This window comes from Populus trichocarpa, chromosome 6 (genome assembly GCF_000002775.5).
Source record: "Populus trichocarpa isolate Nisqually-1 chromosome 6, P.trichocarpa_v4.1, whole genome shotgun sequence".
Taxonomy (NCBI): domain Eukaryota; kingdom Viridiplantae; phylum Streptophyta; class Magnoliopsida; order Malpighiales; family Salicaceae; genus Populus; species Populus trichocarpa.
In genome coordinates, this window is record NC_037290.2 from 23559104 (window position 1) to 23689466 (window position 130363).

At 33.1% G+C, this 130363-nt stretch overlaps 13 protein-coding genes across 16 annotated transcripts; 5 read left to right on the plus strand and 8 right to left on the minus strand.

Annotated features, from left to right (window-relative positions):
* The first annotated feature begins 5705 nt into the window (after nt 1-5705).
* LOC7462273 (vacuolar-processing enzyme) lies at nt 5706-9226 on the plus strand. Its single transcript, XM_002308544.4, has 9 exons — nt 5706-5994; nt 6082-6246; nt 6331-6487; nt 6872-6957; nt 7056-7255; nt 7601-7649; nt 7765-7974; nt 8478-8684; nt 8814-9226. The coding sequence occupies exons 1-9, from the start codon at nt 5770-5772 to the stop codon at nt 8994-8996; spliced, it is 1482 nt and encodes a 493-aa protein (XP_002308580.2). The 5' UTR covers nt 5706-5769; the 3' UTR covers nt 8997-9226.
* A 1762-nt stretch (nt 9227-10988) lies between these two features.
* On the minus strand, nt 10989-16499 carry LOC7470720 (uncharacterized). Its single transcript, XM_002309481.4, has 4 exons — nt 16254-16499; nt 15713-16053; nt 12143-14157; nt 10989-11326 (listed from the first exon to the last, which is right to left on the minus strand). Exons 2-3 carry the CDS (start codon nt 16051-16053, stop codon nt 12174-12176), a joined length of 2325 nt encoding a protein of 774 aa, XP_002309517.3. The 5' UTR covers nt 16254-16499; the 3' UTR covers nt 10989-11326; nt 12143-12173.
* Nucleotides 16500-18636: 2137 nt separating this feature from the next.
* LOC7470721 (uncharacterized) lies at nt 18637-26383 on the plus strand. The gene is made up of 8 exons (XM_024604014.2): nt 18637-19013; nt 19111-19235; nt 19350-19615; nt 19743-19817; nt 20534-20931; nt 23528-23906; nt 25959-26036; nt 26148-26383. The coding sequence occupies exons 5-8, from the start codon at nt 20549-20551 to the stop codon at nt 26196-26198; spliced, it is 891 nt and encodes a 296-aa protein (XP_024459782.2). The 5' UTR covers nt 18637-19013; nt 19111-19235; nt 19350-19615; nt 19743-19817; nt 20534-20548; the 3' UTR covers nt 26199-26383.
* Nucleotides 26384-29281: 2898 nt separating this feature from the next.
* Nucleotides 29282-31590, minus strand: LOC7470722 (ADP-glucose phosphorylase). The gene is made up of 3 exons (XM_002309482.4): nt 31020-31590; nt 30541-30831; nt 29282-29674 (listed from the first exon to the last, which is right to left on the minus strand). Exons 1-3 carry the CDS (start codon nt 31506-31508, stop codon nt 29408-29410), a joined length of 1047 nt encoding a protein of 348 aa, XP_002309518.3. The 5' UTR covers nt 31509-31590; the 3' UTR covers nt 29282-29407.
* A 9249-nt stretch (nt 31591-40839) lies between these two features.
* LOC7462276 (glycosyltransferase BC10) lies at nt 40840-45184 on the minus strand. Its single transcript, XM_002309484.4, has 2 exons — nt 44030-45184; nt 40840-41692 (listed from the first exon to the last, which is right to left on the minus strand). The coding sequence occupies exons 1-2, from the start codon at nt 44546-44548 to the stop codon at nt 41054-41056; spliced, it is 1158 nt and encodes a 385-aa protein (XP_002309520.2). The 5' UTR covers nt 44549-45184; the 3' UTR covers nt 40840-41053.
* Nucleotides 45185-49169: 3985 nt separating this feature from the next.
* On the minus strand, nt 49170-55770 carry LOC7462277 (uncharacterized). Of its 2 annotated transcripts, none has more exons than XM_002309485.4 (4): nt 55466-55770; nt 51772-51879; nt 50744-50911; nt 49170-49495 (listed from the first exon to the last, which is right to left on the minus strand). In XM_002309485.4, the coding sequence occupies exons 1-4, from the start codon at nt 55565-55567 to the stop codon at nt 49373-49375; spliced, it is 501 nt and encodes a 166-aa protein (XP_002309521.1). In that variant the 5' UTR covers nt 55568-55770; the 3' UTR covers nt 49170-49372. The 2 variants fall into 2 exon arrangements, with proteins under 2 accessions (XP_002309521.1, XP_052310041.1); XM_052454081.1 differs by lacking the exon at nt 49170-49495 and adding an exon at nt 49799-50053 and having other exon boundaries at nt 55466-55720.
* Nucleotides 55771-61838: 6068 nt separating this feature from the next.
* On the plus strand, nt 61839-64578 carry LOC7462278 (uncharacterized). 2 transcript variants are annotated; one of them, XM_052454082.1, is made up of 8 exons: nt 61839-62040; nt 62339-62514; nt 62606-62692; nt 62781-63053; nt 63140-63301; nt 63445-63498; nt 63669-63815; nt 63912-64578. In XM_052454082.1, the coding sequence occupies exons 2-8, from the start codon at nt 62341-62343 to the stop codon at nt 64290-64292; spliced, it is 1278 nt and encodes a 425-aa protein (XP_052310042.1). In that variant the 5' UTR covers nt 61839-62040; nt 62339-62340; the 3' UTR covers nt 64293-64578. The 2 variants fall into 2 exon arrangements, with proteins under 2 accessions (XP_052310042.1, XP_002308583.4); XM_002308547.4 differs by lacking the exon at nt 61839-62040 and having other exon boundaries at nt 62073-62514.
* Nucleotides 64579-67184: 2606 nt separating this feature from the next.
* On the plus strand, nt 67185-69465 carry LOC127905484 (uncharacterized). Its single transcript, XM_052454083.1, has 6 exons — nt 67185-67435; nt 67652-67924; nt 68280-68441; nt 68563-68616; nt 68724-68870; nt 68962-69465. The coding sequence occupies exons 1-6, from the start codon at nt 67319-67321 to the stop codon at nt 69343-69345; spliced, it is 1137 nt and encodes a 378-aa protein (XP_052310043.1). The 5' UTR covers nt 67185-67318; the 3' UTR covers nt 69346-69465.
* A 387-nt stretch (nt 69466-69852) lies between these two features.
* LOC7470724 (protein EARLY FLOWERING 3) lies at nt 69853-75856 on the minus strand. The gene is made up of 4 exons (XM_024602745.2): nt 75090-75856; nt 73372-74243; nt 71228-71279; nt 69853-71122 (listed from the first exon to the last, which is right to left on the minus strand). Exons 1-4 carry the CDS (start codon nt 75303-75305, stop codon nt 70121-70123), a joined length of 2142 nt encoding a protein of 713 aa, XP_024458513.1. The 5' UTR covers nt 75306-75856; the 3' UTR covers nt 69853-70120.
* A 5482-nt stretch (nt 75857-81338) lies between these two features.
* LOC7462279 (uncharacterized) lies at nt 81339-87161 on the plus strand. The gene is made up of 10 exons (XM_006381974.3): nt 81339-81616; nt 81909-82069; nt 82165-82296; nt 82401-82451; nt 83113-83209; nt 84585-84631; nt 85574-85790; nt 86375-86504; nt 86605-86647; nt 86948-87161. The coding sequence occupies exons 1-10, from the start codon at nt 81556-81558 to the stop codon at nt 87023-87025; spliced, it is 1017 nt and encodes a 338-aa protein (XP_006382036.1). The 5' UTR covers nt 81339-81555; the 3' UTR covers nt 87026-87161.
* A 511-nt stretch (nt 87162-87672) lies between these two features.
* Nucleotides 87673-94308, minus strand: LOC7470725 (clathrin interactor EPSIN 1). Its single transcript, XM_002309487.4, has 11 exons — nt 94038-94308; nt 93888-93939; nt 93378-93457; nt 93181-93259; nt 92961-93044; nt 92704-92849; nt 92368-92613; nt 91746-91885; nt 90695-90891; nt 89878-90265; nt 87673-88226 (listed from the first exon to the last, which is right to left on the minus strand). The coding sequence occupies exons 1-11, from the start codon at nt 94076-94078 to the stop codon at nt 88000-88002; spliced, it is 1680 nt and encodes a 559-aa protein (XP_002309523.1). The 5' UTR covers nt 94079-94308; the 3' UTR covers nt 87673-87999.
* A 12817-nt stretch (nt 94309-107125) lies between these two features.
* Nucleotides 107126-109634, minus strand: LOC7462280 (transcription factor RAX2). 2 transcript variants are annotated; one of them, XR_002982421.2, is made up of 4 exons: nt 109259-109634; nt 108329-108458; nt 107387-108132; nt 107126-107320 (listed from the first exon to the last, which is right to left on the minus strand). XR_002982421.2 is itself a non-coding variant. In XM_002309488.4 (3 exons), the coding sequence occupies exons 1-3, from the start codon at nt 109392-109394 to the stop codon at nt 107490-107492; spliced, it is 909 nt and encodes a 302-aa protein (XP_002309524.1). In that variant the 5' UTR covers nt 109395-109634; the 3' UTR covers nt 107126-107489. The 2 variants fall into 2 exon arrangements, 1 of the variants encoding a protein (XP_002309524.1); XM_002309488.4 differs by having other exon boundaries at nt 107126-108132.
* A 16068-nt stretch (nt 109635-125702) lies between these two features.
* On the minus strand, nt 125703-127445 carry LOC7462281 (zinc finger CCCH domain-containing protein 20). The gene has a single exon (XM_024604259.2). The coding sequence runs from the start codon at nt 127235-127237 to the stop codon at nt 126065-126067; it is 1173 nt and encodes a 390-aa protein (XP_024460027.1). The 5' UTR covers nt 127238-127445; the 3' UTR covers nt 125703-126064.
* Nucleotides 127446-130363: the final 2918 nt, after the last annotated feature.

A 130363-nucleotide genomic window follows, 5' to 3' on the forward strand; every position in this document is an offset into this window, starting at 1 on the left:
GAAAGAAGCAAGAAAAAGTTCTGGACACTCCCTCTCCTTGTTTTACGTAAATAAACAAATGATATCTTGTAACACGCAACGTTGAAAATCGCAATTATATCATTTACTCCGAGAGGTGACACGACAACTGCTACCTGGCACCGAAAGCAATATCAAACTCGGAGCATAAAAAAAAATATTAAGTTCCTGCTGAGATGAGGAAAATGATGCCGAAAAGAACTGAATTAAAATAAGCACACTGCTTCTCTGTGGCACTTCCTATGTGTAATCCCCTCTTCCACAGAAGGATTTGGCCAGGAGAGAAGAGGAGGCTCAAGAGAGGAACCCTTCTTAGCGAGGTAATAAGCAGAAGCATTAGCTTCGTGAACCCTGAACAGAAGGCCTAAAATAACGTTAATCAGCTTCCATAACACAAAGCATCACTGTCCGAGAGGATGTCTATTAAAAAGCCAGGGAAAACAGACGAAAGGAGCAGTGAGGATGGAAAAGGAGATCGGGTAGTGTGAGGAAGATGTTCCTTCTTGCATCAAAATCACTTGCATCTGTAATATTCAGTTTTGTCTGCTTGCTAGTTATTGATACTAATAGATTCCATGCCAGCCTCCATCACTGCTAAGGATCAGACAGCTGGGGTCCTCAAGCGCGCAGACCATGTCGTCAATCAACTAATTCGGTTGAGAGATATTTCCATCTACAGCTGCTTTCGTGAATTAGGCCCATAAAATTAGTTGCTTGAAAGGTAGCTTGGAATTAGCCCTTTAGACTCTCTAATTGGTTCATTGATTAACACCCTTCCTAGCTCTCTGAACCAACTATTTTTTATTAAAATATTATCATTTTATTTTAAAATATAAAAATTATTGGTGTCCCATCACAAAAGTAAAAACTCAACTTGATAAACTAAATTTTACTCTATTAATACTCTATCTAATCCAGCTAAAACCCAACACAATGATTTTGGTTAATTTTCTTGGAGAGCCGGTTAAAGTCAAGGATCGATTGAGTAACGATTTAAAATTCTATTTAAAAAATAAAATGTATTTATCAATTATATTTTATAAAATAAAAATTACTTCTATTTAAAAAAGATTCGAAATACAAAATGAAAATGGTATAAAAACTTCCTTGACAACTATACATTATTAAAAAAAAATTATATATTTCTTTAATATTTTTTTTAAAATTATTTATAGTTTTTTTCAGGCCATTTAATTTAAGCGGGCTGAGGTTTATTTTCCAGTAAAGCTTTCTACGGGGATGAGAAGGATTTATGGACTCTGAAGACAAACAGCCTCGAAGAAATAAAAAAGAAACACGAAAGAGGGAAATCACGAGGAGAATCAGAACTAAAATCCATTGGGATAGCACCACATTATCAGAAAATATATATATATATAAAAAAAAAAATTAGCAATCTCATCTCATCGTCTATGTTATTGATCTACATAAATAAACTAAAAAAAAGAAAAACAATATAAATTAGCAATCATCCAGTAATTCAACAGACAAGACTTCTCCACCTAACAACCACTCAAAATACAAATCTCCTTCTTCTCGGAAACCGCCACGACAAGCGCCGCCGGCATCGTGATTTTTCTTCCCATTGCTCTCTTAGGTGTTTCTGTCGGAACGTTCTGCGGATGCCATCGGAGGTTTCAAGGTTTTTCCGTCCGGGGGAAGCCGGTGATGATAATAGAGATGATGATTCTACTGGGACTGGATGAGCCGTCCTGGTTGCTGGATCCAATGGAAACAGGAATTACAGGCACCAGGTGATAATTGATCTCTAATTTTATTTTTTATTTCACATCATCTACAAATTTTTAGTATCTGTTTGTTTTTTGTTTTTTTGGTAAAATTAAACAAATGAATCGGAAAGGAATATCTAGTCTCCAGTAGGACCAGCGCATTTATGCTTCTGATTTTGAATAATAACTACCATTTACTTGTTTTAATAATAATAAAAAAAAATACTTTACTTATTTGATAATTAAGGCACTTGAATCTTCTATAAAAGAACGCCCACAATATTTTCAGCAGCGTGCGATGAGAAATGTGCTGTAATTATGATCATTTTGGGGGGGAAGTTATTACACAGTAACCTTTTTTAAAATGTAATTCTAAATAAAAGTGCATAACTCGCACGCACTAGAAAAAGAAAAAAAAAATAAAGGGTGCAACAGCATTTCCTATTTCATGGCAGAATAATCTTAAAAAGCAAGGGTATCTTGCATGGTTATTAAACCCGAACCGGCCCCGTGGATCGAACCGGGACCCGGCCGATCCGGGACTTGGACCGGTTCAGGTTTGTTAAAAGACCGGCTGGTGCGACCCATGACCCGGGCGAACCCGGACGAGACTCGGTTTTTTTTTCCCTTTTCAAATGTGGTTTCTGTCCTTCATCCTCCCTTCTTATTTCATCATCTTCTCTACAATGAGTTGTTGTTAGCAGCAGTAGAGAGGAAAGGAGAGTGAGGGACGCTGTCGTTGGAGGTTGGTCGAAGGAGAGGTTGGTCGGGCTGGTCTCCTGTGTCAGTGGGCGGCGGTTCTGGTTTGGCCAAGAGATGGAGACGGGTGGGAAAGAAGAAGGAGGGGCTCTCTAGTTTTGGCCAAAAAACCAGGGGGATGACTGAGAGAGGGATGAGGGAAGTTGTGGCCGGGGTCTTCATCCCATGCTGCTTGACAGAATGCCTTCTAGAACGAGAGTGAAGAAATAAGGGAAGAGAATGTCTTTTATCTTCTAATTTTTTATAGTCAGTCGCCCATGGCAGTTGTTTTGGCCAAGCAAAAAGGGAAGCTGTGGTTGGTTTTGGGAGAGGCTGATTTTAGGAGAGAAAATCTAAAAGCAAGGGGCGGCGACGGCTTGTTGTTTTATTTGGTAGAGACAGGGAAAAGTTTAGGTTTTGTGTGTCTTTCCTTCAAAAATTTTAGTTGACCAGGAAATATATTAATTTGCAACGTGAGGCATTCCCCATAGCTTTTGGAGCCATTTGGCTAGGAAAGGTAAATTACAAAGTTGTGGGAATATTAATTTTCTTAGGTGTTGTCAACAGCTTTCAAAAGAAAGAAAAATGAGTGAATTTCCGAGTTGATCCGGGTTGACCCGGGTTAATCCATAAAACCCGAGACCCGGCCTCTTGACCGGGTCAACCCCCGGGCTGAGTTTAATAACTATGGTATCTTGTTTTAAGTAATTTTCTCCTTTCATGCACAGCGGTCAAACCTAGATAACGTTCCGTGAAATCTAGGATTCCGTGTTTTTAAGTTAAATTAGATAAGATATTTATATAATAAAACTTAATTAATCCTACTAAATCGGATTAATTTGGTCTAATTTAGTGGAATCAACACTAAAAAAAGTGATGTAGATTTAACAATATTAAAAAATTAATTCAATGATTCAAGCTCTTATTTGATTTGGGTCTAATAACTATGATTTTTGTTGTACTTGATTAATATTTCTACTTGAAAAATGTAATATGTTCAAAAAATTATTAAATTTTATTAAGTTTGAAAAAAAACCCTTAATTTTCTTAGATTAAAATTCAATTATGTTAGGATTGAATTGAAATGGTTAAGAACTCGTTTGTTATTGTTGTAATGATTGCTTTTAAAAATATTTTTTATTTTAAAATATAGTTAAATAATATTTTTTTATATTTTAATTTTAGCAAGTCAAAACGATTTAAAAATATATTTTTTTAAAAAAAAACAAATAGTCATTAAGGCCCTGTTTGTTTTTGTGTTTTAAAAGCCTTTTTGAAAAAAATTAATTTTTATTTATTTTTTTATTTGCTTTAAATTAATATATTTTTAGTGTTTTTTGATCATTTTGATGTGTTAATATCAAAATAATTTTTAAAAAATAAAAAATATATTATTTTAATAATTTTTTTTATAAAATAATTATAACCACAATCCCAAATATGTAAATAACCATTAGTCAGTCATACCTTACGCAGTTACACTACGTTGCTCCAAACATGTCACCGGATTCTAGTGCTCCCAGGGAGGGTATGAATCAAGGAAATACTATCAGTAGCTAAGTTGCTAGATCGAGTCATGCCGTGGGTTTTTCAATAAATGACATATTTAGATATTAAAGTATTTAAAGTATTGGTTAGATAGTCAAGAACTCAACATTAGAATTAAAAATAAATTACTGAGTTTTTTGTACGAATTATATTAGATGTATCTTTAAAATTGTTCTAAAAAAACTAATATTGATTAACACGAAAATTAATCCAAAAAATCCTTCTCTTTAAATAAAAAAAACTTCAATAACATGTTTATCTTCAATTTATCACATTAATATTGCAAGTTTTGATGCCAGCACATGCAAAATCATCAACAAATATGTTTTAGCCTAATAATACATTGTCTAACAATGCGGTCCAATTATGTTTTTAAATTTTATAATATCTTTTAGCTTCAAATTAATTGTTTTTAGTGTTTTTATATTATTTTGACGTGTTAATGTCAAAAATAAATTTTTAAAAAAATATTATTTTGATATATTTTTAAATAAAAAACAACACTTATCATACTACTGAAAATATTTAAATACATATATCAAACAATTAGAAACAAACTATTATAAACTAGCAACTCCTCACCGCGCCATGAAATTCCCAACAACACAAATAATGCAAGTGTTTTTAATACTGTGATAATTTTAACTATTAATGTATAAAAAAGTGATTAAAAATATTTATAAATTATAGTTTTTAATGAAAATTTAAGAAATTTTCTTAAATTGATTCGTGTAAATATTCAATGTGTATTAATTAATCAAATATGATCATACTCTTGAAGGCAAAACGCACCCCACCTCTTCCCTCCACTTCTATTTTGAAGCAAAGCATTTTACAACATTAACTTTTTTATTGATGTAAAGACTAAAAGCGAGAGGTGCATAGCACCTTCCAATGAGAGTACTTTGCTTTACCGACAATGGCCCCACAAGTTTTCCACTCACCCAAGCAACTAACTCCTTTCTTACCATCACCTACCATTCATCTCTTACTTCATCACCTACCATTCATCACAGGACCTTCCATCACAAGCATGGATTTTGCAAGCCGCGGTCTCTTTCTGTGTTTGAAAATACGTTTGGATATATTTTAATAATATATTTAGCTTAAAAAATATTAAATAATTTTTCTAGCCGTTGTTTTAGTGATTTCTAATTTTTTTACGTGCTGGATTCAAAAACATATAAAAAAGTATTCTTATATATTTTTAAATATAAATTATTTAAAAAAAACATGTTACATCACAATATTAAATATATAATAAAAAAGTGATAGAAAAATATTTAATTAAAAAAAAATACATGAAATAATTTTATATTAAAAATAGTTAGTTTTTGTCATTAGTTATATTATATCTGTCTCCAATAATTTCATATCTGGTATCTCAAAACAGTGACAAAATCAAACTAACTGTCAGTCTCTGCAGCCTCTGATCAAAACCTCACAATAAGATTAGCTACACGCTATAATTCCCTAAGCAGGATACATCTGTAATTCTGTCGATCGCCCTGGCCTCTACTATATCCCTATAATGAGATTCCTCCTTCATAGGAACAAATTAAATCCTGGCCGTTAGATTCACAAGGACCACCCAAGTATGAACTATGAAGAATCCAATCCACTTGAATTACCAATTTACCCACTATCTAATAATATAAATTCATGACCTCGCCCCAGATGCTTTGACACCAACCTATCAAACCCCTCCCTTTTTTTTCTAACCGGAAAACCGATTATGACGCGACTCATTGCCGGCGTAATTTTTCTTCTTATTTCTTTCTGTGGTATCGCCGTCGGTGTCCGAGACATCGTTGGTGACGTTCTCCGGTTGCCATCGGAGGCTTCTAGGTTTTTCCGTCCCGGTAAATTTAATGATGATAATAGTGATGATGATTCTTCCGGAACTAGATGGGCCATCTTGCTTGCCGGATCTAACGGTTACTGGAATTACCGGCACCAGGTCTTAATCACTATAATTTTTTACTGAACAGCTACATGTAATTAAATGGTTTGATCAATTAGATTTTTTTTCCTATTATTTTTACAGGCAGATGTTTGTCATGCATATCAACTGCTGAGACAAGGTGGATTGAAAGAAGAAAATATAATAGTTTTCATGTACGATGACATTGCTGATAACCCAGAGAACCCAAGGCCTGGAGTCATCATCAACAATCCCCAAGGAGAAGATGTTTATAAAGGAGTTCCAAAGGTAAGGGTTTTTTTTTTGTTTTCATGTAGATGTAAATTTTGTGGCTTCAGCACTCATGGGTTGATTTTGATTTTGTTGTGTCAGGATTATACTGGTCCAGATGTCACCGTTGGAAACTTTTTTGCGGCTATCCTTGGAAACAAGACAGCTCTTACCGGGGGCAGTGGAAAAGTTATTGATAGTGGGCCCAATGACCATATTTTCATTTATTATACTGATCATGGAGGTCCTGGGGTGCTAGGTTAGTTTCATTTTCTATATACCGATGATCATGGTGTATTTCTTATTTATTTTGATCGGGAATTTTTAGGATTTTCTTATTGGTTTTTATCTGATCATTGCATGCTTATGCACGTGACAGGCCGCGCCATAATAACAAAATTTTCTCTGCCTTATTTTATGTTCAAGAAACCGAAACTCTTAGTTCCAGTCCCAGATTCTAAAATGAAAGTATAACTTGTGATCGATGAAGTACTATTTTGGAAACTGTTCCAAAAATGTTATTGTCACTGTATTTTATCATCGCTAGTTTGTATTTATTGAAATACATGTCGTTTATAGGAATTCTTAAGGTCTTATATTAAACAAACTGCTTGACGTTCATGTGTGGATGGATTTTTATCAGGGATGCCTACCAATCCTTACCTTTATGCGGATGATTTGATTGATGTCTTAAAAAAGAAGCATGCATCCGGAACCTATAAAAGCTTGGTAATTACGAGCTGAACTTCCACTTGCAGCACTATGAGTTAGTTTAGTCAACTTCAAAATAAAAGAAATTTTGATGGGCTATATCTGTAAAACTGTAGGTGTTTTATCTTGAAGCCTGTGAATCCGGAAGCATCTTTGAGGGTCTTCTTCCTCAAGGTCTAAATATCTATGCAACCACAGCATCAAATGCAGAAGAGAGCAGTTGGGGAACCTATTGTCCTGGAGAGTATCCTAGCCCTCCCCCAGAATACGAAACTTGTTTGGGTGACTTGTACAGTGTTGCTTGGATGGAGGATAGGTATGAACGGTGTTAATTTTGAATTTTATTTCTGTTTAGATGTGATGAAGTATTGAATTGTCATAAGCATCATTCAGTTTTACCCACTCATCTAAGTATAAGAGAATAGCAATACCTAGTAAATAAGGGAATCTATCAGGCTTGAAGGATTTACTTCTTGTCAAGGCAGAAATGTGGCGTAGGCTCTTGGATAGATTCTCTTCACCTAGTAATCACTGTTCATTTTTTCTGCTGGGCTGAAAAAAAAATGTTTTCGAAAGTTCATGGAAACATTCAAATGTTGTTTCATTGTCCCAAGACAGATATTTTATATACAAAAAATTAATAATTTGACCTTGTGAACAGTGACATACACAATTTACGGACAGAAACTCTGCACCAGCAATATGAACTGGTAAATGTTTGCAGGCCATTCTTTTTATTTTGTACTTTTGAATATATACTAAGGAGCAAACATGGCATTTTATCTGCCTGCATAATCATATGATTTCATTATGGTGCATGTGCAGGTAAAAAGGAGGACTTCCTATGACAATTCTCCCTACGGTTCCCATGTCATGCAATATGGTGATGTTGGACTTAGCAAGGACGACCTCTTCCAGTATATGGGTACAAACCCTGCAAATGATAACTACACTTTCGTGGAGGAGAACTCCTTGAGGCCACATTCTAAAGTTGTTAATCAGCGTGATGCTGATCTCGTCCACTTCTGGACTAAGGTTTGTCTTATCTCTTTTGTTCCATTTCGAATTAAAAGACTGCTATTAATTTTTTTTTTATGTATTCATGTGTTTGTAAGTCATGCCCTCTATGGATTGGGCTGCTGTAATAAGAAAGAGAGCTATGATAATTTTGTTAAAAGATTAGGAGGGTTAGCCCAAGAAGTAAAGGAAGTTGTATGGTAATAGTAGAATCTGATCCTGAGCTCTCGAATAATGAGAGGTGCTCAATCGGTGGCTGTTGATATTGCATGGTTTAAAAAACATTAAGGTAGGGGATATTCAGCAAATGAGTCTTCTCGCAGGATGTTGTGCATAAGTTGTGACAGTGAGCAGCTGTGGGTCATAACTGCTTTTTATATATATGATTAACTGGATGCCACAGCGAGGAGATGCACTTAACTACTACTTTTATATACCAGTTTTTTCGTGTATTTTTTTTTTTATAAAAAAAAACTGCTTTAGTTCCATCTCACTCTATTTGACGTCTGCTCTTTATGCAGTACCGCAAGGCCCCAGAAGGCTCTTCTAGGAAGGTTGAAGCTCAGAAGCAGTTTGTTGAAGCAATGTCACATAGAATGCATATTGACCACAGCATAAAACTTATTGGGAAGCTCCTCTTTGGAATTGAAAAGGCCTCAGAGGTATTGAACACCGTACGTCCTGCTGGGCAACCTCTTGTTGATGACTGGGTCTGCCTTAAGACACTGGTAAAATTTTACAGTTCTCAGCCTCTGCTTTATCACCTCCTAACCTGTTTGTTCTCAAAGCTCAGCTGGTGACATTGAAAGACTCATCTTCATATTTGAGAATATTTTCTCTCTTGTTCTTCTATGCAGGTGAGGACTTTTGAAACACACTGTGGATCCATATCGCAGTATGGGATGAAACACATGCGATCTCTTGCAAACCTTTGCAATGCCGGAATTGTAAAGGAACAGATGGCCGAGGCATCAGCACAAGCTTGTGTAAGCTTTCCTTCTGGTTCATGGAGCTCTCTTCACAAAGGGTTCAGCGCCTAATTGAAGCAGAATGTCCTATTTAAAACAAAAAAAAATACTAGGATTGTGTTCTATTTTCCAAATGTGATCCACCTGTATACAAGTTGTTTCAGGGATGTATTTTAATGTTCACTCTCATGATTGCTTCTTTGTAAATATAAATTAGAAGCACTTCTCTGCCAAAATATGATTTGTAATGAAGGCACCTATTCCTAATGTAAGATTTCCTGTAAAATCAGGCCTTTTCTTAAGCAGTGTTTACACTAAGATGCATTGTAAAACTTTCTGCTCCAGCAAAAGCAAGTTAGAGGGGGGGAGCAGGTTCGCCCGCTTGGGTATGCTAGATTCGAGCTTTTCCAGTCTTTCCATTCAATACCATTATCATTGAGTTGCCACTCGCCATAAATATTTTGTTGCTTTGCCATTAAGTCTCTTAACACTTTCGGCAACTTTCGGCATGTTTGGTATGATAGAGTAAATTACAAGGTACTAGTTCATGGTAGCAAATTTGCAATTGAAGATGATCTATATCGCCATGTTATTGGACTCCCTTGTCAACAGAATCTAAACTTTACCTGGCAAGGTAGCCTAAAGAGCCACTGCCGGTTATTTTTTTAAGAATATTTTTATTCTTATTAAAATAATATATTTTTCTATTTTTTAAGATTTATTTTTAATACAAACATATTAAAATGATCAAAAAATAAAATAAAAATTAAAAAAACAATTACAATATAGCATTCCAAACAAAACTTCAATTATCAGTGTTTGACTTTCAAAATGTGACAACAAGTACGCAAGAACTATAGAATAAATAAATAAATAAAGGTTTTCTAAGATCACAGGTTATTAATAAATTTAGGAAGTTGTATTTCCTTGACGGCAGAGGTTAAAATTCTTAGTTATAGATTTTTTAAATGTCAAAAATAACCTCCTGTTAAGATTTTTAAAAACCCAGAGATTTATTAGCCATCATTTTGTTTAAAAGGAAAAGGAGAGTGTATTAATTTTTTTCAAGAATCAACGGATAAAAGGAAAAAAAAAATAAAACAGACACAAATTTGGCTTGTCATAATTATATGGACATGTGAGATTAAAATAGAAAATTGTGTTCAATTAAAAAAAATTCAATTATCACATTTCTTGAATCATGCAAGAGATGGGATTACTCTTTTTATTGGCCCGATTCTCTACTAATTATGATCCAAATAAAATTAATACTAGACTTTAATTTTTTATTTTACAAGTTGGTATATGACTTGTTAGTGGCACTCAACTAAAGAACATGGATAATTTTTATACAAGTAACTATTAGTGTGTAGTACATAAGTGTCAAATTTTAATTAAACAATTTACTAATAATTATTTATTCACTCCAAAGTTTTTGTTTTTTTTTATTAGATGATAAAAATAATAAGATAAATTTACATAACAACTCAAACTACGCTTCTCTCTATCTCTATAACATATTAAGAACACCCACTCTATATTAGTATATAATGCATTTAAGTTCTAGTCTCTATATTTAAATCTAGAAAATTAAAGAAAAAAAACAAACCTCATTAATATAAAAATAATTCATCCACCACAAGAACAGACAACAAGCAGAGTTCACTCTCTGCTGCTTGCTGAAAATGAGCTCATATTTTCTTCGCTCGCACTTCTACGAGACCGTTTGGCATTGCGTTTGTAACTGCGTTTCATCAAATTTTAAATTTTTTTTTTTTTTTGCTAAAATTGAGTGTGGATTGTACCTTTTGGATCGTTTTGATGTGCTGATATCAAAAATGATTTTTAAAAAATAAAAAAACATCATTGGCATGTATTTCGGCACAAAAAGCTATTTAAAAAACACCCGCAACCACACTGTCAAACTAGCTCGTAGACTAGACATGGATGCTTATCCTATTTCCTGCCTGACCTTAAATAAAAGCAAAATATGGCTACTTCCTTTTCGACAACTGCAAGATGGATTTTCCAGACAATTGTACCACATTGCATTTTAAGAACCGAAATAATAATAATAATAATTTGATGATATAACAAAATCTTATTGGTCAATCTGAGGGCACAGCATTCACACATGATAGAGGCATTGCCTGTATATAGGCAAGCATGCATCCCAATATCAAAGCTACAAGCATACAATCACTAGCAGTCAAATAACCCAATCCTTACCACCGGAAATAACAAGTCGTAACAAACACTTAGGGAGGATATTCTTCATTGAATCAACAAAATACTACTACTCTTCAAGTATTGAGCAATCTCAAGGAGCAGACTTCTTTCCACTTTCTAGCACCCTGGCTCCAGTAACGATTTTATCCGGCTAAGATTCTCCATGGCTTAACCTGAAACGAGTCTTCAAGATGAGTATGGGAAAAAAGGAACTCCATGGACAATCAAGCAAACTGTGACTGACAGAGTAGTGTAATTTCATACGGTGAAGAAACTCTAGCAGGTGTTTTCTAAGCAAATGAAGCTAGCAATAAACATTAAAATACATCAGCAGTGGGGTCCATCCCGGCAACATATTACTGTTTGTATAATTGAACTGCATAAGACAATTAGAAAAATTAAACATCGTAAACTCGCTCATACGAAATATGAATAGCTGGATCCTCAGTGGTAGAGCTTAGCCCAATGATTCTGGTAACATAAGAAGAGAGTGGGCGGGCACATTAATAATCAAGCATGTTGCCATAAACAAATTCAAAATGCTAGCATGTAATAATCCTGGGATATCAAATGACATTGATAACATTTTATCAGGGATAATGCTGAGTTCCAAGTCAACCTTAATGTGCTTTTCTATTTACAGGGACTTCATATACTGTTTCTTGCGATGAAGTTTAAATCTCCACATCACAAATTTTCCATGCTTATTTGAAAGGGACCATCGCTGATAACTATTTGAGTTTTTTTGGTTACAGAGAACCACTGCCTTTCAGGTCTTGCAAATCTAAACCTAAATCTCACAAGTTGCAAGAACAAATTAACACTCTGAGCGGTGGCATGTTTTGCATTAAATACATTTTTATTCTTCTCTCTATATCCAACATGCATAGCATAACATATATTTTTTCAAGGTTTTCAGAACATTTAAACAAAAATTCAGTTCAGGTTGTACACACAACCAAAGCTTTAACTCTGTAAGAGAAACTGACCAGTTATGCGCTGCCAAAAGATGACCAGTTTTTAATCTCTATATCTGACTCGATCATCATCACGCTTGTCATTTTCATACCGTTTCCTCTCACTAAAACGAGAATCGTCATATCTAGACCTCTTGGAGTGATCTATCTGCTTGTCCCTCTCATGACCTCTACTTCCTTGCTCTTCTTTCTCCCCTCTTCCGTGCCTTCTACTTCCATATCGCTGATCTACCTCATTCTTTCCATGCCTTCTGTAGTCATCGTCCTCTTCTTCATATCTCTGGTATCTTCTCCCTCTATGATCCTCCTCATCCCTGGCATGTCTTTTCTCCCCTCCACGCTCTTTGTATTCTTGATCATTCCTACTTCCACGTCGTGGTTCATCTTCTTTACGTGTATCTCCAACATCATCATCACGCCCTCTGGATCTAACCAATTTAGAAGAATCACCCCTCTGATCATCCTTACTTTGATATGCTCTACGATCAATGTCATGCCCTTCCTCTTTTCCAACTGTTCGATTTCTTGACTTTGATTCATGCTCCTCATCCTTAGTTGAATCATCAAGTTTCCTTTTGTTCCTCCCCGTTGCTTGAATATCAAGGTTGGTTTTGTCCACAGCTTCTCTACAAGATTGGTACAGTTCTCTGGGTCTATCACCACGGCCAAGATCAGCAGGTCTAGAACCCTTCTCTTCTAGAAAGGATTCACGACCACTTCGACCACCTTTGTTATAACCACCATCCCCCCCTCCACTTCTGTTTTTATCAGCAGGAGTCTTTTTCACAGGTTTTCCATGTCTGTAATCACTACCACTGCTGCCAGAATCACTGCTTCTCCTGCTATCCTCACTGACATCATCCAGAGAATCTAGCTTCTTGTCAATTATCTGCCTGTGATCTCCACGTCCACTTTTGTCTAGGAGATTTTTCTTCATGGCTTTCCCATGCCCATCATCACTAGCACTGCTGTCAGAATCAGTGCTCTTGCTATCATCACTATCATCTTTCAGAGAACCTCGCATCTCCTCAACAATTTTCTTCCCTTTCCTACCATAAACTGTATCAGGATCTTCTTCATCACTATCATGCCTCCTCCTACTTCTAATTTTCTCTAATTTCTCATCACCACTACCATCAGAATCACTATCATTCCTTTTGTGACTCCTACTTGTCAATTCCCTTCTATGCTTTCCTACTTTGTTGAGATCGGATTCACTATCACCTTCACTGATTCTGCGACCATTCCCATGTCTACTGCCGTCACCATTCCAACGATCATTAAAACCAGAATTATCATCAGAGTCATGCCTTGCACGAGATTTCTTGTGTTTCTCAACTTCCTGATGCAGATTAACCAGGCCAACATCATCCGCATCATCAGTAGCAGAATCATCACTATCACCAGATCTTCTGCTTTTCTTGAGTTTCTCAGAAATTCTGCTCTTCTTCTTGCCATGGTCGGAATCGGTCTCGTCATCAGTAGCAGAATCATCACTTCCACTGTCATGTCTTCTGCTTTTCTTGTGCTTCGTCGATGTTCTCTTCTTCTTGCCATGGTCAGAATCACTTTCAGTTTCATGATCCCTTCCTCGTCTACCTTTACTATGCTTCTTGCGACTTCCTTTAGCATGCTTCCCACTGCTATCTGTATCAGAAGAATCATCCCGATGCCTTCTCTTCCTGCTTTCTTCCTTCCGGTGGTGCCTTGACTCGTCAAACTCATCTTCTTTCTTCTTATTTTTCAAGGCTTTAACACCCTTTTTATTTTCATCCTTCTCAACTTCAAGATCTTCAGCCACATGTTTCTTGCGGGTGAACTCTCTATCCAAAAAGGCATGTTCATGTTTCTCACTCCACTTGCTTCCTTCACCTGGGTCATTCTTCCGACTATTTCTTAGTTCATCATCAGTCCCATCAATGCCTTGTTCATCTGGTTCAGACATTCGTATACCAAGAGCAGCCCTTAATGTTTCCATTTGTTTTTCCTTCCTAGCAGCAATTTGATGGGACTGCGTATCTGAAACCCTGATTAACACATTAAAGTCATTATCACATCACTAGGACACAAAGTAGTGTGTGTGTGTGTGTGTGGATTTGCCAACACACCCAAAGAGTGGGCAGGTTAGCATTGTGTCCAATTTGTTAGGTTATGACAGCAATATTCCTTTATGTTTCTTTATGTAAATGATTTAAACATGGATAATTTTGTAACTTCAAAATTGTTTCCTTCAACATCTATCATCTATAGTCACTTTCAATTATATATGTATCTACGAGTTCTTCAGTAAAATATAGCCAAATGCTAGAGGCCGAACAACATTTTTTGGCTTGCTGCTGCTGAATTCAAATGCTTTTTTGTCAATTTTAATTGATAAGAGCCAAAAGCTCAAAAACCATTTTCTATATCCTTCATGTACATGCTGCTAAATTAAAAGCCAAGTTACAAAATCTAAACTAAGAAACTATATTTTCTGTGTTAAGCCCCATTCTAAAGATATCCTCTTTGAATTTTCAAAACAAACATTGTAAATATTAAGTATTCACATAGTTGCAGAGTTGGTGCAAGATAGATTTACAGCAAACCAAACTTAATGTGAACCTTGGCTATGAACAACAAAAGAAATATGGGATGTTCTTAATCAAACCAAATAGAAACCCAAATAAATCCAGTTTATCCATATTCATGGGGTTGAACTCGATACGGATATGAACGATAAATGAACAAGATAAAAGAAAGGTGAGATGGGACAGTAGGAGATTCTATAGCGTAAGTCATGAAGTTATCCTCACTTCATTATTTAAATAAAATGAGATATGGGGATATTTTTGTCCCAAAAAAACTGGACACAACACTAAACTGCCCAAAGAATGGGCAGGTCAGCAAATCCAACGAATATAAATGTGTGAGGGCGTGTGTGCATTTCATCAGAATTTTTAAAATTTCAACTACCAAGAACGGCCTTAAGCTGTCACTAAAATCAGTTCCAATAACCATAAACAGGCTATAGATGGGGTTAATGTGCCTATTCCCTTCATAAATTTGTTTTTTCCATTAACAGCATATGATACCGGCACACTTTCAATTAATTCCTCACAGCAAGATACAAATACCTTAAATTTTATAACATCAATAACATATACAGGACCAAAACAGTACCATAAACAACATAATTTACTCAAACACGTCCAAACTACATATTAGCATCTAACCATACACAGCACTTGTACAAGTAGAACAACTAGACCACACAAATTCCCAGTCAAAACAAGACAGTGCCAAATGCAACATTAAAACTGAAACATAACTCAAACCTGCGACCATCAAGAAAAACACAATTCCTTAGTTTGTCTCCAAAACAATCCAAGCACCTAGACCCTAAAACGAACTTGCTTTTATACATGTTTATCAAGTCACCAGCACATCCACCCCACATAAAACCATCAAACTTACACACAGAGTCAATCTTATAATAGAAATTATGCATAAAACAAATTGACAAAAGAATGAATGGCATCATAAGCATCAAAATTATTGGAAATCGAAAATAAAACAAAACTAAGAAGTCCATAGATTCATTACTTTGTGTCAGAGGCAGTAAGTCCCCCACTCTCTTCGGATGCAGCTTCCAAAGTCTTCCTAGCTTCCTGAAGCTTCTCTTCAATCTCAGCATCAGTATATCCTTGTTCAATCAGCTTGTCTTCAAGCACAACAAGCTTGAGCTGAATTTGCCGCTTGCGATCATGCTCAAGAATTTCCTTATTGGGTTTCTTGGTAATCCCACCAGTCCCCTGATCTCCCTCGAAACCCTTAGTATCATGTGCTACCTTGCCGGTTCTCGGCCTCACGAAAAACTTGTTTGTTTGGATATAACCGTTTGTACCCGACCCCCTCGGGGTCTGTAACCCGATTCCGTTATACATCTGTCCAAATTCAGTAATTGTATTATAAATCAGAAACCTAATTAGCCACACACGAAAAAAACTGACGAATCTAATCAATTTTTCAGTAAATTGAACAAAACTAAACCAAACCCTAAGTAGAGAGAGAGAGAGAGAGATTTGGATGTTTCATTGCACAAAAAAAAGAAATTTAAAATTAGGGATTTAAAAGGAAGTCATGCCTGGAGCAGTAATGAGATGGTCGCAGATGGGGTCTCTCCGTTTTCTGTGTTCCGGAGAAGATTGAGACAAGCGGGATATAGGGAGAGAAGAATTTGACGAAATACAACAAGGAACTGAAGAAATTTTCAGCACTTATAAGTTGTAATCTTAAAGCTCGTGCACTGAACCAGTGCACCTCTAGTCTCTTCGGCTATTTGATCTCAGCCAGATGATGTTAGAGAGAGAGTCGGAGCAGGAGGAAGAAGGGTCTCTTATTAATTTAAGGGGATACGGCTGCCCTTGTTACAACGTGGTAATGGGCCTTTTTCTCAAGAAAAAAAAAAGTGGTAATGGGCCCAGTAGTATGGATAATTGACCTAGTCCAATAGCTACAAACCCAGTGTTTTTTCTATAACGATTGCGTGGAGTAAAATGGTATATAAGTCAAAGAAGGCTGAGAGGCTACTTAGAGGTGTGATTGTTGTTATTTTTAAAAATATTTTTTATTCGAAAATATATTATAATAATATTTTTTTATTTTTAAAAATTTATTTTTGACATCAACGTATCAAAATACTCTAAAAATACCAAAAAAATATTAATTTCAAGTAAAGAAAAAAAAATTCATTTTTTTTCAAAAACGCTTTTGAAATGTAAAAACAAATAGATCCTTAGCAATAGTAACTCGCCCCGTAACGATTGCATGGAGCATCCACATCCTTGCTAGCCCAATCTAATCCTTAGATATAATAGCTATTAGGAGCAAGGTTGTAAATTCTGTTTAATTCCGTTTTAAATGACTACTATATATTATATCAGTTTAAAAATATATAATAAATCAAAATAAATTTTATATCTTTTAGAATCACTAATTTTCCTAATAAATCCATTCAATTCTCCCTATCTAGGAGTGCAGAGGGGGCATGGAGTTTCAGATCCAATAACCTACACTCCACTAGTAGCAACTGCGTGTGAATCCATTCGCCAACAGTGGTGGTAGCGCGTGTACATGCGCTAATAATGATTCAAGTAGCTTATAGACACGCTAAACGCCTTGAAAGATCGATTTATGAACTCAAATCATTTTTTGAACCAAATGCTTGTTTTTTGTATAATATTTAAATTGTCTGGATTGTTAATTTGTGTTTGGATTTCAAAATAATTTGATTATTTGTGTTGAATTATGAATTTATTTGTTAGGTTTGTGATTGTTTTGTGTACATTAAATATTGATGCATGAGTTATGTCTAGATCGGTTTGATTTATTTGGATTAACATAGAATTTGAATAAAATAGGTGATATTAATAAAATTTATGTTGATGTTTGGTATTTATTTGATTTTGAATCAATAAACAATAATTTGAGCAATAGCTTGGAAAAAAAAAAAAAAAATTATTGGCTCCATCCTCTGCTTTTGAGCCTGTTCTGGTTTGACTGGTTGTCTTTCTCTGTCCTCTATTCATTTTCTTCACTGAAGTGTGCATACGGGTTCGGTGGAATCTCTCTAATTCCCTTGCAGAACATGAAAATAAGAACTGCATACGCAATTTCCGGCATGTGCCCTGCTTTCACCGTTCCACTTCATTAATTACTGGATTCTTGTTTTTTAATTGATTTAAAAATTAATAAAAAAAATACTCAATTATTTTAGAAATAAAATTTTCTATTGAGCTAGCTAAAATGATTTTTTTAGCTAAAAATTAAGTACCGTGAATATGAATGTGAATGCCTTCCAGGTGTTTTTAATTCATTTCGTAATTGTTCTTGCATAGAAAAAATAAAAATAATTATTTTTATTTTTATCTCGTGAAATATTTTTAATTATTATTTTTTTTCATTTTAAGAAGAGGCAGAAAAGGATTAAGATAAAAATATAACCAATTTCTTTTCTCACAAATAGCCCTCTCTATATATATTTTTTTAATAAAATTTTGATAAGTGAAAAGATTATCAATTTAAGCTGGTTAAAAAAAAACTAATGCTAATTATAAACTAAGATAAAAATAATAATATTTATTTATTCAATCATTTTAAATTTAATAGTAATATACATCAATGATAAAATATATTTTTTATATCTTGTATTGTAATATTCCTCATCAACAGAACATGACATGTGAATTTTTATTTTATATTGTATAACACTGTCAAGTATAACTCCGATTTCTGTTTTATTTCGTCTCAATCCTTATATCTCAACTTACTTTATTTCTTCAATCCCGAAATAATAACCCGACATTATCGACAGAGCTCATTTTCTTCACTAAATTTAACCATGGTTAGCTGACAGGTGTTAAATAAAATAACACCGTGATCAACTTATATTATAATAATTTGACAAAAAAGAAAACACATAACGCGCTTCAAGATTCCGTTGGACTAGTGAGAGAACCGTGAGCCCAAATGCAACAGCAGCAACACAGAAAAGGTTGTAACGTGGCAAGGAATGGACGGCCTTTGACGGTTAATACGGACCGTCGATTATGAATCAAGGGCTATTTATACTCGGAATTGAAGGGTTGGATATAACGGAGAGGTGGAAAGGGTATGGAAGGCTGGGTTTGAAGGGGAGAGAAAGAGAGCATTCGTTTCGTTTTATTGAAGAAGAAGACGAAGCTCTCTGTAGTATTGGTCGGCTCTTCTTCACAGTTTCCAGTACCAGATTTCTTGCACTTTCTCTCTCTTTCTAGCTAACCAAACATGGGATTTTGAATGGGATTGAAGAGAACTGGATAAATGTCGAGGATCTGTAACTTTTAAGGAGACAGAAGAGTTTTAGGTGTGTAATTAAGAAAACGTAATCTGATTTTGTACAAGTGTTACGTGGTTGAACCTGAAAACGTAGTTAATAACTTGTTGGATTCTCTCTTCTACAGGTACATTTGCAGTGATTTGCAGGTGCTTTTCACAGGGAGTGAGTTCCACGCTGGATTCTGATTTACGAAACTAATTTTGAGTTTTGAAGATTGGGCTTCGTTTCATTGAGATTTATAGGGAGAAGGTATCAGAATATTACACCTTCGGAGTTCAAAACATAACTCGATTTCTGTGGATGTTTTTCTGGCTAATTCCCTCAAGTAATCACGACTTTGTCTCGTTCTTTTTTGTTTTGCAGATACATTGTGAAAGATTTAAGCCGTTTCAGAGAGAATTCGGAGGACATCTTCACACGGTGTACTGTTAGAGGATACAATTTTAAATCAGATTTCTGGATACACAAAGATCGGAATCTGACATGAAAGTCCTTTGAAATGTCATTCAGTTGAAAATCCGATAAAAGATTTGAATACTGCAAAGACAGAGAACTAGAAAAAGCAAAGTGTTGTGAATCGGTGAATAATCATAAGAGACAATTCCTCAAAATCTGAATGATATTGAAAGGTACGAGAATCCAAGTCTTGATTATGCAGTTCAACTCTAGATTGTCAGTTTCGTAGCTGCAATTTACTAGGCCTCCCTGTTTTTTTCCGTTCAGCATCAATTGATTTCTCTGTTTTTGCTTGTGCAGTCTACAGTGTCCCAAGAACAACCAGTAGTTTCTCCGGTAATCAGCAGATTTCTTCAACAAGTTTGAAGTTTTTAGGTAATGTGTCTATCTTTCTCTTCACAGGCTCTCGATTGCTCTCCCTCCCTTCATGGTTTTCGTATTGAGGCCAACCTTTTTCTCTCCGAAGAATTCTTACTTTGACCTCACTTTCTGGTCGGTTTTTTATTTTTCAATTGTTCTTGATGCTTTCTTCCTTTCTTCTCTCTGATTTTGCGTGCAATCAAGAGAACTAGCTTTGCTTTCAATTTTTGTTCTCGCTATCATTTTCTCAGACAACGATCTCCATTTGTGTTACCAAGAAAACTTCGGCCGAAACAAACTGCTACTCAACAACACCACCTTCGCTTTTGTCTTTTCTACTTTTAAGAGTTTCGACACTCAAAGGGGAGCTAATTGAATTTCTTCCTCTGAACTTTTGAGAAATTTCTTGTGTGCTTTGTTTCTCCACGCGGATAAAGTTTTTAAAACTTCACAGATGCATTTATAGATTGAATCCATCTCTTACATTTCCACTCATATCCACCTTAAGAGATTCCAATCTCACGGCCACTGTTCAATTGTGAACAATCTAACCCGTAGTATTCACATCCTACGCCAATCTTTATCCCTTTTTTTTGCTTCAATTTCTTCTTTTCCCTTATTTTCTCGCAAGCCAGGGCCGGCTTCTTTTATTTGAATTTTGTGGAAGTTGCAGGAAGCCACGTTAATAGCTTGATCTCCCTCTGTTTTTTTTTTTTGGTGGGATGGGACAGGTGTACAAAAAGTAAATGGAAAAGGATTCATTGAGGAGCAATAATAATGGTAGCACGAGCAACACCACCACCCATAGCAGTGCCCAGAGAACCAGCTTAGATCCCAATGGACAAACGACGTCGTCTGATTTTGTATTGCAGTGGGGGAACCGGAAGCGGCTCAGGTGTATGAAAGTCCAAGTCAAGGACGTCTCGACCGCTCTGGTTCATAAGACAACTGTTCGGGTGGACCGTCGGGTTGTTAGAGCTGATAACATCGACACCTCTGATCATCAGCCAAGAAGTACAAACAACAGCAGCAGCAACAACAATAATCCCACCAATCACAGTAACGGATATTTTAATCTCCGCCAACGTCCGCCTACTCCTCCACCGCCGCCACCTCAGCGGAGTTTAAGGTACAGATCCATTCCTTTTACCATACAGCACGTGAATTTTAAATGAACTTTTTACTTGATGTGATGGAGGAAATTTTGAGCTTATGTGATGGGGGTGTTGATTCTCTTGAGGTTGTCGGGATGTGGTGGTGGAATATGGATCGGGTTGTGGGCTGGGCCCACGATTCTTACTGGGTCGTGTTTGTCGTTTATTTTATTCAAGCGGCAAATTTACAGTTTTCGTTCCTGAATCATATCTTAGCATTTTTCACCTTCCCTTCAAGGCTCTACATGGTTTAGAAACTTTTTAGTTAGCATATGGATCATAGAGTGACAGTCTTAGGAGATTTTAGGCTTTTCAATAATTGATTAGGGAGGAGGGTTTTGGGTCCCACCGTTTATGTGCACGATTTGGTCCATTCCCTCCCAAAGTATCCTTCAACTATTTTCTCAATTTTACACTTAAAACCAATTTTTTTATATCAATTTTACTATCATATTTTTAAAAATTCTGAATTAATAACTTCAATCTATTTTAAAGATTTCTATCGATATCTTCATCCAAATTATTTTTTAATATTAAAGATATTTCATTTCTTAGGGAACTTATTGTTTTTATTAATTGATAAATCAAGATAATTTAATGATAAAATTGATATGAGAAATAGTCTGGGTGTGAAATCGATACCACCTTAATAGTTTCATGGTATATTTGGGATTTTTCTATATTTTTATACTGAGTGCCTTAGGATTTAACTTCAACGAAAATCAGCCCATAAATTAGAGCACTACAGAATAATTTCAATGACTTTTTTTTTTCCCCTTGTCCATGATTGATGGTGTGGTTTTCATTGGAAGACTACTTTTCCTTGGGAAATTCGGGGCTTTCGTAGTTTTTGGAGGCATTATGGTGTGGACTGGAGTGGTTGAATAGAGTAGCATTCACAGACGTACATGTGCTGGTTGAGTGGTTCCAGCTGCGGCATTTTCTTAAATGCACCATTGTCATGGTTGGGCCTTAAGAGAACTCGACACCTTACCTTATCTCTACAGTGCTTTTGATGATCGATCATGTGTATAGGACCCTTCAGTTCTGTGACTTGCGAGCAGAAATAATCAAATGCGTTCACTGTAGGGATAAGGGTACGAGTCTGACATGCATTCTTTAGGTGGGGTGGACATGGCTGTTCTAGAAATGGATAAGAAGGCCACACGTCGTGGGTGCCCTTGACTTTTAAACCCCCACCTGGCCTGACTGATGCTGTGATGGCAAATACATGGGCCTCATAAAATATTTCATCTTCAACATGCAACTTGCTACTTTAATGTAACAGGTGCTTAGAGGTTTGATCAAATTCTTGAAAAGATCAAACAATTTTGCTTGCTTGGGTAAAATATTATATGAGGCTTATATTTGTCCACTTTCCGATTGGTCAGGTGGGCGCATGTGTATGGCTCAGGAGTAGAGCTCATGGTAAGTGCATGAAAGCGCCTTCTCTCTAGCCTTTCTTCCGAGTCAAAATTGGGTTCTCGAGTAAAATAGGCTGCTCCTCTTTGCTATTTTAATGATCTAGGACGGAGTCCTCAAGAGGGAAACTCCAAGAACTTGATTGATGGTTTTTATACAGAAAGGTAAGAATTTAGGAATTGGTCATCACTTACTCTCTGATTTGGCTGATACAACTTCGTAGCATCGCCCCCCATCTAGGGTTGATCCTTCTGACTGCCAAAACCTTAGTGATAGCTATGGTGATTGTTGAAGAACTAGTTGCAATTTCTCTTAACAGAATTCAGGTGCATGAAAACATTAGAAATGTGACATGAATTGTATGCTTTTATCAAGGAATTCTTTGGTCCAAATGACTGTCGGAATTAACATATTATAGTACAAAGACTGAATTAGGTTCGGCTTTTCCTATTGTAGTTTGGTCTGTAGCAGGCCTATCAAACTTGATCGTAACCTCTCAAATTCTAATCCACAACGGGCATGGGGCGAGTCGATAACATTGAAAAGACAAGCCCCACCCGAGTTACCGTAATTGAAAAAAAAAAAAAAAACACCATCCACCGTTCGATTACACATAGGATTAGGAATCTGGTCCACTTTATCTTACAATTGAATACGTAATCTGAACCCCTAAAAAGGAGCAAAAACAAAATCCAACGGCCACAAAAAACCAGCTAAAAAGACCAGCTGCTCACGTTGGTTGGAAACCCGAATAGAAATAGAATCTCCATTCTTCTTTCTCTCTCAAACATCAACAAAGGCGTATATAAGAAAATTAAACAACACCTCCCACTAGCACACCCCTCCATTAAAGGCCTATATGGTCCACGAAAGAAGCGAAAAAACCCACAACCCCATTTTCTACGCAAAACCCGTCGAGATTCTAGCCAGTCACACCCACCGATCTATGATCAATCGAAACTCCTCAAAGGGTATTCTTGTAATTTCATAATTACCCACTTCAAATCTTTATTTTTTTTTTACTACTTTACATAAAAACACTTCAGATGTGTTACTTTTATTGTATTTCCTAGTCAGTCGTGTCGCATATGGTCTAATTTTGTTTGTTTGATGTTGTTTGTTCCATGCTTGTGTTGTTAATTTCAATAGGAACTCAGAGAATTCAAGTGTCATGAGAGGAGGCCAGGGTAACGGCGGTGGTTTGAGAAGGATTGCTTCACCGGACAAGGGTGCGCACGATGAGAGAAGCAACCACCACCACCACCACCACCACCACAGCAGCAACAACCATGAGAACCACAACCATAATAACAAACCCGCGGCTTCTTCGGATAGCAAGAAAGGAGGAAGGTCATCTTCTGGGGGGAGTGGAGAACCGCCGCCGCCACCACCACCACCAGTTTGGCCACCAAAGTTTGTTATTGCTTTAACTAATAAAGAGAAAGAGGAAGATTTCTTTGCCTTTAAAGGGTCTAAGTTGCCTCAAAGACCCAAAAAGAGAGCCAAGTTCATTCAACGCACCCTCAATGTAAGACCCTTCTACTTCCTTGTTTTTTTATTTCAAGTTTTTATTCTAGCAGTCTATGTTTGATTATCTTCTTAATTGTTATTTTACAATCTTATTTGAAGATTAGAAAAAGTAAACCCATAACTACTAGATGATCAGTGTCTTGTCTCATTACCTATTTCACCCATTTTGTAGATCTTTCAAAAAGGATAGAATTGTAAAACACAAAAAAAGATCATATGCAGTGTAAGGTACAAGCATTTATATCACAAGGTACAAGTGTGATGGGTGGCGGTGGAAAAAAATAGAACACAAATTTCAAGGATACCGTCGTGAATTGCAAGTTTAGAGAGTGTACGGATTGTGGAGTAGAGTCTTTTTAAAATATGTTTTTTAATATTTAGTTTTTTTAATTTTAACATTAAATTATTAAAAAAATATGATTTTAATATTTTTTCAAATAAAAATCTTTTTAAAAAACTTTAAAAGTTGTGTCAAACAATATATCTGGACCTTGTTTGGGGCAACACAATTGCACTATTGTTTTTTTAATTTTTTTCTTTAAATAATTTTATTTTTTCTTTATATTAATTTAATATGCCGAAATAAAAAATAAATTTTTAAAAATAAAAAAAATATATATTTTAATATGTTTTTAAATAAAAAAACACTTTTAAAAACAATTATATAGAAACACGGCATCTATTTTGTTCTGCTTTTTGGTGTTTTTCTTTGCCTGTAAAAGCTAGGAAAGCGTGTAAAGCGACAGATGCACTTGTTGTACGTGTCAATCAAGCCGTGGATGTCTACCTGTTAACCAATAATAACCTAAGTTTGTTAGCACTAACCTTTTCTCCTCTTTTCTTTCTGTGTATTTCTTAGTTGCTTACTACGAGAAATTAGGGGTCCGCACTGGTAATTTCGAATGTTAAGATTATTTTTAAATTTTAAGAATAAATAGGGCATTTACCGAAAAGAAACAATTAATAGGAAATTATCATGCGAATAGTTTAATGCATTTTCACAGGCCATTATTTTAGCAATTAATAGGTAGGTGCGCATTCCTTTTTTATCCCGAATATGCCGGGCACTAGAAAGCCATTTGATCAGCTCACAATCTGAGTGGGGTTTGGCTGGCTGAATCATCTGGCACGTGCTAGGTTATCGAATTTTCAACTAAAGATAGATTTATTGATTTATTTTTTTTGACTATTTACATGACAATGACGGGGAGAATATTAAATTGATTTGAGTAAAATAATAATAATAATACGACTGATCACCCATTATTGCTATCAGCACGATTGTCATTGTGGACCGCCCACACTTAGACAGATATGTTTTGCCATTATTGTTCATGCGATACTATAATTTATGCTTCGGTTATAAGCAACAACCCATGAAACTTTCCTTTGAAAAAAAAAAAAAAAACCTAGGGAACTCCATGAGGGCATACAGATAACAAGGGTGCGCATCTGGTGTTGAAGTTTGTCAAGGCCCCATTTTTTTTTATATTATAGTTTTGAAATGATAATATTAAAATTAAGAAATATATATTTTAATATATTTTCAAATAAAAGTTGCTTTTAAAAAACATAACCATGCATCATGAAAATTTAGGTTTGTGACCGAATTGTAGTAAAGCATTAGATTAAATTAGAGTAAATGTGTCGGGTGAGGATTTTAATGTACACCACCATGCTTATCTTTAGAGTAGCCGACAAAAGTGACATGAACCTAACGGCGCCTTGTCAATGACCAACTTTTGTTTGGCCCATCTTTTAATCTATTTTCCATTGTAGATTATCTATGTATTTCAGAGTTGTTTTGTGCGATATTTTGGGAATATTTTTTACTTTATAGGCAAATGGTCATTCCTTCATAGCTAAAACTTTTTTTTTTTTTTTTTAAGTGGTGGCTCTTGGTTAAATCGAAGGGGGAGGGAAAGTCCACAATTAAAAATGGTGCTATTGTTTTTTATTTTTTTTATTTTTTTGTCCATGAACTGTGTTGGGTTGTGTTTGAAATTTCAATTTTCTAGAGGGAACTCTGATTCTGGTTTATGCTGCGCAGCTTGTGAGTCCTGGAGCATGGCTATGTGATTTGACACTAGAACGGTATGAAGTGAGAGAGAAGAAGATCACCAAGAAGGTACTCTAAACGATGAACCATAAGTATTTATTTTCACATCAGTATGATTGTTGCTGTAATGCCGGGTCTATTATGAGCTTGACAAGTAGCATCTTTGTATTTTCCATGTAGAGACCGAGAGGGTTGAAGGCCATGGGAAACGTGGATTCTGACTCTGACTAGGAAAAAAACTGTGGACAAATCACAAATGTACCTGGGAGGAAGATGGATGTTGATGACAAAACATCGTTGGAATTTGTTGGGTTTTTTTTCTCGGAGGAGGTAAGAAAAACGCTGGCTCCCCCGTACTGTATAAATCATGACCTTTCACCTCCTGCAAGAAAGAAAAGGATAAAATTTCAGTCGTATATGTTTTTTCTTAAAAACAACTCCTTCCTATTCCCTAAGCCTCTAACCTTCGATTTTTTTCAATTGATTTCTCGTCTTATATAGTGAATTTGATGGGTTATTTTAGGTCAATTGAAGCATTTTTTTTTAATAAAACAAAAACCTGGAATGTTGTTGTTTATAGGAAAGGAAAAAAAAAAAACTAGGTTTTTACACGAATTCAGGTCGAGTCCGAATCGGTCATCGAGTTGATCTATGCCTTGGATCTTAAGCAAATGGGTGATGCTGGTCAATGTGGATTTTGCAGTGCATCAAGAAATATGTGTTCCTAGGGATATGTGTATCTTGTGAAAGCATCACGACTGTTTTTACTTCCAGGATAATTGAAGATTAAATTTAAAATACAATAATTTGGCATCCAGAATTAATCATCGATTAAAATGAGGATAAAATACACTGGTAAGAGGATGTTAGGGATAGTGTTAACGATTAAAAGCATTTTTTTTTAAAGAAATATATTATAATAATATTTTTTATAATTTTTAAATTTTATTTTTAATATGCGAACGATAAAACGATTTAAAAAAATAAAAAATTAATTAATTTTAAAAAAATAAAATTTTAAAAAACTCTTCGCTCCACTCATTGCCCTCTTTTCGATCAAATTGTCATATTTTCTTTGGAATTACTTAAATTCTAAGACCTTTTTTTTTAAAGAAAAAAAAAAAGACGATCAGAACTTGATATTTTAATAAAACGCCTCAGAGTTAGTATGGAGTGATTAGCTAAAATAAATACTCCATTTCCGTAAGTACATGTACAGTGGATGGAAAATGGTGTGAAATTGGGAGTGTATGCCAAGCAAGTATACGATACGATCAGAAACAACGCAATGAAATGCTTGCACCTAGTCACATACTCGCGCGTGGATTTTATTTGATATCATTTTCCTTCCCTTGAAAATAGATGGGGCTGAGCAATATTTTTTAAATAAAAAACTGAATTATTCAATCCAATTCGGATAGAAAATTCTTTGAAATTTTGAGAAACAAATAATACGTATAGTTACCCAATGTTTTTGATGATTAAGAAAGCACTAAACCCTGTCGGTCCTTTATTGAAGGGCAAGACACATTGCACTGTGAATTGCTAAAGTACAATGGTGTTCTTACATTTCATTAAAACAAACAAATGGCCTTTCAATGAAGGTAGTATGGTATTTCTTAGGGTGTTCATTTGATATTATGAAATTAATTGGAGATACAATGGTCTCTTAACTATTTTTTACTTAATTAAATTACATAAATATCCTTGAGAAGTTAACAAAAAAAAACAAAGAAAAAGAGGGTCTTTTCCATCATTTCCTATTTTTTTAAAGACAATTACTTCATTGCTGAACATGTAAAAAAAAACACTAAAGAATGGGTCGAGGTGTATTTTAATATTTTTATCATGTTTTTATGTTATAATCTATTTTAATTGGGGCAAGTCAGTCTTTTAGAAAAGAAAAATAATAATAAAAACTAAAAAGTAGCTTTTGCATGCTATGTACAAGCCAACTAAGTGAAAACCGCCTGCAACTTTAGAGCAATGCATGCGACATCTTCTAACAGCCAAAAAATCCAATTGTTGTGTTGTCCAAACATCATGTGGCAGTGAAGCTGATGGTGCGATACATGTAGTTCAATTTGCGGTGGTTTGATGCGGGTATGGTTTTTTCTTCTTCTCTTTTTCTTTTTTCTCTTTCTTTAAAATCCGTGCAGTCAACCAAATTTCAAAGTTGACCTCCCATTTATTTTTTTCTTTCAATTATGATCATTCTTCTTTTAATTGGTTTTTATTTGTTTTGTATTCTTTTTTATAATTTCTTTCTTTCAGTTTTATCTTTTTTTATATTGTTTTATTTAGTTTTAATATCAAATATGATACTCATTCTCTTGATTGTTGTTTTTTTTCCTGATTTGTTTAATTTTTTAATTTTATCCCTCAACATTTTATTTTATTTATTTTCTTATCAAATCTTGGTCCCAATTATTTTAATTTCTCTTCTTCTACCATTTTTTTTTTGTTTTTTTTTCCTTCAATTTTGTCCCTCCACATCTGAATTCACTTAGTTTTTTGTTTAATTCTAATTCTCATTCCCTGTATCTCACTTTTTTACCCCTTTCTTATTTTGTTCTTTTTTCAAATTTTCCCTTGACATTTTATCTCATTTATTTTCATATCCAATTTTGATTCTTATTCTTTTAATTTCTTTTTTTTTATCATTTTTTTATTTTTTAAAATGATTATGGGTTACAGATTAATCAAGTTAACTCGAGTTGTTTCAGATTTTTTTTCAATATTTGTTTTTCAATTTATTTTTCAGTTTTATTTCTTGACACTAGGCTACTGAGTTTCAAACTTTCTTATTTTTTATGTTTTTTTTTATAGAGTTATCTTGGATCGTGAGTTAGCCAAGTTATCTTAAGATGAGTCATGTTTTTTTTTATTGTTTCTTTTTTATTTGAATTTGATATTTGAATTTGATATTTTTTTCTTGATTATTTTTTTAAAAAATAAAATTTTTAGTCTTGATCTCATATTCTCATATTCTGATTTGCAGTGGGTTAACTCAAATTTGTTCTTTAACATTTTTTTTTTAAATTAATTTTGTTTTTTAGTTTTATCATTTGAGATTAGATATTAAACTTTAAATTTGATGATTTTTTTATTTTTAATTCTATAAAATATCATGATCTCATATCTCACATAGTCAAACAAATTAACATCTATTAACTCAAGTTATCATCACCTTTACATCATTTTCGACGTTTAAAAAAATATTGTCTTAGACCCGTGGTAGTATAGTGAGGACAAAAAAAATCTAGTACTAGCGACAAAGGGAAAGCAGCAGCCTTGAGGAAGACAAGCATAAATACCAAAAAGAAATGGTGTCAATAGATTCTATAAAATGGGACTCTCTTCTCCACAGTAATCTTTCTTTTCGACTGTCTCATTTATTTCTAATTAAATATTACAGGTATGAATGCGATCAGATCAGTTCAATCCTGCATTGGAAGATTAACTTCCCTCATAACTTTTGCAGCATCCTCGGGCAAAACAGGATTTATGTAACAACCAGTTCCAATTTCAAAACCCCCAACCCCACTTAATTGAGGGACTATCTGTAAGAACCAGTGAGTATAACATGATTCTGATTCTTTAATCTGAACGGGAGAAGTCTGGATCATGAAGTTAAATGGTGGGTTGTTCAACTGTAGAGAAATCTTCCTAAGCATGAGCTTCAGCAATCCGCCGAGATCAACCATCTGCAGAATTGCATATAAATCAGGATAAAATGATAATCACAGAGAAGGACCCTACTATGAGCAATGAAAATTACAGAAAAAAACTAGTATCTATGGCTCAAAAGCATCACATGGTTTACAGGTTACATAAAGTACATGAATAAAATGTACATATCTTATACTTCACAGAGAAAAACAAGTCGAAAGAATTTTACATGCAGAATCATAGTCTATTGCTTTATCATAAACTATCATCTAGCAAGTTAAGTTATCCTTAAATAAACATCCACATTAAATCTGCTTTTATCTCATTAATCTACTTCTAGGTATTCCATCTGATGAGATCTTAGTTTTTTCCCAGATAAATATAAAGCTTATTAGCTTTATAATTGTCTATGTACTAACAATAGTTCTTTTTATTTCTGAAGACAAAAGAAAAAAGAAAAAATCTTCCTTTTCTTTGGAAAAATTATAACAATAATTATCAAAACAAAAGGGATCCAAAGACACCTTTCAAACATATCCTGTACTTATTTTAAGGTTTGAGGTCTAAACTGGCACAGGGCAATAGTTGCTCCAAGCTCAAGCCACAAACACTTAAAATCAAAATTCTGGGTTCAACAAAATCAAGAAATACCACCCTTGTTTCTCATTGTGGTTTAAATTTGAACTAACAAAATATTCTAAAGTATCACACATGTATATAATGATTTTTTGATGAATGTCTTCACACCCTTTTTCCTCTTTAGAAGTTGTAACTACCAATAATTGTAGCATAGAACTCATCAAAAATGATAATTATATCTCTATGATCCTCAAAATTTGAAAATTTGTGCAAAATAAAAGATCCGATTTGTAGAAAGTAGAACCAATAACTGAGAATTTACCTTCTCAAAATCAAGTTCATGGAAATGAGAAGAGTGAACCCTGGGAATAATCCATATCTCAAAAGGGAATGTGGCAGCAAAAGGAACAATGGATATAAAATGGGATGATTCATCAATCACGAGTTCTTTTGCTCGAACTTCACAGAGACTGCATTTTCCAGTCTTTTCAAAGTACTCCTTCATGCCCTCAAGTCGAGCAGAAACTGATGAAGGAATAACGGGAAGAGCCAGTATCTGGCTATGAGAATGACTCATCGATGCTCCAGCAGATGCGCCGTGGTTCTTGAACACCTTAAAGTGGAAAGCAAAGACCGTTGTTATAGACAAACACGAAAAAGAAAACCATAGCTCAACTTGTTTTGCTACAAATTTAAGATTCAAGAAAAAAAACCATCACCAAAAGCACTGAAAAATCTACTCATACTTTGAACATGACCAAAAACACACACAAATTCACTAAAAAGAAGAAGAAAAAAAACCTGCACGTATTTAATGGATTGAACACTCATAATCTGCTGAATCCTCTTCTTATGAGCCAAAAAAACTTCACCAATCTCTCTCGGCTCCATATCACTTAGCTGGACCGAATGAACTGGATTCTCTATCACCACATCGTGAAACCCAAAACCTCCAATGACCCGACCTGGAAACTCCATGCCCTGCTTTTCCTCACATGGGCACTCAAGATTTCTGCTCAGGGCAGGGTAGAGATTCTCAATGACCCGGAGTTTCCAATTCGGGTCATTCAGGTCGGGTGGGACTCGGAAGATCTCGGGCGCACACTCATGCTCGTTGCCGATGCAGAAAGGGCATAAGGAATTGTTGTTGGGGTTGGGGTTTTGAGGGTTTTTTGATTTAAAATCAGTGGGTCTTTTTGCACGGGCAGGTGAGAAAATGACCCATCGGTTTGTTACTGGATCGTGCCTAAGTTCGGGGCTCCGACCACCGTTTTGATGTTGTGATGCCATTTCTTTCTAGATCACTTCTATATTCTACTTGTTGAGGTTCTTTATCCCCACCGACTCGGTTTGCTCGGCTTGAGTGTTATCTTAAGAGTGTGTTTGGTATTGCGGTAGCTGTTGTGGTTGTGGTTTGAAAAAAATTATTTTATAAAAAGTATTTTTAATTGAGGTTGGTTTGAAAAAATATATGTTTGGTTAAAACTGTGATTGAAATTAAGGTTGAACAAAAAATAGTTTAATGTGTTTGGTTAAAAGAATGCTTTTTAAACTGAGGTTATATATATATATATTGTAAATTTAACTAATACTATTACATCATGAAATAAATAATATTGATATCAAATATTTTTTATTGTTCCATTAAACTATATACAATTTCATCACGTACGAAATCTATCCAACAAGGACTATATTTTTCATGGTTTCTTAAGCGCGCAACAACATTAGGTAAAATAAATAAAATTGAGATTGCGATCAAATTCTGCAAATGCTACGTTATCAAATGATCTTCTTTTAATTTTTTTGAATAAAACACAATTAAAAATAAAAATAAAAATTGAATTTTTTTACTGAATCGGACCCGGCAAGAACAAAATTGGAATTGCGATCAAATTCTGCAAATGCTACATCATCAAGCGATCTTCTTCTAATTTTTCAAATAAAACACAATTAAAAAAAATAAATTTTTTTTACTGGGTCGGACCCGGTTCAATGCATTGCTTTGAACCGGACCCGGTCCAACCGGAAACACTCCACTGTTCACATAAGTGAACAGTGGAGAGCCAACCCCATTGTTCACTTATGTGAACAGTGAAGAGTGCAGCTCTTCACTTTTAAAAAACGCAGAAGAAGCATGGAAATATTGCTTCTGCAAAACCGCAGGTGAAACATCAAATTTTCGTGGGTTCCATGGCTAAAACACAGCCGCTGAAAATAACCAAACGTTATGTTACTGAGTTTGACAAAAAACACAGAAGCTAACGCATAGCCAAACACTCTCTAAATAGGTTTGTTTTAATAAAATGATACTGTTTTAATTGTTTTATATATATATATATATATATATATTAAAAAAAAATCTAGAACATCGTAGAAATTGACTAGTTAAATTTTCGGAGTAGGCCTTCTGTATGACGTACGCAGGCTCTGCTGTTACTTCGGAGCAGCTGTATAAAGATGGGTGATTTTAGAAGATGTGACTAGGTTTTGCTGTGTTTGGGCCTTGGCCTCTGAAGGTACCCACGAAAAGACAACCTTATCCTTCACCCATCTAATTCACCGGCAAAGTTAAGATTCAATAACCATGCGATGAAGTTTGTCAAACAAGTTTTCAGCATTTTTAGAAGATTCTACGATTCATCTAAATCTAAAATATTAGTGTTTGTTTTTTTGCATTTTAATGTCTATCTTTAGAGTATTTTTTAAATTATTTTTAACTAAAGATATTTTTTATATAATTTTGATTTACTAATGTAAAAAATAAAACAAAATATTTTAATATATTTTTAATTAAAAAATAATTTATATCACAGTATTAAATACATAATAAATACATAAGGAAAAAGAACTCTACTTTTTAGCCCTTATCATTTTTTTAAAAAAAACTTGTGTCTAAAACTACATCACATACACATCTACTCTAATAAAAAAATCATTAACAAATCTTAATTTATATAATCATTAATTTTAAAACCTGTTTAATTAATTAAAATGTATACAAACTCATTCGAACATCATAAAAAAAAAAAACATCACCGAAATTTCCAGATCATTACTGTTGAGGAAACAGAATCTATTGTCCTTTGGTTACAGCTGTCCAGTTTAATGACGCGGCGAATGTGAGAGCGTAGTAATCTAACAATTCCCTATTGCAACCACATACTATTGATTAAGCTGACAATAATATTCTTCTTCTAATAAACAAATTAATTCTTCCCATTTCACATGGTTTTAGAATACGTGGACTCTGATGATTGGTTCGTTTAGCATGAAGCAAGAGGAAGGGGGAACATAGTTTTAGTGGGAGCAGGTACAGGTGCCATGCCACATCAGATTTTGCGTTCCGCTGGAATAATAATAAATCCATAATTAATTCAGCATAAACTACGGGGAAGAGAGCAGCTGACTCATGGTCTCCTGAATTCAACGATGGATTCTTATGTGTTCTAGACAGGTGACAGCAAATATTAAATCAAGCACTGGGATATTTTTGTCTCAGTTATTACAAACCGTTTTTAAATTGCTTCTGTTACGTTTTCAAAATATATTTTATTTGAAATTATATCAAATTAATTTTTTAATTTTATTTTTTTAATTTAATATTGTAATATTATATATATAATTATAAATATATATATATATAATATTTTAATATATTTTCTTCTAAAACTCACATTAATCCACAACAATAAACACACGAATTATTCCTAAATTCTTTGTAAATGATTTACGTACAATGTTTTAGATGGTGTTTGTTACAGTGATAGATACTATTTTTCAATGTGTTTTTTTTAAATGTATTAAAATAATATATATTTTTTATTTATTAAAATTTATTTTTAACATAAATACACTAAAACAATACAAATATACATAAAAAAATAATTAAAAATAAAATTTAACGAAACAGTGGTAGCCCAAACGGTGCCTTAATTAACCCAAGCTTTAACATTGGGGAAGCTTTTTATGGGTGTGTTTAATAGCAATAATCACAACCACGTTACAATGGTTAGCACAAACTAATAGTGATTAAATAAACAAGAGGGTTATCATTAATTGAAGAGCATTTAGGACTTGTGACTCGCAAGTTTTCTCTGGTAAATAGGAGATCCAAATTTCTAGTAATCCCAAACCCAAGAGCCTTACACGGCTCGAACAAAGGACATGCTCAATGAGCTATCCGGGGACCAATCACCAAGCCACACAGCTTGCGGTGGTTTGTGACTTACAAGTTAAGCATTTCTATGAACACATTAAAGTGGCGTGAAAACGTGGTCGGCATAATAGGGATTCTTTTCCCTGGAAAGGAAAGGCATAATCGGGATTCCTTTCTCTGGAAAAGGTAGGCATTATAGGACTGTTTCATGTGGAGCCAGCATTGGTCAATAGACCACTAAGCTTAGTGGTTAAGGAATTCAAATTAATCTGCATTACCCATTAATCACAGAGGAATTAAAATTACTCGTAATATAGAATATTTACATTTCCTTACTCTCGTGACTGTTTGGCTTCCAGATTGTTCCTTGTCTCTTTTCATGCCCAGTTTTAAAAATTAATTTTAATATAAAATGACAGAAGTTACAATCGCAGAAAAAATAAAACAATAAATCCATAAATAAATGAAAACATAAATTAAAAAGAGCATAAAGACTAAAATAAACCAATGAATTTATTCATAATAATAGTGAAATCCACAATAACCAACTGTGCACCACCAGCCATACGATAAAAACCTCAAACACTAAATCTCTAGAATACTCATATATACCACTCTCACTAAGCAACCCTATATTCTCCACCCGTAAAAACCCTCGTCGCTAAATAAATCTCAAACCCACACCCAGTTTCCAAGCTCCATGTAGCTCCTTCAGATCTTGAGTCCGTATCCAAGGAAGAGAGACACGATGGCTGCGACAAAGACCGAGCCCAAGGAAGGATAGATCCCGGCGGCAGCGGCGGTTGGTGCAGGAGCTGGAGCTGACATAGGAGCAGCGGCGTGAACGGAGAGCACAGTGAAGGCTAAAGCCAAAACGGCAATGAGAGTTGCTTTTGAGAGTGCCATTTTTTTGCTTGCTGTGGTTTTTTGAAATTTGAAGAAAGGGAAAGTAAAAGAAAGTTTTTGTGGTTTTTGAAGAGAAGTGATTGGTAGAGGCAGGTAAGGGGCGTTTATATAGGGGAGAGAGGGGTGGGGGAGGGTTTGGGCAGTGTTGCGGGTAGCGTGGGATGCCCGAATCTACAGGCTGGCATTTATTGGTTTTCTGACAGCTTGCAAATGATGGTTTTTCGTTCTGTAATTTGAAGTGAGTGTTTTGTTTACACGGCGCCGTTTATAGCATCAAGTGGTGGCGTATAGCCGTATAGTGTTCTTCTAAAAAAACGCCTATATATAAAAAAATAAAACAGATACTTTCGGCATGCTAAAATTAGGTAAACTCACACTGACGAAGAGTTTAGAGCGTGTAAAACACTTCCGGATATTTTCTAGCCGTTTTTGGTGGGTCTTGATTGTTCCATTTGTATCGTAAATGTTCTATGGATTTTTTAGTATTGAAATTTCTAAATTTTCCTACACCATTACTTCCACATTAATCATCGGTATTTTTTTCAATAACGGAAAATAAATTCAAACCCGAAAGTTCTAGAAAGAAGAGGACAAAAATATCTACGGTTAGGTCTTTGATTTCATTAATAATCGTTTTAAAGAGACGTGTTAAGAAAATTAAAAAAATAAATTAAAAATATATCTAATAAAACTGAAGCCAACTCGTTCTTTTAAACTCGTAACAGAATTATAAAATCAGATTATAATATAAAAAGCAAATCCAAAAAATATTAATCAGGTTTTTAATTTTTAAACAGTACAGTAACAAATAAAAGAAGGCAACCAATATAATAACTTGAAAAAAACCAAAAGAATGGATCAAGCGTGCTAGACAGCTAGAGAGCATCGAATATCGATATTAATGGCAGTCTACTCGTCGTGATAGCTGGAGTCTTGTATAAAATGCTGCTTAAACTCGTGCAAGGTATAAAGATAAGGCAAGTCTATGGAGAAGCAGTACCGAAGGAGTCAATATTACTTTTATAATTGATTTTTAGAGGATTTCATAGTCGAATGATCAAACCATCTAGATCTCTATTTCATTCTTATTCAATTTGATTGCTTGTTTAATTATTTTCATAATTTCATATCTTTCCCTTTGAGTTTGTACTATGTATAATTGATAGTATTTTTTAAAAAAGTGAAAATAATTAATAATAAATAGATTAAATAGTTTTAGTTAATTTAATAATATGATTATAAAATAAAAAAATAATGACTAATAATAATAAAAAAGAACGTTTATCAATATTATTTAAAATACTCTGAATATTTTTAAAATATCTTAACGATGTTATTTGATAATAAAGTAAAAATTAAATAAGAACGAGATAACCATATAAAAAAAAACAAAATAAAATAAAATTTGATGCTTAATTACCAACAAATCAAACGTTAAATGATGAAATGAAAAAAAATCAATTTTAAAAATCAACAAAAAAAAACATGACTCTATTTAGCACGATAAATTCACAGTCAGCTTACGAAGATGAGACAACCTCGTACAAAAGAAACTAAAAAAACAATTAAGATCAACTCCTAGGCAGATAAAATAATTAAAGATGAAATAAAAAAAATACAACAACAAAATATTCAAGTCAACCTAAATTAACTAAATGAATCTCTGATCTAGAATGTGAGATCAAAATTACCCTATAAAAAAATTGAGAAAAATAAAAATATAATAATAAATAATAAAACTTAAAAAAAATTAAATTCAAATCGATGTACTATTCAAAATCGATGGCTTGAATAATGAGATCATGTTATACCATATAAAATAAATCAAAAAAATTAAAAAGTAAAATTCTTAATTATCTAGAAAAAAAATTTAAATATAAAAATAAAATAAAATAACAAGATACAAGATTTTAAGAAAGAATAAAAACCTAAAAACGTTTTCAAAATCATTTGCCAAAAAAAATGTACAACGCAATTACCATTGGCGAGGGTGGATTTTTAGCCTACAACGTGAGAAAGACTTTCAAAGATGTTGAACAAGAAAGCAGCTGTCATAGATATGATTAAAATGTGGTACCTTACAATGCTTATTAAATTGGACCGCAAGGAAAACACACTGGCACAATACGGCGGGGTTTTGACTAGTTTCGTGTGAAACAGCAGCTGAGGGTGTCGAGTATGATCTCTGTGCGCGTGGGATATTTATTCGGGAAGGAATGTTCAGCGCAATTAATTACGGGATTCCGTGATCGCTGGCTCACACGGGGACCACGTACCCTGCAAATAAGGCCAAGTGTTAGAGGACACGTAGATGACCGTTTTGGTTTCTGTTTTGATTTTTTTTATTTTATAGCGAGCAACCGCGTTGTCGTTATTGATTTCCAGCACTTCCAGAAACTTCTGTTCTCGTGGCCTCCTCGTTGAACCTGCATTTTAAAGGTGTGGTTCTCGAAAACAGTATGGGGAAGCTTGGATTAGATGCCAAGACTCTTCTAAGAAAATGTATCTGAATTGACTACAAACTCTGGCCGCTAATTATTTTTAAAATATTAAAAGATATTATTAAAAAATTAACATTAAAATAATTTAACAATATTAAAAAATATTTAATTTTCAAATTTTTTTAAAAATATTTTTAAAACACAAAAATAAATAGAATCTAGAATAACTAACACCCTCTTCAAAGCAAAACAAATTGAATTGGAGTGCACGAGTTATTTCTATTTTTCTCCTTTAATTGCATAATAAAATAATTTAATTATCCTTGATTTTAAAATTTCTTAAACTTATACATGGGAGTTCTTTGATCTTTTCAACATTTTTTTTTTTTTGTAATCTTCAGTTGGACTGCCAACAAATCTAGTTCTTTCCTAGAGTCATGAGTTTTAGTATAGGCTATGAGTCTGAGATTGATTTCCCATCGTAATTCTGTTAATCAAGTAATTTTCTCACATCATAAACAATGTGAGCAGTAAAATTATTGTAAATTTCGAACTTTTAGAATAGCTTAGGATGCCACGTCATTGTTAAATCTTAAACAAATGATAAATTTACGAGTAATGTTATTCTTTTAAAAATTCGTGATCATAAAATATAGGTATTTTGTAAAATTCTTTAGTTTTAGTTAAAACAGCTAATCTCAAGAGGTTGGTAGGATGATAAAGTAAGTTTTTTTTTAATAAAAATAAAAATAAATTCCTGGATATAAATCCTGGACCCAACATTTAGTATACTTATGATTAACGTGTATGCTAATTCTAGTACACTTTTAGGGTAAAAAGAGTCAGCAGCTAGATTACTTGGAGCGCATATATATATATATAAACACTAGTTATTTAACATATGTTTCAACGCGGGTTATAAATTTTTTTATTAAAAAAAATTAAGTATACAAGCTATTTTGATGTATTTTTTTACGTAAAAAAATTTAAAATATAAATAAAAAAACCTATAAAACATCTAATTAAATAAATTGATAATCATTTATGTAAATAAATGAAAAACAAATCGTTAACAATAACTAAAAGATAAATTAAAAGAATTGATCAATAAATATAGATTAAGATATTTAATCATATAAAATAAAATATTTATTTACTAAACTTGTTTATTTAAATTAATTAAAAATAATAAAAATAAAAACACAAATAAAACTGATCAAATAAACCAATACTTTAAAAATATATTATGTAAGGCTAATTATACCATAAATATTATTTAAAAATAAATATTTTTTATTTTTAAAAATAAAATTCAGATATGTCAAGGAATGATAAGCTGTTTAAAAACGTTTTTGAAAAAATTTGAATAACTTTTATTTTTTATTTTGGTTTAAATTAATATGTTTTTGAAATTTTTAAATGATATTAATGTGGTGATGTAAAAAATAACTTTTAAAAAATAAAAAAATATTATTTTAATATATTTTAAAATAAAAAATATTTTTAAAAATAATTATAACCATTCTTCCAAACAAAGACATCGCAGCTCATGATTTCAACCTCTGTAACCTTTCAGGTGTCATTTTCGACGATACCATTACAGTAAAAAGAAAGGAAAGCGTCCTCAAATTTGTCTCTGGAGATAATGGTAATTTCCTTTTTCGAAGAAAGATATATTATGATGTATCTGTCCATTTATGTGATTGATTACCTTAAATTTAACTGGAATTGGAAGGTAAGATACCGTGCCCCGATGCCATTAACGAGTGAAGTTGGTGGCGAGCTGGGATCATGATCATACCATCTCCACAAGGCAAGTGACATCACGCTCCTGTTAGCGAGTCTGATCCAATCCAAATAGAGATTTCCAAAAAAACTTTTATTTATTTATTTAAAATTAATTTTTAAAATATTTTTAATGTAATATGTAAAAAATAAAAAATATTATTTTAATATATTTATAAACAAAAAGATATTTTTAAAAACAATTTCTACTAAACTGTTTAGAAAAGCCTACTTATATTTTAGGGGTGGGATGAGAGGAAGACTGTTCTAGTATAGATTCTATAGAATTCAATTTCGACAACCATATTCTTACTGCCCGTGCCCTAAGGCGTTTTTTCTTTATTGCTCTCTGATGTAATTGGAGTGGCCTTGACCCCGTGTGCGAACCGTGTAATTGTTCCTTTATGGACTCGGGCCTAAGAAAAGAAAACAACTGATCATGAGAGGATATATAATCTTATTTAGCCATATTAGGAAATAAAATATTTAGATACTATCTGTTTCACATAAAGTATTTTTTTTAAAAACAATTAATTTTTTTTTTGTATTTGTTTTCCATTAAAAAAACTATTTTTAGTCAAAAAAAATTTGGCTTGGTTTTCAAAAAAGTGTTTTCCTTTTATTTTAGACGGAAAACACTTTCCAGAAGTTAGGAAAAATTTAGAAATATCATATTATTTCCTGATTATATCAAATTTGGTTCTCAAACTTTTGATTGCTAAATATTTTGTTTTGAATTTTTTTTTCAAATGTATCCCTTAGAATTTGATTTTTATATTAACTTTAGTCCTCATGGTTGTTATTTGTTTTTCTCTTATCATTTTTTTAATTGAATTTTGTTTCCTATCAAATTTGATCCTTATTCTTTTGATTGTTATTTATTTTATTTGAAATAATTTATGAAATTATAATTATTATTATTTTAATTTCATCATCTTTTAATTTTTTTAACTTATTTTTCATAATACTACCAAATATCTAAAAATAATTCACTTCTCAGGAATTCACTTCCCAAAAAAATCATTTTTAAAAAAATATTTTCCAACAAACAAACAGCACTTAAAAAAAATTCTTCTTTTTTTGTTTTGTTTATTCATGTAATGCGGTGAAATGGGATTCTAATCATAAATTTTAAAATATTTGACTAAATAAGATGATTAAGTATTGTCTCAAGTCGTGAACTAGAATAATCTTAGATGAAATGGCTAAAATCCAAAGGTTGCTAAAGGATTATACGCCAAAAAAAATTTATGAAATTAAATATTAATTTCATATCATTATCAGGGAGGCAGGGGAGGGGTGACCTGGTCACGAAATGAGGCATAGAAACTATTAAAATCAAGCACGTGGCATTAGCTATACGTACTCTGTACATCTAATTTTGCTTTGGACATGAGCGTTCCTACAAGGGAACAAGCTTGAAAGCACACCACATCATCCAAGATAGCGCCTGAAAAGGAACCAACATAAAATGCAACGAATGAAAGTAGCATGTTCCTCCCAACCATTCACAACTGCTAGAACTTGGCTGGCGATTCCATTTATCAAAATCCCAATACGTTTTGTGATACCTGTAACAGAGGTTCCAAAGCGCTCGGCGCAAACTTCCTCGCAAAAAGAAAGCAAACTGAAGAGGATTGATTATTGTAAACGCAATGCGTATCTTCACGAATCTTTTTGAAGAACTCCTTGGTTATGTCCGCTCTTCCGAAGGTGGCTGGGTGAGCCCCGCCCCTTGACCAGTCCACCCAAGTAAGGGTTCTGTTAGCCAAGAGAGGTGCTGCTTCAATGGTTAACATGGTGGGGAAATAATGTTCATCAACATAACAACTTGGCTTACAGAATTCTTCAAATTTTGGGTAATATCTAGCATCTTCCACTACGTTGACTGCAAGCTTTCGGTTGATCTCAAACCATTGAGATCCTTTGCGCCACTGGGTAATATTCACCTCAGGTGCCATGTTCTCATTATACCGTCCTCTCCCATATGGCCCATGATCATCAAATGCACCAATGAAGCTATACTTGGATCTCATCATGTAGTCATAGATGACACTGAAATTATAGAGAGGAATGCAAGATTCAGATACGAGAACAAACCGCTCATTGGAGATATCGAGCAATGCATTTGCCAGGAGTCTTCTTTCCGCATCACACATACTCATCCTACCCCATTCAGCAACCTGTGTTGGGAAATATCGGGATAAAATGTAAGCTTCCTTGTATAACAAGATCAAAATTCAAATGGTCAATAAAACTTCAAGTCTTGATGATAAAACAGAAAACGTTAACTGAAAACCAAATGTATAGCTTTGTGGCATTCTTCAATTATATATCTTGCTTGTGTAACAGTGATTTAATTTCCTGGACACGTTGACATTCACATTTTCAATGAAGGAAAAAATTTGAACAGTTAATAGGGTAAGAAATTATTCCAAAGGCATAATAACTAAGAAGGTATGAAGTGGCTACCTTCAACAAGCAAGGAACAGAAGCTAATAGACAATTTGAAACAGGCTCAAGTGATTTCATGCACATACTTTGTCTAACAACACAACAACATCAACAAGGTCGTGAATGAGCATGCCTCTATCTTTTAGCACTGCTGCATATTCTGTCTTAAATTCTAAACTGGTCCATCACAAGCTCCAGACTGTACCCCAGAAATTCAAGTTAATAAATTTAACATTCTTCCTCCTCCAGCTCTGAAGACTCTAGCTTCTTTTACTCGAGAAAGGAGGGTATTTTTCAATTTGTGTATCAGAGCCAAAAGAAACTGCAGGAACCCATCAATTGGACAGCAGTCGATCAATGGGTATAGCCAGTTCCATTCCAATATCAACTATTGCTCTTTCAAATCTGTTGTCATTATTAGCTTTAGACAAGGTGTGGGCTTGAAACAAAGACATGGGCATCATGGAAGGAATGGGTATGGAGCGGAAAAGAATGAACTTCAAGCATAAAGGTGTGAGATAGCAGTGTGATGCATGGACTTGAAGCAAAAAGGTTGCGAGTTATCATGAGTCATCTTACTAAAATACTATTTCATGTATAATGTAACCTAAAGAAGATCTCTAATCTTTAATTAACTACCTAAACTATTACAGCCTTCTATCTTTACTACAAAATTCCAGGATATACATCTCCTTTTTTACCAGCTTTAAGCACTCCTTCAATCCAACTTTAAACAATGAAATGCCATCAAAATACTTCCACAAAGATTTCAAGTAACGATACCAACTCTGTTGTTGAACACTTGTATATGTTAATTCTAAACCTTAGCATTTTCAAGCCAAATTTTAACCCAAACACTGACATCTAATAGTAGTGCATTAAAAACTGCCCAGAGCCTTGTCACTTAAGATATTCTATGTATCTTAACACCATCAGAACCCCTTTTCCTTACTATATGTCATGCTTTAATCCAGCTTTAATCCATTTCAAACATTCTCCACACACCCCTTATTGTCAAGTCAATCTCACCTTCAACTGACTAATACACCAGTAATGTCTTGTTCCAGAGTCTTATATAGTTTTGCTGGATATAAGTTGTGCAATCACATAATATAGAAGTACACGAATTCATTTACTTGTGTATTTTCAACCTTGCTATTTGGTAAAAAAGAGCAATTATTTAGGCAATTCTTTCATGGTGTTACCACCACAGGCTTTCGCACAAGTTAATGGAAATTCCACACACTCAGTTAAAGAGAAAAATCTTGCAGTACAAATTGTTTCAAGCACCAACAGAACCAGAAGCGCCCCTTGTTTCAAAGACAGGAGGACGGGTTATTCACATTTCATTGATGGTCAGAGGCAAATTGAAAGCTAAGCAGTGGTAATTCTAAAGGGAGAAAAATAGTTTTTCTTCGTGTGCTGTCCCTACCTACTGAAAAAAAAAATTCCCATCATAAATGAATAAGACCTCTAACAAAACTTCTAAGAACGTTCTCTAAAGTGTGCCTTCATAGATTATAGTCATCAAAATTCCCTTTAACCTGAAAGAACACAAAATTTCCTTAAAAAGGGAAGACTAATGACAAGAATTCAAGTATAAACATAAATTGAAAGTTGGGATGACAATGAACCTTGAATTATTTTCATCTTCCAACAGCAAGTATATTTGATGCGCTCAAATAAATGTTAGAGGAAACATGGACATAACACAAATTCAGTGGCATGAAAAACTGCATCTGTATCTCAGTATCTCTAACATGCAGTTATTCTCAGGGAAAACTGCTTCCAGCAGGGGAAAATTTTCCACATTCAAGGATCTATATATAAGATGCATGCAAGTCCATATAAACATCACAATTGTCAAAGCACACAAAAAACTCCCAACAAACTAAGGTAGCTATTTGCAGACAATGGAAACCTAAAAATAAAATACAAAAATAGAGCACTAGAGCAATGGCATTTACAAATAGTTCAATCATCAAACAAATGTCAAGACCAAAAATCTGAAATTAATGAACAACGAATGAAAAAAATCAGGGTGTTAAATATAAGCATATACACACCTGGCTTGGGATTTGTCTCCGATGGAAAACTGAAGAAGATGGAAATTTGGCTTCAAATGTTGGCAATGGATGAATGTAAACAGAATATAACCCTTCATGCCCCTTCAAAAACCTTTCCCAAAGAGGTGCCAGAGGCAATGGCCCCTTTGTCAAAAACATAAATGCAATCTTTGGAATTCTCTTGAAGGGATACTTCTTTATTCCAGGAACAAATGAAGCCCTCCAAAAGAGCTCTTTATCACTCATTTTATGGAGCAGATTAGATGGAGGCCTAATCCAACGATCCAAAGTATCAGGTTCATCAAAGCAAGGCTCAAAGGCAGGCTTAACAGTTGTCCTTGCAGTCTGAACTCCAAAACGCTTGATTGTATACATACTGATGATCGAAAAGGCCATACATAGAGCTAAAAACAGCAAAAATAATTGAAGTAACCTTATTGGAAAGGGCTTGGATTGGCTTGCTTTGATTGAAACTGCAGGGTCCTTCCCTTCCTCCAATGGAACAACTCTTGACTGCATCTTTATAGTCAGAATTCACCTTCTGGGTCTGATCTAAACACACCCTTTTGGCATTGAAATTGCTTTAAAATCTCGAAAAACTCGAAAAGAAATTAACTTTTATCTCCAACTAAGAGCCCCAAAACTCCAAGATTGTATCTTTCAAGAGAAATAGTTAGCTCAATTTATGGTACCAAGCTATATCACACAAAAACCAACACAGATCTAAAACTTAATGCTAAGGAAACTAACAAGATAATGCTATGTTGAAATCCGAGTTTGCAGCACATGGGGTTCTAGACATTCAAAGAAGGCTGTGAACATACCATGTTGCTATTTAGGGGTGCAAAATGAAGCAGAGTCCAGGGGATTGTTTATTACTTCGTTCAGTGCTTCAATTACGCCAATATTGAGTTTTGATAGAGAGAGATCGAGACTGGCTAACGGAGTTGGACAAAAGGAAATAGAAAGTCTGGTGGCAAGAGAGAGAAGTGGGGTCTCTCTGACTCCGGGAGAGTGAGTAGAGAGAGAGAGAGAGAGAGGGAGGGAGGAAGTTATGTGTGCATGGGATTGAGTGAAATTGAAGGAAGGAAGGGGAGATTGATGATCTGTGAAATCTGGGAGTTTTAAGAATGTTTTGTCACGCGAATGGTTGTTATAGAAGTGAGAGTGTTAGCTTTAGCTTCGGCTTCGTGCCTATCCTGAGCTGTTTGTTTTTTTTGAAGTATTTGTTTTTTTTTAATAAATTAAAATATTTTTTTTATTAGTATATAAAAAACTTACAAATATTAAATTAAACTTTTGAAAAAAAATTCAAAATCTTTAAATAATATATTCCAACCACACTCACAAATAACACTTCATCGGTAATCTTTTCTTTGTTGTAAGAGAAATCTTTGTATTTGAGTTGGTCAGTGACAATTAATTTCGGTTTTACGACTGACAATTGGAGAAATTAATGTCATATTTGATAACAACTAATCTCTAAATTACAGCAGAAATATACCCGAGATTTTTTTCCAATTCGTTCTCAATTTTTTTTTTAATTATATCTTTCTGCGCTCAATTTAACATTTAATTTGTCAACAATTATTAGGAGATAAAAATTAAATGATCGGTAACCGAAATACAAAACAAGGAGAAACTCGTAGTCAATGTAAAATTAGGGGAAAAGATGTTTTCATCCTCACACTTTTCTTTTTCTATCTTTATAGTCCCTATAATTTTTATCATTTTAAATTTGATAAAAAAATTTATTTTATAAATTTCAATCCCCGAGAGGAGAGAGAGAATAGTTGAATTACAATGAAAATCATCAATGAACTGAGTTGAGGTTTGCGAGTTAAGCCGCGAAACACGCGGTGATCCAAATATTGTTATCTCAATATTTGATTAAAAAAGATATCATTTTAAATTTTTTTAAGGTATTTAATTTATTTTGAATCGGTCTTTGTGATATATTTCGATTTGATTTATATATGATTAATTTATTTCAATTTATTTTTTATTATGTTATTATAATTTTATAATCTAAATAACGTATTTTACAAATAAACTGGTGTTAATTTAATATATTACTGTTTTAGTATTTTTAAAAATTCAAACCATATATTACCGTTAATCCAGATTATTTTTTAATTTACATACTAAGCTAGTATATCTCTGAAAATGCTAACAGTTTCTACAAACAAAAGAAACAAAATGTCCTCGTTTTAGAGAGAAAATTAATCATTTTCTTGAAAAATAGTGGTGATGTAAAACAAGAATCTCAATACTTTACCAAACCACACATATCGACATCATCAGAACCAGTTCAAAAATATATATTATACGGGTGTGTGTATATATATATCCAAGTAAAAATTAATATGATCAAACTTGAATAATCCAGCAGGATATTTCACTTTATAGTCAAAACTAAATCTAAACTATTTTTTTAAAAAATATGTTATCTTAACTTTTTTTTATTTTTTTAAAAATATCAATTTAATTGAGATAGATAACGTAAGGAAGTTATCCCATCCAAGTAGCCAGCCGGGTTGACCACACTTTAACTGCTCACCAGTCATCAATACGAGTGGCTGGATGCATTAGAGGTACAGACTCGTGTCACGTTGCCATCCTAGCGTTTTAGGCACGGAAGGTGAGCTAAGCTAGGTGGTGCCATGCCTATGTCTGCCACTCGAACTTGACTTGCTTCAGCCGTCTCAAAAAAGCAGAAAGAGACGCCTAACCTATTTTGCTAGAGTTGATAATAACACTGTTTGCTGTGACCATAATCCTTGTATGAAGAATTGCCTATCCTCCTCACATTAGTGCATGAATTCTTCAAAGCACCTCACGGGAATATTGCTGGAACAAGTCGACCATTCGTATAAAACCATCCTTCTCGAAGCTAATATAATTGCATACATCATACAAAATGCTAAAAAGAATTTACTGGTCCAACCGTGTTTTTGAACTTTTTAAATTTTTTTAGTTTTAAATAATTTTTTTAATTTTTTTAGATCAGTTTGATGTCTATTTTAAAAATAAAAAAAAATATTATTTTAATATATTTTAAATTAAAAAATATTTAAAAAAACAATCTCTAGTACACTATCAGAAAGACCCTAAGTCTTTCGGTACACATGCACGCAATTTACTGTATTTTTGACAATAAATTTTTCATTTTACCCATGTCCTATAAAAACAATTTGCTTTGCTGGGAGGGTAATTCAGTATTTTCATAAAGATTCAAGAGGCATTATAGTCATCGCATATTTTTATAACAAAGTAAAATTACTAAATGACATGTTTTCATTTGATTACTTTAAGGGGCATTTTCAGTTTTTTATTTTATTTTAAAAATTGAATTGACTAAGTTCCCACTAAAATCAAAATTTTTAAGCTTTGTGTTCAGGGGTGTTTTTGTTATTTTTTATAGATTTTTATGTTATTATTAAATTAGGTTATAGGGGATTTAGTCTTTCTCTATCTTTTAAAATTATTAAAAAAAGCTGCTAGCACGCACCACCGTGTGAAGCAGCTTCGTGCTCTTTAAGCAGCACATGAGCTACCGTTTGATGGAATAACGCTAACTTTTGCTATGACCTTTGAAGTTACACGACGCCCCTTTTCATGTGGGGCGACGCATGTGATGTTTGCAGTTATAGTTTGTCGTCGACCGCCCATTCCTTTTCTTTCCCTTCTCTCTCTCTTCTCCCCGTTGACTTTCATGCCGACAATTAAAAAATCAACTTTATCCTTGTATTTTATGACATTTCATATTTGACCCTTAATGTTTTGATTTCTAAGTTTGATTTTTAGCTTTTTTTTTTTTATCAAATTTTAATTTTTTTTCAATCTTATTATTGGATCCATAATCTTGATTTTTAATTTCTTCAAGTTTGGTCCTCATTTTCTTAATTTTTATTTTTTATTTGGGTTCTTTTATGGATTGGATTTTTCTTTTCAATTTTACCCTTTAAATTAAAGTTCGATGATATTTAAGGTTAGACCCTCAATGTGTTTGATTTTAAATTTTGATTCTTAGTCCCTTTATCAAATTTAAACTTGTTTTAAATCTCATTATTGAATCCATAATCTTGGTTTTTTATTTTTTCAAATTTGGTTATCACATTCTCTTGATTTTTAATTTTTGTTCAGGGTTCTTTTGTTAATTTGATTTTTCTTTTCAAATTTTTCATTTAATTCAAAATTTTATACTATCTTACTTTTTCGGGGGTTGGTTCAAGAGTCAATTCATTGTAAGTACTGGGTTACATGTCAGGTGGATTGACCCGAGTTAGCCTAAGTCAAGTATTTTTATTTTATTTTATAAAAAAGTAAAAAATAACATCATTTTGAATATAAAATAAAACAAAAAAAACATTCGATGAGTTTTGATATGATTTTAACTAAGTTTATCCTAAATTGACTAAGTTACATGTCAACCCGTGTTTTTGACATTTCAAACTAGATCAATTCTCTCCAAATTATTTTTGAAACCCAACCTCTCTACGCCTCAGGTCAACCCACCATTTTACCTTCTATTGATATATCCCTTTCATATGATCCACTCTATTGAGTTTTAACAACCTCACCGAACTTTCTAGTGCTTTTATTTTTTATTTTTATTTATCTATTTTTTTTTCTTCCTTTTGGATTCTTGAGAATTGGCTGTTGTAAATTTTTATATATATAATATCAAATTATGAATTTTTTTCTATACACTTGAACATTTTCTTTTTACAATACAGAAAATTCAGCCCGACAAACAGCGAATCTTTACATTACAGAAACTTCAGCCCGACATGCAGCGAATCGTGGATTCCCCATCTAGTGATGAACGTAAGATAATGATAATAAAAATATAATCCAGTATGGGATAAAATTTCGGCAAGACTCTTAACAGTAACTCAGCGATAGAATTAAACAGTAATGATTTCTCACAAGTCACAAGCCATGCCACGGATTCCACATGCCTTTCCGCACTCAACAAAATATGGTGCTGAGAAAATTTGTCACTCTCGACAATTCAGCAGAGTTTCCATGCCGAGTTAAGACCCAATAAATTTTGATGGTCTGCATACAAGATCAATTGGCATCAAAGCAAATCATAAACATTATTGGAAAATATAACCAAAAAACGCATTCCACAAAAGTCAACCATGGTGTGATTCATTGATAATTTGGCAGATAATCAACCATCATTCAGAAACTTGAAATAGAGCATCAATCCACTGCCAGACATCGGTCTCATGGCCTACTATATTTACCGCAGTCAAATGATTTTTCTACCTCATCAGCAAGAGATCAATTACTCTTATTTACCGAGACTGTGCATGTGGAAAAACAACCATTCTACTTCACCACTTCAAATTTGGAACGGAGGTTGGATATCATGACTGGGCACTCTCCCTTCTCATCATACTCGTTGAAGTCCTCTCCAGACAAGTCAATGTCTTCATATTTTGTCCCTGCAATCTGCAAAAATGACTTGCTATAAGTTGGAAATATTTATCAAGAAAAGGAAAAGACACCGAACACTTCCAGACATGTAGTGATTCAAGATATTGCATAAAGATTAGTTCACAAAAAAGAAGCATGGATAATTTGCAACTGAAGCCATACACAATATAGCAATAGCAAAGTTCATCTATTAATAAAAGAATAACAATCATAAGAGGCTAAGAGCTACACCAATTATTTAACAAAGAAAGTAAACAAATGTTTGTGGTTCCATCTGCTGGATAGAAATTAGCTGGTTTCATTTAAATCTTACCAGTTTTTGTTCTGTAAGCTGTAGGGTGTATAATGAATCCACATTTCAACTACCAAAGACTTAGAAAAAGTAATTTTCCATTCTTTAAGTTCTTGAACTTGTTGTTTATCACTCTGTTCTGTTGTTCTCCCACCCCACCTCAACACACATACACAGGTGCATCTCATGCAATTCATTGTAAACAGAGAGGGAAGAGGGTCCACCTTTAGTTTTGACACGAAGTATATTTAAAATCATTGGTGTTCACCAAGCATGTAAACCTATTTTGAACGACAAAAGATATGTCAAATTTAAGATATTGATAAAATGGTGAATACACTAATGTGTTATGCCTACCAGTTCCATTCCCTTACATATCTAGCTTGAACACATGGTTTTTGCATTCTATAACAATGCATGATAAATTTCTCCATCTTATCAGTTGCAAGTTTGCAACTCAGTAATGGGCACCGAGATTGATCAGATTTTTTTCAAATCCACCCTGGATATAAAGCTTTCTTCCATATAAATGTATCCCAGTTTGAGAATGTTTAAATGCAAATGGGTCTTGAATGTTCATATGCAGCACAAAGTTCAAAGACAACCACGAAAGGAAAAAAAACAAAATAGCATTGCAAATAAGAAGTCTGATAGTAAAATGGCAAGTGCATGCTCCTTCGGCCCAGCAATGATGGAGAAATTAGGATTTCTTCACAAAATAAAGTAAATACCATTTAAAAAAAAAATTATAATCATGCACTAATTTGTACGAATGAAATCATAACTGTTGATATTCAACCAATGGCTTGGATTAGATCCCAATCCTCCTTTAATGATCCATTATTATTCCAAGGGATTAAACAAAAGAAATGCACCTGAGTCACATTGTCCTTTACTTCACAAATCCACAAATTATCCATACTTTTGAATGATTAATGTTCAGTAAGAGAGTTTCAGGAAAAGAAACTTACAGATTCAGCTGTCCATGCACCACTGAATACAAAACCCTCTGGCTCATAACCTCTAAAGTCAAATAACATCAATGGGGCATATTTTCCTCCCTCACTCAGTTCCTGGGTCAGTGGTTTGCCTTTGCCTGGGATCATTGTCACAGTTCCATCCCTCCCACAAAACTTGCACTGTTCACGAAAAAAAAGGCTCATAGAATCATCATTCAGCATTTGAAGATGATATTTCATACGAAATACTGCCATTACATGATGCCCAAGGACAGAAGTAAGCTGATATAGCCAAATAACTCAAACTGCTATCTATTCCCCAAACCAACCAGCATATAAATAGTCACAAACAATCATTATGAAACAGCAAGTACAATTTACGCAATTCATTTGCTTTTCACACGACAAGGATCATTCAATGCACATCTCTAATTATAGTTTGCTTTATTTAGCTCAAATACATACCACCCTGTTTCCTGATCAAAATTTTAAATACTTTCAAAGCTTAATACCACAGCCACTAATTATAAAACACCAGGAAAAACCTAAATAATAACATCTTGTTGCTTAAGAATTCTCACAAGACTTGATCCTACAGATAATGACTAAACATAACTCAAGAACCTAAATAATAACATCTTGTTGCTTAAAAATTCTCACAAGATTTGATCCTACAGATAATGACTAAACATAACTCAAGAAATTTAAACAGCTTCTTTTGTTGCTGCAAAGGTGAAATGGTCACGACAAGAAATCAATAACAAAAGTCCTAGCTATGTTTGAATCACATTACACCTGAAAAAAAAACCAAGAAAACAGAGAATCAAGGTCAACAGAGCCGTACTATGAAACACCATGGTAAATGCTGTGCTTTCAAGATCACAACTTTCCCTTTTTCGTTCCCAGCAACCAACCAGAGCATCATTTCATGAACTAAACAAACTCTCCATCTCAATAAATCAATTCCACTACTAGCTAATCGCATGAGCTTGTGTGATTGATTTTACAAAAATAAAAGGAGCAATGAAACAAAAGATTACCTTCTGAACGAGATGAGCAGTTCCCTTTCCCTGAAGAAGTGGAACAGTGTCATTCAAAGTCACACATGTTTCTTTCTGGCTCACCTCTCCACACCTTCCACATTTAATCTACATCTCCAACAAGCAAAACATATAAATAAATATATAAATCAACAAACAACCTAGCAGATCTCACTAGTGACTATATTCAATAACAAAAGGAACAGAAAATAGAAACAAAAAACCATAAAAATTCTAAACATTATACAATATATATGTATGACCCAAATAGATTGATGTAAAAGCAAAGGAGATTCAAATTCCCTTCCAAACTTCTAGTTTTTGCAAGGAAGATGACCTGATGCCACCTAAACAACAAAGCGAAGGAAGGGGCATTATGCCCTCGCAATACAAAAATAGCAGATTAAAAGTCAAAACATGGGCTCAAATGATTTCTGATGAAGATGAAATTTCCTCACCGGAAGTTAACAATTCAACCAGTTCCTCAGCCTCTTGTTCGACCATACCAAATAATACCCAAACACTTGTTGAAATAGGTACAATAAAGGTTCTTCTGTTAAAAGCCCAATTGTTACTCCAATAATTAGTGTCTTCTTTTGCTAAAACAAAAGAAGATTCCTCATGGCATGAGAAACAAATTTCTATCAAGACAAGTAATCTTGAACTTGATGAATCAAAATCAGTTTATCAAAATCTTTCAAAATCCAAAGGGTGTGATGGTTTTAAATTCCAAATAGTCAAATACCCCTCTTCAAACTGTTTTCAGGTGGTGACTTCAAAAACCCCTCAAAATAATTTTCAGAAACAAAACAATTTTCAACAATATTTTTCAAATCAAAATTTTCAAAAGATTTTGCTAAGAGAACATGGGTTTTACCGTAACAATCCAAGGATTTTTTGCCAAAAATATTTTCCCTCCAAACTGGCATTTCAAAGCTTGAGATATAAGCATGTCTTGAAATTATTATGAAAATATATCGAAATTGGGCCAGTCAAAATCAAACACAATACACAAAAAGGCCATTCCAATTTTGTAACCCATTCATTCCTTAGAGTGAACAAAAGCATACCAAATTTTTTTAACCAAAATAACACGAAGCTAAAAAGCCACCCAACATTCAATTGTTGGGACCATGAACAAGCCTAGTTTAATACCTTTATAATTCAAAATCAACATTTCAAGCACTCTTGAATGTTTTACTGAAAATCAAGAACAAAAATCCAATTCCCAATTTGGTTCATTTAATGGTGGTCCTGATTTGGAACCAACCTAGAAATTCTTCCAGAAGGATAACAAACTTTTGGCAATAAATTTCAACCAATTCCAAAGAAAGTATCTTTTCCAAGACTTCTCCAATTTTGTCATAATTTTAGTATTTTATGGATCTGTGCATGGATTTTGAAAAATCCCCAATTATCTAAAACCATCTAAGTATCAACCAATCATTCTCTCCAACAAAAATCTTCAATTAATGCACCGCTAGAAGCCACAAAATTCAAAGAATAATATTTTTAGATTATGCAAGATATCTTGGCAGATTTTGTCTCCAATTCTTCACATGAATCTAATGACCCATTTACAAATTGTGAATTAGATGCAGAAGTTTTGGTCCCATTAAATCATCATTTTCAGTAAAAAAGAAAATTTTTCTGGGCACTAGAAGACAAATTTTTTGATGTTCAAGTACTTCTACAATAACAAACAACCCTCAACAGTAATGTTACAGTATTTTTTTCTATGTAGAATTCTTGTACCAAGATTGATTTCAATTGCATAATTACATCCAATTGCATCCCTTATTTTCTTTAATTACATACATTCTCATCTAATGGATGGCCTTGCTGCCTAATTTTTATTGGTTTGCTTTAATTTTCATCAATTTATTTTCTTTGTTACTTTATCATCCACCTAGTAAGGTCTCTTAGGTATGTGGGAGGGCCCACCAGGTCTTACAACTTAGCCTATCTATTGGTGATTCAGGTCTTACAACTTAATGCTGCACATTCCTCCCAAGCAAGACTTGAACCCTAGTGGCTCTGATACCAATTGGACAACGTCACCGTTTTGCTAAAAGCTATAGCTGGTAGTGAAGGCACTTCTTAATCCTTTTAGCCCAGAACCAATCAGGTAACGTCTCTCACTTTGGATGTCCTATATGGGGGCCCACTAGGTCTTATGACTTAGGCTACCCACTGATGTTCAGGTCTTACAACTTAATGATGCCCATTCCAACCGAGCTTTGATATCAGATAATAAAGCAAACAAAGAAAATAAATTGATGAAAGTTAACACAAACGAATAAAATCTGGGTGGCAGCGCCAGCCACTACATGCAAATCTATGCGATTGAAGAAAATAGAAAAGAATTGGGCAACAGAGCAGGCCACTGGAAGCAAATATATGCAATTGAAATTAAGTTGAAATAAAAAACAAACAAATTGATTTTGAACACAGGATTGAACACTTACGAATATAGTACCAAATTTGATACTATTTATCTTCCGAGTTTTGAGAGATTAGAAGAGAATGGAATTTTCTCCTAATGTGCTCTTGAGATTTGGGAAGTGAATGCTTCCTTATATAGAAAAATTGGTTGGTATTGTACTAGTATCAAATATCAGCATGCCAGACTAACAAAAGAGGTAAGAATCCACTCTGAATTTTGTAATTGTGAGTCGTGATTTGTAGGGTCAACACATCTAAAATATATTGGTCCACTGTAAAAGACTGGACTCTATGGTTACTAACAAAGAATCATTGAATTCTAGGAACCTACTAAGAACCATAAGAATTGCAATATCAAGTCCTTAACACCAGCTTGAAATAAATCCTACATAGATGAAGTTATATTTCTTACTATGATGGTTTATAGAACTTTGAGACAAAATTCTAATGGTTACATAATCATTGAACAGAGTAATATCATGTTCCTCAGTTTTGATGGTGCAATCCATTTTGTCAAAGAAATTGAAACTGCTATGGTCGTAGATTTCTTTTTGAGCAATTTTTGGAATTTCTCAATTGTCAAATGGCTTTGCTAAAATTCTCAGTATTTATTTCTTCTTGGTTGATTACTCTATTGCCGGTGATATTACAGGCGGGGGAAGAAGAAGCTCTAAAGTACGAGTACATCTTGTTGTTTCGTTTGGGCTACCCTAACATGATCTCCTACAAGATAAGAGCTAAACCAACGGGTTCACTGCATTCTCGGACTTGCTACCGGGACCACTCCTATGAGCTTAGATCCACCCGTTTCAAAAACCAAAACAAATTGAACTAGACTCACATTCCATCCCTAACCCATGGCTAACAAGGCTCTGATACCAGGTGGATATCAAAAAACAAGTAAAAAAGTAAAATAAAGTAACAAAAAACAAACATCAATTTAAGTAAAATGAAAAACAATACAGATTTAAATAACAACCAGACATAATAATAACCACTAAAATACACAAAAATGCACCAAAAACACAAAACTTAAGAACAGTAAAGAGTATAGGATTTGAAGTAAAGAATCGAAAACCGAAAATAACCGCTGATTATGCTAATTATTCACATTAGAAAAAGAGGATGCAGATAAAACCACACACAAAAAGACAAACTAAACAAGAATCTGAAGAAGCAGATACAGTAAGAAACCCTAACATATGTTAATTTAAGTGTTAAGAATATTGATAGGAGAAAGAGAGTGGACCTTGAAGAAGTAAGAGAAATCAGGATCATCGCAACCGCCTTGAGGCTGGAGGCTAGCGATGTTGTCGAAATCAGCTGTTATCATTAGCATGTGATTCACCATTTTTCTCCCTTTCAGCGTCAAAACCAAGCTCTCCTTCTTCTCTCTCTCTCTCACTTTCTGTTGTGATTATCTTTGTACTGTGAGTGAGTGGGTGAGTCAGACAAGAAATGCGTTTGGGGTTTTGTATCCACGTTTGAGCAAATATCAAATATACTACCGCATTACAATAATTATGAAAAGTCACATAATAAAGAATTAAAGTACCAAAGTTAACCAGATGGATGTAGCTATCGGCCTAGTTTGCTTTATAAAGATTACTTGTCGAGTTTTATAAATTTTAAAGTAATTAAAAATTTATATAATTATTAATTTTAAAATATGTAGAATTAATTAAAGTATAATTTATTCAAACATTTATGTTAATAAAAATAATAATATCAAAGTTAACATATCTTCATCCATGAATTACAGTCATAAAATGAAAATCGCTAGAAGAATTAGTCGGAATTTTTCTCCTTTTAAATAATTGTTTATAGATAGATGGAGGAGATTGACACCGATAAATCATTTTGGATCTTTCTTCAATAGGGCCTAGCAGTGTGACTCATTTTTTCATTGATTTGTGATAACTCAGACTCATCTTTATGCACAAGATGCAATCAATTTCCACATAGGTAGCCTGAATTTGAAAATTTGTGAGGGCTTTCTTTTTTTCCGGGGTGTTAATGTAGTTGTAGACTTGTAGTTGCTTTTCAAAGTATTTTTTACCTTAAAAAGCATTAAAATGATATATTTTTATTTTTTAAAAATTATTTTTGACATCATTGCATCAAAATAATTTGAAAATACCAAAAAAATATTAATTTGAAGAAAAAAATAATTTTTTTTTAATTTTTTTCAAAATCACTTTTAAAACGCAAAAACAAACAGGACTCATAGTAATTTATTTGTATATTTTTTAGTATTAATTAGTTCTGTTGCCTATGCTATGTAGTATAATGATGTGCTAGTAATGTTGTTGGGAGTAATTTAATTTTCATTTTAAATAACATGTGTAAACTCATGATATATCAAATTGACTTCATCAAAACCTGATTTAACTAAAAAATATTATAATACAACGATGTCTGAACTTTGATTTTTTTTTAATATGAAAAAATAGGCAGGTTGTGGAGACCTTTTTAGCAGTGTCGTTCAATCTGACCCAATTAATCAAATCTCCCAACTCAATTCCTTAGCTAACGCGAATTTCATTTAAATTGTATAAGAGTTGTCACGATGTGACAAAGTTGATTTTTCATATCCAAAGATAACTTGGTTGACTAGTAAAAATGTTGGTTGACTTAAAAAAAAACTAGGATGCAATCTTTATTTTTGATATTGAGAAGTCGATATATTGAATCACTTCCAATTAGTCGGGGTTAGCTGCCAAATTCAAAACCTAGGTTAACCCAATTGACTGACTGTCTCTTCTTTTTTCTTTTTTATTCTCACCTTAGTTGAGTTTTCATTGGGCCCGAGTACAATGAATTTAAACCTAAATTGAAGAGTTACGAGAGAGTTAAAGACTAAATTAAAAAGATAGCTTTGGGCATATATGAGATGCAATCCGATACTTAAATGAAGAGTTATTATAAAATAAAGATCAAATTAAGTGAAGAAAGCAAAAATTATTTGGCGCACGTGAGAGCAGCTGCCGTATTGGGGGTGGTGTGTGTGGCTTTCTCCTAGCTCTAAAGATGACCTTTCTCGGTGCGCTAAAATCATCTTGATGGGGCTTCCTTTCATGGTGACATGTGTCGATTATGGAGCTACGATGTGGCTTCAACAACCAATTCTCCCTCTCTTTGTAATCCATTTAGTTTTAATCTTTTATAAAATAAAACATTTGAACAATCTATCGCAAAATAGAGTGTCAACCCAATAACAAAATGCTTTTTCAATCCCGTGAGAAACCCATATCAAGCTTATCGGAATAATAATCAAGGCCAATCTCAAATAAAATCAACATGAAAGGATCAAATTAGAAATTTTTTTTCCATTGATGACAAAAAAAGTTGCACTATGCAAATCCAAAATACAATTAGTTGAGGCTTACCATAATTGAGATAGTAAATTGCTTAGCTTTTTTAGTATTTTGTTAACAAAAATCTTATTTTCTTTTCTTAAGAAAATAAAACTAAAATAAAATTTATGAAACAAAAACTTGTAACATTAAAATAAATTAAAACCCATTGGAAAAACACTATAACTCTAGACTTAGAGTTACTATTCATTAGAATAGTATGATGATTTTGCCCCTTCACTAAAAAAACTTAACCCTGGTTTTTAAGAGCATCGAAGTCATTTCATAAGGCCCATTAATCATTACAAAATTCGTTAGGGACAAATGAGTCTTTTCTCATCACAATTACACAGTGAAATGACCAAAATATCTTTAGAAACAAAAAAAATAGCGTGAAAGGGCATTTTTTTCTTTTCACAATGTTTTATTTGGTTATTATAATGTAAGCTGAGGGGCAATTTGGTATTTTTTAAAATATAAAAAATAATAAACAATTAAAATACATAGTAAAACGACCAGAATACCTTTAAAATATATATAAAAAAAAACTTGAGTTAAGAGGCTTCTTGGTCTTTTTACAATGATTTTTTTATATAATTATAAAATCAGCTTAAGAACACTTTGGTATTTGAATAAAAAAAGACGTGCACATGGGAGGCGCCCACACCATTAATGCTGTGCATGCGGTGCCTCTCGACATCTAACAATACCCTTCTACTTTGTTGTTGGAAACATCACTGTATCCTTTTCATGTTGGCGCAGTGCATGTCTTTGATGGTAGTCCAGTTTGTCATCATGAACTTTTTTTTTGAAAATTTTCTCTTTTACCTCCCTAAAATTATAACTTGACATTCTTGATTGTTGGTATTTTAACTTCAATCCTTATTTTTTATTTCTAATTTCTGATCTTAGTTCTTTTGTAAAAGTTTATTTGTTTCTAATTTCATCATTCAATCAAAATTTACCAAATATTATATTCTTCAATTTGATTCTCATTATTTGAATTTCTAATTTTTTACCTTTTCCCTTTAATAAAAGTTTTATTGATTTTTAATTTTATCATTCAATTCAAATTGATGGTATTATATTTTTCAATTTGGTCCTTATTATTTTGATTTCTATTTTTTTTCTTGGTCCTTTTGTAAAAGTTTTTTTTTCAATTTCACCCTTCAATTAAGACATTGTTTTGATTTTTCTATGTCAATTTTGATCCTCTTTCTTTTGAGTTTTTTTTTCTTTTACTAAATTGATTTTTCTTTTCAATTTCACCCTTCAATCAAATATAAAAACTTATTTTTTATTTTAATTTTAATCCTTATTCTGTAATTGCTATTTTTAATCATTTTGTATAGTTAAATTTTTTGTTTACTCCTTTAATATTTGATTGATTGGAAATTAGACTTTATGATTTGTCCATATTAAATGCTTCGGGTTTAATGACTAGGATCACGTGTTTAAAAAGTTAATACGACTTTTTTTTAAAAAAATTCTAATTCTCTTTAATTTTTTCGGGTTATTTCAGCCTTATTATCTTAGTTTGGATTTGGTAGGATATCTCAGGTTTGCTCCACCTTAATTATCATGATTACCAAGTTTTTAATGACAAATGTTTTTTATGTTTTTTTAGCCTATTTCAGTATATGAATATTACTCTTTACACAAAAAAAAAAAAAAAAAAAAACCAGGGCAGTCATGTGGCAAAACACAGAGACACCGAAGCTACTAAAATTATAAACACTATGAAAGGAAGACCGAGTTTCTTTGACATGGAGGGACAAAGAATTTAGCTCTTAGGGATTTTAAGAATTAATTAATTAATGAGTTATACATTCATAGGTACATCACCAAAAATAAAAATAAAATGATAAAGGTACGAGATTGATGAATTTCTCTACTACCCTTAAACAAAAGAATATTATATATTCTCAACATATCCAAAACTATCCATAAAAATACAGACTCTATGTGGAAATATTTAATTTCACAACAATATTTAATTATATGGTAAAAAGGAATTTACGGTAAATACAAAACATATTGTCTTATCTTAAAAAAATCCTACATACCAAAATTAAGAAATACTTTTATTCTATATAAAGAAAATATTTAATTTTTTTGTGTGTATGATAATACGAAATATATACCAATATTCAATTTTATATATAATTAGGAAAAGACCAAAACATAGGGTTAATCTTGTTTTTCAACATATGGTATTTATATATCATATAAAACTATAAACAATATAAAATAAGTTTCTAAAGTCACAACTAGCATATGTAGAATCTTATTGACACTTTATTTTGATTATGGAAACTCTAAAAAAGGCTTAAAATTAAAACCTTTTTTTTTTATATATATATATATATATATATATATATATATATATATATATATATATGTTATCTCTGACTCAATTAGATGAAAGAAAAAGAACATTTTTTTCAAGATTTGTTTTTGTGATGTTACTAAAATATAAAATATCAATATAAACAATTAAAAAAAAAGGTTACAAGTTATTGTATTTTCACTTTTTATAATCATTCCTATTATTAAAAAGACTTCTTTAAATATAATGATTCATAAAACCTTCACTCATGCCTATATATATATATATTTTTTTTAGTTCAACGTGGGTGTCCGGGCCAGCTTACGCGCACCTCGACTAATCCCACGGGCCCTGAAGTTAACGACCATGTAAGCCTTCAGTGGCCATCATATGAGCAACCACATGGCTCGAAACCTGAGACCACTGATGGAGCAAACCTCTTAGTTTCAAACTTTTACCACTGGGTCACCACCTATATAGTTATCATGCCTATATTCTTTACTTTTATTCACTTTATATATCATTAAAATTAAAATAATTAAAATTTAGTAAATTATTAAATTATATAGACCTTAGTTTTTTTTTTAGAGGATCCTTAGTTACTGTCTTGTGTTACTTTTTAACTCTTTTAGATTAAAAGTTTTATTCCTTTTGACCAATTCTACTAATATGAAAAAAGAATTCATTTGTCAAAAGGTAACATAAAATTTCAATTCAAGCCTATATCTTTATTATTTTACTCACAAATAATAAGGATGAACTCTTTAAAATAAATGAATTCATAAAAACTACAATGCTAATATTATCAAGTTAAAAATTAAAGAATTCTGAATAATTTTTTTATTCACACCATACACCTTATGCATTTTTTATATATAGATTTTATTTGAACAGATAACTTCTTTAATAAAACATAATTCACAAATATTTTAATATAATAGTAATTTTGTTAGGAGAAAGCATTTTAATTTTATAATATTGAAATATAAATATAAATATTTGAGGTCCAATATCATGTCAAGTTTCATTTTTATCGAGTTTTTTTTCAAGAGTTTTCAATTATAGAATATAAGCAATTAGAATAAAAATGGTTTAGATTAATATTAATTTATCATATTTTTAGTTTTATATTTGATCATAATTAGTTTTATCAGTTAACCAAACTAACTTTAGTTTTAATTAAAAAAATGATAGAATTGTTATTTTTAGTTGAAACGATTTTTTATGTACATTGCAAGAAAAAAATGATGCTCTTTCTTTCTTTTTTTTCTTTTTTGTTGAAAAAATGACATTTCTTACAATAGCATGATATAAAGAATATTATTTTAATCTTAACTATACTTATTTTCAGGAGTTATTATAATAAATATACATAGACTTTGTATTTTTCAACTATTAACTATTGAATTAATTCATAAAAAACTAATAAAAAATAATAAATACACAATTGAATGGTACATGTGCGGAAAAAAAAAACCAGTATAAGATAAAAATTAAATACAGGATCCAATTGGATACCTATGACTTAAACTGACTCTAGTTGAAAATTCTGATCAATGTGCTATAGAGAATTCCATTATATTTTTTTTTTTTACGAAAAAGTTCAACCAGATACAAAAAGAATTTCAAAACTACTAACAAAGAACAAGACTTCAGCTAAATATTTCCGTGCGCGGTTGAAATCACTGCAGCCAATTTCCGAAGTTTTTCAATCCCGTTGCCAGGTTGTTGAAGTTTTACACCAAAGGCGTTGGACCCGTGATTTGGTTTGAAGATTTCAAGTGTTCTTGATGGGATTACGCTTAAATGTTTTCTGGATTAGGTTTTAGCATAAATTGATGGGATTACAATATGAAAAACAGCAAGAAAAGATATAATTAACATAAATGGATCTAATTTGATTTCTACACTTCACCTTACAATTACGTGTTTTGATGATGGGAAATCATGATGGTGTTGATTACCAAGTGGCAAAGATTGTATGGTCAAATTCCCCGGACTGTATGTGCTGGGAAATGTTCTTTCTACTTAGTCAAGATATGGGGATCCAAAGAGTTGCAACATAATATCAACAGGAGTTAGGTTAAGCTATTGACAGCTTAATTGCTCATCTCAAAAGTTGGTCACTACAGCCTCCAGGTTTGGTCCCAGAATGTTCCAAAATTATATTCTTCAAGAACCTACTGTATATGCATGTTTCACATTTTGCATATCACATGACATGATGGAAACGTAAAATGGATGATTAGAAGGTGTACCATACCAACTCTGTGTGCTTTTGAATTTGAAAGTACTTGGAATGTCCGCATGATTTGATCATCATCAAGTGATGATTACATCACATTCAAGTTCATTTGTCATTAATGGGGCAGGGGATTATGTGAAGCATTGTTTTTTCCAAGATTTACTATTGATTAAAGTAACTTTTTCCTGTAAGAAATGGCTGGAAGCTTCTGTTCTCGCGGTTTGCCACTTGAAGGAATGGTGATTCTGTTGGGAATAATTATTTTTGGTTTTGGGATCGGGGAGTGTAACTTGATGCCGGGAAAGAAGATTTTGGAAGTCAGAGAGAAGATAAAACACCTCAAAAGCAACACAGTAAGCAGACTTCAGGTACAAGTTTCCTGCTAAATCTGGGGACTTCTCTTCTGTTTGTAGTGGAACGGGTAGATTATTCAATCACTGACAATATTTGTGCCTGTAGAGAGGAGATGGTGATATTATAGATTGCATCGACATCTACAAGCAGCCTGCTTTTGATCATCCTGCTTTAAGGAATCACACCATCCAGGTCATATTTTTACTATTTACTTTAGCAGAAGTCCTTTTCTCCGATTGTTTTTCTAGCTTAAATTGTTTCAACTTCATTTTTTATTCAGATGGCACCCAGTTACGATCCAAATATAGAGGAAACAACAACAAAAGCAAATAGATTGCAGAATCAAGACTCTTCAATGAATTTAGCATCACGACTATGGCAGAAAAGTGGAAGCTGTCCTAAGGGAACAATTCCAGTCCGAAGATTACCGCAAAAAGTACCGCTTAAAACAAATTCACTTGAAGACTATGGAAGGAAGAAGCCTTGTTCTTCTCCTCCGCTTACTCGTATCAATAAAGACATCAGCTCAAACCTTCAGCAGAGTAATCGCTCGGTATAGAACATCGTTTCTAATTAAGCATGTATGACATTCATTGTGTCCTACTTGAACGGTATCTAATTTTGCGCTATGCTAATCAGGTGGCTATACTGCTCACAGAAGGGTATAGTTATTCAGGGGTTAAGGGAGACATAAAAGTTTGGAATCCTCATGTTGAATCTGATGATGAATACAGTACTTCTCAAGTTAGTCTGAAAAGTGGTCCTTACTATGATTTTGAGAGTGTCGAAGCTGGATGGGCGGTTAGCAAAACACTGTTAATTAGTACTGTGTTTGATTTACATAACTCAAAGCTACACAACTGCATATTGTTTGTTGTCTCCGTGCAATGTTCAGTTTTTCTTGCACAAAATCTGATTTTCCAGAACACTTCTCAACTTTGCAGGTAAATCCAAGTGTTTATGGAGACAGAAAAACTCGATTATTTGTGTATTGGACTGTAAGTTCAAGCCAGGCCTATCTTGTTGCACGCAAGCTCTAAATCAAGAGAAATGTGCTTGTCGAAGCATTACTTAACTTCATGAATAAGTGACAGTGTTAAAATCTCATCCATTTTGAAAAAGCCAGCACAAGTCTTGATTCACTATTTTCTCTTCTGTCTGGAATCAGGCTGATGCATCAAAGAAAACAGGTTGCTTTGATCTTACATGTCCTGGTTTCGTTCAAACTAGCAGTGAAATTGCTCTTGGTGCAGCGATATATCCTCTTTCAGTCCCTTCTGGTCTCCCATATCAAATAACCCTTTTCATATTTAAGGTCAGAAAAGTTAATTGTTGGTTGATGGTGGCCTTTTCCCCACCTCAGTCACCCCCATCATCTGAAACATCTCTCTTTTATCTTATTTTGTTTTAGGACCCAAACACAGGCAACTGGTGGGTGCAGTATGGAGAGAAAATTAATCTGGGTTACTGGCCACCTGACTTGTTTGCTTGGTTGCGTGGTAATGCAGAAACAGCTGAGTGGGGAGGGGAAGTGTACAGCTCAAAACTGGAGCATCCTCCCCATACTAAGACAGCTATGGGTAATGGACAATTTCCTGATTATGTATCAGGCAATTCCGGTTGTATCAAGAGAATGCGAATTCGTGAAAATTCTCTAGTCTTGAAGTTCCCAGAGTGGGTCTCAACTTTCTTACACGAGTACAGGTGCTATGATGCTGAGTATATTGGTGATTACATAGAAGATCCTGAGTTCTATTACGGAGGGCCTGGTCAGAATCCCCTGTGCCCTTGATCATAACTTTTAATGTCTGCTAGGATGCAGGTCATTTCAAGATAGATTTTACTGTACTCAAGCTATATTTAATGGCATCCTATAAATTATAGCTTGTCACGTTATCTTCTAGTTTTAATATGGATGATCATAAAAAACCACGCTGTAACTTGAGCACCATGCAATTTCTTTATTTGGACCTGCCTAGTTGCTTCAATTAAGATTGTAATGTAAAAGGTGGCAACAACAAATATCTTATCAATTCCCAAGTGCGCTGAATTGATGAAGCTTGACTTATTTCAGATTCTTTGCTTCTGTAACTCATAGGTTCTGTCTTGCCAAATGTAAATGCATACACGCTTCCCTTGATAAAAAGATTCTTGCATTTAAAAATAGAAAACATAATCACATGAAGAAATCAAATTCTTAGAACACTTGGCAGAAGAACTTTAAGAATCAGAGAATGCAGTTGTTCCTGTCTTGTTTCTATGTGCAACAGCAAAACTGAAATTGACCATGTCTCCAATAAATGCCGTTTTGCATTTGGGAGTTTTATGATAATAACATTTGGTTATTATCCCGGGAAAAACAAGACTGCGAGGATAAAAATGTGTTTAGTTAAAGAAATAAAAACAGAGACATAAAATAATGGTTTCAGAATAATTTTTTGTATTTTCAAAATATGAAGTAACCAAATATTGTATATGTCCATTTTCTTCTTGTCTTTGCCTTGCATTTTCCTTTATTAGTTGTTAATTTTATCTTCCTAGACTCCGTCATGAAATCCGACTCAAAAAAGTTATATTATGCTGACTTAGAGGGCTAATTATAGGATAAGGAAATCACCTGCTGTCCATAGGACGTAAATCTTGATCTTTATCGTAAATCCTACAGCGGGAGAATTTGGTAATCTTTTCATGGAAAGAAAAGGCGATCATAGTGATATACAATCCAAGGTTTTCGAAATAGCTTGGAATGCAATTAATGTTTTCCAGGACTGAAAAATCTTTTCTGTTTTCAAATTTCAACTTCCTTTCTGGGGAGTTCATATGCCTCTATATATGTTTCTGGGGCTGTCTTTCCTCCTGCTCTGAGAAAAGAGAGTCTATTCGTGTTCTTCATCTTAGAGTGCAAGAGAGAGAGGAACAGATAGCTAGAGAACAGAATTTTCATACAGATGGAGAAAAGACTTTCCATGCTTGTGTTGCTGATACTACTTTGCATATTGAGCAATGGAGTAAATGGCAAAACTAAAGCTAGAAAACATCGATCTGAAATCAATAGGAGGTTAAAGCTTCTCAATAAACCTGCAGTCAAGACCATTAAGGTATATGATGCCATGTAGTTATATACACTATCTTCAAACAAACATTATCATGAGCCAGTGCTGACATGATTTTCTTTCTTCTTATCAGCTAATTTTCATACTAACACCCTCAGATGCGTAATTGTTTTCATATCAATTTCTTTTCAAATGATGTCACTCCATCGAGTCTCAATGTATGATGAATCTCATCTAGAGATGAGGTTTTTGCTACAAGATTTAGGATTTATATAAGAGCTTCTGGATTTTACACTAAAAGATTGCATGAACTCACTGCTTATGCTTTGGGCTAAATATTGTATTGTACTTCATAAATTTCCTCTTCAGATCTCACCTGTTGGAGAAGAAACTGTATCTTTTAGTCCAAGTTTTTTAGCTTGTTGATGCAACAAGATTTCCAGGGACAAATTATTTTTCTTAGTCATTATTATTTCCTTGTCTGAGTTTTTGAAACTCAGGTTGATAAGCTTAAATAAACGGATCTTTAGTTCAGGGAAATATTTTTTTTATGTTATTTTTTTTCTATTTAGTTTAAGAAATCAAATTGGTTGTTTTATATTTTTATTTCCTATAGTTGTTTAGGTTGTGTTTTGAGATTATTTAAGAAGTTATAAATTTATTAAAAAAAACTAACTATATCAAAGATATTTTGCAGTGATAAAAATACTAATTAGGGTTATATTTATAGCTTGTTGTTTTCTGGTGTGTTGTTTTTGTTTGTGCTAAGTTGCTATTATTGAAAATTCAGTAGTGAAACCCAAAATGGAACAATGCATACAAATATATTATATTAGGAACCCATAATAAAATAACCTGCACACAAAGGATGTTCATGGAGGACGGTGGTTGACTGAGGTATGAACTCGAGGTTGACGTCTTTCCAACTCGAGAGATTGATGCATGATTTTTTTTTAAGAAAATAAATATTTTTATTTGTTAATTTTATTTTTTCCTATTTTTTTTTATTATTCGTTATTATTAGACTTTTTTATTTTTTTCTATATAAAAGATTGTAATAGCTTTTGACAAGTGAAGACATGAATGAATAAAATTAAGTGTTTGAAAATCTCTTTATAGTTATGGTGTTCTTGGTCTTTGAAGATTTTGATAAGTAAGAAACTCCATTATCTTTTGCTTCCATCTATGTTAAATGATATCAAAGTAGTTTGATTGGATATACACCGAGATTAAAGCAAAAACATTTTGAATTCGAGGGCGAGTTTGCTCCATCCAAGGGAGATTGATACAAAATGAATTTTAGAAAGTTATTATTTTGCTAAGTGATTGTTATTTTTTATTTAGTTTAGAAAAATATTTCTCTTTATAATTTTTTCTTTCTTATTCAATTTAGAAAATTAGATTGATAATTTTATTTTTTATTAATTTGTTTAGAACTTCAATTCTTTTTTCTTTTCTTTTTTTAATTTTCAGGTTTCCTATATTGTTTAAGTTAGTTTTTGATTTATATAAACCTCTTATAAAGAAAAAATATATAGAGTTATTTATGCGGTAATAAAAATACCAATTAAGATTATATTTGACAACCTCGATCGACTTCAATTATGTCTAATTAGTTATTTTCTATTGTGTGGTTGTCATCTACATCACTTGTTTTTCCCATGTATCCATGGAAGCGTTTATTCCAATTTTGCAAATTAAAATCTTGACAAAATAGAATTAACCCCTTGTTTTTTTACTTATTAAGCCATGGATAGTAAGCCTAATGTATTGCCACTTGGTATTGTTCTTGCAGAGTGAAGATGGAGATATTATTGCTTGTGTTGATATCTACAAGCAACCTGCTTTTGATCATCCTGCTCTGAAAAACCATACTATTCAGGTGAATCTCCAAGCTCCATTTCATAAACCTTTCCCTTTAATTTTCGTACTTAAATTTGCAATAGTGATTAGTGAATCTGCTAAAAAAAGGCATGAATCCTTCCATGAAAATCCATGTTCTTTGCGTATGGTCTTGTTTTTACTATTATTCATTTCTTCCTCCCAAAATCCACCAGACAGTGTCAACTGTTATCTCTAAGCTTCCCAAAATATGCAGATGCAACCCAGTTTTATTCCTTCAACAGAGACTCCAAATGGAGAACGCGAGAATTCTCGGCCAGTTGTGTCTCAACTTTGGAAAAAAAGAGGTAGTTGTCCAAAGGGAACTATTCCTATCCGCAGAATCCGAAGGCGGGAGTTATTGAGAACTAATGGGAGAAAGAGCCCTGAACATCTCAAAGGGACAAAAAAAATAGCCACTCAGGATCGCTTTATGCACCTCAACAACACCAAAGGCTCAATTCTTTATCCTACTCCAGAAAATCGTTCTGTAAGCATCCTTTTAAAACCCATGAACTTGATGGTTGCATGTACACTAATCTTATGCTAATGAATAATCTGCATGTTCTATATATACTTTTCAAATTTATATATCACAGCTATGAAAGGCTTAAATATCAAGAGCATTCTCTTCTTTTTCGGTCTTCGACTAGTATCAGGTACATGCTTTTGTTTATGATGACAGTCGCACACCTGTACTGAAAACTTTCCTGCTCCATACACAGCAACTAAAACCACTTCTTTGTTGTGATTCTGATGCTATATACTATAGTAATCATCTCCGTATCAGCCCCTATGATAATACTGATGTCTAACACTAAAAATTGATTTTCTTCCTGAACCAGACCGCAATCCTTTTGACATATGGATACAATTATGTTGGAGCCAGTGGAGAAATAAATGTCTGGAACCCACATGTTGAAAGGTTACCTGAATTCACTACTGCTCAAATCTGGCTTAAGAGTGGTGCAGTGAACAATTTTGAAAGCGTGGAAGCAGGATGGACGGTTAGTTCATCAATAAATAGGATAGTGTAAACCTCCGGTTGTTCTTATAGAGTTAGTGATCTTTATTCTGAAATAGCTTGATGTCCTTATTCTGCTCTCCATGTTACTAATTTCTTTCCAGGTACACCCTGCAGAATATAGTGATGCACGGACTAGATTTTTTGTGTACTGGACTGTAAGTTCTTCTGAAAAATACATATTTGCAGAAGAATGTTCAGACAACAATATTTCTACGTCAGTTATTGACAATTTTCATGCCCTTTCATTTTCATTTTCTGTTAGGTTGATGGATACAAGAAAACAGGTTGCTTTGACCTTACTTGTTATGGATTCGTGCAAACTAGCACCGAAATTGCTCTTGGTGGAGCTGTTGAGCCCGGTTCTAGTTCATTTCAACAACAGTATGTTCTCCCAATCAACATCTTCATGGTAATGAAGTAATCTTTTCTTTTCTATCTTCGTTGAAACATTTACTAATGATGTTGCAATTGACATAAGTTTCATCTGCTGAACCACATAGGATCCAACCACAACCAATTGGTGGCTGGTATTTCACAACATTGCTGTTGGATACTGGCCTGGAAGTCTCTTCTCTTTGCTAAAACACAGTGCCACATCTGTTGAATGGGGAGGACAAGTTTATAGTGTTAATGTCAGGAAAACTCCCCACACAAAGACAGCCATGGGAAGTGGATATGACGCGGAGGAATTGTATGGTTTTGCATGTTTCATTGGACAGCCAAGGATTCTGGATTATTCTAAGTCATACAAGTACCCTACCTTTGTTGCCGTTTGGAAAGACGAATATAATTGCTACTCTGCAGTTAATTACAAAGCAGGGAATGCAAATGATGAAGCTACATTTTTCTTCGGAGGGCCAGGTCAAAGCTATCGTTGTCCATGAGAGTATTGAAAACCTAAAAAATAAATGTCTTGAAACGTTTTTTTTAATATAAACCTAAAAAATAAGTGTCTTGAAACGTTTTTCTTTGAAATATGGTTTGGAAAAGATGTTTAGGAGATTCATCCAGCAGTCCTTTGATCCGTCATCAACTTTATTTTGAATATAAACCTCAACAATATGATTGTTGGTTTACTCTTTCTGATTACGCTCAAACTTGAAGATTACTTGTGGTATGAATTGAATATCACCAGATTTGCATGTGAAATTTTGGCATGGCAGTGTCCTTCAAAGTGAGAAAATGCAAGTCTTGGCTCTTGCAGCTACTTGAAATCGCAAGTGACGCAAAATCATGTTACAAATCCTGGTTTCTGAAACAGGATGGGACTTCCACTGCACTGGATAATTGACCAGCGAAGACAACTTCAAAGAAGAAAATTTTAGAAATGCAATATTTTTTTTTAAGTGAGAGAGAGAATCGGAAGTCGTCAGTGCAGAATGTATCCTCCCTTTTTAAGATCCATAATAACTCTGTAAAATTATTTCAGCACAGTACAAGCAAGTATACAACAGCATGAAGACCACGACATTCATGTTACATCGCTGTTTTCTTACAGACTATCTACATACAAATAGCCTACAATCAGGTCTGAAAAGAGGAGAGTACATTACACATTATACCAATAAAAAAACCGAGGAGCAAATAACCAAGAACCATTAGCAACTCAGATGTGTCTCATGTTGTTTACCAACAATTGTCAGACACTATAAAAAAAAGCTAAAGAGAGTCGTATTGTTTTCTCCCTTCCTGTATGGATTGGAAAATTCGAGCTACTGATTCAGTAGCAGATCTACCATTGTGAGGCACAACCTTGATCACTTTCGACAGCTGGTCTGTCTCTTGATGCTGAGGGGCTCCCTCAGGGCAAGGAGGAGTCACTGGGAAAGGTGGGAACGCAGCTCTTCCATCAGCGGCTTGAACAGTCCCAACCCCTTGCACTCTGCCACTGGGACTACTACCTGTACTTCCTTGTACCGAAGTGTTTTTAGATGCCCGAAGCTTCATACCTTCTAAAACAGCTTCACTCTTTTGAGTCCGTTCATTACATGAGCTTTGATGTGGCATGTTCGAGCTCAAAATGCCTCCTGGAAACTGAGCAGTTTGACCACAGGAACCAGACCCTGCAGAACCTGAGATGGCTGGGTTCATTCCTGGCATGCCATATGGGGCGAAGCAAGCATTACCAACTGGAGGAGCACCTGGTGAGACCCCAATACCTTGATGATAATGAGATGTTGGAATCGCATAAGCTGAAGTCATAAAGTTGTCTGTCAAGGGAATTGGCCCAAAAGGTCCACATCCTCCACAACCCGATCCCATGAATCCAGGGGCAGTGTAAGGCTTATATACAAATCCTTCTGAGGGGGACATTACAGGAACTAACCATTGAAGTCCAGGAGGAGGATGGAAACACCAAGGAGCCATTTTGGTGTCAGAAGCCATGGGAACTGTTGTCGGTCCTGCATGGGGCCCGAAATTTGGAGGCTGACCATTTTTCACAGAAGCAAAGGGTGTCTTCCCAACTGCATTCTCTGCAAAACATTCCATCTTATGGTTTGGGTTCTCTGAATTATCTTTGTGCTTGGCAACATGAACTGGAGGTGTTACAGCACATTCTGATGGAAGGTTCTTACAAGGAGAGCCCTTCATAGGAGGTTTGGCCAGATGAACCTCTTCCTCAAGTAAGACATGTGGGGATCCTGCGATCAGTTGCTGAACCTGTATGAACGAGAATTTTTAAAGGCACTGTCTTTCCAAGCAAGCATAAATTCAATGAAACCCATTACCGGGCTAGAACAAGCTACTTAACAAGGACCACCTTACCTTTATCAGTCTATGCAACTCGAACAGTTGTACGGAAAACACTCTTTGTTGACTGTAGAAAGTAACAGGAGTTGGATCAAGGACAAAAAAGCCACAAGAGTTTGTAACATGTTCTGGTAAGCACATAGAAGGAACAGCAGAATCATCTTGCCTCAACATTTGTTCACAACCAGGCACAACGTAGCATTATTCTTTAAAGACCTCAATGCAGACCAGAAATTAAAACCAGGCAAGCACTTGGTTCAAATAAAATTTTAAAAAGTTCACACAGGCCATTTTCTGCAGGAAATGCAAAATCTAATGTTTGATTTATTAGTTGAGTGGTTAGTTTTTGTCTAAAAAACCATGATGCCTATTTCCATGAGGCCACCAAAACTTTGAAGCCTTCTACAACTATACTTACAAACACTTGGCAGAAATCATATCATTATGCACTACTATACAAATAGAACCACAATGGCATATTATTCTACTGAAAACAAGAAGATAATGTCACGGGAAAAGAAATATACACAAAAGGGGAGGGGAAGGGTGAGGAAGAGAAAGAAACAACACAGAATTCAAAACTAGAATACAGTCACTGAGCCATCCAAATGTAAATGTTGAAGCTTCACGCACTGAACTAACATTTTGGTTCAGAATAATACATGTTTTCAGCTCTTCAATTTTCTGGTAAATAAATTCTTAAGCATAGTTGCATACTCAAAACATATTCAGTCCAAAAAATAGACAGGACCTCAAGCCAGCATTGCAGTTGCATCATGTACATAATTTACAACTCTGTTTTAAATTTAAAGATATAGAATCAGTTTAGTTAAAAAAAAATGAGTACATGTGCAAATTGTACATCAGGAAAATCACGAAAAATATTGGCACAAACAAAAGGAATTCTGGCCCCATAAATCTTCCAACTTAAAACACCAAAGACAAAACAATTATATTCACCACCCAGTCCACCAATAATCCCACACTGGCAGTTATCCTCCAGTTTCTCTCTTCCATGACTCGCCCAGCAATATCACCTGGGATCATCCACCACCCCTCGTTGCCTTCTTGCGCCAAGCCCTCGAGTACCACAAATGGAGAAAAAAAGTTGCAGGGAAAATTGAGCAACACCAAACCGAGACAGGAATGTACCCAAAAGCAGAAGCAAAAGGGCATTTTTGAGATGATCCAGTCTCGGGGGCACATTGACAAAGTACCTCAAATTAGTATTGTCCATCTCCCTGCTGTCAGATGATCCGCCATTAAAACGCTATCGAGGGCCTTCGCACACATAAACATGCCAGATTGGAAGAGATCCTGGGATTCCACACTAGTGAGTTTTCCCTTACCCATAGCCACGTTTACAAGTCTTCAGTTCAAAATCAAAGAATCATTCCATGTTCCTAAAGTTAGTATTCCACGTAGTATTTCAACAATAGATCTACATTTTTTAAATAAGAAGAAAACTAATCCCAAGACCAAGAAAATGTAGAACCTTCCTGGATTCCATTTATCATTCTCTTCCCCCATAGAAAAATAACATCACCTTATGTTTTCCAATCCTATCAGGAAAACCCCAAAATTCTACAGTAAACTTAAATCAACAACTATAATTACAGGCTGCCCTAATCCAAGAACAGAGGCGATTTTTACAAATATACAGCCACAAATAACATTGGAACTATAGCAAAATTATTTTAGTGTTCTGAGAAAAAGCCATTTTTAGAACAACAAAAAATATGAACATAAATTCTGAAAGAATATACATACTCTCATGTTTCAAATTAAGAGAACACAATAAAAATGTAAGAGCATCAAGATCAAAGCATCAAAATCAAACTCACTAAAATCTATAGTGGAGCCAAAGAAATCTGCTATGTCTGTAGAGTATATTTTTGTGTTTCCCTTTGACATGAGACAAACTCAAAGGGGAATGCAAGGCCACAGACAACAAGATGAGATTTTTCCATGTTCTCATTTTAAAAAAAATATGACACTGCAAAAATTTTATGAAGCCAAAACCTGTAATAATTTCATCCATTATATAAGAATATGCTATCAATCACCACATTTAGAAAAACCTTTCTGTGCAAACCTAAAATATGAATTTTCCATGACGAAAAAATCATGAGTAGCAGTAAGTGAGCAAGAAGACTTACTTGGCAATTGCTCTTCTTGCTTTCCAGAAATGTTTCTGACCAATAATTCCCACAACATCATCTGGAGAAATATCCAACACTGATACAGAATCCACCATGGAGGTCTCAGAGGCATCATTGCTTTTGTCTCCATTTCTGAATTGCAGTGACCCACAAGTCTTGTCTCCAAAACATTCGCTGTCAATTTCAGGTTCATTGGGACTACTACAATCCTTCCTCAAATGAGAGTCATTTCCAGGCTGAAAAATGTTTATTTTCTCCTTTTGCCTCCTCGACTCAGGAACATGGTCACCATGTTCACTGTGATTTGATTGCAACCTAGCTGAAGTCTCTTGTTGCAAACAAGTATCATTTTCATGTAATCTGGTAAAATTAGACACAAGGTTATTTCGATATTGCTGATTTTGAGATGCATTGCCTTCTTCAGGAATGTCATTCTTTTCTCTGGTTCGCAAATTTGTGGAATGTCTTGCTATATGATCACTACTTGAGACACACACTTCTAGGTTATCTTCACTCTGGTTACTTGTGTCTGGTCTCAGATTGAGACCTGTGGAGCCAATATGACCATTATCACCAGCATTTTGGATTCTCGATGAATGACCCAAATAAGTAGGGCAGAGGGAAGCGAGTTTTTCCTGAGCAGCACTAGTCTGCATTTTAGTCTGACCTTGACCCTTCCCGGAATGAACAAAAACAGGAACTGTAAAATCATCTTCTTCACCTACCTTCTTTCGTTGCATCAGCGGTGCCACTGGAGTGTTCAAATTTCTTCCATCAGGCTGGCGAGAATGGTATTTCTCAGCCACATCAGTGGGTGTTGGAGAAGGGACATAATGAGGGTAAGGAAAATGTCTTTCAAGGCCACTGCCCTGCATATCAATTACTCATGACGATCAGAAAAGGTAAAACCACTATCCCTATTAAAAGAGAACAAAAGCAAGAAGCAGTCACATGCACGCATCCAAAGAATAAAAGTTTATATCAGACCACCATAACCCCTTCCAGTGCTTGAAACTTGTAGGGAACCATTATGTAATACAAATAGTTTCTCTCAGGTGAAAGTTTCTCTTAAACATCCCAATAAAGACCCAGTATCAACCACCATCATTATCTCTCCGAGGAGCTAATGGCATAAGAATGCCTCATAGTTAAGACATCATAAATACCAACTAGCAGCATCACCATATGGAACACATTCATTACCTTCTATGGCAATAATGTTCAACCTAGTCATATTACTCATTAAACAGAAAATAGCTTGTTGGCTCCTTCACCATAGTCAACAACCATAGCATCAAGCTTAAGGAAAAATAATGCTAAACCACTTGTGCATGCTTCCACATAGAAACCATGCTTTTATTCTTCTAATAAGCAGTAACGAGAAGAAATTCTGAAAGACAATACACAAATAAACCACCTTAAACATGACACGGAAAAGGACCAATTTAAGTGAAGGGTTCCTCAAACTATAAAATTTACAACCAAAAACAACTCAACAACCATATAACAGCCATGGTATGAAATTAAAACAAGTCAAAAGACCAACTCTAACGAACCAGAAGCATTCTAGATCATTACTAAATCTAATTCCAAACCAGAACTTCTCTTGCTCAGAACCAACTCTAATAAACATCACTTGCAAGAAAAGTCGCATAGATAGGAAAAATCCATATCGAAAGATAAATAACAACAGATATAAATACATCAGAAAGTACCTGGCTTGAGGATCCTGTAGGAGCTAAGTCGCTAGTATTACTCGAATTACGAGGCAAAACATCAGGATTAAACCTTTGAGATGGAATACTAAGTTGCTCATAAAGAGCCATCTTGTTCCTTGGGGGAGCTCTAGGCCCTCCTTTATCTGTATCATTCACATGAAGCCTAGGAAACATAGGCCCCATTATCTTATCATAATCTTTCCCTCTCTTCATCTCCAAATCTCTCAATTTGTCTCTCTCTATCTCAAATTCCACACAAACTCCTAATAAAAAATTTTAATTTCACCATTAACCCACCAAATAACCCATGAACCCACCACTCCAGGATCAAAAAAAAAAAATCAAACTTTAACCAAAACCCGCTTCAAAAACTGAAATTTATGCAGATCCAGATTCTGAAATCAGTTCCTCTTCTCAAAAACCAATCAGTTAACCGAGACCTCCAAAATCAAAACCCACTAGGCCAAAATATCCCAAATTTATCAAAACCGATTCAATATTTTAATAATAAAACAGAACCTCAAGTACCCAGATAGACCATGTCTCCAAAAGAACTAAAATCAAAGCGACCCAGATGCCAAAAGGGGTTGTTTTAGCCAAATAAGTGAGTAAAAACGTGCTTTGAAGCAGGAATAAGAGAAGGAAGGACAGAACATAAAGAGTGTGGCATTTAGGGTTAAAAGAGACCGGAAATAAAAAGGAGATTCGAGAAACGATAGGATTGGTCGAAATAGTCTTTGAAAAGGGTAAAGGGCAAAAAAGTGCTAGATGGTGGACCCCTTTTGGATAGAACGAGAACAACTTTATTGTGTGGTTCGTTCACCTTGCCTCTTGCCAATTTGTAAATTTTTTTTTTTTGGTCCTTTTTGTATTAATATCTGTTGCAGACATGAATCCAATAAATATCGAACATCCCTTTCAGTGTTTAATCCATTGTTGGAGTGGATAAGCATGAGCATACAAAAATCTATAGTGCAAGTTGTTCAAACTTTGATGATCGTATCGTATAAACCAATAGCTGGAAATCCATTGGAAATGGATTCTGAAATTCAAGACATCAGCATCATGGGTATAATTTTTGTCTAAACAGTTCGTGAAAGCAAATATATACTCTTCTATAGATGTGAGCAGCCACGTCGAGGAGAGAGTGGACTAGTGCCAAATTTCGTAACATATTATAAAATGCAATTCGATTTCAAAATTGACATGTGAAAAGCTTCGGTATTGATTTGAGTTGATATGAACGAATAAAAAAAAATTAAAAATTAAAATGATATCGATTTTTAAAAAATAAAAATAAAAGTCACTGATTAGAGCAAATAATAAAAGGTTATTAGAGTACATCTTATTTTCTTTCACTCTTACTCTCTTTGATAAATAAAAATAGGATCCGTGTTTTGTTTTTTTTTTAAAAAAAAAAGGTAGAGATCTAAGGATCGAAAGAAAGCTACACTTGTGATTTAATCCATGATCCGTTGAATATCTCTTCTAATAATAATAAATAAACAAAACAATTCATGAAAATGTTACGAGAGAGAAGTTGGAGATCTTGAAGTTTCTTTCTCCTTAATTCGCAAATCTCACCAACACCCTTAGATTTTCATGCCCTCAACCGAATTAGAGCAACCTTTATATAATAAACTTCTGGTTTAATGAATATTCTATTTCCATGCTAGCTCTCTCTCTCTCTCTCTCTCTCTAGACTGGAACTTCACAATCACCTACCTGTAGACTGTAGAGCACTGCCCTCCCTCGAACATGCAAAAGAAAATACCATACTCCCTTGTCCCTGCACTCATTGCCAAGCAATTCGCAATTTACACCATTTGTTTTATGTTCCTCATCCTTAGCATTGCCTTGCCTTAAATGACAGCTTATTATGCACAAATTTAATAAACTTGGCCCGAAGCAAGGCTGTATAATGAGTTCTGTGAGTTATTTTGGGTTGATTTTGATAAATCTAAAACAATATTATTTTTAAATTTTATTTTTAAATGTTAAAACTACATTATTTGATTAAAAAAAGGGGGGTTTGATAGGATCATTAATTTAATTTAATTTACTTGTCATGCTAATTATGTCATATCAAATCAAATTTCACTTAATTTAATATAAAATATAATTTAGATTGAGGATGGGGATTATGGTAAAATTATCTTTTTATTATTTTTTAAATATAGTAGAAAGTCAATTACCTTTAAAATCATTTAAAAAAAAATGGAATCTAAAAGTTTTTTAGTTTTTTTATTTTTTTAAGCATAATAAAATAATTCAATTACCATAAAAGCAAAAATTTTAAAACTTGCTTCCAAAAGCTTTTCATTTTTTTCGTTATGTTTTTTTTGTTATTATCGAGTTGAATGGGGGCAATTTAGTATTTTAATTAATATAAAATATTGTTTAAATAGAAAGTGGTTGACGCGTGCAACATAAGCGCAAGCATATGAGAAGCGTTCACGGTCTTTAGGTAGCTAGTGTGGCGCTCCCAACAATAAAAAATTACCTTTTGCCGTGTTATTGGAATCCTTGTGGTGTCTTCTTTCTACTGGTACGGCGCGTAGAGGCAGCAGAGGAATAATTTTCGTAGGCAGAGCTTTCTTTTTTTCCCTCTTTTTTTTCTTTTGTCCTCAAAACTTACGCTGACCATTCAAAATTTTAGAATTTTCCTTTTAGTTATTAATATTCAATTTTGGTTATTATTCTTTTAATTTCTAATTCTTGTTCTTATCGCTTTTATACAATTCTTATTTGTTTTTTATTTCATCATTTGATCCCAATTTATGATATATTATTTTTTGTTTTCAATTTGGTCTTTTTTTTTTATTGTGTCACTTTTTTGGGTTTTTTTTAAGTTTATTTTTCTTTTTAATTTCACCGTTCAATTAAAAAATAGCGGTTGTCATATAATTTATTTTTTATTTTAATTTTGATCCTTATTCTTTGAATTGTTGTTTTTTATTTTGGATCCTTTTGTATAATTTGATATATTTTTTTTAATTTTATCCTCTAACATTTTATTAGTTGGGGATTGAGCTTCATGCTTTTTTCAAATATGGTGTTTTTAATCTAACAACCCAAGTTACAAGTTTAAAAAGTTAATGCGGGTTGACATTGTTTTTTTTTACCTATTTTCTTTTTCGATTTCATCATTCAAAATTTGATTTTTTTAAAAAAAATAGGCTTTGTGGTTTTCTCTATGTTCTTTTCTATTTAGTTACTCTGATCTCTTGAGTTGGGTGTAAGTTTGGTGAGCTGGCTCTCCCCTTATTACCAAAGTTAATGTTTATTATGTTAACTCAAGTTGAGTCGGACTAATTTTTTTATTCTTTTTTTTACCCAACTTCATTCTTTCATCCTTAATTAGCTAAGAATTAAGCTACATTATTTTTTTCCTTTTGAAATTTTTTTTTTTTTCATGTTATTATGATTATTTTTTTTTAGTTGGTTCATTTATTATCACTGTCTATTTTTTAATCATCTAATTAAAATAAAGCAACTTACTTGACCCAATCGGGTCTATAAACCGAGTCACAAATTTTTCTTTCTTCTTTAATACGTGCTTGAGATACTTAAATATCATTTTTTATATAAAAAATTAAGCCTCATGTCATAGAGCGGGCCCACGTCTAGTGCAATTCTAGACATAACCTTAAACTAGGTTATCTTTGTGAACTAAACTATATATTTCTCCAAGATATTATTGTTGGGTTTTTCAAAACACATATACACAACATAAATGGTGAGTTTAAATTTTTTTAGGAGTCTTAGGGATACTATTAGACAGATCTAGAGTTATTTAAGGTTTATTTAAAAATTACTCGAAGATTAGATGTTCTTTTTAGTTTTGAATAATTGTTCAAAGGTCGAGTTGTCGCAAACCACAAGTTGTTAAAGTGAGAAATCTTTTGAACCCTTTTAAGAGAGAGAGATTGTTATACATTTGAGTGCTAACTTTTTTCTTTTGTGTTTTTCAAGTGTTATGTAACTTACATAGTTTTTGTATTCTTTTCAACATAAAAAATAAGAAACATAGCATTCGATATATAAAAAAATCTAAAAACCCTATAAATGATAAAATATCAATTACCCTCTGAATAATATCACATGTTATTTCAGGACAATTTTAGAAATTTATTCAATTAAGTCCATACTTGATTTTTCTAGGTCTAAAACTATAATTCCTTGTTTAAATTACATCATAGTCCTCAATTTCTAAAATTTATTTACAATCAAGTCACATTTGATTAATTATCCCATTTTAATATCTGAACAATGATTTTTATATGTGTGACCAATTAGGTTCCTTAATAAGTTAGCTCAAATATGAATAACAACTATAAATAAAATAGGATTAAATAAATTAATTTATTATCAATTCAATAATTGATTGGTTTATATTTGAAGATCAAATGCAATGTTTAGCAACCAATTAGGTTCCTCTGACATGTGTTTATTCTTCTTATAACTTTTTGGTGACAAACTCGAAGATAATCTGAAATAGGCTGCAAGTGGAGTACTCATTGGCTTACGGTCTTGCATGCCAAAATACTCAAGTATCTTCTTAAGATACTTTATATGTGATAAGTATAACTTGTTAACACTTTGATCTTTATATATCTCCATCCCAAAACCTTCTTAGCTGCACCTAAATCTTTAATCTCAAACTCACCATTAAACTTATCTTTCAAATTGTTGATCATAGATATGTTTTTAAAGGCAATTGATATGTTGTCAACATATAACAACAAAAACATAAATGAACCATCTAAAAGCTTTATAAAATATACATAACTATTATAATCACTCTTAAATTAACCATATTCAAGAATAAAAGTATCAAAACTTTTATATCATTGCCTCGGTGACTACTTCAATCTATATAATAACTTCTTCAATAAGCATGCATGGTTTTCTTAACCTTAAGCAATAAAACACTCTGGTTGATGCATATAGATCCTCTCATCTAACTCACCATATAGAAAAGTTATATTGACATCTAGTTGCTTAAGCTTTAAGTCAAACAAAGCTACCATAACAAACAATACTCATATGAAACTATGCTTTACAACTGGAGATAACACTCCATTGAAGTCAATACCTTTTCTTTGTGCAAAACCCTTTAGAAACTAAATATGTTTTAAACCTTGCATCCGCAACCCCTAAGATTCCATCTTTCATCTTGAAAACCCTTTTGCACCCAATAATCTTATGGCTATTTAGTGGTGTAACAAACTTATGTTTGATTATTATAAAGAGACTTAATCTCTTTATTTATAGCAAGAATCCAGTGAAAAGATTCTTTGCAAGAAATTACATAGTTATTAGAAAAAGACTCATGATTATCAATATTTTTTGCAATATTCAAGGCAAAATCAACTAGATCAGTATAATCATACTTGACTAGTGCTTTTATTTATCTTTTTTGTTTTCTTGTAGCAATATTGTAAGGTTGTTCTTCAAGTACATTTTTAACAACAATATCCTACACCATTTCCTTAACATGATCTATTTAAGCATATTTTTGCACTATTTTTGAAGCTTCAACCTCAAACTCCACATGTGTTACTAGTACCCTGATCAATCTCAACATCAATACCAATCGATTCCTTTTTCTTATGAAACATAACATACTCATCAAAGGTTACATCGTTGCTAGTAATAAACTTAGATGACTTGAGATCAACACATCATAATTGTTATTCTTCCACCTCAAATACATAGCTTAGGAATATGCATTTCCTTACTTTTGGCTCAAGTTTATCTTCCTTAACATGAGCATAAACAATATGGTATAAAGAAAATGACACCAATAATAGTTAAGCTATAGCAAAATTATTTTGAAATAAGTCATTTGATTTACCTGAATATGTCATGTATGATCTCTCAATCTTTTAATGATATGAATAATAAAATTAAAACTTATTTGGTCGGTTGATAAAAACAAAAGTTTCCAATGATTTAGAATTTTGGTATTTAAATCATGTCGGTTTGGGATTTGATTTGAATTAAGTTTAAAAAATTAAATGAATTGATCTAATTTAAATTAGATGAACTCATTGTAAATTTAGAATCTTATTAAAACAATTATATTTTAACTTTTAAAAAAATTAAAATTAAAATAATATCATTTTAATTTATATATATATTAACCCATCCAATCTATAAATTAGGTTTTGTGTCGGGTCATAACCGGTTATGGTTTAATAACTTTTCCTTGGTTGACCCTTGAAAAGAAACGAATACAGGGAGAGGGCCCTTAATGATTTTTATAATTTGAACTTTGGATTCGCTTTCACACCAGAATTAATAGCTTTCCTTTTTTCCATTTCCAACAAAAAAAAAATTAAAAAGAAAAATTAAAAGCGAGACAAGGCAAGGCCCCAAGGAAAGGCAGGGCAGGTTCAAAGGTATTATTTTAAGAAAGGAAGGGGAAAAGGGAAATTGAACTTGATGGTTCAATCGCATGGCTTCCTCTTCTTCTTCCTCTTCTCATCAGACTCGCGTTCCTTTCCCTTCCGACCCAGGTAATTCCTTCTCTCTCTCTTTTTTACCATTTTTTTTAACCACAATCAATCCATAAATTAACATTTGTGATTGTGACTGTATAAATTATACGTGATCAAAATTAAATTATGCTTTATGTGATTTTATATTAGGTTTCCATCTTACATTTTAACTAATAATTATTGATTAATTACAGGTTTAATTAAATCTTAATGCAAATTATTCTAAGTTAGCTAGCCTCCTTTTGAAGTTACTGGTTTTGAAATTTCTATGTTCAAATAAAATTCATGCGTTTTGTGTTATGGAAAGCAGGCGGTAAACCACTAGATCATGATGTTCCGATCCATGTTGTCACCGAACCTTCTCAGCTTCCGGTCGAGTTCCTTAACCCTTCTGCCGCAAAGCAATTGATCATTGGTTTTGACTGTGAGGGTGTTAATCTCTGTCGTCATGGAGCTCTCTGTATTATGCAGGTCAGCTATAGTTTAGTGTTGTTCTGTGCGCGTAATAGAAAGTATAAGTTTATAATTTTGATACTGCATTGTTTTTTTGTCATTGGTTTTGGCAGCTTGCATTCCCGGATGCTATCTACTTGGTTGATGCCATTAACGGTGGAGAGTCGCTTATCAAAGTGTGTAAGCCTGCACTCGAGTCGAGTTACATCACAAAAGTTATTCACGATTGCAAACGGGATAGCGAGGTTTCTAGTTGAATTTGCTTGATTCTAGATGTTATTAGCTTTTTATGATGTGCACTAGTACCAGCCTTTTATCAATGTAGTTAAAAATCAATTTTATTTTGTAGGCATTATATTTTCAATTTGGCATCAAGTTGCACAATGTTGTTGATACCCAGGTGAGTAACTAATAGGTGGAACTGGTATTCTATTTGGGAATTTTTTTAATAATCCTTTATGCACCATAGTGCATGTTCTTCAAGCATCGACAGTAAGCACTGAGGATAAGGTTTTTCTGTTTAATTGATATTGTTAATTTATCAAATTATCTATAGACTAGTGGCAGACTGTTAACGAGTCTTACTGAATTGACCTGGCAAGAGCATATTCTGTGCTCTTTATCTCTTTTGTAATGCACATTTAAACTGCTCTTTTTGGGAGCTGGGGGGGTTGCCATTTGCCAAGTTGGATGCACACTAAGTTAACTTTGGGGTTAATCTAGAACCTCTTTGGTGAAGACTGTATGAATATGGTGCTCATGAGGGCTTGAGAGTTACACTTAAAAAATAAACAAAGTAGAGTGTTGCGAGGACATTATTTAACCATTTATATTTGATTTACACTTTGATGTATGATCAGCTTTAGGTGTGCATCATAATCTCTATTAGTTGCTTTTAGCAAAGATCAATTATAATTGATACTGCTATGCCTCTCTTTTAGTTTTTGAGATCAGATTTGAGCATTCACTATCGTTGTGGTTATTGCTTGTATTGGCATAGAGAATTATCAATCTGGAGCTGTCATTTTAATTTTAATACATATTTGTCATTTTGCTTGTAGATTGCTTATTCTCTTATAGAGGAGCAAGAAGGACGGACTAGATTGCCAGGGGACTATATATCATTTGTTGGCCTCCTTGCAGATCCACGCTATTGTGGTACTTTATAGTCTGTGGTATCCATTTGTATTATCTGTTTCAGGGCATATAGCTTGATTGTTGTGTGAATACATTCCATACTTGCTAAAAGTTTTTGATATAACAAATGGAAGATAACTCCGATGTCTTGACATCATTTCCTGTCTTTCTCCTGTTAAAGGACTAGTGTTGCATTAATGCCTATAGTTTAATTATGCTCGTGGGTGCATCTTGAAAGCTACTCTCCGTTGTCCCTCTTTAATAACAAAAAAAGAGGTTGGGAAACGAGTCTTATGAAATCTTTAGCACTCAATTGGAATCACATTGCAATGAACTGATGGGATTAAAGTTGTTTTGGATTGAGAAGTAGCTTCTAGACATGATTCTTACTACAAGGAGGCTTCTGACTTCTGTAGGGACAATTTTTGTCTTTCCTATATTTCCCTTCTCTTCTCTTTTAAAGTCTGCATCATAATAGCATTTAGCTTCCTGGTCTATGTATTGTTTGTTCGGTAGGAAATGCAGTAGCTTTGACCGACCTTATTTTTACTTGTGATTAGCACTTTGTAGGAAAATTGATAAACACTGCAACCTTTTTCAACTACTCAAGCATTTCCTACCAGTTTGCGCCACTGGTTTTTCTTCTTTAATTGAAAGTAGATTCGTATGAGAGCAGCATTTGAATGTTCTGATTGGACTTGTTAATCTAAACTGATGTGGGACAACTCTGGATTTGTGTCCTACAAAGGATTTGTGGCGAGAGCTAGATTTGGGGGATGAATTTATAAAAAAGAAAGAAAAAGGTTTTTGACCGAGGTTACTTTAGTGAGAAAGCAGTTCAAGAAAAGGAGGAAAAACAAGAAGAGAATAGCACTTGAATAGAGAGGAAGTTCTCAGGCACGAAAAGCCCTAATGGTACTAAACTAAATGGAAATAGAAATTTGGATAGGAAAACAAAATACATAACTAATAGAAAACTCCTCATGGTATTCGAGTTCCCAAATAAGCCATAATTAATATATAATAAATTCCTGAACAGAAGCTTCTTTGTTCTTGGTTACATCATAAACCTTCAACCTTCCTGAACAAATTAAGCTTACATAAAATCTAGATTATACAGATTAAAAATTAAGGTATTCAGAAACTTCTTTGTTCTTGGTTAAATCATAAACCTTCAACCCAGAGTAAAGATTTTCTTGGTTTGTCTGCAATAACTACTAATATTGTTCTCCTTTTTTTTATTTTGAAAACAAGAATACTTATCTGCTCTTATTCTCATTGGCTTGCTATTTGCTTTTGACTGGACATACTTTGTGGTATCTAGTTGGCAAGAAAATTGACTTCCTGCATCATTCATTGTATTTCTGATTTTTATATTTTGATGATTTGAATGCAGGTGTATCTTATCTGGAGAAGGAAGAGGTTCGTGTTCTCCTCCGACAGGTTAGTTTAAGCATCTGACTCTCTCTCACTCTTCAAGTAAAGTGGAGAGAGCTATATTGAAAAAGCTATTCTCTAATGCCTTGGTTTTGATTCCAAAAAAAACATTTTGGCTCTTTGGGAAGATAAAGTAGTGGCACTAGCCAGTAACATTTGCTTTCACTCTTTCTTTGACTTTGAACACATTTGCCTCTCAAGTTTGCACTCCTAAGTTGCTATCCTTCTGTTGCTAGATTGGTGAAGGATGCTTCTGTTGTGCAATTTAGAGTTTCGTGATGTGCTGGCATGTGGCATTCAGCGTTTAGACAAGGACTTCTTTAACTTCTGAAACTTACAAGAGAGTTAGTGTCTCTTTTCTAATGGTTGGTTGAAGATATAGTAGAGGCAATGCTGCAAGCTATGAGATCAAACCAGCGACCTTAAGGAGTGCATTCTAGAGTCTCCATACTTATTTTTTATCCCATGAATATTAAAAAGGAAATATACCTCAGCATACTTATAACAAGATAACCAATGGTGTTTGTACTTCAAAAATTTTATTCGAGTTCTTGCACTCTAATATTTTCTATTTAAGTTTTTGTGTGCATTTAAACAATGTTCAATCAAGTGCATTTGTCCTGGAAAGACCCTTTTGATCACTGATGTGCAATGCTCTTTGGAATGGTATTTTCTGAACAATTGCACTTGAGTGATCATTTTTTAGAAGTTAAAAGACATTCTGATATAATAGAGGTAATCAATTAGTGATTTGGATAAACTACAAGAACCAAGGTTGTGAGTATCTCTTTTTATGATTTTGACTCTGTGTTTATTTGCACTTGCATCTTCTCTAAGAGCTCAAGAGAAATTTGTTCAGCTACTGCACACCCCCTTTGCGGCAACACCCTGTGCATTTTCTTACAGCTGGTATTTCCTGACATTATTGTATCTTTCTATTACTTTCAGGATCCTATGTTCTGGACATACAGGCCATTATCCGAAATGATGATCCGTGCAGCTGCAGATGATGTTCGTTTTCTTCTCTGCATCTATTATAAGATGATGGAAAAGCTGAACGAAAGATCGTTATGGTATCTTGCAGTTCGTGGAGCATTGTATTCTCGATGTTTCTGCATTAATGAGAATAATTATGCTGATTGGCCCGATATCCCTCCTATTCCAGGTTTTATGTTTTATCAACCTATCCATTCTGCACTACTTCTTGTTTCCCAATCTTCCTGGAATCGTGTTACCAACTCTGTGGACTTGGTTTGTATGCCATGTTGTTTTTAATATACATCCAATATGGATAAAAGATAAAAGCGGTGCCAAACTCTCCAAATTGGATAGTTTTGCACTACATTGTATTGGCTTTAACTATTGGGTTTCATTGTTGGAAACTATGGGAAAGGATTTCCAATTGAGAAAGTTTGTTATTTCCCACAAGATAATGTCACTAACAATCTAAAGATTTGAAATGAGATAAAGTTCAAGTGCAGTGCATGCATGTGGGTCTAGATTTTGGATAAGAATGGGTTGTGTATAAGCAAGCTTTCAGCACACCAACTGTAAATGCATGCACACCCTAAAATAAGAATGTATAAAGAAATATAGCTTACTAGCAAGTAACAAGCAATCAAACTGAATACCTGGATCTTGTTTGACTTGTTGTTTAGCATGACCTATTTTGGATGGACTTCGTAAAGGAAGGTAATAAAAATGCTTGACTAAATTGAATACTGATCTAGCTGTGCCTTCTCATTATAGATAACCTCAACATTGAGGACAATGCCCCCGAGGAGGAAATCCTTTATGTTCTTGATGTTCCCCCGGGAAAGATGGGACGTGTTATTGGAAGACGAGGAGCTTCCATTTTGTCAATAAAGCAATCTTGCAAGTATGTCTCTCTTCTCCCTCCCCTCACATATTCTTTTGTAATCCATATCATCAATTCGGTTCTCTTGTTCTTTAATCTGAGCATGTGCTTCCTTTTGCAGTGCGGAAATTTTCTTTGGAGGTGCGAAGGGTCCACCTGACAAGGTAAGTCTATCAAATTAATGATGATAACTAGCTGCCAGGTGATAACCTTAGCCTTGGTCAAAATCTAGCCAACTTAGAATTCAAGTCGATGCAAAATGAAACCTGCTTTGAGATTTCCGTATTCAACCACCATAGAAAGCGTGGGAACCTTCTTGTATTTTGATTATCTCAAGAAAAATAACATTATTAGAGACTCACAAGATAAAGCCGTGGAAGATAATCCACGCTGTCTTTGTTCAGGATTTACTTGTATTTATTTGTTGTCATCCTCGCGTGTAAATGTCGACTATTTTCTTGTAGGCATTCATAATAGGACCAGTGAAACAGGTGAGGAAAGCAGAAGCCATGCTGAAGGGGAAAATGGTGGATATTTACTAGGGAGCTTGATGTTTCATACCTGTTCAACTTAAATGTAATAATAGCAAGTTTGAGAGAGAATTTGCCTGCCTAAACTTCTGATGTCTTGCCTTCCTAATTAATACTAACTTGTTGAGTGTCTGCTGGTTTCGTACAATTATCAGCATCTATCTTTGCATCTTGGAGGCAATCTCAAATGCGAATAATTCTGAAAATATAACTTTTGGTTGGCAATTTAAGGATGACAATCTCACCGGCCACTTTCTCGCCAATTTGCACCCGAAAGTGTTTATTTAACTGTAAATGCAAAAAGTTAGCCATAGGATGTAAAATCCAGTAATTTCTCCGTTGAATCTAAGGCAGAGATTTTTTTTAGGAAGGCCAAAGTAGAAGGTCCCCTTAACCATGGGTCCTTGTACATTGTGAAAGGCGGAGCTCCTAACATTCTCATGCTCCAGTTCTTCATAAAAACAGTTTCTATGGGTGCCTGTTGCTAGACGCGGGCTTTTACGAAAACATCCTCTACGGTTTTGTAGAATGAAAGGTGATCAAAAGGCTACCTTTCAAGTTTCAGATCTAGCTCCCTCTGTATTTTTTCCGTTCCCTATTTCTTGTTCTTGATGCATTGCATCTGTTATTGGCCTTGATGCAAATTCAGAAAAATAGCATACAGTAAACTCCAGGTTTGAATATAGAAACAGTTTTGCTCTCACACAGGCAGCGAAAAGAGATTAAAAAAAACCGCATCTCTTAACTACAAACAAAAGTGCCACCACAATGCAGGAGGACTTAATAAAGACAATTTTGCAATCTTTTTGAAACAAGTAATCTAGTAAAAACCTTGTCAAGATCGGTGCAGAATCAGATCACCGTGTTGTTCTCTTGGAGTTGTGAACAAGAGTGAGCACACCAATAAGGCAGCACTTGAAATATCTTTACCAAACGGGCAAAAGAATATGCGGGCATAATGGGCGATAAAGGCCACTTGACAGAATTTACTTAAAATTACCAAAGTGGTATTGTTGGCCACCAAGGCTTGAGAAGAAATCATCTCCGCCAGTTGCTTGTGACTGTGAAGCCGTTAACCCGGATTTACCAAGGCCAGATCCCATGCCCATCGCTGTTCCCATATAGAATGAAGTTGGAGGTCCCTTTTCCCTTTCATCTAATCCATTAGTAAGATCACCCACGACACCAACATCTACAAGAGACACCTTCTTGGCTGCAAGGAGTTCAAGTGGCAAGACAATTCTGACTGAGCCTCAAAGCAAGAAGTACAATGTTAAAGAAAAATTGCAGACACTCGCACAGAGAAACCCCAGACAAGAATATGGAATCAAAGTTCATCTCCAGAACCCTAGACAAAAATGGTAGTACGCAAACAAAGAGCATACTTTTAAGACAATATATTTTTTTCCAGAAAGTTTAAAGAGAAGACCACTCCATGGCATGGTTGTTACTCCACCAACAAAATCATGCCATTGTAACAGTTTACTTTGAAGCATTATTAAAGTAACCACATTGCTCTCTACCCACGACCCTTGCTAGAATTTCATTAGAGAAGAATATTGTAGTGTATGCATATTAAAACACATGAAAAGCCCTGCATATTAGGTATATATGCGCATAATGAAGCAAAACAAACCAATTCCATATTTGTGGGGAAAAGCCTTGCTAGAATTTCATTAGAGAAGAAAATTGGAGCAGAGCATGCATATTAAAACACATGAAAAGCCCTGCATATTTGGTACATATGCAGATAATGAAGCAAAACAAACCGATTCCACATTTGTGGGAAAAAGCATCCAGCATAAACCACATAGATAAGCACCAATAAGGAAGCACGTGATCCAGTTCTCTGCCACCTGCATGTGAGCCTCAAAAAATTGCCTAGTTCTAGCAGTCACTAGGAGCCAGCGATAACAAAGATTTCCATACAACCATAACAATCCAAAATCACACACTCCCAACTAAACAATTCCGTCCATGATGCTACATTCAAATGGTATGCATGCAGAATGAAAGCATCCAGCATAAACCACATAGATAAGCACCAATAAGGAAGCACGTGATCCAGTTCTCTGCCACCTGCATGTGAGCCTCAAAAAATTGCCTAGTTCTAGCAGTCACTAGGAGCCAGCGATAACAAAGATTTCCATACAACCATAACAATCCAAAATCACACACTCCCAACTAAACGATTCTGTCCATGATGCTACATTCAAATGGTATGCATGCAGAATGTTAAGACATCACACATGAGAATGATGAGCTCAAGTTCTGTTAGATGTATAAAATATAGCAATTAAAATCCATCAGAAGGGATTTTGCATCGTATTATTGTCCCACACCAAGAGCATTTGTGTTCCTTTTGCATAATATCATGGTTTATATATTTTTAAAGTTCAAAGATGACGTATGGAAATAAAAGGAACTCAGTATTCAAGCCTCTTTTGACAACTGAGCATCCTGTTCTTTGTCCGTGTTGTTTGTTTAAGGGTGGGAAAAAGGGAGATAGTATGGATAAAATTGAAAAAGTTATCATGACTCGCATCAACATCTGTGAAGTTAAAATAAAATTTTCAGTGTAAGATTTCGAGGAGAAATTACAGCACGTCCATATATTCTGCAACCATCCAAATCTCTTACAACCAGTTTTGGTCATGTCTATCTGTGTGATCAAACAAGACTCTTAGTAAGCCACTCTTGAGAACCTATTCTTAGTGGTGTTATCAAAAAAAAAAAAATCTAACTTGCTTCATGAATTCATGCATAAAATAAAATCAATTTAATTGAGGTAGATCACATATATAGCATGCATATGGAGAACGTTTCTGAAAGGAAACAATAGTAAGCGAGAAAGATATGCTTACGAGCAGATATATTAAGATCAATCAGTCCACGGCTAAGCGAATCTGCCCATATTCCAGACTTCACCTGGAAACCCTCCTTCTGTGGAGGATTGGAGCTTGCCAAAGACTTCCCATCCAAATTGTCAAGGCTGCCATCTTTAATAGGACTTTGAGTTGGTTCTGAAGAAGCTGGATTAGAACTAGAAGTGAATACACCAAAAAGATCAGATCCATCAAAATTGTTCATTGGAACTGCAGCAAATGGGTCAAAGACATTAGTATTTGGAGGATCAGATTTTGGAGTCTTGATCCCGGGTTGTGCGACTGGTTCATCACTAGAAAAGAAGTCAAATGTAGAAGGAACTGCAGAAGGGTTGGCAGGTTGGGAAGTGAACAGATCAACCTTTGTCTGCAAAACAAGTCACAACAAAATTTATCACCACAGAATATCCAAGCATCCATCAACAAAGCATTGAATTCTGAGCATATATAATCATGCCCTCCAGAAATTGCAAATAACAAAAACATTCTCCAACTTCTCGATAATAAAATTGTGAAGCAAATGTTATCCAAGAAACTCTAGCAACAATTCCTTGAAAATGATGGGGAAAGCAACTTCTGTCCATCAGGACACAGAGCTCTACACTAAAGGTTAACTACCTTTGTGAAGCTAACACACATACTTCAAAGACAAAAGGAACAAACTAAATCAAAATCCTTCTTGGTTGACACAAAGTCAAATAAATAACAGCTTTCTCCAATTTGAAATGGCATGCAAGAGCCAAAAACTAAAACACAGCATTTCATTTCCAGAAATTAAGATAGCAAGGTATCTTACCTGAGTCTGTGAACTTGCTTCCTTTCCAGCTTGGGGAGGTGCTGATACAAAAGCTGCATCAGCAAACAGATCAACCTCTGCAGAATTCCCATTCATGACTAAAGCTTCTGTAGGAACAGATGGAGGTGCATCCATGAGATCACCAATCAAACTTTCTCCAAACAAATCAACTTGGTTTGAGGTTTGAGAAGCAGACTCTGTCAATGAAGATAAAAAATCAAATATATGAAAATCTAATGTCAAATATATTAGAAAACAGGAAGGAATCAACAACTTGGTATCTTCAGTAGTAATTTCATTGAAAGTTTTGTGTTAGATAATATAGGAGCATGATTCATATCAAAATTATTATTGAGATGCACTCGTTTCAATTGAAATGCATACCACTGAACAGTATTAAAAAAGACTTGAGCATTAAAAGGCACAAAAAGGAAACAACACACCAAAGAGGACTTTGCTGCCTGTTAATTTCTTGCACATTCACAAAAACATAGCTGTCTAAGACTTGGAACACAGGGCATGGCTTCTTGTCCATCGGACAACTACAATGCGTAGAGCCCTCTGACACTATGCATTCAAACCACTGCTTCATCCAAGTATTGCCACATGCTCATCCCAATTTCTTCACTCAATTTTTTCTTTCACAAATACAAGAAAAACCACAATATTCTCACTTCATAAGAAAGCATCAATGGTTTTTCAAGGTTCATTTTGCTTTATGGATGGAGTGTGGTAATTTATAGTTTCTTAAAGTTACTGAATCAAGAGTCTGAGCACAGATTTTATTGGTTTCAATAACCATGCTTCTATTTAATGTTTTTTGTTCTAAATGTCCAGAAACAGATCTGAGCAAGTATCCAGGAAGCACAACATCCCTCTTTGAAAAAAAATTACTAAAACATTTTACACTTAAACAGCCCTTCAGTGTTGCTGAATAGACAGAACACGGGATAAACAAAGCAAAACTTGAAAAATATATTCATCCCGAGCATATCTTTGACTAAGATGAAGCAAACGACCACACCACGCATACAATATTCAGAATACTTACTAGTGCTGGAGGTTCCTCGGGGATCAAAATCATCAAAATCATCGTCATCATAATTACTTGAAACTGAGTTTTTCTTATCAGAGGCATTTAGGTTAGCAGATGACCTTGATGCACGAGAAGACAAATTATCTTGATCCTTGCTGCAAAACAAATATTCTGAAATAAACAAAATAACAAAACATAAAAAATACAGAGGCAAGTCATATCGTGTGCCTGCGTTTGTGCATATGGCAGAGATTGTAGTGGAGTAGCTTGTCGTTCATGGAAAATGATACTTAGAAGAAAAGAAAATGGCCAACAAACTGAAGTTGTGTTTGGTATTGCGGTCTTGGATCGCAAATCCAGATTGGACGGCATCGAAGTATGGTCAGCCAAAGCATCAACGATGAATGTTATGGTCACTTACAACACACAGGATCACGATAAATTTTGGACCAAAATGCCAAGCACACTCCAAATAATCATATCAGCAGTAATGTGGGCATTGTTCTCTTTAAATGATAAATTTACTAAAACAATCAAGAAGTATAAAAGTAATGACCACGAAATTGTAGCTATGCCCACACATGCATAAGGAAAATAAACTGAGATTTTCCAGCAGACTAATGATAAAAAATGAAACCTTCCAAAGCCTGCAGAACCCTTTTTCAAGGTGCTGTCTTGATTGTCACTTATACCCCTTCGATGTGACTTCGTGTAGGAATCCTTTCGACTCTTTTCTTGTTTAAAACTATCATAGCTATCTTCATCTCCCGTACCACTTAAGCCACCTCCATACCGATCTCTACTTTGGAAGCTGCTGCTGCTGCTTCCAAATGAGGCTGTGCTTGACTTATAAGATATTCCACTAGATGAAAGACCAACATACCTAAAATAAGGCAAACAGTTTAGTACCAATACGAAAAAGGAAAGAAGCTCAAGTCTAATACAAAATATCAGTTCGTGAGCATGAACTTACTTATCACGGTTAGTAGCAGCCTTACTCCTGACTTCGTATATTTTATCCTTATTGTTCAAAAGGGATACAATAGTTTCAGCCTTCTTCCTCACATTAAGTCCTGAGTCCTTTCCGTTTGGCTCAACATATTCGAAACTTGTGAGGGACTTAACCAAAAAAGAAAATAGGGGAGCTGAAATGTTAGTGAATATTCAAGCTTACTTTGAACATTGTAGAGACAACAGGCAATTTTACTTGAATATGAAAATAGTCCTTACTGATATCTGGAATGTGTGTTCTATTATGTCATCAACAGCACGATCAGATCCATGTGCCACCAAATATTCTATGACAGCCAATGCCTGATATCAAAATGATTTAACGAATTATAGGCTTTAAAAGGGCAATGTAACAGAACAAGGTCAGGAAGTATATATGAAACTTATGCTTTTATAATCAAAATCAAAAACTCTAAAGCAGAAAATTTAAAAAGTCTACCTTGTAAACAAGACGCCAGTCCTTGCCCGTCTCACCTAACCTCGTCCACAGGACATTCATGATCATTTGACATTCCGTGCTACACCATATTGCAAGAAAACAAATAAATATACGAAATCAACCCATCTCCCCTTAACACAAAATACACCTAAGCAAACTACTTTAGTAAAGGAACATAAAAACAAGCCATAACTCACAATTTTTTAGTAGCTTGCGCGATCTCAGCCATTGCAGAGCCATGTGGACCCCAAGGTGCATCATCAGTGGCATCCAACACCTGTATTAATAATAATTCACAAAAACAAACGTCACTTATCAAGAAAAAACACGTACAAAATCACTATGATAGAGTCCAGCAGGCGGCAGATCCACTAATAATTTGAATAGTTAATACTTTGAGGCCTACACTGTTAAATCGAAACAGAAAATATGTTCTGTTTAAAAGCCTGTGCTGTTATTATGGATGCTAAAAAATTTCATCGAATCAGAAACTCAAGCAGCACAAATCAAGTTAATGCTGTCAGATTAGCACAAAGGCAGCATAGATCAATAATGTTTACCAAAAAAGAAAAAATCAATCCTATACAAATTTATAAAATTAGCATTGCACAAAATACAAAACTAATAGGCACCAAATTGCTATCGAATTTTATCAATTTAATTTGAAAAAATATATATAATCAATTCATTTACGAAATATTTATTACCTTTTGTTCGATTTCAGGAACCTTCAAGACCTTGAGATTGACCTCTCTCTTTCTGCAACCAAAAACAGAAAAAAAAAAAAAAAGCATTAGAATTGAATCATAATCGATCGAGTTGCAAGAAAAATGGAAATGAGAGAATTGGAAGCTGACATTTCGCGGACTGTTTGATCAAAGACTTTGATGAAATCCATGATGGATCTGCAAATCGGTGGCGTCTGATTAAGATCTGAACGAATTGCAGGATGGAGAAATGCAGAGATTTGGTAAGTGAGGATTGTTAAGTGGTGAGATCTTGGATTTGGTCGAAGAGAGGAGATGCGTAATCAGGCAGGAATGTTTCTGTGGTTTTAATAATTTTATTATTTTGAGGAGGCAGGAGAACGAGGCTGGAACTTATGTTTTGAGTACCAATATCGCTTCCTTTTCTCGATACTAAATTATTAGTATTGTCTAGTTTTCTTTTTTTCTTTTTTTTTTAAATAGTTTTTTCTTGCATGATTTGAAATTACCATGACTTTCGGAAAAATTAACTCTTATCCGAGGAACGTAATAAAATTGTTTTTATTTTTTGGTTTATCATGCGTAATAAAAGTGTTTTACTTTCTTTTATATATATTTTTACGATAAAGGTATTTTTTAGTCTGCAAATCCATAAAAACTAGGTCTTTTTTATGAAGATCTTAGAGATGCACTTTCTAGATCTATTTTGTACAAAATAATAATAATAAATTCTTTTAAATATTAATTTCAATATTTGAATGTAAAAAATTAAAATAAAACTAAACTTTCTCGTATAGGTGATTTGCACTGCACCACGGATTTATCTATTTTTTTTCCAACGGCTAAGACAATGATAGCATTGCTAAAAAAAAAAACACATCATTAACTTAATTGAATTTAATAAAATCATTTAATTTAATAACATTTAATAAAAAATACAATAATAATAAATAAATTGGAAGAAAAATTAACAATAAAAAAATGTTAAGAAAACTTGATTAGGTTAGCACGTCAAATATATGGCTTGGTTGTGATACCGGGGTAACCCCGTCAAAAGCAAATTGAACATAATCATAAAACTCAATTATCAAACAACTCAATGTTAAAGGGCTAAACTAAAAGGAAAAAAAAAGTTAACTTTAAAAAAAAAAATCAAAACAAATTAATCCACCAACCCTGTAATCAAGGGCATAGGATTGATATAGCCCCGTAGAAAAAAAAAAAAGAAAAAACATGAAGATCAATTATGAATCAATCAAAAAATAATTTTTTTTAAAAAAAAAACAAATGTTGAAAGATATAATATATCAATGAAGCAAAAATTAAATGAGAACATGATAACTTCATAGTAAACAAGATTGAAAAAACATACAATCCAAAAAAAGTCAAAGAAGAGTCCATCTTGGTTACACATGCAAAATCTATGACCTAGTTGTGATATTGAAGCAACCCCGTTGAAAGTAATTTTAATAAAACAATGAAGCTTAATTATCAAACAACCTGATGTTAAGGGGTGAGATAACATCTTTTTTAAAATAAATGAAAAATCCAATGGAAAACAAATAAAAAATAATAATAGAGCCCAATCTCTAATTAAATAAATGATGAAACTGAAAAACCATAAGTTTTTTTTTATAAAAAAAACGAGCAAACCTGAGAGAATCTTTTAAACCTTGGTTAATCTCTCAAACTTACAACCTGTGAAATCTTAGACCTGAACTTAATCAAAAAGCCAAATTATCAATCAATTTAATGTTGAAGGATCAAACAAAAAAAATATCTATTTAAAAAAATCACCAAGTAAAAAAAATATTAATAAAAATAAGGATCAAATCTGATAAAAAAAACTCAAATAATGATGAAATAGTAAAAAAAAAATTAAAATTACCTTAGATAAAACAAATAATATTCAAAATAATAGAGACTAAATCTGGCATATGAAAAAAAAAATCAAATGATGATGAAATTGAAAAAAAAAATTCAATTCTAAAAATTATTTAATATAAAAAGAAAAGTAATCAAAAGAATATGAACCAAATATGAATGAAAAAAATTAAAAAACTGCTTTAAAAAATTAGAGGGTCAGTCTTGAAAATTAAAAAGGTTAGAGAAAATAAGAGGAGAAAAGGTCGTTGGCACCACACTAAAGGTTCGTAGACCACATACGTTGCATAAGAATTAAATGGATGTTGAATGATTGAACAAAAAAAAAAAGGGCTTAAAGAAAGAAATAAAATGAAGAAACAAACTTAGACAAATCTTCTATAACATAGATAACTCTTTCAGACTCACAACCCGTGAAATTCTATACTTAGACTCAAACAAAAAGCATAATTCTCAGCCAATTTAATATTGAAAGATTAAATAAAAAAATATTAATTTTAAAAAATTACCAAAGTAAAAAAAAAATAACAATCAAAATAATAAAGATTAAATCTAATAAAAAAAAGAAGGATAAAATAGTAAAAAATATTCAACTTTAAAAATTATCTCGGGTAAAACAAAAACAATTAAAAAAATATGGACTAAATATGACATATAGAAAAATCAAAGGAGAAAAAAAAATGGAAAAGGTTATAACTTTACAAAAGAAATAGTAATCAAGAAAACATGAATCAAACATAAATAAAAAATAAATTGAAGGACTGTTTTAAAACTTTTGAGGGTCATGCGAGATGATCGAGGAGGAGAGAGAGAGAAAAAAGAAAACGTCATTGGCGCCAAATAGAAGAACATTGCTATATGCACCATAAAAAAATAGAGGGGTTATCGAGATGATTCAAACGCTACTTTGAAAACCAGCATTTAGACTTCAAATGACACCTCATGCACCATCCATAGAGTATGGCCACCGCCCACACGCCAACCACCTTTCTTTGATAATATTTATGTTTGTTAAATTACCAGTAAAGAAACCCATTATAACAAAACAAAAAAAAACATGAATGAAAAGATAAAAGGCCCTGAATGCAAGTTAAAGAAATTTTGATTTCATAGGTTATTCAGTCATTTTACCTTGTTTAAATTTAAAAAAAGAAAAAAACCCCTTAACCTATATTTAATATTTTGTGCTTTTAAGGATAATACACGATAATTGAACAAAAAGTTATTAAAATAAAAATAAAAAATTATAATAATATTCAAAAACCATGTAAAAAATAAAAAGTAAATGAATCTGATAAATGTTTTTTGAAGTGTAGAAAAAAAGAAGCGAAAAACATGCGAGTAGCAGGTCAAGCCTGTGTGTCTGATCCTATTTTATTAACCCGCGATCTAGGATAACATAAGTGGAAGAAAAATGAAAAAAACAACCAGAAAATCAAGTCTCAACAAAGCTAATTTCAAAAGATAAAATTGATTTTTTTAAAAGAAACATGAAAAGTAAAAACTCAAGCGGATTCACTCTACCAAGCTATCATAAGCTCTTTTTGGATGTGTTTTTTTAATATTTTTCAGGGTCTTGGAAAGCATAAATTTAGAGCATGTTTGAGAGTATGGTTGCAATTGCTTTTCATTTAAAAATGTATTAAAATAATTATTATTTTTTATTTTTTAAAAATTATTTTTGATATCAGCGCATCAAAATGATCTAAGAACACCAAAAAATATTAATTTGAAATAAAAAAATAAAAATAAAATAAATTTTTTTAAAAATATTTTTAAAACGCAAAAACAAACAGAGTCTTCAATCAAAGAAAAAGGCTGGAAAGAAAGCTTGGATTAATCTCAATCACAACAGCCCAGATAGTTTTAGATCCACGAATCCACTTCAAGACCAACCCCTGAAACCTCTAGAAGGTCTCTGCTTATTTCGGCCCCAAGCTGACGACTGGCCTGCAACAACTTTACAATATTTCATTTCAAGGAGATTTATCTCACTCTCTTTAATTAATTAATTTACGAATGCAGTAGACTTGCCATGCCAAGAATAATTTTTTCTAATTTGCACGCAAAAAGAATTTTGTATTTGGACAATTAATTCTGTAAGGCAGAAAAATATTTTTTTTAGTGTATTTAAGAGTGTAGTTGTGATTATTTTTTAAAGTGTTTTTTCATTCAGAAATACATTAAAATAATATTTTTTTTATTTTTTAAAAATTATTTTTGATATCAGCACATCAAAATAATCTGAAAACACAAAAAAATATTAATTTGAAGTAAAGAAAAAAAATAAAAAAAACTTAATTTTTTTCAAAAACGCTTTTAAAATACAAAAACAAATAAATACTTATAGCTTTGTTTTCTTAAAAAACATAAAACAACGGCTAGCGAAACCTTGATATAGTTATAATTAAGATACGATGACACATTTATTTATTTCAGTTATTCTTAGAAATATTTGCTCAATGCTTTTTATTGGAGCAAGTAATTTTTTATTTTTTTTAGTCATGGGATTTAAATTTCAAGACAATAGTGAAAATTTTAAATTATAAAATCATAGCATGAAAAACACTTAGCTATAATATCGTTGGGTAATTAGAGTATAAGACATAAATCTAATAAAAGGTTTAGATACTAAATTTTTATAATCTATCCTCTTAGATGCATTGAAGACTTATCGATTTTGATATATGTAAGAATGATTTTACTTCTAAGTTTTTAAACATAACAATTCGGATAAAAATGACTCGTGAATAAAAAAAGAAATGAATTTTTATTTATAATTTGCCTTTTATTTTGCCATTACTTGAAGACGTTGCATTTTACAATGTGCAACAAATTAAGAAGCTAAAGGAAAGAGAGAAAAAACCCTCACTGAAAAGGCAGAAGCAGAAGCTGAAAAGGTCGAGAGGGCGAATGACAGAAAGGGTAATATTAGTATATTACTCAAGAAAATGATTTATCCCGTTTTGCAATGGCTCTGAAATGAGTCTCTCTTTACCTTTTGTTTTTCATCTAAAGGTTGTTTAATAGTAAACCTTGTCAGAGGTAACTCAATTGACAAAACCTTGAGTTTGCTCTTCAATGGTTATGAATTCGAGTTTTTTCAAGACTACTTGAGACTTACATGGTCGTTAATGTCAGGGCTCGTGAAATTAGTCGAGGTACACGCAAGCTGATCCAAATACCAATGTTAATAAAAAAAATAGTATTGTAGTGATTTTTTTAAAAATAATTTTGTTCAGAAATATATTAAAATAATATATATTTTTTTATTTTTTAAAAATTATTTTTGACATCAACACATCAAAATAATAAAAAAATAATTTTAAAAAAATAAAAATAAATTTTTAAAAAACACAACTTCAACCACGTTTCAAAACATTATTTTAATATTTGAAATATGATGTCTTTTTCCCCCCGGTATATTTGCTGTTATGCAGGTGCCCTAAAATGGCTCTAGAGGCAAAGAAGCTTTTGCATCAGCAAATTGAAAATAATAGAAATAGCCAACCATGCCTTCAAAATCAGGTACGAAGGCTTACAGAAGATTTCATTTCATGATAACCACTCAAATTCAATTCTGTGAACCTTTAACCTTTCATGAAATTTCAGATAAAAATGCTCAAAGGTCAAAGCTCGAGCTTAAAGAGTTGACGCCCAAAGCACTGGGCTCCTAGGAGGGAACTTGGGCTCCCCTGGGCTACAAAGAGCTAGATTGCATTGCCTTAGATCCAGCTCATTATCCTCACACACCCTTCTATTTTTTATTTTTTGAAAAATTGACAATTATATAGTTTGTTCGAGGCTCGAGTACATGCCAAACAATTGAATCTTGTTCCTTGCTTCCAAGGATTTCTTTTATTTGGATGATAGAAAATTTGCTTTTTTTTTGTGCAATTAAGTCACAGTTAGAAAATGAATTTAACTGGTCAATATATATATATATTGAAAATATGAATGGTTAAGACACCCATCCAAAAATAGAAATGCATGATAAAAATCTAGTGAATCAAATTGAGGGGGATTTAAAAATAGTTCTTTTAATTATTAAAAGAATATTGTTGACTTTTAAAAAAGAATACTGTTTGAATTTAATTAAAAAATAGCAAATTAATGTGTAAGAAGTTGTAAAGGCATGTTTTTTTCACCAACTCCTCCACCTGGTTGATTCCATGGACTGTAATTTAGCCATTTAAGACTGTGTATGACCGCCATATAAAATTGTTATCACGTAGTTAAATCTCTATAAAGTAATATTCTTGGAATTATATAAAAAATTATTAATTAATTGTGATATTATTAATTTAATTAAAATGTTTTTAAAATTTTAAATTTAAATTTAGATTAAACAAAAATATTTTTCAATCAGAGTATCAATCTCTCTTAATTATTATTTTTCTTCAAAAAACACTATTTTTTCTGGCTGGCTCACAACCAGAGATAAATATTATTTAGTAGAAACTGCAAAACCATTCTAAATTTTAAAGATCAATTTTTGTTCGGATTAAAAAATAATGAATCTAAATTATTTTGGTTTTTCAAATTTGATTTTCACAATTTTTAATTCAGTTTGAACCAAAAATCAAATAATAATTATTATTGTTATTGCTGTCGTTATCATCGTAAAAAAAAAAATGAAAATCTTAAATACTTAAAAAAACTTCATCAATTATCAATTACCAAGAACTATTTCTATAATTGTGGCCATAGGGATTTCAGGATTGAGATTGTGATTTTTATAAATTGCGTTTGATACTTTATTTGGGTAAGTGTATTTTAATTGCTAAATTGAGATTATGAATTAATATCAATGCACATAACAAGTCAGTCTCCAATTCCAAGTTCTTTTTTATTTTGAAGCATAAATTTTATTTAGAAAAAAAAATTGTTGATTTTTTTGGCAAAACCTAAACGGAAAATTTTCAAAATCCAAACTTAAATATATCTCAGGTTAGGTTGATCAAAAACCAAACTGAAATATTTGAAACTAAGATTATATAGATGATATAGCATTTGATTATTATTTTAAAATAGAAATAATAGAAATAATAGAAACATGTTCTTTTCGCATTTCATGTTTTGAAAGTATATATAAAAATTGATTTTAAAATTATTCAATGACATTTATTTTTATATATATCTCTGTTTTCATTTCTCCAATCAAACACATTTTATTTTCATTTTTTTTTTATTTTCAAAATAATAACCAAACCCTATCTAAGACCCAATAACATCCATAAACTCAAGAAGCTAAATTTTAGAGTTTCCAGGGTTTGTTTTTATATTATTTAAATATATCCTTGATGTGTGTAGTGTGTGTATAATAATGCAAATGCATGTGTTTGCTTTGCTTTTTCTTCTCCAACAATTTTCAATCATATGCAAACATTTCCAACTCTTTCTAAATGGTTATTTTCCTCCATTTTCTTCGTAATTCCTTCTTTTTTTCCACACCATCACCGTGTCTAGCCCTTAAGTTAAACAGACTCTCTTTCTCTCTCTTTTATTATCACTTCTTTATCAAGTAGTGAGGTCTTTGTGAGTTTTTTCCTTCTTTGTAACCCCCTACAATTAATCCTTCACTTCATGAAACATATCTTTAATTATTGGTATTTTTTTTTATATAATCGAGGAAATATTTTGAACTTCAAACAATTTTTATAGGATATTGCAATCTATCCTAAACTAACTTCAAGGTTATAGTCTCCACCCTCCAAACATCAAGAAGCAGGCATTCAATTCTGTGCCATAGCCATACGAAAGGTGCTGGGAAGTGTTGAATATTCTCATTATTATCGAACCACCTTCTCTTGTTGGTGTCTGAAAAGTGTCAAAGAACCATCTCAACCTAATAGCTTAAGCTGTTAGGTGAGGTCCCAAGATATGAATTATATTATTCTCTAACACACCCCCTCAAGTGAAAGCCCTTTGGGCTTAAAACTTGCACATGCCTACTTTACCTTGTGCTTAATTTTTATCAAATAAATGGGGATTGTGAGATTCGAACTCGTGATCGCTTGGTCATCAAGGCTCTGATATCATGTCAAAGAACCATCTCAATCTAATAACTTAAGCTGTTAGGTCAAGATACGTGTATTATTCTCTAACAAAAAGCACCTTTCATTGCACAACTAATTATTGGTCTCAAAGTATAAGCGCGTTAGGCGTGGGGGAGAGAAGAAAGAATTTTATGGCTAGCTAGAGATCAATTCAAGATGATTCACCGGATTCCTGACGTCTAATAATGCTTGAAGCTCCGGCATCATGAAATACATTCATATCATGCATGACTAGCAAACTAGGGAAAGTGACATTACAAATAAAAGTCATTGACCTAGAAAACAAATGCGTGCTATATATATAAAGTTGTCATTACAATTGCACGAACCATATGATGCCTCCATGAACGGAAAATAAAAAAGGAAAGAAAGAAATCAAAGTGGGGGACCATGGCTGGCTAGATACAATATTATGCTAATACAAAACTATCAATGTCGTTATTTTACTACCTACTTGCTTCAAGATTTTGAAAAATTTATCCAAGTTCAATGATGGCTTTATATACAGTAATTTAAGTCTTGAGGTTGTCTTTTTCAAAAGATAATCCATTCATTGACCTGAACTAGCTCTGTAATGGAGGCAAAACTGAAAGGGACTTTCTCATTTTAATAGTAAATAACTTCGACGTTGATTAATTAGTTGAATAATTAATAAAGTTGTCCAATTCCAATATATATAATGCAAGGTATGCTATAGAATTTGATCATATGCAATATATAGAATTAGAGCAATATTACAGATATAATAAATTAGTTACCGGCTCGATCTTTCAGAATCCTAGCTAGGTTAATGAAGTAGGCCGATCTGCTCTTTCTATGGAGTAAAAAGTATATTATTGTTTGGAATTCAATCACTATCAGAAAATTAGAAAAAAAGCTACGAAAACCTCAACATAAAATACTCTATTGTCTTTCGCTGATGAGAATTACTTTGATGAAAAACTTTCACCGGTAATTCCTGATGAAACAGTGATGCAATAAAACATATATTTCATTGTTTTTTTTTGTTGATAAAATAAACTTTAATGAGATTTAAATTATAATCGCAAGTGATTAACAAAACTCTGATACCATATCAAAGAATCATCTCAATCTAAAAGTTTAAGCTATTAGATGAGACCTCAAGTGACATCTTGATTGAAACAGTATTTTTTTCTTTAACAGTATTTTCCCTCAAGTGAAAAGTTCTTTGGAATTGAAACCTACACGTGTTTATATTACTTTATGTTTTATTTTTATTAAATAAAATAGTGATTGAAAGATTCGAACTCGTGACTGCTTGATTAATAAAATTTTAATACCATATTAAAGAACTTTCTCAATACAATAACTTAAGTTATTGGATTGAAATGATTTTTTAATAATTTATAGCTATATAAGTAATTTGTTTATCTGAGAACAAAGACTGGTGTTTCACCTTTTCAAGCATTCGGTGTTCAAGACTTCGAATTATAGTAGAATCCTGGTTAAATTGTTGCTTTGAAAAAATCTCTCTCCCCTTCAATATATGACTGCATTTGTTTGGATCATTTTTGCATAACATTGGCCAAGATGTCATTTCCCTTCCTGTTTATATATATACTTTTTTTTTTCTATAATGCAAGTCAATCAGGTGAATGTTACTTGATTTCTTTGGCACCAAAGCCTTAATTGTTGGCATAATAAGAGCAATCAGGCCTCAATCAACGTAATTTCTCTAATTTTATTTCTTTTCTTGTCTGAGCAATGTACTGATGCATGCTATACATGAATTACATGGAATGACAGGATACAAGTTTTACATTTCCTTTGACAGTAAGGTCCTAAATTGTTCCCTTTTTTTTTTTGCAAATAATTTCTTCTTTGGTTGCTAATAAGAGTGGTAACAATGACAATGCGATGAAAACTCAATTTCTGAATTTTTTTTATTAACGTGGGTGTCCGGATCAGTTTGTGCTCACCTCGACTAATCCCACGGGTCCTGAAATTAACGACGATGTAAACTTCCAATAACTATCATATTAGCAATTATAGGATATTAGCCATTATAATACTCGAACCTGAAATAGAGAAAGCAATCAATTTCTGAACCTTGTTCAATGCCGTGTAGGCACTGAAAGAAACGATTCTTTCTACAGAGATGTAATCGACTGCTTACTTTGGAACTAGCTCTATTATGGAGGCTAAAACTGAAAGGGACCCTCTCATTTTAAAAGTAAATATAACTTTGACATTGATTAATTAATTGAATAATTAATAAAGTCGTCCAATTCCAATATATATAATGTAAGGTATCGATGGAACTTGACCATATGCACATTATAATAAATGTTTGTCTGCTAAAATATCTATTTCATTGCTTTGTTGTTTATTATGTTTGGGCCACACAATGTTTTTTTTTTTTAACAATAAAAATAATGGACATGAAAATACCCATATAAAATAAGAGCAATACTGCAAATATTAATAAATTAGTTACCGGCCCGGTCTCTCAGAATCCTAGCTGGGTTAACGGAGTAGGCTGATCTGCTCTTTCTATGGAGTCATAGAAAGTATAGTATTAACCATCTAGGTGGTGACCCAGTGGTAAAAACTTGGGATCAAGAGGTTTGCTCCCTCTATGGTCTCAGGTTCGAGCCCTGTGGTTACTCATATGATGGCCACTGGAGGCTTACATGGTCGTTAACTTCAGGGCCCGTGGGATTAGTCGAGGTGCGCGCAAGCTGGCCCGGACACCCACGTTAAACTAAAAAAAAAAAAAGAGTATAGTATTACTTGGAATTCAAAGCCACCTAAAGTCTAAAAGGAAGAAGAAGGGTAATTGCCCTTCGCATCTTCCAGAACATACATTTTCTCGATTGCCAAAGGCAATTTGTATCTTTGGGTCGATCCAAAGACAGAAATGTTGGATTTCTTTCTTATGATAATAACATTGATAATAAACATCGCTTGATTGGTAGAGTTTTTCAAAATCGTTTTCATAATATTTTGTCTTGATTTATCGAAAGAATCAATGGATTTTGAACTACGAAATAAAAACAATCATCTCCCATCATATTATTATAATTGAGAAAGATCATGATTCCTCGACTCCACGTTAGAAGGACTTCCATGAGAATATTATTTTAGCCTGTTTGGAAGTGTAGTTGTGGTTGTTTTTCAAAATATTTTTTGTGTCTAAATGCATTAAAATGATGTTTTTTTTATTTTTTTAAAATAATTTTTAAAATCAGTATATCAAAACGATCCAAAACATATAAATTTTTTTGAATTTTTAGAAAACGTGATTTACAAGTGCAAATGATCTGCCTTAATTTCCCTTTTTATTTTATGAAACACAAATTCGATGGAATTATGTGTTAAAATTAGCAAGTGCATGATTTCTATGTTTCTCTGCAATGTCAATGGGCTCGTAAATGTAAGGATCAACAATGTTTACATGTGTTTGTTCTCAAAGAAAAATTAATAATCTGTTGGATCCGTACTCTCGATATGGAGGAGTAATATCTCTGGTCCTCAAGGGCATAGCATGATGACAAAGAACTTGAGATCTGCATAGCAGGTTTTGAGTTCGAGTCAGGACGTGCACCTCTTGTAAGAGTCTGGGACAACCAAAGTTTTACTCACTCACTTAGGTTCACAAAATACGTTTTTTGGGGAGTGAGGTTTCCTCAATTTCAAAATAATAATAATAATAATAATAATAATCTCTGAATGTTTAGATGCTGCTGGCCTCAAGTTGAGTGTTAAGAAGAAGATCAGGGACGTCTGATCCCAATCATCCCTCCAAGTGCTTCAACAAAAACTATATACTAGTCAATATTACACCACACAAAGTTATATTATTAAGTGGACTGTGAAAAGTTTCTGTAAGAATTTAATAGAGCATTAAAAGTAACAATAAATAATTGAACTGTCCATTTCAAGGCTGGCCACATTTATGGCATCCATGTTGGCTTGTATTTTTATTTTTTAAAAAAATTTAAATTAATATTTTTTTATACATGTGTTAATATTAAAAATAAAAAAAAATTATAAAAAATATTTTAATATATTTTCAAATAAAAAACACTTTAAAAAATAATTTTTATTACCTTTCTAAACATGTTTTATATAATAAAACCGGATGCATCTAGACTGTGTTTATATATATATGTTGTGTTGATAAATATAATTGAGCAGGAGAAGGAATATTCAGCTACCTACGCATAAAGCCACCAAGAACTCGATAAAGGAAATAATGATTCAATGTCTAAAAAGTCTTAAGGTGCAAACATTAGAGGGAACAAAATGTCTGCCAGTTTTGAGGGACCCCTCAAAATAAGAAACCTTAAAACTTCTGTCCATGCTTTGAATTCTTGTGAATTTCTTATCAAGGCGGTGTGGAATAAGATTAGTCAAGAGAGCTATTGGAGGCTATATTTGGCCGCCCCATGACCAAGAGCATGCCTACGGCTCCCCACCACTAATGGCAGACGTTGAAATCTGCTTGGAATCACTTGCTTTAGCTCTTGCGTTTAAGCATAGTAAAGATTGAAAATTCAGAGTAGCGGGTAATTACTAAATTAACTCTTTCGTATAACCATAGTAAAACGTGTTCTTGTCTAGAAGAAAATTAAGCTGGCATTTAATCTGGCAAGGAAAAAATGTTCCTATACCTGGCAACTTGTCTTGATGGGAAAATTCATGAGAGGAAAATGCCGATCCAGTTTGTATGTTTAGTTCTCGATCTTGGCTGGAATGTCAAAGACACATAATCAAACTTAAAACCCAGATTAAATATGACCTTTTTTCCTGCTTGTTCTTGTATTGAAAGGGATAAACATGCATTGGATGGCTTCTCTGATTTGTTTTTGAATTAGTTTTAGGGTAGAAGGATAAAATTGCTCATCCCCGAGACTTGTTCAAATTCTCTTGCTTTGTAAAACCAAGTGACGTTATTAAACAGTACTGATTCACGTAATCACTAATCGTGCTTGAAAGAGTCTCATCTTTGAAAGGGGCAAATTGTGCTGCACATCCCATGGAAGACGATGATGCACTGTGATGACAATCAAGAGGAAATTTACAGGCATGAAGCTGCCATATGTGCGGGCGAGAGAATCTTTTATTGTTAGCGTTCGAAGGAGACGTTTTCAATGCACTGAGCTTTGAATAGGCCAGAGTCCCATGCAACTTTCGTGAACACTGACTGGCCAGCCAGAAACAGGCATACATGCTGATGCCATCGCTCGCACATTCATGTGCACCCTCCCCTTTGAGATGGTAAAACCAAAATTTGAAAACCCCTAAAGCTGACAATTCAGGGTACCTTGATTGGTAGAGAAAGAGAGTTAAAAATAGCAATAAAAACTAGATCACTTACACTGTTGTGGCATTACATTGATGTTCCTATCGTGCTACAGAAACAATTATAAAGCCCAATTCAGAGAACAAATGCTTTTCCATGCCTAAAACCTAATATCTAGACCTCATCAGTTACTTGGAAGTGATGAAAATAATCTGAGAGACCTGGGTTCAAATTACATGTGAAAGAGAAACCCACTAGCTAGCTATACTTGAAATAATCTGAGAGACCTGGGTTCAAATTACATGTGAAAGAGAAACCCACTAGCTATACTTGTCTCTTTCCGTTTCTGGGACTTTGTCAATATTGGTTAGTGACGCCTCGATTCAGTCCTTACGGCTTAATATCAACATAGCCAAAACCAGCAAAATATTGGTAGCAATTAGTGGCCACTTCACTAGCTTTGTCTTGAAGCAAAAGGCCATTGAAAAAATCACTAGGAAAACCAGGTTCGGAATCCATAAATATCCCAACATCCTCAAGACCACCGTTAGTACTAGGCACTGAGAGACCCTTGTTATCCATAGCAAGTGAAGAGGAATCTGAAATGCTCGAACCTTCTTGAGATGGAGAAACAATGTGAGTACTGTTCATTGAAAATTCAGACATGTCAATGACCCCAGGGAAACTAGAAAATTGGAATTGGTTTGGACTCAAGTTCTGGGCAGTGCTATTGATAATAGGTTCATAACCAATATCAGATAAGGCAGGCAATGTTCCTGAAATTTGAGTTAATGAATAATGATCGGAGAAGGTGACAGAACTTTCGGTTTCAGCTTTAGGGACATAAAGAATAGGAGATGTTGAGCAGGGAATGGCAGGAATATTAGCAACGTTAACGGGGGCATTGATAGGGTTGTTCTTGATTGTGAGGCTTATTTTTCCCGCAAGAATCTTCTTTTTCAATTTGGTGTTCCAGTAATTTTTCACATCGTTGTCAGTTCTTCCAGGCAGTTGAGCAGCTATGAGAGACCATCTAAACGAAACAACAAGTTGGAGTAATTAATTATGAATCAAATGGTTGCATGCCAGATATAAACAAATTCCATACAGTAAAAAAGGACCAAACGAAGCTTTGTATATATAGACAAGACACATACAATAATTATGTGGAATCGAATAAGGCTTCAACCAAAAAAAAAAAAACAAATTAAGTAGACCCGGAAACTTACCTGCTTCCCATTTGACTATAGAGAGTGCATATGATGTTGTCTTCTTCTTCAGTAAAGCCTCCATGTTTGATGTCTGGTCTGAGATAATTAAGCCATCGTAACCGGCAGCTCTTGCCGCATCGCTTAAGGCCTGCGACCGATAAGATCATAAATCAAGGTTTAGCTCTTGAATAGGTAGGAAATTGAAGGGGTTCGACTACTTACTTGGCTACACTACAAAGCAAGAAAGCATGGACAATTGGCGCATTGCCTTGCGTGCAAATCAAACATATGCAAAGAAAAGCAATTCAATATTGTAAAATTATTTCAATTATGTGTAATACAAAAGAAATTATATATGGGCTAAAGACCAATTAACTACTAAATAAATTGAGCAAATGGCCCTAATAATTGGGCTGATCAAACCTAGGAAAAGCTGCTCTATTCAAACTTGAAATGATGTAGGAAAATATGAGTAATACCCTGGAACCAGGAACCAAGATCAGTACTACAACAAGGAGTCAAACCACAGTCTGCCTTTTCTGACACAGCCACAGTACACAAGTCCAAGAAAAGAAATCAGTAGCACCGGAAAGGCTTGTTTTTTACTGAAAATGTTTGAGCAAACAGGAAAAAAAACACAGCACTAATTGTTGATGGTCAAAATGTCTGCAATTAGCACTGGAGAACAAGAATGTTAATTTGATAAGATGGAAGAGAGGAGTGGGGGAAGCAAGCAAGACGTCTTCCTGTATTATCTTTTGATGCATTTGCAATATTGTAGATGAAAATATATATGGAAATTAAATGAACACAATCCCTCTAGGCCTCTCAGCATCTGACTCGACTGATATTTAGTAATTAAGCTAAAATCCTAAATGAAAAGAAAATGAAAATTGTTGTCAGGCAAAACCAACATGTGTGTTTGTGTTCGAGAGAGAGAGAGATTACCAGCTTTTTGAGGCAAAGCAATCCAGTTACCACCAGTGCCATGAGTCTCAAGGTAGCTTTTGAGAGTGGCATCTTCCTCAGGAGACCATGGTCCTCTTTTCACGTTTGCTTTGTCACAACAAGGAGCTCTCCCCATTTCTTTTTGCTTCCAATTCACTCTTTAAGTCTTCTCCAACAACAAGCTACTTACCTACAAGCCAAGAATAGAGAAAGAGAGATAGAGAGGGAGGAGAGGGGAGGGGGAGGAGGAGAGTTGAGACACGCAAATGCCTAGGGAAAAACAGTGGGCTAGCTTCTATGGTGAAGGATATAAAGTTGGTCCAGCAGCTGATGGTACCCAGAACCTTTTAATTAGAGAAGAACCTCTTGACATTTTATGACTTCTTCTTTTTTAATTTTATTTATTGAACTTTTCTTTTCTATAATATTTTAGTTCCACCATCAGCAGGAAGCAGTCAACAACCACACCATTTGAAATGTTAACTAAACAAGACTAGGCACGTTCAAAAATATCACCACCCGCTTCCTTATAAGCTTGTATATGATTTTAATTATCGAGGTAATATTCGTAATTTAATTTAATTTAATACTACTTTAATTGGTCACAGAAAGAGTGCTTTGTCCTGGTTCACTTATATGCTTTACTTAATTCAGTTACATTCATATAAAAAGAATTCATGTGTATTTGAGATTGCGATGCAAGATAATTTTAAATTAAGTTTTTTACTTGAAAATATATTAAAATAATTTTTTATATTTGTTTTTATTTTTTACATTAACATATTAAAATCTTCAGAAAACACTAAAAAAAACATCAATTTAATATTTTTTCAAGCCAAAAACAACTAAAAACAAAAACAAAAATTGTACCACACACCCCCCATAGCATGTGAATGTTTGAGGCCAAGCCCAACAAAATAAGAGTTATAGTTAGTGTTTCATTACTGTCTTAGAATTAAAAAGATGAATATGTTTTTTTATATGCTAGAAATTTACTTTAAAATTATTCTAAATTAAATTTATTTATGTCTTAATCTTTATCTTTACAACTAAACATGTTTTTGTTATTTATATATATGTTCCTTATGTTTTTGAACACGAATCAAATGTAACCTCATCTTGTTTTTATTATGGGAAATGATTTTTGTTTTTATTACGGGAAATGATCTTTATTGACATAAAAGATAGGTTAGTTGATTAAAAATAATATAAAAAATATTTTTTTAGAATATATTAAATCTATGTGAGAGATGTTTTGAAAAGAAGAAAAAAAAGTCTCATTTTATTAATTCTCCCTTTTCGGCCATTAAAAAAATATACCATTGATGGAAAACATAATTGACATGAGAGAAATTATACAAGGTATGGTGCATTAAGAAAAACTAAAAACTAAAGGAGCTGGGCAATTTTTTTTGTCATGTTTTATTCTATCCTTTTATGTTGATCAATTTCACAATTGGATTTGATATTTTATTTCCATTTCTCTTTGTGGACTTCTCGTGTAGTAAAAAAAAACATCCCAATTTTGGATTTGTATTTGATTGTGTAAAAAATTGATTGGATTTTCCATTTTCAAAAAGATTTAAACTAGAGAGGAAAAAATTAAAAAGAAAAAAAAATGAAAGGTTGTAAAGTAAGAAGAAATAAATTACATTGTGGAATCTAAAGGACAAAGAGGAAAATAAGAGAAAAAAAAGGGAAGAAAAAATTTTCACCGGCAACATATTGTAGAGAAGTATGTTTCAAACACCACTTAAAGAGAACAAGGACACCGAGACGGTTCCAAAGACACCAAACAAGATCGTCTTTAGAGAAAGTAGGACACCACACATGTTGCTCTAAGTTGGTGGCGCTTTTTACACGTTAGCACGTGCTTCTTCTTTTTTTCACTTTAGTCGTTAATTCAATAATAACTCTTCAATTAAGCATTGAATCTCATTTAACTCTTTCAATTTAATTCTTAATCTGATAATAACTTTTCAATTATGTTTCGACTTTCATTCAATTCAATCTCTAATTCAATGATACCTCTTCAATTATGGTCTGAATCTCATCCCACCATAACCAAGCCCTTTTCTTTTAATTTAATCCTTTATTCTCTATTAAACCTTTATTTTAATATTGATTTTTATCTTATCCAAGATCAAATAAGGTCTAAATGGTCATAGAAAAGGGAGAGGAAAGAGTAGATGCCTGGCCGATTTAACTAAAAAATAAAAAATATGAAATTTTATATCAAAATGGAAAAATATTAAGCTACTGAAATTGTATAATTTGTGTGATTTATAAAGTTCAAGGACCAAAATGCATCTTTTACGAAACCTATGGCACACCATCCATATTTGGCTCTTTTCTCATTTTGATCGCTCTTTCATAAGAAATTAAAATCAACTAGTCTTCAATTAGGATTAAACCGCACCTTTTATAGTCTTATACGGTGAAAAAGCCACACCTTTTAGAGTTATACTTAAGTATCATATCACAATTTCTCATAGCATTAAGAAGGCTAAGTAATACTAAACAATTAGTCCCTCCATGCTGTGAAGTAACTTCTATGCATGATCAATACTACCTGAAATGACCTGTAATATACTAAAAGATTGTTTGTTGTAATCAAATTAATTTTTTTAGAAGTTATGAAAATTCATGGTGTTTTTGAATCATTTAACCTTTGAAAAATAAAAAATCTTTGGAAATGTCTGGCAGAAAGAAAGGGATGTTGAGGATAAATTTGGTTCTAAGAGACAACAAAATTCAACACTGTCTTTTTCTCTAAAACAAAAGGGAGAAAATTTTCTATAGCTCTAGACAGAGACAGCAAAAGTTTTAATGAATTATTTCACCCTTTATCCTCATGAACACTACAAACCAGATTCCAGTGTCTAATTGGAGAAATTAACACCATGAACACAGGGAGGATGAAGTGTCGTTCAATCTCCTTTCCAGTCTACTTGGACCTGCCCAGTGGTCCAAGTGTGCCTGGGCTAGCTTGGTCCAAGCATCGGTTACATTTTTTTTTTTTTATGATTTTATTTTTATTTGTTTTTTTATGTTTCATTTCATTTCTTTTTAATTTCTTATCTCATTTTTTGTATTGTATATGTTTTAAAAAATATTATTTCTCAATATTTTTTTTTAATTATTCAAGATGGAGAGATTTATTAATATGGGTATACGATTTTAAACTTTAAATTAAAATTCTATCTAAAATTATGAAATTTAAACAGTCTAAAAATATAGGAAAATAAATAAAATTGTAAAATATATTTCAAGCACAACCTTATCCATGGATAAAATATTTATTTTAAATATTTTATTCTCTCTCATCCATTTTAATAAGACAAAGAGAGAGAAATTTTTATCTTATTCATCAAATAAAATACATAATAGTCCAGTTTTCTAAATTTCATCCCCGTAGTTTCATTTTTTGTGTTTCATCTTTTAATTAAACACTATTTTTAAGAGTGGGATAGAAGAAAAATCAAGAAGCTTTTTATATACTATCATATACATTATTTATATTTCTTCTTTCTTTTTGAGTAACTTCTCTGTCATGATCTCAAGTCAAATCAATTTTAAAAAGTTTCTACACACATGATGTACATAGTTTGAAAATGAAGTAATAATTATTTTTTAAAATATTTTTTTATTTAAAATTACATTAAAATAATATATTTAAAAAAATTGTTTTTTATATTAATATATTAAAATAATTCAAAAATATTAAAAAATAATTTAAAAAAAACACTTTTTCAAATTTTAGCCCACCCCCTTTAGAACCCAGCACCAAAAAGGGGCTAAGCATCCACATTTTTTCCTGGTTTTGAAACTTCTCTAGTCTCTAACAAAAACCCCTTCTATGTTTTTCCCCTTCTTTCACTTTCAACCGTAAAATCATGGTTGAAACAAGCTGTCTTGTATGACTCTACAGGCCACCATACAGATGAGGGTGTTGGAAAATCTTAGCATCCTCCATGGAAATTAACACCCCTCATTAATTAAGTTAAGACCATTACTCCATTCTTGTCATGGACTTCACGCTATGTCCATGGATGAGCCCAGTTGGGCTAAGTGCCTTGACTGCCGAGCGCTTTATGTGACATATGGGTTGATTTGTAAGGATTAATCAATAATATCTGCGGTAGATTTAGGTAGGAGAAATAGATTTAGGAGATGTCAAAACTTAAACTTTACAAGTTTTAGGGCCAAAACTACAGATTGTTCAGGAGACCGCCTATCTCCGGCTCTGAGTATAATAAAAGGGAAAAACACAAGAACTGACTAATATGTTTTTCTGATGACGTGTGTGTGTGTGTACTTGGTCAATAATTTTATATGATTATTTGTTTCTAGTATCAGAATCATCCCGTGTAAATATGCACTGCATGATATGATGCAAGCACGAGAGGCCGGGTCTGAAGAGATGACGAACCGAAATGAACTGCTTTTGGATCCCATGTGGCTGCATTGCTGGCTCAATCTACGTATAAATCACCCGAATGAACTTTTCAAAGCTGGGTTTAAACAACTTTCTTCAATTTAAAAATTTAAGTTATTAGATGAGATCTCAAGATATAATTCATATTATTTTTTAATATATTTTTTCAAATGAAAGTTTTTTAAGTTTAAAATTTGCATAAATTTATATTATCTTGTGCTTAATTTTCATCAAATAAATAAGAATGGTGAGATTTAAACTCGTGATTGTTTGATTATTAAGATTTTAATACTATGCTAAAAAATTAATTTAATCTAAAAATTTAAATTAGACCTTCCTCTTCCACGCTTCTCTCACAATTTGTATCTTAGACCTTCCAAAGAAAATGTTAAATCTCAAGAATGTGTGGTTTGGCACAAAAATCATTAGTGTTGCTTGTGTTTAATTTTTTGAAACAATGAAAACTATAAATTTAAAATTTAATTTGGAGTAAATAAAAATATGATTTTATATAAAATTCATGTATAATATAGGATCAAAGACTAAATATAATTATAACAAAATAAAATGATATATGTCATAGATTCATATTCACAATTTAGGTGAACTGTCAATTGGGAGAGTATAGTTTATATAGAATTCGTGAAAAAATAATCCCATCCTGTTGTTTACATCATAAGTTTTATTTAATTTTAAAAAAATTATCCTCATATTAGTTTTTTCTCATTGAAACTAAATAATTGTTTTTTATCGAGCCTTAGATAACTTTTAGCATTATAGTAGCGATTGTTTTTTAAAATACTTTTACTCGAAAATATATTAAAATAATATTTTTTTTATTTTTTAAAATTTATTACTAAAATCAACACATCAAAGTAACAAAAAAAATAATTATTTTATAAAAAAAATAATTTTTTACCTTTAAAACACACCCGTTCAAAAAAATTATCGTAGCCTCTGCCTCATAATCATTCAGAGTTACGAGAAGAGAAGTTTCTTTCCAATAACTCTTTTTTGGATTCGAACGTGAAACGGTAATGTGAGGAAAAGGCCACTTACCACCTTAGTGTCAAGCATCCATAAACAAGGTCCCTTGTACTCTTTGGGAAACCACCTTTCCAGAAAATAAATAATTAGAAAGTGAGCTTTTATATATATATATATTAACCATCCAAGATAAAGCATCATAATAGGAAAGGCTCTTATGTTTTAAGCAATGGCGGATTCTTTTAAAAAACAGGGACGGACTTGAAGAAATCATCCTGCAAATTAGTTTTTTCGAACCATTTCTGCTGTCCCCGGTTTTAGAAATTCAGATTTTTCCCTCGAAATCCATCATGAAACTGATTATCATTTAAAGATTTCAATATCCATACAAGTTACAGATTGGGCTCCTCTAGAAATGTTTCTTCGTTGGCATGGAATCCACTACTAGCAAAGTTCATGTAGATAGACTACATCCCCCCCTCCATCAGAATTAGGGCCATAAAGACGGGCCCCAAAATTCGCATCTGGACTGAAGCACCCTTCTCCTCGTCATCCCACCACCACTCCTGATTTTGCCTTGTTTTTCTCTCCTCTCTATCACTTTCCGAGCACCCATTTTCTTATATTTCCATCTTTAGCTCTTTCTTTTTAAATTCTTAAACCCCCTTACACCGATTTTCTTATTTCTTTAGCTCATTATCCCTATTTTTTTCCTCAACTGTGAAATTTAGCTGCTAGTTTTTCACATAAAACAACATTACAGAATTGGACCTGCTCCTAGGTGTAAAAGGGAGCAGCAGGAATGCTTGTGTTACTCTATGAACAGATACGATTGACAGACATTGTTATGAAGTAAATTTGACTCGGATATCTAATGCTTTTTTTCTCTCTTACTAAGCCTGCACATAAATTCCTATGGAGTTGGCAGTGGTAAATCCCTTGTGACTTGGGAGAAATTTACTGTTCAGTTTTCTGAACCGTCCGTTCGATCAGAGTATAAAAATGAAGCTAGGCAAAATAAGAATAAGGCCGACCACATTAAAAACAAATTTTAGAGCAAATAGTCCCCATACCTGACGGAAGTAAACAAAATATCAGTAGGTGTTCAACGCAGAGAGTTTAAATGGGTTTATTATATATTTATTCTTTAAATTATTTCCCTGATTTTATCCTTTGAATAATATTTTTTTACTCATCAATTGTGTTATCTTCAAATCGGTCAAGTTAACTACGATATATTCAAACAACTCTTATATAATTTAGTTTTTATTAGAAGATTTTCTGTCAATTTTATTATTTTTATCTCTTATTTCATCTAAAGACTTTTTCATCATCAATTGATTTGTATTTGGATAGATCAAGTTAACTAAATCATATTAGTATAATTTTTTAACAATTTAATTTTAAATTTGGATTAGTTAAGGGGTCACAAAATAAGGTTTCAAGGTTTATTTATTTCGTCAAAGTTTAATAACAATTTAAAATAATTTGATATGAGTTGGATTTTTTTATTATGTTAAAAAATTAATTAATTCGACTCGTATCTTTAAACCAGTAAATGCCGAGGATGATAATGCATATTGTGTTGGGATTTTGATTGGTTGGTAGGTTACATTTATTCCAGAAAGTATAAAGCATATTATTGTGTCCACCCCATTCTCTGAGAATGATAATTCGATTGATAGAATTAGTTGGGCTGGCAGCACTTCAGGCATATATGAGGCGAGGTCTGGGTATATTTGGCTTCTTACAAGGGAAAAAGAATTTAGGGAGGATAACAGTTGGAGGTTTTTGTGGAAGAAGCTTCGAGTTCCAGAGAAAGTTAAATTCTTGCTCTGGTTAATATTTCATGATGCTTCACCTACCAATTTGTTACGTTATGATCGTACTTTGTCTCAATCTATGAGTTGCCCCCGGTGTTCCATCTCCATAGAGACTGTGTTACATTGTCTGCCGGGTTGCGGCATGGTTAGGAACATTTGGTTTCTACATAATAGGTTTTGGCCAGGATCCTCTCTTTCGGAATGGTACTGTTTCTAATTGGATAAAGACATTTGCTTCTGCTGATCATGCTCCTCTCTTTCTAGCTGGTGTACGGTGGTTGTGGAAGATGTTAATATTCGAGAATTTCCAGCCTCATGAAGATTGGGTGACCCGAAGAATTGTGCTGTGTCCAGTTCTTGGGAATTAATTCTCAAAGGACGCAGCCAGTATGGAGAATGTGGACTCTATTGACGCCATAAAGCTCATTAAAGATGATGTTAATCCATTTCACAAATATAGCTCTATCGTTCTGGAGATTAAAGAGATGATGACGAGGATGTGGCAAGTTGATCCTCGGCATGCATTTAGAGAAAGTAACAGCTCTGCAGATTATCTTGCGAAAAATGCAGCAAGTAGCAGAGTGGGTAACCAAGTCTTGGAGGTCCCTCCGAGTGGTGTTGCCAGCCTTCTTTTAGGATATTCCATGGGTATCTTCCACCCTAGGTTGTAGTTTCTTTCTTGTTTTTCAGTTGTACCGGAAAAAAAAAACTAGTAAATGCTAGAAAAATGAAATCTATATCATTTTGACCGTCACCGTCGACAAAGTGAAAAGTACTTGTTAGGACCAGCAAAGGCAACTTTTTTCTACAGATTTTATCAAGCCCGATGTGTTTTTTTTTTTTTTTTTTTTTTTTTTTTTTTTATGTGTTTTGGTTGTATGCGATGATGTGTTGCCCACTCGGAGCCAACTTCCACGATACCCTTCAATGTATGGAGCAACACTTGTCGTGGCAACTGTTATGGATCATATTTAGTGACTGTACAAAATCTCGAATCGGCAAAACAATTGGAAGATGACGATTTCGGTGTATCCTGGAAAATTTGAAATCTCCACCTAACATAAATTGACAGGCCATGGGACCGTGTGCTCGGGCCAATTTTCCAAAGTCCAGTAGGCAGTAGTATATGGAGAGCTTGGCATCGCAAGGAACCATTCGTTTCCCTGTTTATTTCTAATTTTAAAAAATATCGTCGGAAATTGGAAATCTTTGTTGTTTTTTTTTTATCTAAACTAGTTTGTACGCCAGCCAACATTACTATCCGGGAGACTATTTTTTAAAAAGATGTAAACAAATATTCAAGTTTTATATTTTTTTATATTTTTATTAAACTTGAAAATATAGTTATTTTGAAAAACAAATCTTTAATGTAATTTTTTTATTAACATATATCTTATTTATCTTAATGATCGCAAAATTTTTAACCGTAATTATTTATTTTTTAATAAAAAATTATGATTGTTACAATAAATTACTAAAAAAAAAGTTAAAATAGAATGTTCATGTTGTAAGTGTAATTGAAAGCTAAAAACAATTATACATGGATTGATATGTTTAGAATTTATTTAGAACTTTTAAGAATAAAAAATGACTTGAAATTATAAATAATTATGATAAAAAATTATAAAAATTCAAAAAAATATTATAGTATTTAAGAACCATATCAAAATTTAAAAAATATTATATGTTAAAATGTTTTACTATTTCTATTTATATAAACAGTAAATCTTCATAAAGAATCACAGTTTTTTTAGAGTTGTAGATAATTTTAATAAACATTGTAAAAAAGTAATATCTTATAATACACAAACATGGATGTAGATAATATATTTAAAAACAAAGTGAGAAGATATTTAGTATTAAGTAGCTAGTGTGTCTGTATTACATTTCATATATAATTTTAAGTTAATTTATAACCCAAGAAAAGAAGACATAGGGCTTATGAATATATTTTTCAGTAACATGAAATTTTTTAATCAAGAAATGAAAAGATGAACTAAGTGACGCCAATATCAAGTTTTTTATTTATTAAAATGTGGCTACGTTTAACCCTTACTCTCCCCTTTTTTTATGAATTTTTCTCTTGTTTCTTATTATTTAATTACTGAAATGTGATAAAAATAAAATTTAGAATCAAATAGTAATAACCTAAAACAACAAATACGGCAACCTAAAAGGTATTTCAATCCTATTTTGCAACTTCAATTCTTATTCTAATGTTTAAATATTCTATGAATCCCAAGATATACGAGAACATGCAAGTCAAAATCAATCTTAAAATATCAAACCATTCAACATAACTTATAAGAATTAAATTGAAAATAAATAAATTTATTATTTAACTATTTATTTTAAATATTCTTTATTGATATATAATTATATTAATCTCTATTAAGAGAAACCTAACTTTACAATAATTAGTTTTTAACTAAGTTTTACTTTAGAAATAACAAAAAGAAATCTTTACTTTGATTTTTTCAATGTATATAAATTACATCATTATACTACAAATCCTATAAAAATCAACAAAAGTTTCTAGAAATTCAACTTATAATTAAAAGAATATGATGATAATGAAAATTAGCTATTATTAATTAAGAATACATAAAATTAGTATATTAGCACCCCTTAATGGCATATAATATTTCTACGTCAAATAGTAAGTAGCATATGATATAAGTTAGGTGGTTGATGTATTAGTTTTGAAGTACATGGTATAAATAATTATATCAAATAACAAGCACGTAATTTTTAAACATGAAATAGATTTTGAATGTTTTCACACACACACACACACACACACACCTATCATTAGCAATTTACTAACTAATACATACAACTAATGATGTTTAGCCACGTAGTTCTATATTTAAAAATCAAATCTAGTATTAATATTTTAAATACAAACTAGAAAAATAAATTTATTGATAATGTGAGATTATTTGTATAATTCTTTTAGGATATGATTTTGAAAGGCTACAATAATAATTTACGAAGATTTTTTGTATATAATATGAAAAAAGTCAGGTCAGGTAAATGCCTGACGAGTAAAGAAGCCCCTTTCCTCTATCCAACCAAAATGGATGCAGGTTAGGTGATGGTTACATGGGTGTCGGACCAATTGCGGGTGCATAGAAAACCCTCCAATACCGCTGCCCGTTACCATCCCTAATCGAAACTGATTCGTCCACCGGTTCCCTGCCATTCTATCGATGAGACTTTACAAGAGATAAAGATAATCATTCCTTCAAAATCCAATTATGTCAGGTTCAATCCATTCAATATTATCCTGTATAGCAGACAGTGGCTACGGTTGTAGATAGTAGATGAGCAGCCTCTTTGGATTCTTACTTTCCATGGAAAAAGTGGACAAAGCATGTTATTAGGCATCTAGAGGTTAAAACTATAAAGAAAACATACACATTTGCAATAGCAATGGACAGTCAACAACACTGTTCACACACACACACACACACACACAAGGGAAGAAGAAAGGGCATAAGATGTTCCACTGCCATGGACAGTTATCATGGAGAGACAAAACCCAAGAGAATTATCCAGATGAAATATAATGTCCAAAAGCTACATATCTTGGGGCCAAATCATGGAATAAATAGCTGCTAGGCATGCCATGTGACAGCAGCGATGTTTAATCCAGTGAAAGGGACTTTAGGCTCCCCCCACAAGGGATGCTTGTTTCTTGGGCGGCAACTTCATCCAATGCCACCCCACATTCCTACGAAAGCCCACCTTTACATAGCGTGGGCCTAAGTTTATGAGCCTTTTCAACCGCACATGTGGAGGGATTGCACTCGCTCCTTATTTACCTTAACCGACAGGTCATTTCATGTTCTAATTTCTATTCAAAGCACACAAAAATGAAAAGTCACTCTAAAATTAAATCGTACTCAAGCCCAGAAAAAAGAGAGAAGAGGATGATGATTACTACTACGTGTAACCCAGGAATCGCATAAAAAAAAATCAAAATCAAAATCACAAGATAGATAAATATCATGCCTTAGAAGAGCAGGCGAATTTAAGGAAATGGGATGAACAACAGGGAAAGAAGTGCCGACATCAAATCTTAATTAAGATGGTATTTAGAAATATTGTATTAGTTATTTTTTAAAGTATTTTTTTGTTTAAAAATATATTAAAATAATATTTTTTTATTTTTTAAAAATTATTTTTAACATCAAAACAATCTCAAAACACAAAAAAAAATTAATTTAAAATAAAAAAAAATTAATTTTTTTCCAAACCAATTTCAGGACTCGGTGTCAAGAATTTTATCCCAACAGACGAGACAAGATGTCACGTTGAACCTGCGCTCAAAATTAGATAGCACAAATAGCTTCGAGTGGAGCCAGAGATGGGTTCGATTTAACAACCAGCACATGACGATACCAATATGTTTTCTCCATTATGAGCGGGCTCGGAGGTCCCTTCTTTGCCTCTTCGGTATCGCCGTCTACCAGGCATGAGTAAATACAACATTATTTCCCTATTCTTAGATCAGATGATGTGGGCAAGTAGCCACACGGGAGGCTTTACCGAGACAAGACTTGTCCGGCAATATTAACCTGAAAGAATAAGAATTTCTTGTTATTCAAGAGAGTCGGAGCTCTCCAGGCTGACACAAGGAAAGCAGCAACACTGCTACGTGTACGTGTGATTAGTCATCTAGATAATAAAATAGATTGTTATGATACGAAAGCAAGAAAATCTTGTAATGAAAAAGGAAAAACTAAAGAAAGAAAGAGATGGTTTCAATAATTAATTTACTTGACGGTAATATTTAATAGCTTTAATTATAAAAGGTTTATGTAGTTAATGACTCGGTGGACTAAAATCTTCTGTGATCGTTTCATGATAACCATCAACGACACTGGATTGGCTTGACTTTCGGAAATGCGATTTTTTCCTCATTTCGAATGTAATAATGTTATCAGTTGACGAGTGCGATCCATCCTCGGGAATAGTTTGATTCCAACTTGGTTTTCAACTAGCATGTTAAAAAACATGAAAGGCTTTCTGTACATGGAGTCCAAACACTTTACTGTACATACGAGTAATTAATGACATGTTTATTAGTTATTTAAAAAAAAATAGATATGTGGAGGAGATAATATATATATATATATATATACACACGCTTTTCTTTTCACCAAAGACCTATCTTTTTTCATAAAATAGAATTATTTTTTTAAGTATGGTAGAATTTCTCACACACGCTCATACTTTTGTCACCCTCTCCCCTCACCATAAGCTAGGAATGCTTAAAAAACTTTTACTTGATCTGTACTCTGCTTCGCCTCCTCTTGTTTGCGTGTATATTTGATATTATAAGATAGAGTATTTTTTAAAAATATTTTTTTATTTTTATATATAAAACACTTTTAAAAATATCAGAAACATATTTTAAAAAAACATCTATAAAATCAAGGGGAAATATTAAACTTGGTTGAGTTCATGGTCCGGGTTCACCATAAATAAACTAAAGTGTGGGGTGAACACTTTGCAGACGGACTGTTCACCCCTCTTACATTTTATTGTGGATAACATTGATTATTTTTTAAAAGGTTTTGCTATAAATTTAAAGGGAAATTGTGTGAGGTAAATGTTGTATAACCGCACTGATCACCCCTTCATGTTTTACCGTGGACGACATTGTTTATTTTTTTAGGTTTCCTATAAATTTAGAGGGGTATTAAACCTGGTTGAATTCATGGTCCGAGTTCACCCCACAAGTTTTACTGTGGACGGCACTGTTCACTTTTTTTGTTTAAGAAAAAAAATTTTCTTTTTTTGTTTCTATTTTAAAAAAATTAATCTTAATCTTATGTATATGTATATTTAGTTACTATCTCTTCTCTTTTTTAAGTTATTTAAAAAGCCTAACTGAAATGACAATTATTTTCTAATTATACATTTAATTTTTGAGGTTATTTTGATTAATCTATATTTTTTAAATTTTTTTGTATAGATAAATTTTACTTTTGAAAATAAAAATAAATTTATTTTCAAATAATATTTCTAATATGTGTATATTAATTTTTTTTCTCTTTTTTTTTCAATTAATTTAATATATATGTCTATTTTTATTAACGTTTGATGGAATAAAGATATTATTTTAATTAATAAATTTAGCAAACACAACCGCGTAGATATCACATCCTGTAAAATTAAATATCTTGATTTTCATCTGTTTCTTGATTTTTTTTTAATTTTTACTTTTAGTCATCGTTTATAATTTTTTTATTTATTAATACATATGGTTTTTAATTTAATTGAATATATGTATGTATAAATTTTTTAATTTTTACTTAGAATTTTTTAAAATATAAAAATATGTTAAAAAAATCTATATATAATTTTTTTAAAAAAAAATATCTGAATCGGTGAAATAGGGTCAAATATCTAGCACTCCTGTACCCATGTAGCAAGACAGACTTTTCATTAAAAAATAATATTTTCAAAATCACATACACATCAAATCCTTCAAATCATAGCTTTGTTATGTCATCTCACATCAAAAGAAAAATATGTTCATTTGTCATGATCATGGTATGGATTTGTAATATGCTACGTTTGGTTTTTGGGATTTATATTTCACATTTCATTTTATGTCCTGATATTTACGACGAGAGTTGTAATACAAGTGTGGAGATTTGATTTCCATGTAAGCATTTGGTGTATAGTATAATGCTATTCTTCGGTTGATTGATGTTGAATTAATGATTGAGAAACGGTGGTGACTTGATAGTGTTTTGAAGGTGATTTAAGTTATTACGCGAGACATGTATATGTTTTCATTTGATTTTAATTCGAAAAGTAACAATTAATTATAATTATTCAAATAAAAAATTGATAAAAAAACAATAACTATGATCATAATAATGATTTAAAAACCCATAGATTGTTTATAGTAAGAAAATTTTGAATACTTGCTACGTCCAGAAAAAAAATTTCAATAGCAATTAGCATACAAGAACTGTCCGTTTCGATTTAATAAGTTAATCAATGTATCAATCAATTCAGGTATAAACCAGTTCGGGGTGAAAAAATAATAATGAAAAAGCTTTATTGACTCAGTTGAAAACTTATATTAACTTCGTGATCCTAGTCGGACCTGATTAAAACTCAATTATCATTGATTTTTTATTAAAAAATATATTTTAATTCTTTAAAAAAATTAATTCCAATTACTCTTTCTAACTTGTAACTCAAGTCTTACCCGATCAATTCCTGAACCAACTTATAAAACCATTAAACTCTTTTGTCAAGATTGTTCACTTCAAGATGAAGACATAGTTATTAAACCTGGCCTGAGGTTGACCTGGGCAAGGAACAGGGTTCTAGGTCATACAATATGACCCGGGTCAACTCGTAAAAATAAAAATAAAATATTTTAGATTTTAATATAAGGATTTGTTTCTCACATTGAAAAAATATCATCTTATCATTTTAAGTTAAAGTATTTAAACTAAAAATATTTTTTAATTTCATTAAAAAAAACACAACTTTCTTTTTATATTATATATATTAATAGATTTCCAAACTCAAATTGAAAAAATAAATTTTTTTTGGTGTTTATAGAATAAACTTTAATATGAATTATTTAAAAAAAAAAACTATAAACTCACGCATATAAAATTAAGCCAAGCAATGCTTTTTTCTATGGACCTTTTGTCTTCATTGATAGGCTGAGTAATATTTTACATGAAATGCTTGCATTGAAAAAAAAAAAATAAAGGCCATTGCATGGGAAAATGTGAACATGAAAAGAAAAAAAAGAAAAAATAAACAAAATCTGGTTTCTTACTATTTCACCTGGTCATCCAGGTTCTAGTTCGACCCGACCTGGATTGACCCGATGAGTCAGGTAAATTTCTCCAGGTTAATTGCAGCTCGGGTCTTTTCAAATTCAAACCCGGCCAAAGTTACCGACTAGAGCCCCAGGTTACCCGGTTACTGAATCAACATGCTGGGCTGAACTGGGTAGGTTTTAAGATCTTATAGCTGTAGGATTAGAGATTTCTAGACGCGTGCAAGTATCGAAAAAATTGCCCAAGAAAATTCGGGAAAGACATAAAGATTCAAAACAAAAACAAAAGGAAAAGGAAAGTTACTGAATACTAACACTGACAGATTTGAAGGGCACGCCAGCCTGGAGAATCGTTCTATTTCTGCCCTCCTCCCCAAGTAACACTTATAGGCCTCTAAATACGTGGTCGAAGGAAGACTAAAAATTGAGAACCAAATCTTGAAACTACCGTCCACTTTGTCGGCCTTTTTCATTCTTTTAATTAACTCTAGCGTGAACCAACCCTCTCTATATCTTCTCTCGGTCTAAAGTAGAAAAAACCAGATACAATACCCTTTATTTTATTATTACATGGTCCCTCCTTGGACCATAGTTAGTGGTGCCTGCCTTGACCGTAACTTGTCTCTCCATAACCTTCACGTCAGTTTTAATTGATTCTTACATAGGCTAGCAGGAAATTATAAAAGTTTTGGCAACTTGGTCAATTACAAGTGGCTTTGAGGAGATAACTTTAAAGATTTTCGGCAGATAAGGACGGCTTCCTATCTGTTCATCAACATCCACGTCAACCATCTTAATCTTATTGGACATGACCCTTGGTAGAAGATAATGCAAGGGGGCTAATTAATTAATTAATCAAATCAACTGATGTTGCTTTTAATTTATCGATAACAATGTGGGAAACCCATCATAAACCTGGACACTGTGGATTCAAGCTAAAAGGGTGAAGAGATTACTGACGTGAAAGATCAGAAACAGAAGATGATCAGACCAGGTCACAATGACACAAACCTTTGATCAGCGGGAACAATCACTCGAGAGAGCATCGAGTTTGAATCCACCTCTCTCGTATCGCCGTCTCAATTCCACAACAGGGATATGCAAGATCTTCAAAACAAGGATCAAGCATGAAGACAAATCATCACTTTTATAGAAAAACAAGTGAATTTTAGTTAGTTACCAGATAAGCCCCCCTCTGGTTTTGTTTCAAGCAAACACAGAACTTCTCCCCGGTAAAAGGAGAATGACTGACCGTCAGTCCAGTTTCACTTCCCACACCACCACATGGTTGAGAAAATTTGGTAGTATTCTGATCTGGACACTGGAAATTTTAACCCAGGAAGGCAAGGAAAAAAAGATCACTCCAAATTCAACTTGAAATATAACATTACATTGATTAGAATAATAAACATAAGGTAACTTACAAAGATGTAATTATATCCGGTAAAATTAGACAAAATGATCATTCAAAGTACAAATCTTTAAGAAGTTTGATGAACAAACCACCACCCGTTCTCCGGCAGAACCCTAAGAAATACTTCATTTATTGCTTTACAAGAAAAGGCTCGCATCTTTTTTTTTCTCCTCCCAAAATGCCCACAAAAACGGAGAGACTATTGGTATCTCTCTCGGCCCCTCGACAGCATCATATTTACACACCAAATCACCACCTTCATATTCACAAAAGTCAGAATAATCAAAAAAATCGGAAACTCCATCCTCCCTTCATTTCACTTCACCAGCTCAGAAACCCACCCAACATCTGGACCCGAAACACCCGAGTCACCTCGGTCACGGTCCACCGAGTTCTCTTTACTTAGCTTGGCATATATCTTTGCCCTTAAATCTCTCCCAGACTCCACCCTCTCCATTGCAGGCTCTTCCTCACAAGTGACCCCATCGCCCCAGATATCCAACTGACTAAGTCCAGACCGACTTGCCATTGTTCTAGTAGGAGTTGAAGGCAGGCTACAGAAACCGGGTCGTAGTGATGACCCACGCGGAGACCCGAATCTAAATCCGGATTGGACTCCCCAGGAACCAACAGGAGATCCCATTTTCGCCTTCCCAACCTGCAGTCCCCGCATCGAAGCAAGAAGCGCACTCATGGAATTTAAGGATCCGGGTCCAGAGCCGCCTATCACCTGTGGACTGACTGGAGACATTGGTGGCGAGTCAGATGGTGGAGAAACTGGCGGTGAAGTCAAAATCGAAGTCGGAGATGAAACAAAAATCCCAGCTTTAGTCATGTAGGAGTCAAAAGGATGTATAACCGGGGACCCAAAATCATATTCCCCCGACCCGAGTCCAGACCCGGATCCATTTCCCTTAGGACTCTGCTGAGGAAGGAGTCTGAGCTGTTCCGGAGTGTGAGCAAAAAAACAAACCCTGCGGCGACAAGCAGGTCCATCCTTACACGGCTGAGTGCGGTAACGGGCCGGATGGAGCCAGCACTCAAAGACACCGTGAGCAAACTCACATGCATCGCCTTTCTTGCAGCCACCTTTCCGAAACTCCGGGCAGGCCGTTCCAGAGTAATGATACCTTCGTGGGTCCCTGCGCCGCGCTTTCTCGCCAGGATGTGCATACGGACACTCAGTCCAGTCATGTGACCGGCCACGTGCACACCTTTTCACTTTGAACTCGTACATACGGAAGTGATCGCATGAGAACGCGTCCACTGGTAAATCTAGTTCGTCTTCAAAAGTAGGGTCTGGCTCGTTTGACGGAAGGTAACGGTGGAGAGACGTTAGAGAATCGAGGGCGTTGAAGTTGGTGAATGGAGAAGTCGGGATTGGGGACAGCGAGGGAGACGTCGTTGTTTGCTCTTCGTATGGGTCCCATTGAGGGATTTGAACGGTGGGATTCGAACGGTGATGAGAGAGTTCTCCGATCATCATCATTGTTTGGAGTCTTTGAACATTATTTGCGGCAAAGGAAGTAAGTGAGGGAATGAGGAGTTGATGGCATGGTTATCGAGGATTATAAACTGCTTGATTTAGCCATGGTTAGGTTAACTTGACTGTGGTTAGGTATTGATAAATGAAAATATCTACCGTCCTGCTATTTTTTAACGGTGGTTACAGTAAAGGGATTATATCTGAAGACTTTGAAAATGTTTGATGTGAGTGTTACAGCGATTTTTCCACCGTTGATCTTTAGTTATAATCGATGGGTTCCTTTATTAGTGATCTGTTGGATAGTGAGTGTTGTGGAGAGAGATGTTACAGCCTTGTGATTCTATCAATGCTCGTTGTTTGTCGAAACAGGTTGCTCGCTACTCTCGGACCATTGGATATTTTGAGGTAGTTATCACGTATCTGAGGTTAATCGGTGTGCATCTCGTGACTGTGGGCCCACCTAGTTTTTAAATCAACAAATGTTAAATGTCACTATGCATGCTTATAGAAATGGAACATGTAATAATTGTGGATTTTTTTTTCCAAGGTTTGAAGCACTCGGAACAAATCCGATCGAGAATGGAAATTCGAGATCTTTTCAACCTTTTTGTTATCATTTTCATTGGAATTGAATACTTCATTTTCAAAGAATGACCCCACGCATAGCTTGTTTTTTATAATTCACCCTATTAAAAATAGGATAATTACTTTATTTTTTCCTCTTGTTATTCTAAGTAATTTGTATATATAATACCAGTCTAGTATATTTTTTAAAGAAATAATAAGCTTTTATATATGCTGACTTAAATGTATAAATCCATGGAATTAGGGAAGAAAACGTATCATTTTAACCCAGATAATCCGTTTACTCTTGTATACTGAGTTCATTTTTTCAAGTGTCGTTTTAACAAATTTTCACCCTCGTTTGCCTTTATATTTTCATATCTTCTCCCGTGTTTTCTTTTTAACATTTTTTTATACAAAAATACCCAACAATCACGAAGAGAGAATTTAATTTTAAAAATACTTACAAAATAAAAAGGTTAACTTTTAGAAGAAAAAAAAATGAAAATCCTAGAAAAACTCAAAAAATAAAAACCTTTAAAAAACAATGAAAATTTTGAAAAATCAAGAAAAATCAATAACTCGTAAAATATGAAGAAGAAAAAATCATGCCATGAAACCTCATAGATAGAATATTTTTTATAGCAATAAAATAAATTTGCAAGACATCATTTTTAAAAATTTCCATTATAACGGTTATAAGGGGTGAGCAAAAAAACCTATTAAATCAAGAAAATTGAAAAAAAAAAACCGAAAAAACCGAACCGAACCGAATAAAAAATAGAGCCAAACCGGAAAAAAAACCGAGCCAAACCAAAAAAACAGAGCCGAACCAGTTTGAACGGGTTTTTGTCCTAAAAAACCGAATCGAAACCAATCGGTTTGAACTGGTTTCGGTTTTTTTTTAAAAAAAATCAGTTTGATTACTATTTTTTTATAAAAACCGAACCGAATAAAAAATTATCACCCTCAGTGTCTTTTATATGTAATTTTTTGATGACTTGTTTTATTTTGTTTAGATGTTTCAACTTCTTACGTTCCTATGTTTTTTTAAAAAATAAATTCCAGTTTTATAAACTCTTTTATTTTATGGATTTGTATGATTTTGTCAAGTTTGCCGGATTAATTTATTTTTTATGTTTTAAAAATTTATTTTCAGGGGTGTTATAAGGAGTATTTTTATTTAAAAAATTAGCAAAAAGATATGGGAGAAAATACTGATATATAATAACATATAAGAATTGAAAAATCTTTTAAAGTATATATACATTAACCTTAGTGTCATAAAAAGCATTACGAAATTTAAATGCTAAGAACTATCTGTGTTTTTACATATAAGTTGTTATAATTACGGCACACGTGGTGCCTCTGCTCAATAAATTAGAAGCACAACTAGAAAACTAATTCTTTATTTTCAGTTACAATTGTTTATCCTCAAAATGAGTGGATAAAATTATTATTTTTACAGTTAAACTATTATTTTACAATAAATTAAAGACAGCCTTTATTGAGCATATGCCCGGTCCGTTGTTTTGGATTGTGACTTCTTTAAATAATCAAATATCTTGTTGTAAACCTGTTGTGCCATGATTAATTAAAAATAATATAGCATTTTTTAATACAAAGTCGACACAAAAATAGAACGAAGGGAATATTTTTTATATTTTTTTGAGCTGCCATGCTCTTAAAAGAAATTATGCTGTCTCATCTTGATCATAATGGTATTTCAAATATTTAATAATATCTTCATGCCAACACAAGATTAAGAAGGTACCTTTTTTTGTTTTTTCTCCCAAGACAATTATGCTTCCTGAAAAGCTTGTGCCCAAATATATATATATATATACATATATATATAAAAGAAAAAAAAACAAGGAGACGCCTTTTATGTTGTTTTTACGAACCAATGTGCTCCTTGAAAAAGTCGCATTGTTTTTTTATTGATCACTTATGTTTAATTAAAATATCATTGTTAGAACAAAATTAATATTAAGGAGATGAATTATGCGCTTGTCATAAAAGCTGCGTCGTTTCATCTTGCTTGATTTATTATCCACAGGTATCATTTGATTGGATAATTAAAAAAATATTTGCACTCGGTATGTTGTTTCAAACGTATGATTGGATTGATGAGTAAAAATAATCAACATAAACAGAGATATATTTGATCAAAGAATTCTTTATCAAGAAAATAGAAAACTTTTAAGAAACAAAATAAAAAAATACTCCATTTTTTTATATACATTCAAAACAATAAATATATTGCATGCAAATCGCATCACACACAACTAGTTAAATTTGATTTTGTCGTAGTTTTATTATTTTTAAATTATATAATTATTATTGTTTTTGTGTTTTTTATAAATATTTTCAAGTTTATGTAAGTAAAATAAAGTGTTAATAATATACTATATTGATTAATGGTGATTTATGGATTTTATTTAATGTTAATCAAGGTTTTATAAGGTTAGTAGTTAGAAAAACTATGGAAAACAAGATTGAAATACCTATTAGGTTTTAGTATTTTTGTTTTAGGAATTTCTCCAGTATTGTTTTTTTCTTGAC

Excerpts from the sequence above, each read along its gene's own strand:
- LOC7462273 (XM_002308544.4), top strand. The coding sequence starts at position 5,770 with ATGACGCGACTCATTGCCGGCGTAATTTTTCTTCTTATTTCTTTCTGT. Across the intron at positions 6,488-6,871 it reads TGGAGGTCCTGGGGTGCTAG|GGATGCCTACCAATCCTTAC; the intron begins GTTAGTTTCATT and ends GATTTTTATCAG. Across the intron at positions 7,650-7,764 it reads TGCACCAGCAATATGAACTG|GTAAAAAGGAGGACTTCCTA; the intron begins GTAAATGTTTGC and ends GTGCATGTGCAG.
- LOC7470720 (XM_002309481.4), bottom strand. The coding sequence starts at position 16,053 with ATGTATAACGGAATCGGGTTACAGACCCCGAGGGGGTCGGGTACAAAC. Across the intron at positions 14,158-15,712 it reads CTTACTGCCTCTGACACAAA|GGTTTCAGATACGCAGTCCC; the intron begins GTAATGAATCTA and ends TGTGTTAATCAG.
- LOC7470721 (XM_024604014.2), top strand. The coding sequence starts at position 20,549 with ATGGAAAAGGATTCATTGAGGAGCAATAATAATGGTAGCACGAGCAAC. Across the intron at positions 23,907-25,958 it reads TCATTCAACGCACCCTCAAT|CTTGTGAGTCCTGGAGCATG; the intron begins GTAAGACCCTTC and ends TATGCTGCGCAG. Across the intron at positions 26,037-26,147 it reads AGAAGAAGATCACCAAGAAG|AGACCGAGAGGGTTGAAGGC; the intron begins GTACTCTAAACG and ends TTTTCCATGTAG.
- LOC7470722 (XM_002309482.4), bottom strand. The coding sequence starts at position 31,508 with ATGGCATCACAACATCAAAACGGTGGTCGGAGCCCCGAACTTAGGCAC. Across the intron at positions 30,832-31,019 it reads AATCCATTAAATACGTGCAG|GTGTTCAAGAACCACGGCGC; the intron begins GTTTTTTTTCTT and ends TTCCACTTTAAG. Across the intron at positions 29,675-30,540 it reads ATGAACTTGATTTTGAGAAG|ATGGTTGATCTCGGCGGATT; the intron begins GTAAATTCTCAG and ends GCAATTCTGCAG.
- LOC7462276 (XM_002309484.4), bottom strand. The coding sequence starts at position 44,548 with ATGCAGTCAAGAGTTGTTCCATTGGAGGAAGGGAAGGACCCTGCAGTT. Across the intron at positions 41,693-44,029 it reads GGAGACAAATCCCAAGCCAG|GTTGCTGAATGGGGTAGGAT; the intron begins GTGTGTATATGC and ends TTCCCAACACAG.
- LOC7462277 (XM_002309485.4), bottom strand. The coding sequence starts at position 55,567 with ATGGTGAATCACATGCTAATGATAACAGCTGATTTCGACAACATCGCT. Across the intron at positions 51,880-55,465 it reads ATTTCTCTTACTTCTTCAAG|ATTAAATGTGGAAGGTGTGG; the intron begins GTCCACTCTCTT and ends TTGGAGATGTAG. Across the intron at positions 49,496-50,743 it reads GTGCATGGACAGCTGAATCT|ATTGCAGGGACAAAATATGA; the intron begins GTAAGTTTCTTT and ends TCATTTTTGCAG.
- LOC7462278 (XM_052454082.1), top strand. The coding sequence starts at position 62,341 with ATGGCTGGAAGCTTCTGTTCTCGCGGTTTGCCACTTGAAGGAATGGTG. Across the intron at positions 62,515-62,605 it reads ACACAGTAAGCAGACTTCAG|AGAGGAGATGGTGATATTAT; the intron begins GTACAAGTTTCC and ends TTGTGCCTGTAG. Across the intron at positions 63,302-63,444 it reads GTGTCGAAGCTGGATGGGCG|GTAAATCCAAGTGTTTATGG; the intron begins GTTAGCAAAACA and ends TCAACTTTGCAG.
- LOC127905484 (XM_052454083.1), top strand. The coding sequence starts at position 67,319 with ATGTATTGCCACTTGGTATTGTTCTTGCAGAGTGAAGATGGAGATATT. Across the intron at positions 67,925-68,279 it reads CTACTCCAGAAAATCGTTCT|ACCGCAATCCTTTTGACATA; the intron begins GTAAGCATCCTT and ends TTCCTGAACCAG. Across the intron at positions 68,617-68,723 it reads GATTTTTTGTGTACTGGACT|GTTGATGGATACAAGAAAAC; the intron begins GTAAGTTCTTCT and ends ATTTTCTGTTAG.
- LOC7470724 (XM_024602745.2), bottom strand. The coding sequence starts at position 75,305 with ATGAAGAGAGGGAAAGATTATGATAAGATAATGGGGCCTATGTTTCCT. Across the intron at positions 71,280-73,371 it reads GCAAGAAGAGCAATTGCCAA|TCAACAAAGAGTGTTTTCCG; the intron begins GTAAGTCTTCTT and ends TACTTTCTACAG. Across the intron at positions 71,123-71,227 it reads AGTTGCATAGACTGATAAAG|GTTCAGCAACTGATCGCAGG; the intron begins GTAAGGTGGTCC and ends TCGTTCATACAG.
- LOC7462279 (XM_006381974.3), top strand. The coding sequence starts at position 81,556 with ATGGCTTCCTCTTCTTCTTCCTCTTCTCATCAGACTCGCGTTCCTTTC. Across the intron at positions 82,070-82,164 it reads GAGCTCTCTGTATTATGCAG|CTTGCATTCCCGGATGCTAT; the intron begins GTCAGCTATAGT and ends TGGTTTTGGCAG. Across the intron at positions 82,297-82,400 it reads ATTGCAAACGGGATAGCGAG|GCATTATATTTTCAATTTGG; the intron begins GTTTCTAGTTGA and ends TTTATTTTGTAG.
- LOC7470725 (XM_002309487.4), bottom strand. The coding sequence starts at position 94,078 with ATGGATTTCATCAAAGTCTTTGATCAAACAGTCCGCGAAAT. Across the intron at positions 92,614-92,703 it reads GCTGCTACTAACCGTGATAA|GTATGTTGGTCTTTCATCTA; the intron begins GTAAGTTCATGC and ends GCCTTATTTTAG. Across the intron at positions 91,886-92,367 it reads GGTTCTGCAGGCTTTGGAAG|CAAGGATCAAGATAATTTGT; the intron begins GTTTCATTTTTT and ends TTTGTTTTGCAG.
- LOC7462280 (XM_002309488.4), bottom strand. The coding sequence starts at position 109,394 with ATGGGGAGAGCTCCTTGTTGTGACAAAGCAAACGTGAAAAGAGGACCA. Across the intron at positions 108,459-109,258 it reads TGCTTTGCCTCAAAAAGCTG|GCCTTAAGCGATGCGGCAAG; the intron begins GTAATCTCTCTC and ends TATCGGTCGCAG. Across the intron at positions 108,133-108,328 it reads TATAGTCAAATGGGAAGCAG|ATGGTCTCTCATAGCTGCTC; the intron begins GTAAGTTTCCGG and ends TGTTTCGTTTAG.
- LOC7462281 (XM_024604259.2), bottom strand. The coding sequence starts at position 127,237 with ATGATGATGATCGGAGAACTCTCTCATCACCGTTCGAATCCCACCGTT.